Source organism: Nannobrachium achirus, assembly GCF_963921795.1.
Source record: "Nannobrachium achirus genome assembly, chromosome: 18".
NCBI lineage: Eukaryota > Metazoa > Chordata > Actinopteri > Myctophiformes > Myctophidae > Nannobrachium > Nannobrachium achirus.
In genome coordinates this window covers 12,833,806-12,956,229 of record NC_137825.1, presented here as the reverse complement: position 1 = coordinate 12,956,229, position 122,424 = coordinate 12,833,806, and the positions used below count along the sequence as shown (strand labels likewise).

The 122,424-nt window shown below is 44.2% G+C and overlaps 3 protein-coding genes across 4 annotated transcripts; 1 reads left to right on the top strand and 2 right to left on the bottom strand.

The window, feature by feature from the left end:
- Positions 1–7,986: 7,986 nt before the first annotated feature.
- LOC308303502 (suppressor of cytokine signaling 3-like) lies at positions 7,987–21,176 on the bottom strand. Its single transcript, XM_080747883.1, has 3 exons — positions 20,945–21,176; positions 15,991–16,477; positions 7,987–9,738 (listed from the first exon to the last, which is right to left on the bottom strand). The coding sequence occupies exons 2-3, from the start codon at positions 16,132–16,134 to the stop codon at positions 9,178–9,180; spliced, it is 705 nt and encodes a 234-aa protein (XP_080604009.1). The 5' UTR covers positions 16,135–16,477; positions 20,945–21,176; the 3' UTR covers positions 7,987–9,177.
- A 1,700-nt stretch (positions 21,177–22,876) lies between these two features.
- pgs1 (phosphatidylglycerophosphate synthase 1) lies at positions 22,877–83,719 on the top strand (the record flags this gene model as incomplete). 2 transcript variants are annotated; one of them, XM_080748149.1, is made up of 11 exons in its annotated part: positions 22,877–22,992; positions 47,249–47,459; positions 48,899–48,976; positions 49,865–49,964; positions 52,141–52,330; positions 55,609–55,787; positions 59,668–59,906; positions 64,829–65,120; positions 66,652–66,800; positions 69,509–69,653; positions 83,316–83,719. In XM_080748149.1, 11 exons carry the CDS (start codon positions 22,877–22,879, stop codon positions 83,348–83,350), a joined length of 1,734 nt encoding a protein of 577 aa, XP_080604275.1. In that variant the 3' UTR covers positions 83,351–83,719. The 2 variants fall into 2 exon arrangements, with proteins under 2 accessions (XP_080604275.1, XP_080604274.1); XM_080748148.1 differs by having other exon boundaries at positions 83,313–83,719.
- A 10,698-nt stretch (positions 83,720–94,417) lies between these two features.
- On the bottom strand, positions 94,418–96,700 carry LOC308302884 (ATP-dependent 6-phosphofructokinase, platelet type-like; the record flags this gene model as incomplete). The annotated part of the gene is made up of 1 exon (XM_080747202.1): positions 94,418–96,700. One exon carries the CDS (start codon positions 96,698–96,700, stop codon positions 94,418–94,420), a length of 2,283 nt encoding a protein of 760 aa, XP_080603328.1.
- Positions 96,701–122,424: the final 25,724 nt, after the last annotated feature.

The window sequence follows — 122,424 nt, the reverse complement described above, 5'->3', positions numbered from 1 at the left end:
GGGGACCCCCCAAAATAATTTGGGGACCCCCGACCCACAGGTTGAGAACCACTGGTGTAAAGTAACTAGTTACATTTACCTAAGTACTGTATACAATTTTGAGGTGCTTTTACTTTACTGGAGTATTTCCAATTTCCAATACTTTGACTTCTACTCCACTATATCTCAGAGGCAAATATTGAACCTTTTACTTTTTACAAATGTAATAGTTACTATAGATAGCCTACTTTGGAGATTTTGATTCTTACTACAAAACATTTTCAAATTATTGTATACATTGAAATGGGACACTCTGCCTAATGAGTATGCCTATATTATTGTTTTGGTACTTTAAGTACGTTTTGATACCACTACTTTTGTCTTTTACTCAAGATCATTTTTTGAATTCCGGACTGGAATTCAAGAGTACAGAGTAGGCCTAATAGTGGAAAACAGACGATCTACAAGCTTAATGTGCGGTTGCAGGTCTGACATTTTCCCATTTTTGAGCGGTGGTCACGCCGCTCCTATACGTGGCCGTGTGTGTAGAGGTACGTGTGTGTATGTTGGTGGGTGCGTCCGTATGTAGCCTCAAGCCTGTGGTGTAGTACCTTTTCTGACCACACATGTTAAGGGAGGGGCGCTGTTTTCAGGCCAGGCCAGACCAGGCACACACACACACACGCACACACACACACACACACACACACACACACACACACACACACACACACACACACACACACACACACACACACACACAGGGGGGAAGGGGGGGGGGGGGGGGGGTAAACCACCGCTCAGTTCACACGGGTGTGATTTTTTTTTTAAAGTTCAGAAGATTCCAGAAGATATCTGATAAGGTACTTCGTATTTTGTAGTTTTGAGTACTTGAGATTTACTTGATAGGCCATATACTCTGTTCACCCAGAGGCGTCAATTGAGTATGGCAAGGTATGGCAGCTGCCATACCTTGGCTACAGGGGGAAAAATAATATGTACTTCTTAAAATAAATTCATCATGCATAGGGTATGGCATGTTGCCATACTTTAGATTTTGCTGAACTGACGCCACTGTGTTCACCACAGCCATCAAAACACAACCCCCCACCCCCCCATCCACTACATTGATGTCCATGGAATTTACCCACAATGCAGCGGGAGAGGAGTAAATGGAAAGTGATGACGAGAGTAGTTTTTCTTTTCTTTTTGAATGGTGGTTCCTATATGGACGAGTAGGAGGAGACTAATGAATGAATGCATGTAAACCCTGCTAGCAGCATGGTGGAAACCTTGTATGTCCAAAAAGATTATACTTTTCAGGACATTTAATTAAAACATGTGACCCAGTGGATCCAATGTAGGCCTAGTTATTATTTTAGTCACAATTAGCTCCTGAATGCCTTGCTTTCGTTTAAATATGTCCATAAAATTCACACCATTTTCAACCTGGCGTCCCTTTTTTGGGCATAACATTTTCAAAGAATTGCATACATAGCCGATCTACAAGCTCACAAGTAGATCGGGTATTTTCCCTGCTTTTGCACAGCATGCCATATGATGGAATATAATCGTTTCCCAAACGGTCAAGACCTAATTGTGGTTTTGCGGACCAATTTATATGAGTAAATATCCCTTCTTTCCTTTCCTACACTACATTCTTTAATTATTATTTCAAAAATCTAGAAGTAGCCTAGTGAAAATAGCCGATCTACAAGCTCACAACGTGTTGCTATACGTAGTGCTGTGAGCTTGAAGATCTAGGCCTACTACTTTCACTAGTTTCAGGTCAAATTTCACTTTTGGGTCTCGAGCTAAAAGGTTTGGGAACTTGGGCATTCATTTTTGAAGAAAGCAAAACCCCCAAAAACGATAAAAACATGAGAATGCAGAGATACAAGGTTTCTGGGTGACAGCGAGGATATTCTATAGGCCTGTATGTCTGCTGTAGGTCCTCCATAAGCTGCCGCCATGCTCCACTGAATAAATAGCTCTTTGTTTGACCCAGGAAAAGACATTTTTTTTGAATAAATAATCTCTTTGTGGGCCAAGCCTTGATGGAACACAGATATGAAAACAATACGTTGACTGTAACTCAAAGTTATGACCCTTTTCCCGTCAATGTTGACTCTGTCAGTGCACGGGTAATGAAAAAAAAGAAAAAGAGGGGGAAAAAAAGAAAGAAAAAAAGGAGGCAAGGAAATGAGCAGCATGCAAATCAACACACGGTGGAACGTCGTTTCATTTTGTAAAAATAGTGCTCTTTAATATAAATTAATGAAATATCTTAGAAATATAAATATGTGCAAAGTTCCTTTCATTTATTTCTTTTTTCTTTTTCTTGCAATGCATTTATTTTTATTTTTCTCCGTTTGTTTGTTCATTTGTTCTTGACTCTTTAGTTTCAGATATTACAGCAGGGTTCCCCAATTAGTTTTCCCCAAGGGCCGAATTATGTCTAGGGTACCAAGCCGAGGTCCACAACATTGCAGGGGGCAACGGTGGCGTTCCCGCTACTCCAGCGACAGTTTTCGTCGTTGTCAGGTGAAAATTACGTATGTCCAAAACCGTTCGTTTTGAATTTATCATATTAAAAACAGCCGATCTACAAGCACACAACGCCTCGCACTCGCGAGGCGTTGTGTGCTTGTAGATCTGCTGTTTTCACTACTTTTGTGCGACGGCTTTGTATGATTTGCGAAAGAACGTACATATTTGGAGATATGAGATTTCCACCCGACAACGGCGATATACTAGTGTTGTTGCTGCTCTTATACCACCATTATTACTGGGGTTGGTGGGGGCCAGACAGTAGCCCCCCGCGGGCCGCAAATGGCCCGCGGCCGCCTATTGGGGAACCCTGCATTACAGCTTATAATTGCCAGACTTTGTGGCCAGCCTTTTTGCAGGGCCGTCTTTATGAAAGACAAAAACTAAACAAAACAAAAACAATTCACACACACATGTTGGGCTCCGTGTTCGTTCGGCACCCCGACACATGTAAACAAAACCCTGCCGAGGACTGGGGCTCGAACCAACGCTGCGTTTTCCGTACGTGGCATATTGTGCGTTCTTTACTGTGTGGTGGTGGTGGTTTTTGTAGCCTTTACCGGAAAACAAGACAATCACCTTTCTCCTGTTTAGGGTTGGGATTCTTTGGGATTATTACTCTTAATGGTCCAATTCCTTAAAAAATCTTATAATACTGTATACCTTGTTGGTTCTCAAAGGGTCCTTTTCCACCAAAAGAACCTTGGTTCAAGAATCAGTGCCATTCAACTTTTTTGGAACCTTGGTTCGTTCTTGGAACCGGCTTGCCTTTCCACCAGATTGAACCAGATTGAACCAGAGGAACCAAGGATTCTGTGGTTCCCGTTCCGAACCAACTTTTATGGTTCGGAAACCAACTCGGTTCTCGGTGGAAAAGCTCACCTCTGGTTCATCCCATAGGCGGGAGAATGAACCCCGAACCGGTTCTTTGCCGGTCGAAAAACGCCCAAAGTGGAGTACATGGGACCCTCTGGGTTACCTTACAGATCTGCAACTCTGAGAGTGTACAAATGGAACCAAATGGACTCGTTTTCACTCTCAGAGTTATGGTGGTCCTTGAAATTAAAAAGAAATGTTTGAGAACCACCAGTGTTGTATAGCAGACGTGAAGTAACGCAACTCTGACAATGTGATAAAAAAAAAAAAACGGGTAAAGGAATCGGTTCCGAATGTGACGGAATCCGATTCTGGTTCCTCAAACCTGGGCTATATCCGGGTTCCTGGATCCCAACCCTAACTCGCGTTGTCGCGGGGTTTCGTACGGGGCGGACGGTGTGTTTAAAAAAACACCAAATACTATACAAGAACGGAACACCAAAACGCAGCGTTGATCCAACCCGCAAGTCTGAGGTTGTCGTTTTGTTAAAAAAAAAAAAAAAAAAAAAAAAAACAGGCATCAGATGTATCACAAATATACCTGGGAAGACTTGTGTTTCTTTCCCATCACAATAAGCCAGAGAGACACACCTTGGTTGGAGGTAATGAATGAAGGAAGAGAGAAACTCGATACGGGGATCATTACATAATCACATCATTATCACGGCCCCTTTCCCACCTCCCTTTCCTACATCCTCCTCTCCTTTCCTGACTGTGCAGATAGTGTAGGGCAGTGTCTCTCAAACGTTCACATATCAAGGTCTCCTCTTAACATTTAGAACGGGTACACATTATTGCGTATCATTATTTTATGCTTTAACTATTGAAAAATAGCAGATATACAAGCTCACAGCGCGGCACCGAGTGCCGCGCTGCGAGCTTGTAGATCTGCTATTTTTGAAAAATCGTGAAAATTAGAATTTTGACCCGATTCTATGCGTGTCTTTTGAATCCTTCTAAGGTTTTTTGAAAAACCTGTGTTTCTATATGTCAGCAATCTGGCCAGCCATCGTCAAAGAAAAGGTCCTTTTCACTCAACTGGAGCTCAGTTAGTCTGTTCTTGAGAGACTACTATGCCAGTGGTTCTCAAACCTTTTCATGTGAAGGACCCCCAAAATGATATGTATTTGGCCACGGACCCCCATCTCAAAATATTTAGTTCCAGGGACCACACAGAAGCAAAATTGTAATTACAAAAGTTCGCTTTGAAAATACATATAGTCAAAGATTTGCACACATTTTCACGACTTTTTCAAAAATAGCAGATCTACAAGCTCACAGCACGGCACTCGGTGCCGCGCTGTGAGCTTGTATATCTGCTATTTTTCACTGGTTAAAGCATTCAATAATTCTAGGCCTAAATGGGTTAACTCTAACAGTGTACAAATGGAACCAAATCATTGGGTTCCATGTGTACACTGTTAGAGTTACAGACTTGTATGGGTCAATTTAGACCCCCTTAAAGGAACCCTGGAATCCACTTTGAGATCCACTGGTGTATAGGGAACAGGCTCTATGCACAGCTGCCATATTGGAGATAAACTGGGCCTCAAACAGAGCCAGGCCGGGTGCTGATATTGTGCATGTGTTGGCTCGCTGGAAACACTCTGCTACACCATTGGGTCTCAAAGTGTGGTCCAGGGACCCTCTCACGGTTCCTGGAGGGGGCTCCATATTATGGCCCCTTGCAGGTGTGTAACTCTGAGTGGGTACAAATGGAAGCAAATGGACCCTGTAATTTTGTACACTCTCAGGAGTTATGGCCGGGGGTCCTTGAAAGAACCTTTGAGAACCACTGTGGGAGCTACACTAAAGGGAACAGAGCCTTATAGCCGTTAGAATCATTGGTAACACCTGTGTGATGGGAGTAAGGGAGAGGACCAATATCTTTCTGATATGGCTAGCTTTCCTATGGGTGATAGCAGTTGCTTTTGTTGAGAGACGTGTTACTGAAGCTGACACACACGCACACATGCACAGTTGCACACACAGGCACACACGCATGCACACACACACGCATGCACACACACACGCGCACACACACAGACATGCACACACGCGCACACACACACACACACCAAAAGAGTGGGACGTTTTCATACAGTCAGTGAAGCAAGCAGACGCAAAGGGGAGCAGATTTATGGAGGAGAAAACGGCAGGCCGGTTTTTCACACAATCAACCTTGGAACGTTTCCCCTCTTACAGAGATTAACGTTAACATGTAGGCACTGCTTGTCAAGGTAGGGTCCAGGGACCCCCCAGGGGCCCTTTGAGAGGGTTCCAGTGGGGTCCCCAGCAAGATGAGTAAGTTTAAACACTTATTTTATTTTTCCTCAAGCTCACACAGACAAAATGCTGGCAAATCTTCTCTTATCATCAGGGTCCCCGCCACAAAATCTATTCAAATGGGGGTGTGACCACCAGGCTCATGGCTAATTTACACTTTGTCCTACGATTTCTGTCGCTTGCTCAAAATAACTTCTCGCCTGAACATGACGGATTGAGTACAAACTTAGGACCCCATATAGGCCTTCTTGGGTTTAAAATCCTATTAGCAGACCTTGTATTGTACTGTGCTTTCCTGTGCTTGTCTTTGCAAACTGTCAATAAATTATTCAATCAATCAATCAATCAATCAATCAATCGAATGATGAGGATCAGTTATTTTTCAGCGAGTGTCAAGGATGAAGTATTATCTAACTATCCGTCAGGCTCTTGTCTGTGAAACTGGCTCTGCTCCAGGTCGCAAGCATCTTCACCAGTGATCAAGGTGACCGTTTCTTCCTCTTGTTTTATTCCCCTCCAAGCTCCTCTAATTCCCCATCCCCCCATCTCCCTCTCCCCTCTTTTTTCCTAATCCTATTTCCCACTCTCCTTTAGTCTGACCTCTCCCCTCCCTCCCACCCTACCTCCTTGTCGGACTTGTTTTAATTCACAAAACGCGATGCAGTAAGTTAATGCAACATAACTAAAGCACAAAGTGCAGTGGCTGGAGCTTGGTCCTCCCCACCCTGCCGCTTAGAAAACCTAAAACCCCGGGGGCAGGTATACGTAACGTAGGACACGACCGGTTGACGATGTCAATAAAGGTGGTTTGAAGCAGGCGGCGCACCGGGATTGGACACTACAGCAGGCAGTAGCCGCCATCTTTTTTCTAAGTCCGGACGTTGTTGCGATTAAGTCTCTCCGTCGGGAGAGGGAGACAACGGACATAAAACCGACGGATCGTAGCTTTTATAGTAGTTCAGCGGTTTTCAGAGTGGGGGGTCCAGGGTCCCTCAGGGTTCCTTGAAGGGGTTCTAAATGAACCCTTTACAGGTCTGTAACTCTGTCTAAGTACAAGAAACTCTAGTTTCTTGTACAAGAAACTCTAACACACTATACTATAGTTTCTTCTAGAACAAGTACAAGTACAAGTTACAGGTCTGTAACTCTTGAGAGCGTGCAAATGGAACCAAACGGACCCTTACGGGTCCATTTGGTTCCATTCGTACGCTCTCAAGAGTTATGGGAGGTCCTTGAGACTACAACAACAGTTGGAGAGGCACTGGTGTAGTTGGATAATAAAAAGATAACATGGTCTACCGTTTGTCTTGGTCGTGCGCCACGGCTCTCGTCCCAGTGACAACAACGGTCTGCGTTCTGTCACTGTCAGAGCATGTACTGTACCCTGAGAGAGACAGAGGGACGGAGGGAGGACGGTTGATGACGATAGAAGGGAATAAAGAGGAGAGGAGGAAGAGAGGCGCTTTTGCGGTCGTCCTCGTAGCTGTCGGCTAGAAACCTTGCCTGTCCAAAACAACGAAGAAAACCTGTTTTGCAATGGTTCTATTGTAGTCATCGTTTAGTCGCTTGTTGACAGTTTTCATTGGTTCGATTTAAGTATCAAAACACAACAGGGAGGACTTAGCCACGGGCAGGCATCTGAAATGTTTTTCTGGAAATGTTGGAAAACAGTGAAAACAGCCCGTCTACTGTCATAAGGCAAAGTATAAAATAGGGCATTGATTTGTGAGAAAAAAAGAAAAAAAGAACTGAACGATCAAATATGGAGATGCAAGGTTTCTGCATCCTTTGTTCCAAGGTGGACATGAGTGCAGTGTGTGTGTGTGTGTGTGTGTGTGTGTGTGTGTGTGCGCACGTGTGTGTGTGTGTGTGTGTGTGTGTGTGCGTGCGTCTCCATGATTTGCCCCACACCCTTCTATGAGGCAATGCCGGCTGGGAAGCTGCAGTGGAAATGTGTACGCCACCACAACACACACACACACACACACACACACACACACACACACACACACACACACACACACACGCACACACGCAGACACGCACACACATACTGTATTCTCTCACTCTGTCACTCTCTCTCTCACACACACACACACACACACACACACACACACACACACGCACACACACATTCTCTCTCTCTCCAACACTCACACAGACAAACAAACACTCTCTCTGCTTCGGGTCCCTCGTAGTTCTTTGGACTTTTCCCCCATCACTCCCCCCACCTCCCCCTCTCCCTCTCTCTCTCTCTCCCTCTCTCTCTCTCCTCAGTGTTCAGTGCTCTTTCTCTCTGTCCACTGATCCAGATTGTTCTAAATGTCAGACCGGAGGAGACCGACTGAAAAGGCCAGGAAAGGAGAGGACTGGACTGGACGGGGGGGAAACACAGGACCACAAGTCTAGAGCAGTGGTTCTCAACCTCTGGGTCGGGACCCCCAGGGGGGTCCCAAACTTATTTTGGGGGGGTCCCCAGATGATTAACTATTAATGTGAAACGTTGTTTTGTCACTCAACAGTAAACAAACCAGCATACGGTTTGAGTGTATAGAGGGAATCTTCTAAAGTGACATTTTAAGGACTTTTTAATACCTCTCTAAAATGACAAATTACACATTGACCAAATTGTCTAATATTAGAGGCAGATAATGTGAAAATAGCAGATCTCTAACGTTCACAATGCCCCGCAACACAAGGCGTTGTGAGCATTATAGATCTGCTATTTTCAAAATAGAACCGTGTTTAACAAAATGTAATTCCTCAACTCTTAGTCTCATCAGGGTGGGGGATTCCCCAGTTAAAATATGATTATTTGGGGGTCACGGCCTGAAAAGGTTGAGAACCACTGATCTATAGAACCACTGTTCTAGTGAAGCACACACAGAGCCTGCAGACCTCACTGTGATGTGTCGATCATGCTTTCATTGTCATCGTCAACAATCGACCGATCGGGTTTAGAAATAAAAAACAAAGAAAAAGGAAACAAAAGAAACTTCTACGAGGCTCCGCTCTGCGTCTGAGCCAATCCAAGGAGGTCCTTCTTGACCCCCCTTGACCTTTGGCTTTCACCTGCAGCCCACCTCGGGTCGGCTGTTTTTTTTTTTTTCACGATGTGGGGAGAAACGACGAGTGAGGTATCCGTGGTTACCCAGACGAGTCTCCGCTGTCACTTCCCAGATCACGGCGCTGGCGAACGGGAAGGTCTGGAAACCGAAGACAACCCCTCCCCCTAGCGCCCCGTCCGTCCGTGTGAACACACACGTCTCTCTGGTCCGCCCGGACGTGCGCTCGGTTACGACAACTGACCTCCCGCGCCGTGCCGTGGATCCACTTCTGGTCAGTCGCCTTGTCAACAGCCGGCGTGCCGCGGAAAAGTGCCGGCGCACACACCAGGAAGGCTATATAGCCTACTCTGGCCGCCGCACAACGCGTTCAAACTGGAAAAGAATCCCCTTGTGGGTTGGTTTTACCCGACGGTTCAAGTCATATGGGGGCGTCGTACTCCTCCAGGAAGTCTCTGAGCGTGTGCGGCAGGCCCTCGGCGTGCTGCGGCCCCACCCAGCCCACGCTGTTGTTCAGCGTCTTGCGGCACAGGTGCTGCAGCGAGGAGAGCGAGGAGGAGAGCGGCCGCGTCAGCTCCAGCGGGAGACGCTCGCCTCCGGTGTGGATCAGGTAGACGCTGCCGCTCCCCGCCGCGGCGGCCCCCCCGGCCCCTCTGGCGGCGGCGGCACCCGCCCCCCCTGCCCCCGGCCCTTTCCCCATGTAGTGGGCCAGGAGCTTGAGCACGCAGTCGAAGCGCGGCGGCTCATGCGTGCTGCGCGGGTCGGGCTGCAGGAAGAAGAAGCCGCCCTCGCTGTGGATGCGCAGGTTCTTGGTGCCGCGCGCCGTCTGCACGGACAGCGTGAAGAAGTGGTGGTGGTCCGAGGAGTCGCGCACCAGGAAGGTGCCGGGGGGCTCGGCGCGCAGCAGCGACGAGGCCTCGCGGCCCCCCACCGCGCCCCAGTAGAAGCCGCTCTCCTGGAGCTTACGCAGCACGCACATCACCTGGAGGAAGGGAAAACAAGAAGCACGCGTTATACATACAGTACATAGCATCGCCATTGGAAACCTCTTACTGTTTTGTTCAGAGTTTGTATTCTAATGCAGTGGTTCTCAAAATATTTTATGTCAAGCACCCCCAAATTGACACTTATTAGCCCCACATTTGAAAATATATGGAAGGGACCCCCTTAAGGTCCCTCCTATTGGTTGGGACAGATTGGGGGGTCAATAAATGCTCTTGGTTGGAAGCTTGTCAATCAAGCTAATCAGTAGTTCTCAAACGACCAGTCTCACTCAAAGTAATGGTGAAAATAAGCATCAGACACAGTAGGCTACAGGTCTAAAGTCCCAGCCAGTTTGGGTCCATTTTATGATCGGATCCAATATAATTCAGCTCAGTTTCGGACCGGATCCACTCTCGGTGCCATATGTTGGGTCCAGATATCCTCTGCTCCCATTTGTTGGTCCCGTGCTACCCTCTAACTTGCAGACAAATAATAGCCTAGGCTACAAAGCTGTGAGTCTGTGTATAATATTTCTTTATAAAAAGTAAAATTCATGTCCAATAATGTGTCTCACTTGACTGGAAAAATACCGACTGCTTATTTCATGAACTATCTCCCAAGAATCACACTTTATTAGTGAATGGAAACAGGCAATTTCTTTTTTCGACTTACTGATGATTCGCTTCCTATTTTCGAAAAAGCTTTATGGAAATGTAGCTAATGTTTATTAAGGTAATAAAATCAAGTGCAAAGTAACCCCATCCACTTGAATAGAGAGTTGTTGTTTCTGACTCCAGCAGTTGGGGGAAATAAACAGCTAAACTAGCAGCCGTTCATATGAACTGGCTCTTCCTATATCGCCTCAACTTACAAGCCGGATCCTCGCCCCTTGTTCTGGTTATAAAGGAAACGTAAGCAAACAATCCATCACTGGGTTTCAGGTTATGGAAGCCTCTGGGTGAGCCTTTTCATGGATGAAAGGAGCCAATAGAAAGCCAAAGAGCTCTGCCATAGCTTTAGCGCACAGCACAGACACTTCCTCCTCTGCATAACTGGCAGTGAGCATGGCTGTCGTCCCGGGTTTCCAGGAGGTGGCACACGGTACGTGGCATTCACCGTTCCGGTTCATTCAGCCACAGCTTTGTATCTGAGAGACTTGGCAGCAGCCAGCAGACACCTAAAGGTGCCATTTGTGTTTCCTGTTCAAATCGGTTGCCAAGCCAATAATTCAAAGCTCACATTTTCTTTTTTTTACCTAAGTACTGTAAAAGTATCAATGGTGCAATGTAGAAACACTGTGTTAGGGAATTCAAATTCTACCTGAGTGAAAAATTCTACCACTTTATTATACAGTATATTGTGTAAAAACGTCGATGGACATTCTACACAGAAATATGTCTCTACAGTCTACATGGGTCTGCACCTTGCAAACTTTGTTTTCTTCATCCCAATGTTAAAAATGTAATTTTGCATGTTAAATTTAAACAGATGCTAGGTTCATTGTTTACCTGGTATCCCATAGTTTCAATGGACAGATTATTATTTCCATATAGTTAGATCGATGCTAGCCTAGGTTCTTGGTTTAGCTGTAACACTGTAACTCTGCATTCTATGTCTGCAATTACCTTGCTTAATGTAAGTCGCACTGGATAAGAGAGCGCCTGCTAAATGCCTAAATTGTCAATTGTAAAATGTAACTCTTGGCACGCTGCATGCGGTCTTCCTTGGCACGCACGACAGACCACACGTGAGCGACGGTTCCATATAGGACCACAATGGACACAAGTCCCCCGGGACCTTTTTGTGTTATCCTCTTAGCCTTAAATGTAGTGTAAGCGATTTTTGAGCAGTGGTAAACCGCTCCATAGAGTGGCTGTGCGTGTGTCTGTAGCCTTTTTCCTCAGCGTTTTGCCATAGCACCAGTAAGACTCCCTAATCGGGAGATAAGCGACCAACGGTCGCTTATCTCCACCAGTAAGATGCCTAAGGGAGAAAAGCAAAGGGCGAGGTTGCACCATTTCTTGGTCTTCTGGCCAGTGATGTATATCGGACCATTTAACCATATATGGAGACATCTGGTACCCAAAGATATTCACAGATATGGGCTTAATATTGATGACATAAGGGATCTCCATATATGGGCGTAAAAGGGATTTGGTTCCCCTGGCATCACAGGGATCTCCATATATGGGCATAAAATGGATTTGGTTACCCTGGCAACACGGGGATCTCCATATCTCCATATATGGGCATAAAAGGGATTTGGTTCCCCTGGCATCACAGGGATCTCCATATATGGGCATAAAAGGGATTTGGTTCCCCTGACATTACAGTGATGTCAGTGGCTGGTTCTACAGAGGGGATCTCCATTTATGGGCATAAAAGGGAATGTATGTATGATGATGTCAGATATCATAGACGTCATAGGACTTTCACATAACGAATAACTGAGTAAGCATGTAAACCCGTAAAATCTATATTTGGGCATGGCTGATTTATGACCTCATCATGATGACACGAGCAAACACAGCTGAATTGTACAAATGATCAGTTCAGAAACCAACAGAAGTATTTGACCAAGACTCTTCGATTTAAACATCAACAAAGGTGTGACGTTTGTTGATGGTCACAAAACGTGACGGACGGACGGACGGACGGACGGACGGCCGGTGGAGGTTTTCATAGTAAACTGCTCCCTAACGGTCGCAAAAACGTGTGTGTGTAGCATAGCCTGTACATCCTAGACTCAAATCCTAGTCTGAAGACGTTATGCAAGCACGACCACCGCTCACTTCACATTGGGTGTGATTTTTCATTTAATTCAAATAATAACAAAATGGGTCTATGTTCTGATAGTACTAGTTACTATAAAGTGTTTGGTCCATATAAGGACTTCCGCCCTATCCCCTGTGAGGAGAAGAAAGCTGTTTCAGTTTTCCCTGTAGGTGACGGCCTTCCTCCAATCAGGATAGAGTCAGTGAGGGCCTTCCTCCAATCATGATCGAGTGGGGGCGGGCCTTGGTGTGTGCGTAAGGCCCTACTAGAGCCAACCTGAACTGTATCCACTGTACCGTGTGCTGTTAACGTCATGGTAAGTGATTTCATTTAATTCAAACAATAACAAACTGGGTCTATGTTCTGATAGTACTAGTTACTATAGGGTGTTTGGTCCATATTTGGACTTCAGCCTTATCTCCTGTGAGGAGAAAAAAATAAGTTTCAAAAACTGGATAGAGTGGGGCCTTCCTCCAATCATGGTGGTTTTCAATGTAATGGCTTCCGGGACCCACAGGTGGCCATTCAAATGGGTCCCAGACACACGCTTTATGTATCAACGGTGAAAACAACAAATAGTGGCAAATAGCTACTTGTATGTAGTTAATAAAGGACAGAAGCATGGATTTACAAGACAATCTCAATCATCTCATCAATAATGCCAGAACTCACAGCTGTGGAGACTCCACCACATGCAGCTCAACTGGTGCAGTGAAATGATAGCAGGAAGGATAGAGTTGTAAGCATCCCCGGGATGAACTGATGCTTAGTTTAATGAGTCCTTTATTTAAAATAATGCGTCAGGGACACGTTACTGTGGTGTTAGAGCCCGACCGATATATCGGTCAATTCGATATATCGGTCGTTTTGGAGCAATCGGTATCGGTATCGGTGAATTATTCCACCGATATCCGATATATTAATTGTCTGTAACATGTCTGCGGATAGAGCATGAAACCCTGAGTTATATAGGCCTATGTGTGGGCAATACCAGAATTATCCAGCAGAGTGCAGTATAATAGTCCAAGATGCAAGCCAACACTACTGGAGCTGCTGCCTCTCGTGTGTCGTTCACTCACCACATCTGTGTGTCTAACTCTGATTTTTCATGTTGCGGTGGAGGAAGGTGTGTAGGCCTATGTGAAAATCCACAGAGAAATATAGATGTCTGACTATAGACTATAGAACTTGTGTTGTTTAATTGCTTGGCAATGCATGGCGGCTGTCTGCACTTTGCAGAGCCGCCGTGCGAATCCATGAGCAAATCAAACTTTACGTTTGGATAAAAGGGTTACACACCGCTATTCCTTCGCACCGCTTTTCCGAACGTAGACTTCCATTGTTCGGAGTAGCGGTGGTTATAATTTTTATATAAGACCCCGCTATTCCGAATAGCCAATTATTTAGGCTATTATTCAATATTTAGTCCAGGAGTCCCTATAGTCCGTTCACACCGTTCGAACAGTGTTTAGGCGCAGTCCGTTCTGCTTCTGAAGTCTCTCTCTCTCTCTCTCTCTCTCTCTCTCTCTCTCTCTCTCTCTCTCTCTCGTGATTATGCCTACAGTAATAAAACAATAGAACTATATGTTGAAATGTAACCATCAGATGCCCGCATCAAAGATAGGCCTACAGCCCTCCAATAAGCCACTCACACATTCAGAAGAAGGCCTTTCTCTCTCCTAAATGATTCTAATTTCACTGTCATATCATGTTAAGTAGCAGCAGAAGTAGGCATTTATATGAGCATGAATTCCATTATATCAGACTTCGTGCTAGGATTTTAAACGGCCGGTCACCGTGACCGGCATGATAAAAATGTACTGGACATCTGAAAAAAATACCGGACATAATAATTGTAATGCATACATTACAAGCAGGTGCACAAACAGCCATTAGCAACAGTTAAAGTATTAGGCCTACTGCATTGCATGGGACTGAAAACGAATTGAATGAAAAGTAGGCTAAAACAGCTTCAATCTTGCATAAGGGAATTCATTGGACTATAATCGCGCAGGCTGTGTCTGCATGTGGCACACTGCTTTCACAATCATGTTTCATGCCAACAATACAATGTCTTGACTGTTTCATAAGGTTGATAGATGAGCAATGAATTAAAAAGGCTGATCAGTACTCACTGTGTCGAGTGGTGACACAGTGCATCCATGGCATGCGCACGTTATGCAACTTTGGGAGAGTTTAAAAGACTTTGGTGGTGTTCTTCCAACTGTCTCCTCTCCATCTCCTCATAAAGAACTTAAATCAATTGTATCATGTTTGTTTATGGGTTGATTAGGCCTATTGACCGTGCGTGGCAGTGCGTGCATTCCTTAATTCCCATGGCTTTACATGCATTGCGTGCATCGCAAACTGAAATGAGAGAGAGACAGAGAGAAAGCGGGGAGCGGGCGAGAGAGAGAGAGAGAGAGAGAGAGAGAGAGAGGGGGGGGGGGGGGGGGGGATGAGCGCAAGGGTTGAGAGGGAATGGGTGATGGGTGTTTCTAAGTAATGAGCGCGAGGGGTGAGGGGGGGTTGAGGGGGGGTTGAGAGGGGGGGGGGGGGGGTGAGCAAAGGGGAGAGAGTCTTATATTCGGAATAGAGGTGTGTTTCTATTTTTTTTCGTAATAGGGGTCCGTCGGAAAAACGGTGTTTCGGAATAGGGGACCGTTGCCGGATAAAAGACACATATTAATTCATAAACGAGACAAAACACAGCAGAACCCCCAAATTAAAAGAGTATTATTATCCAACAAGCAATAGAAATTGATAACTGTGACCAAACTCAAAGTTTGACATGAAAAGCACAAAAAAAGCAATAATCTGACCATTTATCCGAGGGGCAAGCAGTCAATTAAATGATCTTAAATGAATAAAAAATGATTTTTACAAAACATCGGTATCGGTATCGGTATCGGTATCGGTGCTCTAGCACTCTCCAACATCGGATATCGGTATCGGTCGGAGAAAATGGTATCGGTCGGGCTTTAGTTATCACACCACAGCTCCAGGCAAACCCCACCCACGGAAGCTTTTGATTGGCTGACCCAGAGCTACACCGTGTGGAGGTGCCGGGTGGTCCGACCACCTAAACCTAACCTTAACCCTAACCCTGATCTCAGTAAAACTATGCCTAAACCTAACCCTAACCCTAAACCTAACCTCAGTAAAACAATGCCTAAACCTAACCCTAACCTCAGTCAAACTATGCCTAAATCTAACCCTATCTGCCGACGCTGGTGAAACGAAACGAGCGGCTCCTCCTGGAGCTGTGGTGTGATTTCCAATTGCGCGTCAGGGACGCAGGATGCAGGGCTACTAGCATCACTGCCAAGGCCCGCCCCCACTTGTTCATGATTGGAGGAAGGCCCCCGCCTGTCACCTACATGAAAACTGAAACTGAAACCTAAGTGAGATCACTTTACCCTACCTTTAAAATGGACTAATAAAGTATTCCATCCACCGATCAAAGCCGACTGACCTGCTGGTAGTGTGCGTGGGAGCTGAAGGGCTTGTAGCGGTGGGGGTTGAGGCCAGAGGAGGCCCCCTGCTGGCCGTGTCCCGTACTGCTGCTGCCACTGCTGCCGCCGCTCTCCGGGGGAGCCGCCGGGCTGCTGCCGCTCATGGCGGCCGCCGCCTGGCTTCTGCTGCTGCTGCCGTGCCGGCTGCCGCGGCGCGTCACCGCGTCCTCGTTGCCATGGCGATGAGGATGATGGCGGCGGTGGCCCCCTGCCCCCACCACCACCACCACCTCCTCCTCCTGACGAGGGTCCGGAGGCGGAGGGCCACCTCCGCCCGCCGAGGGGGGGAGGAGGGGAGATGGGGAGGAGGGAGAGGGAGGAGGAGGAGGAGAGGAGGAGGAGGAGGGGAGGGGAGGCGGAGGGTTCACACACCGGGTCCAGGGTCCCGGGGGAGAGGGGTCTGATGCATCCAGAGAGGGGCTGGGAGAGACCACCGCCTATGCACCGCTGCAGAGAGAGAGAGAGTGCCAGGGCTTGACGTTAACTTTTTGAGGCACTTGTCCAAGGGTGTCGCACCAAATTCTGGGACCTGGGTACTTTAACTATTGAAAAATAGCAGATCTACAAGCTCGAGCTCTGCCTGGCACTAACTGGTCAAACATTGTCTAATTCATCAAATAATATAAGAAAGGGGCAACAATTTCACAATATTTATCTGTGGAATAAAGTCAAACTAAAGGCCCTTTCCCACTGGGCGCAATAACGATAAAGAGAAGTGGATGGCGGTAGCGTCCACACTACAACAATAAAGCCGTCATAATTGATGTGAACGCCGACATATCGTTATCTTCAGGGACGTGCTGGCCATTGGGAAAAGCGGGACAACTCCCGAATGGCCGGTTCATTCCCGGCCGGTCCTGGCCGGCCATTAGGAAAAAATAAATAAATAAAATGTTGGCCTTCGTTCCATTTTGGGGTCTGGGCGGCCAACAAAGTAAATCGTCACTGTCGGGCAGAAACCTTGTATCTCCAAGTTTCAAATTTTTACATTTTTTCGCAAAGCAAAGCCCTGCTTCATCATACAAGGCCGTCGCACAAAAGTAGTGAAAACAGCAGATCTACAGTACAAGCACACTCGCACCGGCATTGTGTGCTTGTAGATCGGCTGTTTTCACTAAAAAAACAAACGGTTTTGGACATACAAGGTTTCCACCCGACAACAACGAAATATAACTCATGTAATTGGCCCACTGGCTTGTCACTTGTCATGATCTGAAATGGCAAATCTTTGAGTAGCAGCAGCGCTATAGAGAGAGAGATCTCTCTCTTTAGCGCGCAATGAGGGCCTCTCCAACTCTTTTTCCCAGGCTGAATCAGGGGCCCAGCATGTCCCTGGTTATCTTTATCGTTATCACACCCAGTAGGAAAGGGCCTTTAATCTAATGACTCAACTAACTCCTACATTCCAAGTGCATGTCAGGGTGGGGGGGGGTCCCCAGGGTGGGGGGTCCTCACTAGTTTAGAAATGGGGCAATGGTAACATATTGTTTTGCCACCCCTTATTTATTCTGGAATTACACCTCTGGCTGGCATGAAAAAGGTTTGAGAAACACAAACACTGCATATCAGAGTTGAGGGTTTTCACGTTGTCAGCCCAGCCACGCTTCTTCATAGTTTAACCTCCTCTGTTAAAAAAAACAGCCAATCTGTAGCTTTGTGACAAAGCCAATTAAATGCAGTAACTACCAACAGAAATTTGACTGAAAATGGGTTTAAAAGTGTTTCTTTCGACTGGTCAGCCAAATGAGATATCGGCATATAAAGTGATATTACACGAATTGCATATTTGTTCTTGAAGTAATCGTTTATCCCCCAAATTCACAAAGGCTAATTTGACCTTTATTGGGGGTGCACAAATAAGTCTGTGTGTCCAAAACGTAGTTACTGCACTTTGGATTTGTGGGGCAGAATAGATCAGTTACTTAAAAAAAAAACAAGAAACAAGAAAAACAAGAAAAGAAAGAAATTCAACATATGTTAACAATTTGGTGGTTAAAATAACAGCTGTCTCAAAGCTACATGAGCAAACATGAACTGTGTGACATGACAGTCCTCCATGCATTGCTTTGTAGCCTAGCTCTGGTCTGGTAGCTCTCTCCTTGATTGATTGATTGATTGATTGATTGATTGATTGATTGAACACTTTATCAGCAGTTGGCCTAGGAAAAGCATAAGTCAGTACAGTTCAGATACAAGGTCTACTAATAGGATTTAAACCCATATTAAGCGGTATGGCTAATATGACTATATGTCTTGTTTTCACTATGGACCAGAGCTAATTGTAACCTATATTAGTATATATCTTCTCTCCTGTCAGGTGCTGTGTTTGTTAGGCTAAGCACTGGTGATTATAAACAGGACTTTCGTGTTTATTTAGTCTCCTGGCTGGACTGGACTTTAAACCAACATGGCAACACATATGGTAGAGTAGACTATGGTCTCTCTCTCTCTCTCTCTCTCTCTCTCTCTCTCTCTCTCTCTCTCTCTCTCTCTCTCTCTCTCTCTCTCTGACTCTCTCTCAACATAATTCATGTGAAGTGCAATTATGTCAATGATGATGAATGCACACATGAGCGGTAAAGCAGAGCGAGCTGGTGTGTGTGTGTGTGTGGCGGGGGCCAGGGGGTTATATTTAGAATATACTGTAGCTAATTTAAACGAATTCTTTGCTCCATGGTCTGTCTGGACGGTCTGGGGGTCTGGAGTGTGGTGGTGGTCCGGTGGTGTGTGCCTGCCTGCCTCCTGTTTGTCTGTCCTATATCCTCTCCTGTCCTATCCTGTCTGTCTGTCGTCTCTGTCCTCTCCTGTCCTGTCAATTGACCCTTTGTCAGCCTTCTGGTTGGTCCCTGACTGACCAACCAGCAAGCTCTTTCTGCCTTGGTATGTTGATTTTGCTAAAACATCATTTTTGAAGAAAAATAAAAATTTCCTTTTTACTGACACCAAGTTTAAAATAAGAATTGAATACACTGAACATCAACACGAAGCAACTGAAAAACCTGCTATTTCAATGGCAGTAGAAGGAGAGACAGGATTTTTGTCCAACCAAGAAACAGCAACCAATGGGTGCGAAGAGGGGGCGGGACTTGACAAAGGGTCCATTGGGTATATCATGGCAAGGTATGGCAGCTGCCATAGAAAAGAAAAGAAAAAATGAACTTCTTAAAATAAATTCATCATGCCTGTTGCTAAGATATGGTAACATGACTGGAGTCATGTTGCCATAACTTAGCTTTTGATGAACTGATGCCACTGACACCAGACAGGAGAGGACCGGCGGCAGCTCCAGAGAATTGTGACTGAGGGGGCTATGGGGGAGTGGGGGCTAATTATTATTAATTTTGGCAACAAACAATAATGAATAGTACTAATATAACAAGCAAGATTCTCTCGCTTCTAGGGTATGGATAACTGAACAGACCAGATCATTGGCAGTTTCCATCTCCAAATCTGTGGACTGTAGGTGATCGAATAGGGTTTTTGTGAGGCTGAAGATGCTTTCCAGCATAGAAAGTATGATTTTATAGTATGGTTTACATAGAGGTCAGTCAATTATTGTCTTTCACATATTCATATGCATTTTATTTATTTATTCCTTAAATATCTTTCATCAGTATTGGGTTTGTGGGGTGGGGGTGGGGGCTTAGGGGGTGCTAAGCCTTTATCGGGGGACCAGCCATATACAGTCAGCTTTTGCTGAACTGAAGCCACTGCTGTCCTATCTAGACTGTCCTGCTGTCTTGTCTGTCCTCTCCTGTCCTGTCTGACCGGTCCTGCAGCCATGGGGATTGGATTGGACCAGGCATATACAGTCAGTGCATGCAGCCCCAGACAGCAACCAGATCCTGATTGCTTTCAATTGTCTTCGATCGGCACATCCCGCAAGGGAATAGTGAAACGGGGTCATTGTGAATGAGTCCAGCAGCGCGCTTTTTTCTCCTCCTCCTCCTCCTCCTCCTACCTCTCCTCTCTCCTCTCTCTCTCTCTCTCTCTCTCTCTCTCCTCTTTCAATAAATAACCCCCATTCCCATTCAGTCCCGTCACAGAGCAGAGAGCAGAGAGAGAGAAGAGGCCCAGGGTCTCCAGTTTCATTCTGAATAGCATGTCCCGTCCTGCTCAATGCTCATGCATTGCATAGTCTGGTCTGATCGCCTCTCTCTAGTCTGTCTGTTGCTCCAAAAGCAGGCTACACACAACACAGGCTGTGTTGTGTGTTACACAGCTACATCCTCAGCGTTATTGACTTGTCCAGGACCATATAGGCTATAACTCCGATAATGTAAGCATATACAAATCAAATACGGGTCCATTTGGTTAATTCTCGGAGTTATAAACCAACTGTACATGCATGCATGCAGCTAGAAGCGGGTCTTAGAGGCTACGAGAGGCGCCATAGTAGTAATAATAATAACGGGACTCTCACATTCATACCGCGCAGGCAGGCATATCGTTCTCCTGACTGTTGACACCATTCTTCTGTTGTTTCCAGCCCAGGGTTTAACAGTGTTGTAGATTATATATTATACACGTTAACAGGTCGTTAACCTACTTTCTGCGGACCAATGCAAAGGCTCATCATGGCTATGTGTGTGTGTGTAGTCAAGTGTGTGTTTGAACCGGTTTGAACACATGCACACCGACCGTTGGCTGCACTGCACCGCAGGCAGCAAAGCGCACACACAATCCAAGTCACGAAACAATACATTATATATTTTTATAACCTGAACTAAACATCGATGTCGCCGTTATTATGTGCACACGTTTAACGGGTATGTCTGGAATCGATGCGATCTAAACCTATGATCTTTGCAATGTCTGTGTTGTATGTATGATGATCGGCGTGCATTAATGTGTAATAACGAGGGCTTTGGGCTTATATTCTACATTCTATTTCTATACCGCTTCTTTGCTTACCTTGTGGAATCCGTGCCCTGCTATCGTGCAGCGCGGCAGTGGTCCTTCGCACGGGGGGGAAACCAAGGTGTCCAAACTCCCCAACAGTAGCAGCACCAGGCCTGTAGAAATGATTAAGTCAGTCATTAAAAAATCCAGTAATGTGGGGATCATCCACAGACAGACAGACAGTCCTGCGTGGGCTCGATCTCTCTCTCTCTCTCTCTCTCTCTCTTTCTCTCTCCTCACAGTGTCCTGCTGTGGAATGTGCCTGATATTGTGCGTGTGTGTGTGTGTGTGTTCGGCTCCCCTTCCACAGTGTGTGTGTGTGTGTGTGTGTGTGTGTGTGTGTGTGTGTGTGTGTGTGTGTGTGTGTGTGTGTGTGTGTGTGCTTGCGCGTGTGCGTGCCGCGCACGCAGGGTTTACCGTACGCTCTTCCTCCGGCCAGTATAAAACCCCGATGTTCGTAAGAGCTCCGCCTTTCCCCGTTCAGAAGGCTCTTCCAGTAAACACACAGGCACGCACGCGCACATGCACGCTCTCTCTCTCTCTCTCGCACGCTCGCTCTCTCTCTCTCTCTCTCTCACTCTCTCTCTCTCTCTCTCTCTCTCTCTCTCTCTCACACACACACACACACACACACACACACACTCGCGGGCGGAGAGGGCGACGCACGCTCTTGGCAGATTGCCAATAAATAATCAGCGTGACCTTTAGAGAGGACTGTTTCCTGGTATTGGTGTTGGTGGTTCCCTCTTCTCGACAAGGTGAAAAAGTTAAAAGCAGAACATTTGTTATGTTATTATTTATTATCTGGCGGACTACGCAATTATATGATGACGGCATGCGTTTTACTCGCAGACCACGAATATTAGGCTATTATTTATGGCAAGTTTAGCACTGGTTCCCAATTAAACAGTGGGTCATATTTTTTATGCATCCCTTAACTTTTGTTCCCTGGGCTACATTTTGTTTTTTAATTATTATTATTTCTAAACAAATATACAAATACATTACCTAAAAAGCAAAATTGTCATATAATAATGATAATTAAAAAAATAATGCAATGATTTTTCTAAGTAATTTCATTGATAAATAAAAAAATCTAAGAAATTCCATAAAATTAGAAAACAAATGTTTAAGAAGTGGTGAGCTTGCAGATCTGCTGTTTTGACTAGTTTGGGTCCCGGGCAAACGTCTAATCTCTAGATCTCTTTGGGGTCTCGACCTGAAAAGTTTGGGAAATGCAGCCCGCATTTATATAGGCCTACATTGTGATTATACTTTATTAAATGCTGCAGTTTGGGCAAAAAAGCCAGGCAGCCATTTGATACAGATAATAGGCCTAGTCATATATAGATACTGAAAATGTATGATTGAGGTAATTTAAAATAAGTTGCTCAATGCTTTTATTATGCTAATAGACATGTATAAAGACAAGTAATTATACTGCAATTTATAGCAGCCGTCTTGACCAAGGACCGCAGCATTTTTTAGATATGATGATTTAATTCCAAACTCAGCCACGAGAGGTCGCACTTAACTCATTTCGATCAACTATGGAAAGTAGACTCCTTTCATAAAATGTCGTTTAAAAAGAGGACATTTGTTTTAATAACAACAACAATAATAATAATAATAATAATTTAAAAAAAAAGTGTTCATGTTCACAGAGTCAGAGTAGAAAAATATTACAACAGGGACAACAGACAACAGAAGCTAAACTCACGCAACATCTCGCGAGAGTGTCACCTTGTCAGATAACGATAACAAAAAAGCGGATCTACAAGCTGATAACGCGTCGCAGCCACAGCTATGGTCGCAGCGCTGTAATCTTGTAGATCTGCTCTTTTTATCCCACCCTACACACACACACAAGGCGACACAAAACTGTCCCTGTTGATAAAGTTGTGTGCATTCAAACTGCTGTCATAGCTGCTGTTTAGCAGCAATATGGCGGCTCCCATGACCTGGAGGAGGCTGGTGTACTCCGTGTACACACCGGCCATCGCCGGGGTCTTCACCCGAATATCTGACCGGTTATTCCGGGCACGGGACAGGAGGAGAGGGTAAGGAACCGCTCTGGTCCGGAGCAACACCAGAAACACACCGCATAAACGGCCTGTTCCATTGTGCTTGTTTATTTACTGTCTGTCAACCCTGAAACATCACGGTCATATCTCATGACCCGCCAGGGATCGACCTCCACCTGGTGTTGAGCGGGTCAGTCAATTTGCCACGTACGTCCACAAAAACGTTCAGATTTCAAAACTAAAGTGCTTGCTCAAGGTTCAAAGATGTCACAATGCGGTACGCTTGTGCAGAATTACCTGTATCTTTCGTTTTGTTTAATAATAAGCATTTTAATCAGATGAGCGGTCATTTTCAGAAATGTTTTCAATGTATCAGAGTGCAGTACACCTCCCGAACCGGTGGGGTCGCGCGATTGAAAAAGCCAAGAAAATGGCCTCCGATCGGATTAAAATGCTTTTTATTAAATGATACGGAAGATACAGGCACTTCTGCTTGAGCGTACCATATTTGGACATCCGTGACCCTTCACTAAGCACTTTAACTTTGGGATCTGAACGTTTTTGTAGACGTAGGTGGTAAAGTGGCTAAAGTGCTCAACTCAGGTGTGAGGTCGATCCATGTTTCAGGGCTACTGTCAACCCTGCTCGGATCTGATTCTGTTGAGTGACGAAACCAAGAGTCAGTGATTTACAGTACCACAAGTTCCACAACAACCATGTCTATTAGATATATAGTTTTAATCTTTTTGTATTAGGTTCAGTTCGTGTCATATCTGGATGCCATATCTGGATGCTATGTGTTAATGTTTTTAGCACCATTCATTTTTGCAGCAGTCGTCCTGGTTCATCATGTTACATAATAATTGCTGTAACATTGTGTTCTGACTGTAAGGCATGTTCCCATGGCAGTACTGTTACACACCTGAAGTTGCCAAGCATGAAAGCCCATCTCTCTCATTATGATTATGACTTTATGTCCTTTTGAAAGCACTCTCAATATGCCAATTATCTTATCTTCCCATTGTGCTCTCCCTATTAGCTTATTTGTTATCTCTAAAGTAAAAGAACACTTTGTTACAGTTATTCACCCGAGCTAAATCTAATCTGGGAATAGCCTACACATTATGTATGGTATTCTGTTGTGCGTTGTTAAATTCGCCCCCTGGCGTGTTTCTTAGCGACACACAGATCACTTTAATACACAGATTTAAGTTTCATAATATATCTGCTCAATTAAAGTGGATATGAAAATAACTGACAGAATGTAGACATAGATGCCAGCCCTGCAGGCAAATGGCTGTGATTCTGTAGTGCAGTGTTTCTCAAACTTTCAAATTTCAAGGCATAACTCTGACAGTGTACAAATGGAACCAAATAAACCCTAACATGTTCATCGAAATGGTTGCCACCAGGTATTCCTAAACGTAGCCTCCGTAAAACAATTTGTGAACCTATCCTTATTCCTAAGCGTAACCTCAGTAAGACTGCCCAATCCTAACCTTATTCCTAATCTTAACCTCAGTAAAACTATGCCCAACCCTGAATGTATTCCTAACCTTATCCTCGGTCAAACGAATACAAGAAATGCAGAAACCGAGCCGCCTTTCAATCTGGGGACGAGGAACGCTATAAAAAATCCAGATACGACCTGAGAAAGGCGATCAGAGACGCTAAGAGACAATATAGGGACAAACTGGAGAACAACTACAGTGGCTGTGACGCACGGCGTATGTGGAGAGGGCTGCAGGCGATTACGGATTACAAACCGAAGCCGGCTGTTATTAACACCTCGGACTCTCTACCGGACGAATTGAATAACTTTTTCGCCCGCTTTGAAACTCACAACACGGACCCAGTTACACCGGTGCGGGGAACACCCGGTGCGGTGGAGCTGCAGGTGACACAACGAGATGTGAGTAAAACTTTTAAAAGCGTTGGGACTCATAAGGCGGCCGGCCCTGACGGGATAGCCTCACGTGTCCTTAAGTTGTGTTACGACCAGCTTTCGGGGGTCTTTACTGACATTTTTAATATGTCCCTGTCATTGTGTGTGGTACCGTTGTGTTTCAAGGAAACCATAATTGTACCCATAGCAAAGAAAAAACCTGTCGCCTGTCTTAATGATTATCGCCCTGTGGCTCTGACCTCTGTTCTTATGAAGTGTCTGGAAAAAATGGTTATATCACATATAACGCACATTATCCCTGCCAATACTGATCCACTACAGTTTGCATACTGTGCTAATAGATCAGTCGGTGATGCTATTTCTCTCGCACTACACATTGCCTTGAAACATCTGGAGAAAAAGAACTCTTATGTCAGACTACTCTTCATAGATTATAGCTCTGCCTTTAACACGATTGTACCATCTAAGCTTGTGTTGAAACTCAGGGGTCTTGGTCTTGGCAGTAGTATCTGCAACTGGCTGTTTGACTTTTTGACAGGCAGGCCACAATCTGTACGAATAGGGAACAAGCATTCATCTAAGATATTGACCAGGACTGGAGCGCCCCAGGGCTGCTGCCTCAGTCCCTTGTTGTATAGTCTGTTCACCTATGATTGTGTTGCCAGGTGTGGCAATAATTCTATTCTCAAGTTTGCAGATGACACCACGGTTATAGGACTAATATCCAACGATGATGAGAGGGCCTATAGGAGGGAAATTGAAGAGCTAACCCTATGGTGCCAGAATAACAATCTCTCTCTAAATGTTAGTAAAACAAAAGAGATCATCGTTGACTTTAGGAAGTCTAAAGTCAATCACAGTCCCATAACCATAAATGGTTCACCTGTAGACATAGTGGACAGTTTCAAATTCCTGGGTGTTCACATAACAAACTCACTCACATGGTCTCTAAACAGCAAAGGTATCCTTAAGAAAGCGCAGCAGCGATTGTACTTTCTGAGGCGCCTCAGGAGATTTGGCCTGAGCACCAAGGCTCTTGTAAATTTCTATCGCTGTACCATAGAAAGTGTTTTGACAGGATGCATCACAGTGTGGTTTGGTAACGTGACTGTTCAAGACAGTAAACAGTTACAGAGAATTGTGAAGAGAGCTGCCAAAATCATTGGCACGGAATTGCCACAGCTACACACAATCTATAACACACGCTCTAAGAAAAAGACAGAGAACATCTTAAAGGACAGCAGTCATCCCGCCCATTCCCTGTTCTATCTCCTCCCACAAAAAACGTTACCAGAGCATCTCATCGCACACCACCCGTCTCAGTAATAGTTTTTATGCTCAAGCAATCAGGTTGCTTAAAGGACCTACACCATGAACTTTCACTTTTTCTATTTTAAAACCTTTTTTTGGGGTCCCACTGGCACCTTCTATCCTCACAAAGTCCTATTTCTGACCGTTGTGTCTTTCTCTGGTTTTGGGCAGACAGAGATGAAAAGCTTTCACGTGGTGGCCGGGTGGGAGCGAGCCGCGGTGGCCGAATCCACCGCGATTTCTTAACCAAGTAGCTGCTTGTCGCGGCCGGGACCGCCGCAGCTCCGACCCGGTGGACAGAGCGGCGGCCCCGGTCGCGACAAGCAGCTCCGACCCGGTGGACAGCGGCGGTCCCGGCCGCGACAAGCAGCTCCGACCCGGTGGACAGAGCGGCGGTCCTGGCCGCGACAAGCAGCTCAAGCAGACTGTCCCGGTCCTCCCTTCACTCTCCCCGGATATAGAGAGCTTAATCACTGTCCCCGGCTAGAAAGAGCTCCACACCCCGCCTCTCCTCTCTCTATCCACGGCTACACGCCGTCTCTTCTATCGCTGTCCCCGGCTATAGAGAGCTGGCCACCCCGCCTCACTCTTCACTATCTCCGGCTAGAAAGAGCTCCACACCCCGCCTCTCCTCTCTCTATCCACGGCTACACGCCGTCTCTTCTATCGCTGTCCCCGGTTATAGAGAGCTGGCCACCCCGCCTCACTCTTCACTATCTCCGGCTAGAAAGAGCTCCACACCCCGCCTCTCCTCTCTCTATCCACGGCTACACGGGGCCGCTGCTGCCCGCTGCGCTGCAGATGAAAACGCTCCAAGCCTCCAACCAGGAGGAAGAGGATTTGACAGTTGGCTTATATCATACAACATAGGCCTACAGTAGGCTATAATCAGAGCTGGAACATTATCCTATTTTTGTATTGGCCCAATATTACATTATTTGTTGTCGACAACGTTGGAGAGGGGGGGAGGGGGAGGGTGGAAAAACCCCACTAGATGCGCCACTGAGCAAACAAAGGCCGTTTTGGTATTGCAGCTGCAGGGCCTAATAATAGCACAGCTATAAGAAACAAGAGGAATGGTCAGGGTGTGTGTTGGGGGTTAAGACCTGTCTAAGACTCAATTTTGAGCATATATTTATACAAAAAATATAGTTTTAAAAGCATGGTGTAGGCCCTTTAACGAAGAGATGAATGCGAGACGTAGGTAGTCATGTGCACTGTACGCAGTTTTTAAACTGTACACTGTTACACTGTATGGTTTTTGTTGTTTTTGGGTTGTCTTGGGTGACTTGTTGTTGTCTTGTTGTTGTGGGTTGATGTTTTTGTGTGTAATAAGGCTGAGAGTGCTCCATGGCACAAGCATTTCATTGTATGTCTGTACCTGTATGGATATGCATGTGACTAATAAACCTGAACCTGAACCTGAACCTGAAACCGCTGGGGGCGACCGGGCGGTCCGTGTTGGGCGAGCCTTCCGGTTACCCATGTGATTTGTACCAAAAATAGCAGAGCTATAAGCTCACAACAACGCGTGAAAATCGGCCATTAAGTGAGATGCTATGCCTTTTATAGGAAGTGAAATTAGAGAGGTTATGTCCATCACATGGTTTAGATCACATCAGACCAATGGAATCCGGTAAATACAGTATACACGCACGCACTCACAGATCATAATGCCAAACTGAATAGTTCTTTTGTTCTGCAGATCTACAAGCTCACAGCGTGGCTGCAAGCTTGTAAATACATTTCGAAAAGTCGTTAACATTTTTTTTGCAAATCTCTAATATATGTATTTTTAAAGTGAACATTTGTAACTCAAATTTTGCTTCTGGGGGTCCCTGGAACTAAATATTTTGAGATGGGGTTCAGTGGCCAAATGCATATCATTTTGAGGGTCCTTGACATGTTAACGTTTGAGAACCACTGACATAGAATTATATGTTTTTCAGAAGACCCTGGCCAGACTGAGTAGCCAGAGTGAGACAAATAGGAACATAGCCAATCAGTCTGGATTCCAGGCTATCTACCATCAATAACCCTCTATCTTTTCTTTTGCCAGTAAATCTTTGACCCCTTGGGGTCGGGGAGGAAGCCCAGTACCTTGCATAAGGTTGTCATCATTGGGTCAACCTTTGTAGTTTGCACTGCCTGTAATAAAACTCATGGTGTTTAACTCCCAAGCTATGAACACAAGGAAGGTAATTGAACTACCAGTAATCGATTCAATAAGTCATATATCGATCATAATTAAATAAAATCATTGCTTAATCGATCCCTGTTTTAGACATGTCATTATTATAGGTGAAAAGATTCAATAATGTAAAAAAGAAAACACAGTTGGGGTGAAAGGGTATAGAATAAGTCTTCAGTGGTTAATAGATTTGTTGATAATATACTAATTTATATTTATTTACGTATATACAGATAAAACATTTTTGTGGAAAAGTTAATTATTTTCCATAATTTAAAAAAATATTAAATTTAATTTAATAAAAGAAAACTTTAATACTTTCTAGATACATTGCGCAATGCGCATGCAGTGAAATATTCTTTTTTTAATTTAGAATTTTATGGCATACAGCCAATGAAAATCAAAAATCTCAAAATATTAAACAAGACCACTCAAAACAAGGATTTATAACACAGAAACGTCAACCAGCGTGAATTTTCACACAGTGATGATTTGGGGTGTTATGATGGCATCTGCTGCTTTCTTTGCAATGATCTGTATATATATATATATATATATATATATATATTGTAATCAATAGAATTATCACTACGATAATTGATAGTTGCAGTCCCAATAAGAAAGTTGTCTTCGCAGCACTAGGGCTGTCACGATTATGACATTTTACATGACGATTAATTGTCACTCAAATAATTGCGATTAACGATTTAATTGTGTATTTGTCGTTGACAGTTACATTTCTGTTTGGCTTTTAGGCTTTGAAGTTGCACATGGCAATCGTGACACATAACTTAAATATACAAAGAAATTACTGACATATTTGACAATTTTATATTTAAAAAAGAACATTACAAGCTCACATTACAAGCTCACATTACAAGCTCACAACGCGTCGCGATGTGACGCGTTGTGAGCTTGTAGATCGGCTATTTCCACTACTTTTTGAAAGTGTTTGTAACTAATATTAACATTTCTCAACATGGAAACGATTATGACGATTATGCAAAATAATTGCGATTACCTCAAATAATTGCGATTAGACGATTATGTGATAATTGTGACAGCCCTACGCAGCACTTTACAAAAACCGACGCTTCGTTGCATTTACTGGATGGATGCGATTGGACGAGAAGCCCTGAAACCGCAGGAGAAAATCCCCCTTCCCTCCACATGTCGTTGCCAGCGCTCCGTTGTCCTCCACGAGACGAGAGCCCCCAGGGGCGTGTTCTGTTTGAACTGGCTTCAGTGTTATGTCTCTCCCCCCGATGGTTTCACTCAGACGCTTTCTTTAACCCATTTAGGGCCTAGAATTATTGAATGCTTTAACCGGTGGAAAAATAGCAGATATACAAGCTCACAGCGCGGCACCGAGTGCCGCGCTGCGAGCTTGTAGATCTGCTGTTTTTTGGAAAAAGTTGTGAAAATGCGGGCAAATCTTTGAATATATGCATTTTCAAAGTGAACGTTTGTAACTCAAATTTAGCTTCTGGGGGGGTCCCTGGAACTAAATATTTTGAGATGGGGGTCCGTGGCCAAATTCATATCATTTTGGGGCCGGGGTCCCACATGAAAAGGTTTGAGAACCACTGACATAGTAGTCTCTCAAGAACAGACTGACTGAGCTCCATTTAAGTGAAAAACACCTTTTCTTTGACGATGGCTGGCCAGATTGCTGACATAGAAACATAGTCTTTTTTTTTAAAAACTTGGAAGGATTCAAAAGACACTTAGAGAATCGTGTCAAAATTCTAATTTTCACAATTTTTCAAAAATAGCAGATCTACAAGCTCACAGCGCGGCACCCGGTGCCGCGATTTTTCTAAAATAGCATATCTGCAAGCTCGCAGCGCGGCACTCGGTGCCCCGCTGTGTAGCTTGTATATCTGCTATTTTTAAATAGTTAAAGCATAAAATAATGGTTTAAGTGGTGACACAGATATGCGTAGTACTCCGGTATAAATCGTTTAAGCTGTTTGCTCCTATTGTTTTCTCCACTCGAACCCGAACTCGGTGTCCCCCAGACTGTCAACAGCAGCCAGGGATGGAAGAAGTACTCAGCTATTTTTTTTTTTTACTTAGCATAAAAGTATCGATACCCCGTTGTAGAATTAGTCTGGTACAAGTTCAGCGTTCAACAGTTACTCGAGTAAAAGTACAAAAAGTATTGGTATCAAATTGTACCAAAAGAAAAAGAAAAACACTCACGCAGTAGGTTCTATTTCACAAGTTTTCAAATGTATAAAATTATTATACAAACTCTTTTGAAACTAGCAGATCTACAAACGCGGCGCAGAGTGCAAATCTGTCTGTCTATCATAGGTAAATTAATTATGAATCAATCGACATATAGGTTTGAAGTTGTGGTTTTGTTATAACAATCAAAATCTACAAAGTAACTGACTATAGTTTTCAAATAATTGTAGTCGAGTAAAAAAAGTACAATATTTGCCTCTGAGATGTAGTGCAGTAGAAGTAAAAGTACAGAAACTTTAAAATACTCCAGACAGTAAAGCAAAAAATACTTTCCACCACTGACAGGAGCGTGTATGGAGACAAAAGAATGCAGCGTAATGACTTCTGACTGTGTGTGTGTGCGCGTGTGTGTACTTTTATTAACAACTTGTGAAGGCCAGATGTCCCCACAAGTACATAGCAGAATTGGGAATAGTCATTGCCCTCATTAATCAATGTGGTGCAGATCCAATGTTTGGCGCACGCCGGGATTTCAGCAAATGTCTGCATTTAACATCGCACCGTGACTTGTGACGTTGGCGTACGGTACACTCGGATCTCATGTAGAATCGAGCGAGTGCATGATTTGTCTACGCCACGTTTTTCCATTGTAGACAGACATGTGGCTTAGCATTGTCTGATAGGGGTGTAACGATATAGTAACTGTAATGAAATATAGTTTTTAACTTAAAAAATCGAAGTATATCGAAATGAAAACAGCTAAAATCGAATCGTATCATTTTATTTTGTATCGTATCGAATCGCCAGTGCAAAGAATCGATTGTATCGATACTACCTACTTGTGCATTGTATTTAGCATTTTCAAGAAGGAAAAAATAAAAGGAGGGGTTTAATTACTTTTCCTTTCCATATAGCTACACTGGTCTATCGATAAATGTGTGTAATCTCTGGGTTCATGTCAAGGTGCGGGTTTGTCAATATACAATGTCCATGTATTTGGCAGATAATCACAGTGTTTACTTATTTATATCCATAATAATACATGTTTCCCTTAACAACCTGCACTATCCACACCTTTCACACAGATTTAATGTCTTTGCTAAATAGTTACTACTGTATATCGATTTTAAACCATTGAATCGAATCGTATCGTATCGCCATGAATGAACCAATATCGTCCATGTATCGTATCGTCAACCATGTATTTTGATATGTATCGAATCGCTATTAAAATGTATCGTTACACCCCTATTGTCTGACCATCTGACAGGCATCTGGAGGTTCTGGACACACGTATCCACTCTAAAAGTTAGCCATTTACCATGACAGGGAGTGGGTTGTTGGCTGATTTACCACTGTTTCAGGGTTGTGGCACGAGTAAATCAGCCAACAACTCACGACCCTCGAATGGTAAATTGCTTTTCTACCACTTCTACCATATAAATGAAAGAAAACACAGTTGTAACTTGCAAGGTTATTGGAATTGTTACAACTGCAACACAACAGTGGGCGGGGTCCATGAGCCAACTCAAGGTTGTTGACTGATTTACCACTGTTTTAAGCCAATCAGAATCCAGTATCTGAACATGTGACCACAAGAAGTGGTAGAATTGTATATCTACCACACTAATAAATAATCACTATATCCCAAATCCATTATAAAAGCATATACTGTACATCATGGACATTCATGCCGATCTTATGTCCAAGTTATAATGACAAGCAATTAACAATCTACCCATATGAAAGCAATCTAACTAACAAGTGTCGTTCAGATAAGATCGCACATCTGGCGCAGACATAGGCACATTATACGAGCGCTTATGCGAAAATTAAATCGTCCATTAGAAGTAAAATGTGTAACATTTTAAAAATGTCATACCTCAATTTTTATCCAAATACATGCATAGTTATGATTGAATATGACTATGCATATAGGTCAACACTTATTTTATATTAAAAAAGCACATAGGTAAACCGTGCTTTTATTTTACATTCCACAGACCAGATGACAGAGCGCTCTGGCCACGTTCTGGTGGGCAAGCCTTGGTGTCAATGCCTGTGAGAATTAGGCCTGTCCTCTAAAAATCGACGAATCGACGCGTCGTTTTAAGCCCCCGGAATCGACGCCAATTGTTTGAGTCGAGCCGTCAGCGCTGGACTGTGACTGTCATGTAATTCTTATTGAGTCCATACTTCCTACTACTTGTAAACTAGACTTAAAAATAAAATCAGTTCACGTGACTTGAAAGTTGCCTTGATCATATAACAGGGAGCTCTGATTTTGAAGTTAACCGCTTGGAAAGGAAATGCGTCGACGTGTTGTTATTCTACTTGAGAGCTGGCCAAAGAAGCAGCAGAGCCAGCGCGATGCGCTTTCACTTTCACTGCCGTGGGTGTGTGGTGGTTGGACTCAGGCTGAGGAATAGCGACGGGCGAACTGTTTTCTTTTTATTATCTCGCACCAGATCGGCAACATAGCTCTTTTGATACAGCAGCGGTGCTCTGAGAAAATACAACTTGTGGAAATAATACACGACATGCTGTCAAAGAGATGCATTATTCTCTCCTCCGTTGTTCTACTCTGCTCCACAATTCACAATTACGCACGGCAAATTACGCACGGCTGGACGCAATCTTATCGTCATTAATGTCCAGTGTCCACCGCTATCATGTCTCAATATGCACGGTAGTTCATGGATCTAATTCACTTTAAAGGCTTAAAACATATTGCTGTTTTATTGTATTACGTTGATGTTTTTTTTTTTACATAAACGATTCGTCGACGCGTCGGATTAACCCCCGCGACTCGAATCGACTTGATAAATCCTGCGTCGAGGACAGCCCTAGTGAGAATCAGTATTTAGTTTGTTCATGTACTCTTCATCCACACTGCACAGAAGAGCCTATACAATGTTACCAGAGCCCTGTGGGTCAGTATTACCTGCTTCCACCTCTCACAACAAGGACGTAGGGTTGGATTAGGCCTAGAATTATTGAATGCTTTACCTATTGAAAAATAGCAGATAAACAAGCTCACTGCAAGCGTGTAGATCTGCTTTTTGGGCAAGTCTTTGAATATATCTTGTTGAAAGCGAACATTTATAACTCAAATATTTGCTTCTGGGGGGTCCCTGATACAATATTTTGAGGTGGGGGGGGGGGGGGGGGGTCCCTGGAACAGCATATTTTGAGATGGGGGTCCGTGGCCAAATACATGTAGTTTTGGGGGTCCTTGGCATGAAACATTTTGAGAACCACTGACAGAAACATAGTTAAAAAAAGCTAAAAAGATTTAGCTTATAGAATCGGGTCAAAATATTCAAAGATTTGCACGAATTTTCAAGATTTATCAAAAATTGCAGATCTACAAGCTCGCAGCGGTGCCGCACTGTGAGCTTGTATATCTGCAATTTTTTTATGGGGGCACCTGGGAGGGTCACCAGGAGCACATACTATACGGTCGGTGAGCCACACCAATCGCCCTTTATCTTATACATTGTTTTTTTCCCCTATAAGCACTGCACAGTTGTCCTGGGGAAGGGGTTTAGCCTATCATGGGAATTTCCTCCCATAATTTCCTTTCCCAGATGGAAAGATGTTTTCCCCCTATTATAACACACATTTACCGTATATGAAACTTACAATAATTACTTGCACCAGCAGCGTGCACAAGTACTGCGTTCAGTGTATCTGATTGGCTACGACAGAAAAACACACAACAGATACGCAACCGCAATTTCGTGATAAAAAATCACACCCAATGTGAAGTGAGCGGTGGCCGTGCTTGCATAACATCTTCAGACTAGGATTTGAGTCTAGGATGTACAGGCTATTACACACACGTTTTGCTATGGCAAAACGCAGAGGAAAAAGGCTACAGACACACGACATGACGTCACTAGACAAACATGATGCTACGCACACACATTTTACTATAGCAAAACGTTGAGGAAAAAGGCTACGGACACACGCACAGCCACTTATAGGAGCGGTTTGCACCGCTCAAAAACACTCACGATAATCGTATCGTGGAGGTGTAATTTATCGTGATATCGTACTCCGTCATGCACTGGGATCAATTCACCTTTTATTTGCCGAGCTGCATATCCGGTACCATTTAAACCCTCTATAATTGGTAAAAGGTACTTACAATATACGTACTTGATAGTCTTTTTTTCACTCTATCAATTGTCTTTGCCAAAAAATAACCGATCTACAAGCTCACAATGCGTTGTGAGCTTGTAGATCGGCTATTCTTTGGCAAATGTTCCACCCCAGGATAATGTTTTTGAGCGGTGGTCACAACGCTCCTATACGTGGCCGTGTGTGTGGGTCTGTCTGTCTGTCTGTCTGTCTCCGTGTCTCCGTGTCTGTCTGTCTGTAGCCTGCAGTAACCTTTTCTGACCACACATGTTAAGGGAGGGGCGCACACACACACACACACACACACACACACACACACACACACACACCACCGCTCAGTTCACACGAGTGTGATTTTTTGATTATCGTGATAATATCGTAAATCACAATTTCTTTGGTCACAATGATCGTGATATGAAATGTTCATATCGTCCCATCAATACATAGAATGGACTTGCTGCTTACATCGATGAACCAGCTTTGCCAGGGCTGGGAACGATGTCTCCTCAGCCCTTGCTTGTTCAAGCTCTTTCTGCTTCTTGGCCCCTGCCTTCTCGTTCTCCTCATTCGGTCCGCTCATCTCGTCTGGAACTGGAGTTACTTACTAGAATGTGCTTCTTGCCCTCCTAGTCCAGTTCAATGTCCGAAAATGAAGATTTGTTCAAATCTTGGGGGATTAGGAAACCTATACATTTTTGGAAGCTTCAGAGTATATATTGCTAAATCCCTGGGGGAATTTTGACAGCTGCAGATGGTTTGGGTCTCATTCACCTACTATACACACTATACTACCAGTAACACTCCCTAATCGGGAGATAAGCGACCGTAGGTCACTTATCTCCACAAATAGGGCAAAAATGTGTTTTGCCCAAATCTTCCTGATCCATGTTGATGACATGAGTGTAGACATACTGTGTAGTGATTTTCGTGATTTTAGGGCAAAATCTGTAGGAGCAGTGTCTGCTTTAAGTAGCATGTGAGGGGTTTTAATTTTTATGATTCTGAATCCATTGCAGGGCATTTGTTTTGCACAACATAAAAAAAAAACATTCCTTGGGCTAAAAACGTCCCCACAAAACTATGGTTTAGTGATGAGTCATCACTTTTCAGTTTTGTGAGGGCTGTTTTTAGCCCAAGGAATGTATTTCATGCAAAACAAATGCCTGCAATGGATTCAGAATAATGAAAAATAAAAACTACACATGTTACTTAGAGCAGATTCTTTGAGTGGTATTTCTTTCCTTTATAGTATAGTAAGTGAATGGGACCCAAACTTTCAGCAGCTGACACAAATTCCCCTTGGGATTTTGCAAATAGAATCATGGATTTTCTGATTTGTTACACTCCGCACGGGGACTGCCCATAAGTCTGAAGGTTCATTAGTCCGAATTTAGTTAGGGTTACTGAGGTTAGGGTTAGAGTTAGGCATAGTATTCTTAACAAATTCGGACTAATGAACCTTCTGACTAATTAACCTTCGGACCAATACCACGGCGGCACCCAGGGCCTCCGCATATCAGACGCATCACAAGAGTGAGGCTGTAGTCCTTTTGTATGTTGTAGTCTGACAGGGTACGACCATCCTCCAGTTGTTTGGCATCAGATCTCCGCCTCTCCTGGACAGAGGGGATGGCTTCCTTGTCCTGGACATCACGCGACAGATACGCCACCGCATCTTCCAGATCACGTATTTGCATCCTCAAACAATCGACTTCGAGACTCATCTTTGCCAATTCATTCCATACCAGGGCTGGGAACGATGTTAACTCGGGCCTTGCTTGTTCTATCTCTTTCCGCTCCTTGGCCACTGCCTTCTCCTCCTCCTCATCAAAGATCAGCTGTTGCCAGAAAGATCTGATGCCATACTTGTCCTGGATTCTTGCCTTGACCTTCTCAATGTTATCACTTGGCTCAACCTCCAGGCTCCGAGTCTTACCAACCAAGGTCTTCAGAAAAATCCTCATTCTTGCACAATGTCAGTAAATGCAGCAAAGAATGGCTTCTTGGTTAGTATTGTCTCAGACATGTGCTCTGAAACTCTCCTTTATGTCGGGGCTTGTAGGTGATATCACAGTTCTGACCTCATATTGTGGCTAAGAGGCATTGTTTCAGTGCACTTGTTGTCGAAGTACTTGTATGACATCACACACACACACACACACACACACACACACACACACACACACACACACACACACACACACACACACACACACACACACACCTGGACCTGTAGATTGGACATTGGACATCTTATCTTATAGAATGGTAAATGGTGCATTTATATAGTGCCTTTATCCAAGGCGTTTTACATAGATTGTGCATTACATTCACCCATTCACACACCGATGGCGGAGGAAACAAGGCACCAACCTGCTCATCAGGAGCTATTAGTCATTTGTGTTTTATATAGGGTGATGGAATTCTTTAAGTTAATAGTTGTGCTGTGTACATTTAACCTTGAAGTCCTTGTATCAGGTTAGAAATAGCCTAATCATATTCACAAAATAAATAGAGGGTATGCACGTGACATCATCATCATACCCGGAAGTTATGCAGGAACACCTACTGTGTGGCAAAAAACTCCTTTCTGGCCTTGACAGCCCATACATCCAAACAGAACAAGACCTGTCTCATTGCATTAAACAACGTTAAATTCACTTTCGTCACTCGATTTGCCATTCACTTTATGCATGAGCATACCCTCTATAGTTTACTAATTAATCATACCTAAATCTAGTTCTATCAGGAATTTGCCAAGTCACGGATATGTGTTGTATTTGCATTTTTTGCACTGTTAAAATAACTTGATTGTACCCATGTAGCATGTGTGCCGTTCTGTGCAGCTCTCTTGTTGTCTTTTATAGAGCCCGACCGATATATCGGTCAATTCGATATATCGGTCATTTGGAGCAATCGGAAGAGTATCGAACATCGGTGAATTATTCCACCGATATCCGATATTAATTGTCTGTAACGTGTCTGCGGATAGAGCATGAAACCATGAGTTATATAGGCCTATGTGTGGGCAATACCAGAATTATCCAGCAGAGTGCAGTATAATTGTCCAAGATGCAAGCCAACACTACTGGAGCTGCTGCCTCTCGTGTGTCGTTCACTCACCACATGCACTGTCTAACTCTGATTTTTCATGTTGCGGTGAAGGAAGGTGTGTAGGCCTATGTGAAAATCCACAGAGAAATATAGATGTCTGACTATATATAGACTATAGAACTTGTGTTGTTTAATTGCTTGGCAATGCATGGCAGCTGTCTGCACTTTGCAGAGCCGCCGTGCGAATCCATGAGCGAATCAAACTTTACGTTTGGATAAAAGACACAATTAATTCATAAACGAGACAAAACACAGTCAAGTTTGACATGAAAAGCACAAAAAAAAGCAATAATCTGACCATTTATCCGAGGGGCGAGCAGTCAATTAAATCTTAAATGAATAAAAAAATATTTTTACAAAACATCGGTATCGGTATCGGTGCTCTAGCACTCTCCAACATCGGATATCGGTATCGGTCGGAAAAAATTGTATCGGTCGGGCTCTAGTCTTTTACCAACGTGGAACTTAATCAGTATTTAGTTTCATCCACACTGCACAGAATAGCCTATGCAATTTTACCAGAGCCTTCTGTCGGCTCCAACAAGGCCCGCCAAAATAACATTTCTAAACTAAAATCGTACATTTAGTCGAATAAAACTTCTCAGATGACTAAAATGTGACTGAACCAAATCACATTTCGTTCAAAAGACTGGGACCAAAACTAAACCAAAATATCATGTCAAAATCAACACTGCTATGGTGATGAGATCCAGTAGAACTAAAAGCAGGAGCGCAAACCTGTCAGGTTTTTTAGGGTTAACGTGTCACGTAACCACTTTAACCATTATTTGTTATATACTTGGGCTATTCAAAAATAGCAGATCTACAAGCTCCTAGCGCAGCACGGAGTGACACGCTATATGAGCTTGTAGATCTGCCATTTTTGAAAAAAGTCAAACCTCGGTTCGAAGTGAAGCGGTGAATTTGTATTCTATGTGTTCTAGAGCTATGAAATCTGTGTTCTAGATCTATACATTCTGTGTTCTAGATCTATACTTTCTATGTGCTTTAGTTCTATATTTTTATGAATTCTGAATGCAGGGTTTCCTGCAGCACTTTAAACCCCCCCGCCCCCCCAAGGGTATAAAAAAAAAAAAAAAAAAAAATTTTTTTTTTTTTTTCAAAAAAACTTTTTGGACCTCCAACAATGTACTAGGCATGATCGCGATCGCGAAATTGCATGTTTAACCCCCATACCAACCCTATCTTTCAAACATGGCAGCCATGTTTGTTTACATTTGAAGAAAACATAAGGGCTGGTATCTCCTGAATGCCTGAACGGATTTCCAAGCGTTTTTTTTTGTTTGAAAGCTGTGAAAAGCGTGTACATGCATAGTGCATCATCTGTGCACGAATTCGTACACCAGCGTGCACACTATTTTTTTAACCCTTTGGTGGCGAACCGGCAATATAAGTTATTCAATGTTGAATAAATGTGGATGATAGCATGTAGTTGTGTTTTCCGTCATCATGGGCACATTCATGTGTTTTTTATAGGGCAAAAATAAGAATTAATATTAAAAATTAAGTGAATTAATTACTCTAATTAATTAATTAATTATCAAAAATTTGAAGCGCGTGCGCCATGAGATCCCCCCCTGGTCAAGACTTTTTCCTGCAGGAAACCCTGCCCTTTATACCTGCTTTATTCAATTTTTTTCATACCTGCCCCTGTTGCTAGATTTCGGCTGCCCATGTTGCTAGATTTCGCAGGCCCTCTCATAACTAACAGAGTAGATAGACTTTATACTAGTGCGGTTATTTCTTCAGCTTCAAAGTTAGTATTTTTTTTTATTGGATTGTGTTTACACAACGTCCTGAGACCAACCAAACCGCTGTTTTGACCTCACAGGCACCCTTACTTGTCAAACCGCCCCCTCCCTCCCCTCCCTTTCTAGCCTCTCCTCTCCCTGCTCTGGTGCAGAGCAGAAGCCGTATAGTAACCGCACTAGTATAAAGTCTATCTACTCTGTTAGTTATGAGAGGGCCCGCAAAATCTAGCAACAGGGGCAGCTATGAAAGAAAATGGACTAAAGCAGGTATAAAGGGGTATGATAAAAGACAGATTTAACCCTATATGTGTTTTGGTCTGGATGACTCCTTTAATTGACCTCTGCTGGTCCAGGGGGATGCCTTATCCTTTTTTTGGATTTTGGCTTTGACCTTCTCAATGTTTCATCTTTCATTTGTTTTTTATTCATTTATTTTGTTTTCCAAGTATCTGGCCTTCGCCTCCGAGACCAGCTCAAGCCCAGCACGAAGCTCCTTGTCCTTCTCAGCCAGCTCTGCCTTCAGTGTAGTGATCTTTCTCCCTGTTCTATTGGTTGCCACTTTCAGACCTGGTGCCAATAATTCTGAGACCGTTTGAGTTCTCTGAGCAACCTCCAGATCATGTATTTTCACCCTCATAGAATCGACTCGCTCCATACGTTGATGAATGATCTTTATTAATTCGCACCACGCCTGGGCTTGGGTCTTCACTAACTCGTTCTCCTCCTCAAATTTTGGTCTGCTCACCTCCTTCCGTCTCAACACAACATGGAGGGTGAATTCCTTTTGGATGTTATAGTCTGACAAACTCCGTCCATCCTCCAGTACTTTGCCACCAAATATCAGGTTCTGCCAGCCAGGGCGGGTTGAATCGGTGTCCTTGATTTGAATTTGACATTTGACACTCCAAATGTAATCACTTGGCTCAACCGCCAGGGTGATGGTCTTACCACGTATGGTCTTCACAAAAATCTGCATCTTCGCAAACCTTCAGTGAAGAATGTCTTCTTAGTATTGTCTCAGACCTGTGCTCTGCAACTGTCCTTTATCACAGTTCTGACCTCATATTGTGGCTAAGAGGCAGACGTTTCAGTGCACTTGTTGTCGGAGCACTTTTTGCAGCATACTTGATGGCCTTGTATGACATCAGTCATCTATGGCGTCATTACTGTGGCATCAGGCATCATCTCCATATTTGGACAAAATGGAGAAAGACGCACACACACGCACACACACACACACCTGGGACTTGTAGACTGGACATTGAATTCGGTGCACAGCTTATCTTATAGAATGGTAAATGGTGCATTTATATAGCACCTTTATCCAAGGCGCTTAACAGTACATAGATTGTGCATTACAGTCACACATTCATACGGCGATGGCAGAGGAAACCATGCGAGGTCCCCATATGTTTTCATGTCTGTATGCAGTGCAGTGCCAGTTCAGAGACTAACGTCATAGAAAGTCAGGATGTTTAGGGTTAAACGTTTTGATGTCCCCACAGGTATTGTAATACAAAGTGTGTGTGTGTGTGTGTGTGTGTGTGTGTGTGTGTGTGTGTGTGTGTGTGCGCGCGTGCGTGCGTGTACAAGTAATCTAGGAACCCATCGGCAAAATATAAAGAAATGAACGAAAATAATCTTCTTTGACGGTCGTCATCATCATCATAGTCTGGCCTGAGGTTCCAGTTCCATCCCAGTTCTTTTAATGTGGTGGCGAGTCAGACTCACTGGAGAGAGAGAGAGAGAGAGAGAGAGAGAGAGGGAGAGAAATGAAAAAAGACAGGGGGCTTCTTGAGGTGAATTCAAGGTCACTAGACAGAACACACGCACGCACGCACGCGCACACACACAGACAGTAATCATCAAAACCATGTGTATTTTGTAGCCTGGATGTCTTTTGTTTTTGATAGATTAATCAGACTAAGTTCCTTGCTCTGTTGTCTGTTTAACCACTGGGAGACCTACGGTATTTTATTTTACCGCGTAACAACACCACCATTGGTGTGCAACGGTGTCGTGCAATGAAAAATGGGAGATCTGTCAGCTCACAATGCATGCGTCGCGCTTGTAGATCTACAATATTTGTAGCTCTACAAGCTCACAAGGTGTGGCAGCGTGATGCATTGTGAGCTGACTAGATCTAAATTTGTCACTGTTTTTGTACATTTTGAGATAATTTGAATGTTTTGGGGAGCCGGGTTGATATTCTGAAACGTACAAAAACGGAACGGTGTAGATCTACAAGCTCACAATGCGTAGCAATTAAGAGACACGTTGAGCTTGTAGATCTACAATTTTCACAGTTCATGTTATGTTTTTGGGAGATGGTTGATCTGCTATTTTAGCTATTTTGAGACATTTGTTTGGAAAATCCTCATCTTTAACGCCATGCTCAAAATAGCAACGCCACTTGTACATTGCTTTTAAAAAGTAATCAAACAACCGTTTCAACATATGAATGCCTTTCTTACTGGAACTTTAGTTGCACTGACTCTGGCCTCTAAGGACCTTCCAGGGAGGGTGCTCTTGTGCGTCTTGCTGCGTCACCCTCTCTTGTTTCTTTCTTTTTCTACTTGTTTTTATATCGCACTGACCTTTGGACACTCTGCACTATTAGGTTGTGTTAGTGGTTTTGAGTATTTTTGCGTGATTTTGACATGATGGTGAGATACTTGTTGCACTAACTAGCATTGAATATTATGGTCACTTTGATTTGGGGGCACTGTACTATATTGATAGTTGGACACTTAATGTATATATACTGTATATTATTCGTTCCCTTTCTTGACGTACCTTGCTCTTACAGTACTCTGTTCTTGTTCTTTTTTCTTACTTCTCTGTAACTTTGTAAATAACCTTATACTGCTGTGCTTCCTCTGGGCAACTGATTTCCCCCCTTGGGATAATAAAGGTATCTATCTATCTATCTATCTATCTATCTGAACTGATCTTAGCTAGCGCTTGGTTTTCCCCCCTTTACTCCCGCTGGCTGTGCTGTGCTGGGGCGCATGCCATTGGACTGCGGTGTCGCCGGGTTCACATCTGCATTCTGCGTCACGAGCCGTTGTTTTGTCACGTGCATCTCATCATACATGCCACTTAGGGCTGTCACGATATGACATTTTACATGACGATTAATTGTCATTCAAATAATTGGCGATTAACGATTTAATTGTGTTTTTGTCGTTGATAATTACATTTCTGTTTGGCTTTTAGGCTTTGAAGTTGCATAATGGCAGATATGATACATAACCTAAACACACAAATACATTACTGACATATTTGACGACGTACTACTTAAAAAATAACATTGATAGTGGAAATAGCCGATCTACAAGCTCACGTGAGCTTTTAGATCTGCTATTTCCACTATTTCTGACATTTTTTCAACATTCACGATTATGACGATTATGACAAAATAATTGCGATAATGTCAAATAATCACGATTAGACGATTATGTAATAATTGTGACAGCCCTAATGCCACTTCTACTATCTCTCTCTCTCTCTCTCTGGTGAATGTGTTCTATTTGTAGACGTTATCTGTGTGCTCAGCAGGTGTTCTGTCAGGTTACAGGTGTGCATGCTTTACTCCAGCGGCGTAGCCAGGACTTACCAACTGGCTAGGCCTGGCACCATGTGGGTGGGCACAGAAACAGCGGCGTAGCCAGGACTTACCAACTGGCTAGGCCTGGCACCATGTGGGTGGGCACAGAAACAGCGGCGTAGCCAGGACTTACCAACCTGCTCGGCCTGGCACAATGTGGGCGTAGCCAGGACTTACCAACCTGCTAGGCCTGGCACCATGTGGGCGTAGCCAGGACTTACCAACCTGCTAGGCCTGGCACCATGTGGGCGTAGCCAGGACTTACCAACCTGCTAGGCCTGGCACCATGTGGGCGTAGCCAGGACTTACCAACCTGCTAGGCCTGGCACCATGTGGGCGTAGCCAGGACTTACCAACCTGCTAGGCCTGGCACCATGTGGGCGTAGCCAGGATTTACCAACCTGCTAGGCCTGGCACCATGTGGGCGTAGCCAGGACTTACCAACCTGCTAGGCCTGGCACCATGTGGGCGTAGCCAGGACTTACCAACCTGCTAGGCCTGGCACCATGTGGGCGTAGCCAGGACTTACCAACCTGCTCGGCCTGGCACCATGTGGGCGTAGCCAGGATTTACCAACCTGCTAGGCCTGGCACAATGTGGGCGTAGCCAGGACTTACCAACCTGCTAGGCCTGGCACCATGTGGGCGTAGCCAGGACTTACCAACCTGCTAGGCCTGGCACCATGTGGGCGTAGCCAGGACTTACCAACCTGCTAGGCCTGGCACCATGTGGGCGTAGCCAGGACTTACCAACCTGCTATGCCTGGCACCATGTGGGCGTAGCCAGGACTTACCAACCTGCTAGGCCTGGCACCATGTGGGCGTAGCCAGGACTTACCAACCTGCTAGGCCTGGCACCATGTGGGCGTAGCCAGGATTTACCAACCTGCTAGGCCTGGCACCATGTGGGCGTAGCCAGGACTTACCAACCTGCTAGGCCTGGCACCATGTGGGCGTAGCCAGGACTTACCAACCTGCTAGGCCTGGCACCATGTGGGCGTAGCCAGGACTTACCAACCTGCTCGGCCTGGCACCATGTGGGCGTAGCCAGGATTTACCAACCTGCTAGGCCTGGCACAATGTGGGCGTAGCCAGGACTTACCAACCTGCTAGGCCTGGCACCATGTGGGCGTAGCCAGGACTTACCAACCTGCTAGGCCTGGCACCATGTGGGCGTAGCCAGGATTTACCAACCTGCTAGGCCTGGCACCATGTGGGCGTAGCCAGGACTTACCAACCTGCTAGGCCTGGCACCATGTGGGCGTAGCCAGGACTTACCAACCTGCTAGGCCTGGCACCATGTGGGCGTAGCCAGGACTTACCAACCTGCTCGGCCTGGCACAATGTGGGCGTAGCCAGGACTTACCAACCTGCTAGGCCTGGCACCATGTGGGCGTAGCCAGGACTTACCAACCTGCTAGGCCTGGCACCATGTGGGCGTAGCCAGGACTTACCAACCTGCTAGGCCTGGCACCATGTGGGCGTAGCCAGGACTTACCAACCTGCTAGGCCTGGCACCATGTGGGCGTAGCCAGGATTTACCAACCTGCTAGGCCTGGCACCATGTGGGCGTAGCCAGGACTTACCAACCTGCTAGGCCTGGCACAATGTGGGCGTAGCCAGGACTTACCAACCTGCTAGGCCACCTGCTAGGCCTGGCACCATGTGGGCGTAGCCAGGACTTACCAACCTGCTAGGCCTGGCACCATGTGGGCGTAGCCAGGACTTACCAACCTGCTAGGCCTGGCACCATGTGGGCGTAGCCAGGATTTACCAACCTGCTAGGCCTGGCACCATGTGGGCGTAGCCAGGACTTACCAACCTGCTAGGCCTGGCACCATGTGGGCGTAGCCAGGACTTACCAACCTGCTAGGCCTGGCACAATGTGGGCGTAGCCAGGACTTACCAACCTGCTAGGCCTGGCACCATGTGGGCGTAGCCAGGACTTACCAACCTGCTAGGCCTGGCACCATGTGGGCGTAGCCAGGACTTACCAACCTGCTAGGCCTGGCACCATGTGGGCGTAGCCAGGACTTACCAACCTGCTAGGCCTGGCACAATGTGGGCGTAGCCAGGACTTACCAACCTGCTAGGCCTGGCACCATGTGGGCGTAGCCAGGACTTACCAACCTGCTGGCACCATGTGGGTGGGCACAGATGTGAGCTTGTACATCGGCTATTTTAAAATAGCCAAACATTTAAATATTTAACCCTGCAAGGCCCAGCGATGCTTTTTGGCAACTTTTTTTTTTAATATATTTTTTTAAATGTTATAATTAGTTTTCCTGTTCTTTTATATTTGCATATGAATACCCCTCACAGAGGCTGACATTCACACAACTTCAAGATCTCTGGAGTCAAGTCTAAACGAACAACATCTCACTTTTTCAATATTTTTTTTGGTGATCATTAGAATGTCTAGAACATGTACATCTATCATATAATTAGAGGAGTCAGTCAGTCAGAGGTCACAATGCATTATCTATTCACTCGCTTCAGCGACTGATCCAAACTTTCACATGGCATTGACCATTAGCATTATACACACGGTGACGGAGCCCGATTTTCATTTTTCCCAAATTCAAGCTATTTATTAGCGTTTCTTCACCACTTCTGTTCAGCTCAGCCTGTTGTCAGGGTTACGGCCCGTTCCTCCAGGCCATGGGATCCCATAGCCCCACACACACCTCTCTCACAGTTAGGAATGTTGCAGTGAAGAGACACACGTTCTCTCTCTCTCTCTCTCTCTCTCTCTCTCTCTCTCTCTCTCTCTTTGAACGGGTAAGGTCTAGTATGTTATTATTGTGAAAAATATCCCCAAAATGCAAATTAGAGCATGATTTATGATTCATGATTTATGGCTATAAAACCTTACAAAAACATTATTAATTTTTAAACATTACATTTTCCTCTGATTAGGACTCCTACAACACCATCTGATTTTTTTAATTTATTTTTTTGGCAAGTAGAAATTAACTCTGGTCTTGCAGGGTTAAAGGGACATAATACAGTGATTTGTCATGGAAGTGGACTTCCCAAGCAATATGGAGACGTTTTAATTTTAAAAATCACTTCATAATTGACTAAACTATTATCAAATCAAACTGTGGTGTCTTTCTTTGCTTCCTAGATAGCCGCGCATCGCCGCACCGCACCGCTCCGCGAATGTTTTAGTTATTTTTGGGTGGGCACAAAAACGAAATGGGTGGGCCTAGGCCTAGTCAGGCCCACCCGTAGCTACGCCGCTGCTTTACTCGCTGCAGAAATCCATAAAAAATAACAACATTGTTTTGTAGGAATGATAATCCTCAAAAAAACAAAGTCTTATTCCTTTTGCTTCTCAATCTTTCTCATATCAAGGACCCCCAAATTGACTCTTATTAGCCCGCGGACCCCCCATTTGAAAAGATATACCAGGGACCCCCATAAGAGAAGTGCCTTTGGTCTAGGGTCGCTTCTTTTTGGGCTTGTTTTCCATTTACCAGGCTGTGCTTTTTTCATCCCGCAAACATCTGGCAACCAGGGGCGTCACAAGGGGTAGGAAAGCAGGACTGAGTTACTGGGGCCCAAGGTGGAGGGGCCCTAATAACTTTATCTATTGAAAAATAGCAGATATACAAGCTCACAGCGCGGCACCGAGTGCCGCACTGCAAGCTTGTAGATCTGCTATTTTTGAAAAGTTGTGAAAATGTGTGAAAATCTTTGAATATATGTATTTTTTTAAGCGAACATTTCTAACTCAAATTTTGCTTCTGGGGGTCCCTGGAACTAAATATTTTGAGATCGGGGTCCATGGCCAAATACATATCATCTTGGGGGTCCTTGACATAGGTTTCTTGCACACATTTTCACGATTTTTCAAAAATAGCAGATCTACAAGCTCGCAGCGCGGCACTCGGTGCCGCGCTGTGAGCTTGTATATCTGCTATGTTTCAATAGTTAACATTCATGGGGGGCCCGCAGTGAATCCTTGTACCCAGGGCCCAGAATTTGGTGTGACGCCCCTGCTGACAACAGCACTGATGCCCACTTGGTTTCTCTCTCCCTCAGGTCCTCTGTGCTGCTGCTGGCACCCCTGCTGGCGGAGACGGACACTGCGGCCCCGCTCGGCCACATCTCCGTGCCCGCGGGCACCCAGGGAGCGGACGGCAGCCTCCACGCCCGCTTCAGGTGGATGGCGGAGCACGTGCCCGCCTTCAGGGTGCCGGGCACCCACGTGCACATCCTCACCTCGCCTGACCAGTTCTACCAGGCCATGAAGGTAGGGGAGAGAGAGAGAGAGAGGGACACAGTCATTGATTTTGGAGGGGGGGAGGGTTTTTACAAAATGATAGAGATAGCAGAAGCTCACAGTGCAGATAGCAGAAGCTATTTTCGGCAAAGAGGTTTGGTATAGAGAGGAAAAAAGAGCATACTAAGTACAAAGTGAAAGGTCAAGTTTATGTATGACGGTTCAAATGGTTAAATATCTGAAAACACAAATTGACATGAATCCTAAATACACTGATGATCGTGCTGTCAAACGATGAAACTATATGAAATCTATGAAAAAGTGTTGGGGGTCCCTGCTTCATCTCTCTCTCAACGAAGGGGTCCTTGGCCTGAAAACATGGAGACCCCTGGTATAGAGCATTCAGGAGGTATAGTTCCAGACTTGTACAGAGCATTCAGATATGAGTGGAATGGTTGTCAGGCTACATGAGACTAACAGTTATGCACTTAAACACAGCCTATTTGTGACAAAGTGTCAGCTGAGGAATCTGGCAGTGTCACATGTGCACATGTTGCATGTGACAACAAGCCTGTCAAACTATCCCACTACCAGCAGTGGAAATATTACTCACATTTCTGTACTTAACCTATTTAGAACGGGTACACTATATAGTGTATCATTATTTTATGCTTTAACTGTTGAAAAATAGTGGCACCGAGTGCCGCGCTGTGAGCTTGTATATCTGCTATTTTTGAAAAATCGTGAAAATTTGAATTTTGACCCGATTCTGTGTCTTTTGAATCCTTCTAAGATTTTTTTAAAAACCTATGTTTCTATGTCAGCAATCTGGCCAGCAATTGTCAAAGAAAAGGTCCTTTTCACTTGAACTGGAGCTCAGTTAGTCTGTTCTTGAGAGACTACTATGTCAGTGGTTCTCAAACTTTTTCATGTGAAGGACCCCCAAAATGATATGTATTTGGCCACGGACCCCATCTCAAAATATCTAGTTCCAGGGACCACCAAGAAGCAAAATTTTAGTTACAAATATTCGCTTAAAAAAATATGGATGTTCAAGTGGTCAATATAAAAAAAGGAGAAAAAAAGGTTTCTATCACACAGAGATTTGGAGGACCCCCTGTAGTAACTCTGAGGACCCCTGGCCTAAACAATTATTGTATTTTATTCTTTTAGTGCAATTGTCAATGTTGATTATAGAGATTTCTGTTTTCCTGCAATTTCTGTTGTTGCCGCAATGGTGAGTCAAAACCAAAGCTTCATACTTGTGTAATAGGATGCAGCAATGTATAATGGGAGGATGTAACGATAAAGAATCCTGAATCAATGACAGCCAACCCTCACCGACCAAAAACACGAGCGCAGTCATGCTGAGTATGCTTTCAAAGTGTCTCCTTACACGTGTGGTGTTTTGGTTTGAGTGTTTTGTCCTCTCCTCTGGTTGGTGGTTCATGTTGTTTTGTTTCACTCAGGCACGTATAAAGACAGCCAAGAGGAGGGTGGTGATGGCCTCGCTGTATCTGGGAACGGGTCCTCTGGAGCAAGACCTGGTGAGTGTGTGTGCGTGCGTGCATGTGTGTGTGTGCATGTGTGTGCGTGTGTGCGTGCGTGTACACTTTGGTTTCAGTTTTAGAAATTCACAATCACAACTATGGTTAAAGGAGTAGTTCACCCCTAAAATAAGACACAAAAATAAAAGTACATTTACCCCCATTGATTCCGGATGGGGACCCGGGACCCAAATGCATTTGGGTCTCCATCCGGAATCAATGGTGGTACATTTATTTATCAAATTATTGTCGTAGCAATGCGACAAAAAACAAAGTATTATTGAACTCAAGTCTCCATGGTGTGAGTAATCAATTCTCTCCTTTAAGTTAAGGGAGCTCTTCACTATGTTCATATCATTGGTCTTCACTAATGCTCATTACAAGATGGCACAATACTTTTTACTTTTTATCTTTTTATATTGGTGAAAATACATAACAGGACTCGATGACCAAAATCACACAGATATATAAATGGAATGATACTTTCACAACAGAACAGAATCTTTCTTCATAAAAATAACAATGAACATGTAAGAGACAAAACCAACAAAAGACAACAAGAGTGTGTGTGTGTGTGTGTGTGTGTGTGTGTGTGTGTGTGTGTGTGTGTGTGTGTGTGTGTGTGTGTGTGTGTGTGTGTGTGTGTGTGTGTGTGTGTGTGTGTGTGTGTGTGTGTGTGTGTGTGTGTGTGAGAAACATGCTTTCATAATGTTATGAATGGCCCACTTGCAATACCCTCGCCGCCCACCAGGTCTCAACCACTGTTTAGGGCATGGTTTCCTGTGGTGGTGATTCATGCTTTCATAAGACAAGTTGTTGTGTGTGTGTTTGTGTGTGTGTGTGTGTGTGTGTGTACATGCACCTGTAATGACGGCTCCTCACCTCTAGGTGGACTGCATGGAGGAAGCGCTGCGGCGCTCGCAGGAAGACGGGGACGCTCCTGACCTCAAGGTCTCCGTCCTGCTGGACTACACACGAGGCTCGCGAGGTGCGTAGAGGCCTGGGAACCTTTTTAGGGTTTTAACTCTTTAAAACAAGGTTCTTCAACAGGGGGTCAACTACTACAGGGGGTCCTCCAAATCTTTGTGTGATAGAAACTTTTTTTCTCCTTTTTTATATTAACCACTTGAACCCCAGTGTCCATATTCTGAGAACTTTAGTCAAAAATAGCAGATCTACAAGCTCACAACGCCTCGCAGCGCGAGGCGTTGTGAGCTTGTAGATCGTCTAGTTTCGGCAAAGAGGTTTGGTGTAGAGGGGAAAAAAAGAGCAGAAAGGTGTTGACGGTTCGAGTGGTTAAATTCTCAAATTGACATGAATCCAAAATACACTGATGATTGTGCTGTCAAACAATGAAACTATATGGAATCTATGACAAGGTTGTGGGGGGTCCCTGCTTCATCTCTCTCTCAACTAAGGGGTCCTTGGCCTGAAAACGTTGTAAACCACTGCTTTAAAATATTGTCTAGTCTCCCCTAGCCAGCGTTTTCTAGCGTTTTTTACTACACTAGACTAGATCCACAGACTTATCGATCATCCGGTCTTTAGTTCGGGTGAGTAGAAATAATCTTGTTCTGACAAAAAACGCATCTGGGAAAAAGATTACGAGGTAAATAGACTTGTCTAATTCCATTTCGATTCCATGGAGGCGGATGGACTGGGGGATTTCCAAATGACGTTATTTCCCAGTTGCATTCTGGGTATTGTAGTCCTGGTATCACTCAGGGTTGCAGGGGAGTGATCGGAATCATAAGTATGCGTTTGCACAAGGCAGCTTTGACAACTGACATGTCACACCCACTGCATCTCCTGGAAAAACCCTTGGTTCTGGCATCAGGAAATACTGTAATGGTGTAGATTAAAACGAGAGATTAAACATACCGTAATAAGAAAATGAAAGTTGTCTATTGACGGCACGATTTACCTTTTTACAGCGCCCAGTTTAAATCAGTCAATGTCATTCTTTAACAGATATATATATTTTTTGGCTTTCTGCCCTTTAATTAATAGTTTACAGTGGACATGAAACGGCGAGAGAGAGAGGGATGGGGAGAGACATGCAGCAAAGATAGTCGGGAACGGGACTCGAACCCGCGATGCACTGTCAGGCATTATATTATAGCCTAGGTGCCCGGACCGCAAGGCCAGCAGTCTGGGCCTAAACTGTATAAGTCAGGGGTTCCCAAACTTTTTGGGCCCAAGGCACCCCTATAAATCTGTCTTTCATCCGAGGCACCCCTACATTATATTCATAATTTTCACTCCCAGCCCCTTATATTTATAGCATATTTTAGCGATTATGTTGCAAAGAAAACGTTGAGATAATAGATATTTTGGTTAGAACTGACTGAAAATAACGTATTACAAGTTTAAAATGATACTACATATATTTTTAAGTGTCCAAATAAATTCCAACTATTTTCAAATTATCTTGCGGCACCCCTGGGCTGCTGTCACGGCAACCCAGGGTGCCCCGTCACCGAAAACCCCTGGTATAAGTATTGTTTAGGACGCTCGTTGTTAATCCTAACTGTAGTGTTTTTTAGGATGGTTTAAAGCATTGAACCATTGTTCATTGTCAGCTAAAGGTAGTAGTGTAGGTAAACGTAGTGTTCCAGGGGGGAAGCCCCCAGGAAAAGGAAACCAGTGTTCTTTCTGAAAATCTACATAATGTAGGGGGGAGTAACCAAGATACAAAACTAACTCACACTAGTTCCTAATGCTTTTGTCTGGGTTTGTGCGTCCGCGTGTGTACCAGGGAAATGCAGTTAGAGAGGGTGGCTGAAATTTTAAGGGCCTTTTGGTGAAAACATCGAAAATAGCCGACCTCCAAGCCTCGGACGTTGGCTATTTTTGGTGCTTGATACCACACTGAACTAAGCATAATCAAGTCAACACTGGAGATGTGGCGTAACGGCATGGATTTCTACACAGAGAGGGCAAGCCTTTCAACATAAGACGCTGCATTCATGTTCAGGAGAGTTTGGACAAGGCGATTCTCTTGAATGCTGCCTTCAGGTATGGCATGGAAAGGGGAAGCATTTGGATTTCTTTCACTATAGTATAAACTGCATTCATGGTCTGGAGAGGGCACTTTTTACAGGCGGATAATGTCTGTGTGTGTGTGTCTGTGTCCGTCTGTGTGTGTGTGTGTGCGTGCACAGGCCCGGTGAACTCTCGGACCATGCTGCTGCCTCTCCTGCAGCGGTTCACCAGCCAGATGCGGGTCTCTCTGTACCACACGCCTGACCTGCGGGGTCTGCTCAAGCTTCTGGTGCCCCAGCGCTTCAACGAGACCATCGGGGTCCAGCACATCAAGGTCTACCTGTTCGACGACAGCATCATCATCAGCGGGTACGTGGTGGTCTGTGGAGGCCTGTTTGGAGGCCCTTTGTACTGTATTAGATGCATTAAGACCTGACCTTTTTCATACTTATAGATATTGAAAAATAGCAGCTATTGTAGATCTGCTGTTTTTGAAAAATCGTGAACATTTGTGCAAATCTTTAAATATATATTTTTCACAGCAAACCTTTGTAACTCAAATCTCTGCTTCTGGGGGTTCCCTGGAACAACATATTTTGAGATGGGGGTCCGCGGGCCAAATACATGGCCCATGACATGAAAAAGTTTGAGAACCACTGATTTAGAAGGAGGATTTAGAAGACATAATAGAATTGGGTAAAAAATATTCAAATGCACAAATCAAAAATAGCAGATCTACAAGCTCACAGCATGGCACTCGCATTCCTAAGTGGCTTACCGGAGATTCTACCGGCCATCACTAAGATTTACTTAGAATTCATATAACAGTCATTCTTGGGGAAATAATAAGCTGATGCTACAGTATGGCAATGCGAGTGCAAGGACAAACGTCCAACTTTCACAGGCTCCCGTCACGTGTGGTTCCCAGGCGATAGAAAGAAAGAACAAGGAAAGCAGGTCAGATATTCAAATATCCCTGATATGAACAGGGTAAGATCAATAGAGCAGGATCTACAGGTATGCATATACAGTAGGTCAGATATTCCTGTTATGAGTTGAGTAAGATAGAAACATACATAGGCTTATGTTGGAAGTAATACAGTAAAAAAATAGCAGATACTGTTTATACACAGTGTTCCCACGGTCATGAAACTGATGGCACACATGTGTAACAGCCTCATTATTGCACCATATGATTGCTATAGGCCTGGGAATTCATCAAAAATGTGTGGTAACGTTGTATATGCATATGGTGAAGCAATGGAACCGATACGGAGTGCAGATTTAAGTTTGTATAGGTCAGATATTCCTGTTATGAGTTGAGTAAGATAGAAACATACATAGGCTTATGTTAGAAGTAATACAGTAAAAAATAGCAGATACTGTTTATACACAGTGTTCCCACGGTCATGAAATTCACAAATATTTAGAAATTCCAAAAACAGTTTTTCAGCCCTAGAAAAGTTTTGTTTCTTCTTTTTTGGCTATTGATTGTTATTGCTTGAAATGTATAAAAAATGAAATACTTGTGGCCTAATTTATACAAATAATAATGATAATCTACAAGCTAAAAACACAACACTGTGATATTTTGCTGTTCTTTTCGTCAGGGTGCACTGATGGCACACATGTGTAACAGCCTCATTATTGCACCATATGAGTGCTATAGGCCTGGGAATTCATCAAAAATGTGTGGTAACGTTGTATATGCATATGGTGAAGCAATGGAACCGATACGGAGTGCAGATTTAAGTTTGTATAGAAGTATCGGTATGCAGGTGAGATATGATTCAGTAGTGCATATCATCAGGCATGTCAATAATATGCTGTAAAACACAGGTGGCAGTTGAGTACAACAGCAGCATGATTCTCCTTACAGTCTTCGACATACAGTTAGGTAATACTGTGTGACAGCCAACCAGAGGAAAGTGTCACCGTAACAAGTGATTATAGTGAACCTGCTGTGGAGATGATTATCACAGGCTCTGTAGAAGCTGCCTCGAGAGACGTTTTGTGAACAGACTGACAGTATTGAGTACATGTTGGTTCCTTTCCATCTCATGTCAAAACGTATTTTCCTGCTCAGTTGAATAGCCTTCAAAAACAAATCTGTGCTCTGATCATATCAACGCTCAACAGAGAACAGTGTAGGGATGGGACGATAAGCGATATTATCGTTTATCGTGATAAAAAACACTAACGATAATCATATCGTGGAGATTTAATTTATAGTCATATCGTCCTCCGTCATGCACTGGGATCAATTCACCTTTTATTTGCTGAGCTTGTGAGCTGCATATCCGGTACCACTTAAACCCTCTATAATTGGTAAAAGGTACTTATAATATATGTACTTGATACAATCTTTTTTTTTCACTCTCTATCAAATGTCTGCGCTTGTAGATCGGCTATTTTTGGCAAATGTTCCGCCCCAGGATAATAGATTTTGATTATCGCGATAACATTGTAAATCGCGATTTCTTTGGTCACAATAATCGTGATATGACATTTTCATATCGTCCCATCCCTACATTAGAAATGCAGTTTTAAGGCCCTTTCCCACTGGGCGCGATAGCGGTAAAGATAACACTGTTTTCATTTAGCCATCATAATTGATGTGAACGCAGATATTACGCGCACAGTCAGTGATTTGAAATAACCTTTTAATACAGTAGGCTTGTGTTAGCCTGGTTCCAGCCCATAGACCCGCCCACTCTCAGAGTGGACTCTGAAATCAGGCTAGGCCTGTGTAGTAATTTTAATGATGAACCCACAGTATCTTATTCTCTTTACTTGCTAAATGGGCACGCTTTCTATTGTCTGTACAGTACAAAATAAAACCATTGGTAGTATCCTCCTACAGTATTTCTATTTAACACATCACACACTGGACATGATACGCTATATAGTTGTTAAAACATTAGTGCTGCTTTAGTGCAGTTCCTTTTATGCTTCGTAATGGTACTTAACTTAAAACCGTTACCAGAGCATTTCTTTAGATGAAGCATTTTCCAGTACAATAGCCTTCTGCAGATGAGAGTGACGTGATTCAGGTCATGACCTGGAATATTTTCCGAAAGCTCGGTGATGCTGTGTTGTCCTTGTAACGTTTGTGTATTTTATCACCTACTTCAGGGGTCTTCAACGTTTTCAGGCCAAGGACCCCTTAGTTGAGAGAGAGATGAAGAAGGGACCCCCACAACCTTTTCATAGATATAGTTTCATTGTTTGACAGCACAATCATCAGTGTTTTTTGGATTCATGTAAATTGGTATTTTTAGATAATTAACCACTTGAACCATAATACATAGTAAACTTGACCTTTCACTCTGTACTTAGTCTGCTCTTTTTGCCCTCTACACCAAACCTCTTTGCCAAAAACAGACAAGCTCACAAGCTCAAGCTCACAACGCCTCGCCTAGCGCGAGGCGTTGTAAGCTTGTAGGTCTGCTATTTTTGGCTAAAGTTCTCAGAATATGGACGCTAGGGTTCAAGTGGTTAATATGAAAACGGAGACAATGGTAGTAACTCTGAGGACCCCATAGGGGTCCCGGACCCCCTGTTGAAGACCCTTGATTTACGATATTTGTTTCCCCTGTTCAACCCTGGCTCCCTGCCCTCTCCCCCCCGCTGTGTGTCCCGTCCAGGGCCAACCTGAGCGACTCGTACTTCACCAACCGCCAGGACCGCTACGTGCTGCTGGAGAACTGCTCTGCCGTGGCCGACTTCTTCTCTGAGCTGGTGGAGGCGGTGGGGGACGTGTCGCTGCAGCTGCAGCCCGACGACACGGTCAGCATGCTGGACGGCATGGTGCACCCCTACAAAGGTAGGCATGGCGGTGCCCCCCTACAAAGGTACCGTAGGCACGGTGTCCCCTTACAAAGGTAGACGCTCACAGGGAAAAGTGCACCGTTTGCAAGCGAGTGTCCGAATACATTAGTGATTGCAATTGACTATTTTATACAGAGCGACACAAACATTCAAGATTGGAACACGCAGAGTAAGAATGAGCTCTAGGCAACAAACCAGATTAATAATCGGAGAGCAGAGGGAACAATGTAGGGCCTCAAAGAAACTAATGTACGGTAACAGTTATACAAGAGTGGCAGTGGCTCAGGAGGTAGAGCGGCCGTCTTGGAATCCCTACGTTCCAGGTTCGATTCCCGGCTCCTTCTGACTGCATGTCAAAGTGTCCTTGAGCAAGACACTGAACCACTTATTTCATTAGCAGTTTGGTGCCTTGCATGGTTTCCCCCACCCATTCACACACACACACATTCACACACGGATGGTGAATGAGAAGTACATTTAATGCCCTTTGGCGAAAAGTGCCATATAATTGGAATTGTGTAAATATGAGGTATAAACTCTTGGACTTACAGTTACAAAACAGGCGTTAGAGAATGAAACCGATGGCTGCATTTCCCACACTGACACACTGACTGACTGACTGACTGAGTCACGCGTCACAGTGTAAGAAGTGTTTTGACAGTTCATGGCCGGTTAGCCTCTCGTCAGCCGCTTGGAGCTGACAGATGGGTCATGGAGTCAGATGTTGCTAATGGAGCGTGAAAACACTGACAAATAAAGTGTTCGTCACAGAAGGACTGCATACAGTATGTTGAGTGTGTGTACAGTACATGCGTACTGTGCGTGCGTGCGTGCGTGCGTGCGTGCGTGCGTGCGTGCGTGCGTGTGTGTGTGTGTGCGTGCGTGCGTGAGAGAGAGAGAGAAGCTAAACGTTGGGGCAGGTTGGAGTCGCTGGTTTCTTGCGGTTGGCTGGCCGTGTAACTAGGGTTGGGATCCATTATGACACTGGATCCCAACCACAGGGACCCATATGTGCGTCACGGACAAACGACGCGTTGTGAGCTTGTAGATCTGCTGTTTTCACTAGTTTGGAACTTTGGGTCCCGGGCGAACGTCTAATCTGTCCTTTGGGTCTCAAGCTTAAACGTTTGGGAACCGCTGCTTTAGGAGTTTAAGGAGGCCGGTTCCTTAACGGTTTCCTCTTAACAGTTTCCTATAGGGGGTTCCAAATGGACACTTATAGGTATGTAACTCTGAGGGCGCTTTTCCACCGGCAAAGAACCGGTTCGGGTTCTTCTTTTTTTTCGTCTATGGGATGAACCAGAGGTGAGCTTTTCCACGAGAACCGAGTTGGTTCCGGACTGTAAAAGTTGGTTTGGAACGGGAACCACAGAATCCTTGGTTCCTCAGGTTCAATCATGGTTCAATCTGGTGGAAACGCAAGCCGGTTCGCAAGAACGAACCAAGGTTCCAAGAAAGTTGAACGGCACTGGTTCTGGAACCACGGTTCTTTTGGTGGAAAAGTCCCCTCAGAGTGTACAAATGGAACCATTTGGTTAAATGTGTACACTCTCCAGTGGGTCCCCACCTACATTTGTTAACCCTTCTTGTGCCTATCCCGGACAAGTTCAGGATTTTTTCAATCCAATACAATGTTTTTTTTGCTATTTTACTTACCCTGAGCTGCTTGTAGAGATGTGGGTGGTCCTGGCTCGTCCTACGCTTCCCAACGACCGAGTCTAGATGGTCTGACGACTTATTCCATTGAAAATGGTTTAGAATAAAGTTTAGAGCCCCCCAAAAAAAAATCAATCTATACTGTCGGCGGCGCAACGTATCCCGATCTAGTCCGGGATTTTTAATAAAATGAATTAATTAATCGGAGGCCTCAACAAAGCCCCGGTCTAAATGTCCATCCATGCCCCGGGCCGCGATTCTGTTTACATCGGCCCGTAATCGGGTAACGCCGCCGTACCGCGTCGCCGACTCCAATACAAACTCACATCTTTAGAGACCTTTTTCTCTGAACTGTGTTCCCAGGGCAGCGACAAAGTTGTTTTGCGGCTAAATAGCTTCAGATCGGGCTTCTAAAAAATAAAGAAGCCAATAGCTAACTGTTAGCTCACTTCCTCCGGTCTTCGTTCATAACAGTGTTTGCAGTGAAAGCCCAAGCCACTTCTGCCTGTGTACCCGGAAGTTAGAGCGAAGGCCTATGGAGAAATGTCTGGCACTCTAGCGGCACCTTGTGGCCCCTGCCAGTAAGTGGGTTAATATAGCTTCAAAATAAATTCAACCACGCATTTTATAGGTTTGATATTTGCAGTACAAGCTCACAGTCACTTGGAGCTGTGCTGCAAGCTTGTAACGTTGTGAGCTATTTTTGAAGAAGGTCGAGATAAAGTTTGGACATTTTTAACACAAATCTGCTCTTATGAAGGGTCCCTGGCACAACATATTGTCAGATGGTGGTCCGCGGCCAGATAATGATTTAGATTTTAAACCACTGGTCTAGGACGCTCCAAAACCGGGATTGGGATCATCATCGGACCCCCACCTCCCAAAAAAAAAAGAAGTGCGTGCGTGCGTGCGTGCGTGCGTGCGTGTGTGTCTAAGTGGATCCCAGACTGCCAGGATGCTGGACAGTGGGTTGAATGACATCATGTCTGCAGTTGAAACGGACACCAGAAATAGAGTAGTGATGTCACGATGCGTTTCTGGAAGACACACACACACACACACACACACACACACACACACACACACACACACACACACACACACACACACACACACACACACACACACACAGTGAAGTTGATAATGAATGGTGGTAATAGAAAGGTGATGGAGAAGACTGGTGCTTACAGTAAAATAAAGGCTGACTCTGCATTTCCACTTCTTCCCAATCGCCCTCTGTGACTCACAGCGGGAAGTGGCTGTAGGCGCCTCTCTGATACACACACACACACGCACACACACACACACACACACACACACACACACACACAGAACACACACTTAACACTTCGCCCAGAGAACATCCCTGACCCAAACTAGCCTCTGACCCATTGAGGTGTGTGCGTGCGTGTGTGTGTGTGTGTGTGTGTGTGTGTGTGTGTGTGTGTGTGTGTGTGTGTGTGTGTGTGTGTGTGTGTGTGTGTGTGTGTGTGTGTGTGTGTGTGTGTGTGTGTGTGTGTGTGTGTGTGTGTGTGTGTGTGTGTGTGTGTGTGTGTGTGTGTGTGTGTGTGTGTGTGTGTGTGTGTGTTGCGACCGTCAGGTTGCAAGTTACTATGAAAAGCTCTACCGGCTGTCTGTCCGTCACATCATGTCACACTTTTGCCCCTACACTTATCTCTGGCACCGTTGCCCCTAACCATGCCAAACTTTGCACACACACTCCTTGGCTGCCAAACCACAACCTCCTCATTTCTCACATGGCCCTCTTATAGTGCCACCATGAGGCCGATTTTTGCAAAACACATTTTTGGACACTGCTCCTACAGATTTTGCCCTAAAATCACGCAAAGCGGTACACAGTATGTCTAAAGTCATGTCATCAACATGGATCTGTTAAAAATAATAACCATAAGCAAAAGATAAGAAAGAACGAAAAAGTAATTTACAGGAATGCTTTCTGGAACATTTTTTTAATAGTGATTTAAACAATGTAAGGGAATCAGTGAGGCGAATTCCAGAGCATTCCAGAGCCTAGGAGCTCGGACGGCAAAGGCCTGATCACCCTTAGTAACATAGGTCGCAGTACAGACTTTTAGGAGCCTCTTGTCTTTCGACCTCAGGCCACGAGGAGGATCATAGGGGGGCAGGAGCTCAGAGATGTAGTGAGGTGTCATTAGGATTTGTTTTCTCGCTCCTATCTCTTTCTCTCTCTTCTCCAGGTAACCGGGCAGACTTCTCTTCGTCAGCCAATAAGAGGATCATGGAGGTGGTGGACGCGGCTCGGACGCGGCAACACATCCTGAACGTCCAGGCAGCGGCGGAGGAGGAAGACTCTGGGGACGAAGGAGGAGGAGGGGGGTCCGGGGGGGAGCAGGGGGAGGGTCAAGGGGACACCTGGGTGTTCCCTCTGGTGCAGATGAAACCTCTGGGCATCCAGCAGGACGAGCACATCACACAGGTAGGGGGGTAGGGGTGGTGGGGGTAGCCTTGCGATATATATATATATTTTTGCACCGGCGGATTGGTCTAGTTCCAGGCTAGGTAGGGTGGGGGTGGCTCCCCAATAGAGTGTATGCGCATGCATGAAGTGAATGGCAAATCCAGTGCCAAATCGAGTGGCAAAGTGAGTTTAATTTTGTTTAACGTCGTTTAATGCAATCAGATAGGACTTTTCTGTTTGGATGTATGGGCTGTCAAGGCCAGAAAGTAGTTTTTGTCACTCAGTAGACCTGTTCCCGCATAACTCCGGTTATGATGATGATGTCACATGCATACCCTCTAGGGATGGGACGATATGAAAATGCCATGCCACGATTATTATGATCAAAGAAATTGCGATTTACAATATTATCGTCATAATCAAAATATCCCCAACATCCATTATCCTGGGGCAGAACATTTGCCCAAAAATAGCAGATCTACAAGCTCACAAAGCATTGTAGATCGGCTATTTTTTTTTAGAGAGAGATTTGGTAGAGAATGAAAAAAAAAAGACTGTATCAAGTATGTTATTTACAGGTCAGTTTTTACCAATTATAGAGGGTTTAAGTGGTATCAGATATGCAGCTCGGCAAATAAAGGGCCCAGTGCATGACTGAGGATAATTTCATCGTAAATTATAATCTCCACGATACGATTATTATGAGTGTTTTCTTTATCTCGATAAATGATAATAACGATTATCGTCCCATCCCTACTCCCAATACCTGACCTATCCTGACCTAGGCTCGCGTAGCAAGGCTTACTCGTCTGCGAAGAGAAACGCCTGGTCAAGATATGAGGCAGAGACCGTTCTAGGAGGTGGGGCTGAATTTTCCCGGAAGTTGTATATTTTTCACAGTGCGGTGTTCCTCCAAACGTGTTCCCCGCCGGAAGAAAATCCGGTCTACCTCTCCTGCTCCGTCGGTTGCGCTAACAATATACAAACAAAAACATTGATTCAGGCGATTACACCTATTAAGAGTGAGTTAAGAGCTACAATCAATTTGAGTTTTTTCGCTTGGGAATGTTAACAGACCGCATGACGTAACGTCCGTTAAACGCAGCACTTCCGCTAGAAATCTTGGAACCAAGTGGAAGGCATATCTTGCCCAGGGTGATCCTGACCTAAAGCCTCACCCTGAGCCATGGTTTCTTGTCATGACGACACCAGTGTCTTTTGTTGAGATTCTAAATTCTTAACTCCCCTGTGTCTTTAAAGAGGTGGTGCCATAGTTTTGTACTTTTTCTAGTTTTCATGTGTCTAGGAGGTTGACAGTACTGTACTTCATTAGACCCCCTGGTGTGGTTGATATGAGCAATTATGTATTGCCTTTCTATTTGGGTTTTAGCTGTAGGCTGCCACCTTGTGGGGTCAAATGTGCCGGTCCAAAAACACAGATACTTATTACATCACAGAATCAACCCCTCCCCTAATTACCATTCACCCAACATACGTGGGTGTGGCTAACTTCAGCTGGGTCACCACCCACCATGACAACCACGCATACCAAATTAACTGGTGAGTGTGGCCACATAAAAACATAATTTTAACTCATTCTGTACACTTTTTTGGAAAAAATCTTCCTCCTAGTATAATCATAATAGTAGATAATCATGTTTTATAGGGGGGAAAAATCATGGCACCCCATCTTTAAACCAATTCAGTGACTTGGATTGGTGCATGGCTGAGCATGGATCTGATTGTAAATATACCATCATTTATTTATTTCACTGCAGATATTCTACATATTCGATTTTTAATAATCCTTAACCCTTAAATTCAATTCATTATTTCAATGGACTAAACTCTTGTTTTATTCGATGGCCTTCCTGCCCTGGCATTTGGCCGTTGTGCCCTCAAAAAAAAAAAAAAAAGGAAAATGCCAGGCCTGGTCCCACACTGGTCTTTTTATTCGTAAGTTGGTGACTGTGGCAGGTAGATTGATGTCCCAGAGTCTTTTTATTCGTAAGTTGGCGACTGTGGCAGCTAGATTGATGTCCTATAGTCTTTTTCTCAGAGGCCGAGCCAAGTTTCTGGAACTGTTGTCAAGAGCTGACGCGTGCTACGCACGGCATGTCATATACTTACACATGATCTATGGATGTGGAACAGGTTGGGCGTACCGGTACTTAAAAAATGATCCATCAGTCAACATGTCAGGAGTTACTTCCTCCCCCATATTACTATATGCCTGTGATGCAGCTGGTGAATAGGCCTTGTATATAAGTAACCTATACAGTCAATCTATTCAGGCAGTATTTTGTGAAATAAAGAGCCAGCAAACGAGAAAGGGAGTGAAATTACATTATGAGGTGAGTTTTGAAACTGGATTTTATCACTGGTTCCCAAACCTTTTAGCTCAAGACCATCAATAAAGTTTGTCCGGGACACAAACTAGAAAAATACTGTAGCAGATCTACAAGCTCACAACGGTTCGCTTCGCGTAGTGTTGCGAACTTGTAGATTAGATATTTTTGCTACTTCTTAATTCATATTTCTTAATTCATTTCTTTTGTTCTAAAATTGATAAAATGTTATACAAAAAATAGAATATTTTTTTAATTTAGGAAAATAAAAATTGATTTATATTTGAGTCGTGGCCCATATACATTGGTCTGTGACCCACAAATGGGTCAGGGAAACTGTGGGTTCTGTGACTTCAGCATGATGATCTTATTTGGAAGAGCAGCGTTTCTGTCTCTCAGTGAAGGAGAACACGTACCAGAGCTTCACTGACTGCTCTATGCTACGTCGTCAGACCATCTTAAATCTGTTTAAATCTGTAGGGGCAACCTTCACAACCTTTTTGTGGATCAAGGCCCACTTGAACATCTCAAACTCGTTCATGGCCCACCCATCTGACCACAATGGCTGCTGCGTTTTAAGTGCGCAGAGTGAATTTTGAGAGCTGTTTTGGCTCAGTGGAACTAACGTAACGTGTTATACCTAATACCTGCTAGTTTACGTTACAACATCACAATGAGAACTCATTTCTCACGTTGATAAAAAATACATATACATCAATGAAATCTTAGTGGTTGGGAATGACTGAGGTAGGTTATAGTTTTATATGTATAGAATCGACGACAACTACTGTCACATGCTGTCCTGCAACACACCACACCTCCGATTCCGCAAAACCAGCAGTATGCAATGTACACACACACACACACACACACACACACACACACACACACACACACACACACACACACACACTCTGACACACACTCACACACACACACACACACACAAACACTCTCACACACACACACACACGCACGCACGCACGCACACAATGTAAAAGCACACACAGGGAAGGCTTTACTGTGGCTCTGACACACACACACACACACACACACACACACACACACACACACACACACACAATGTAAAAGCACACACGGGTAGGCTTTACTGTGGCTCTGGTGCTGAGTAGAAAGGCAAAGCCGGCATTAATGGCATCTTTCAGCCCAGTCTTGCACAATGACAATCTCTGTGTGAAAGTGGTCACAGACATGCAAGGTGAACACGACACCATGGCCAGCCACGATGTTGTGGCTGCTTGTAATAAACGTTTATTGGCAGGTTTGGCGCTTGTTCAAGGCATGCTTATCTCATGATCAAGTCATTTCTTGGAAAGCCACACCTGTCAATGTCAGGTGCCTTAATTACGGCGAGAAGAAATGAATGCTCGCTGACACGAGTGTGATTGTGAAACGGTATTTACTGTAGTGTACTACATACACCTTCACTGGAGTCTGTCTTGGTGCATTGATGCACACTGGTCTAAGAGTCTCATTATTGCATTGTATGGTTGCTATAGGCATGGAAACGGGGTGAAATACTTTGGAAAAGCTATGGAAATGTTATTGAAATGTATTTTTTTTTTTTTCAAAATGTGACCCATTTAGACGCATTATTTTATGCTTTAACTATTAAAACATAACAGATATACAAGCTCACAGCGTGGCACTCGGTGCTGATCTGTGAGCTTGTAGATCTGCTATTTTTCTTTTTTTAATCGTGAAGTCTTTAAATATTTTGATCCAATTCTAAAAGTATGTTCTAAATCCTTCTAAGGTTTTTTGAAAAACCTATCTTTCTATGTCAGTGACGCTCAAGCTTTTTCATGTGAAGGACCCCCAAAATTACATGTATTTGGCCGCGGACCCCCATCTCAAAATATTTAGTTCCAGGGACCCCCCAGGAGCAGAGATTGGAGTTTCAAAAGTTTGCTTTGAAAAATATATATGTCAAGATTTGCACACATTTTCACGACTTTTTCAAAAATAGCAGATCTACAAGCTTGTTGCGACCATCAGGTCGCAGTTACTATTAAAACCTCCACCGGCTGTCAGTCAGTCTGTCAGTCAGTCATACGTCACACTGTTGTCCTTTTCATATCTCTGCCACCGTTGCCCCGATCCATTCCAAACTTTGCACACACATTCCTTGGCTGCCAAACCACTACTTCTACCCTCATCTCTCACATGGCCCTCTTCTAGCGCCACCATGAGGCCGATTCTTGCAAAACACATTTTTGGACACTGCTCCTACAAATGTTTCCCTAAAATCACGCAAATCGGTACACAGTATGTCTAGAGTCATGTCATCAACATGGATCTGTCCCATTTAGCGCCACCTTCAGGCCGAGTTTTTTAAACACATTTTTGGACACTGCTCCTACATATTTTGCCCTAAAATCATGCAAAGCGGTACACAGTATATCTAGAGTCATGTCATCAACATGGATCTGTCCCATTTAGCGCCACCATCAGGCCGATTTTTGAATGCGACTTGACGGTCGCTTATCTCCCGATTAGGGAGTCTTACTGGTAATAATGCGTTCCCGGTCTAAAAAAGGGTTAATAACTTTTTTCCGTTGTTTTCCACAGCGCTTGCTGACGGACGCGGGCCCCGACGCCACGGTGTTCCTGACGTCGGGCTACTTCAACCTGACGCGGGCCTACATGGGCCTGGTGCTGGGCGCGGGCGCCGACTACCGCATCCTCACCGCCTCGCCAGAGGTCAACGGCTTCTTCGGCGCCAAGGGCGTGGCGGGCGCCATCCCCGCCGCCTACGTGCACATCGCCCGCCAATTCTACACCAAGGTGTGCCAGCTGGGCCAGCAGGAGCGGGTGCGTCTGCACGAGTACCACCGGGCACAGTGGACCTTCCACGCCAAGGGTGGGTTCTGGTGGGACCGGTGACCACACGCATACACTAGGGCATTCACGAATAGTGATTTTTAGTATTCGAATTATTCGACCTCAAAGTATTCGAATATTCGACAGGACTGGCCAAACTGTCAAATATTAAGTAAGCAAGAGGCGAACATTGTGAAAATAGAAGATCTACATGCTCACAACGCCTCGCGTTGCGAGGCGTTGTGAGCATGTAGATCTGCTATTTTCACAATATTTATCTGCGGAACCGAGTCACATTAAATGTAATACCTACAATTCCAAGTGCTTGTCAGGGTGGGGGTCCCCATTTCAAGTATGTTTATTTTGGGGGTCACGGCCTAAAAAGGTTTTGAGAACCCCTGGTATAGAGCATTAACAGGGGCATTGACAACTCATTCTTATGACTTGATGTCAGAGCGGCAAACCCATAGACCGTAAAGAAGTGTACACAACGTCCAGACGGACAGAGTCAGCAATGTGCCGTTTCACATACTAGACTGCGACCTTCGGTCACAATAGTTGTTACTTGGGAGTCAGAAATAATGACTTGTCTTTTAGTTCTACTGCATCTCTTCTCCACTAGTGAAAATGTATGAGAATCACTTCTGTGCTGCTTTTTGCTGTTGGGGGGGGGGCCACTATTCACCCTTATACAAATGCCATTTCTCCCATAGTTCTTTGGTCCTCAGGTTATAAGTCTCCACCACGTTTTTAAATAGAAATATTGTATTTCTGACTCCACTACATTTCTAGGAAGGCACTCTGGGGACTCAAACGTAGAACAAATATGTTACGAAATAAACAACTTAAGCACTATTTCAATTATTTTTAAAGGGTTAAGGGCTGTTGTTTTCAATATATATATTTATTTACATTTCCAGTGAATTTCTGAAGATGTACATCGTAATTTGTACTTTTTCCAATACACTTTGTGTCTGCCACTGCTTGCGGGCAGCAGCAGCAGCGCTGTAGCGTGAGAGAGGCTGGCTGGTACAGTCATCCTGTCATAGCCTGGGGACAGGGATGCACACACACACGCACACGCACGCACGCAACACACACACACACACACACACACACGCGCTCTCTCTCATACTTTGGTTTTGGACAGACTCCGGGGATTTCTGCATGTGCTTCCCTTTTAGCTGTGGTTTTTGGTCGACTTGAAAATCCCTCCTGGAAAACGTGGCTTCAGATTCTTTTTAATTTAGACCGAGAACACATTATTATGCATTATTTTATGATTTAACTACATCCGCTATTTTTTTTTATCTTGAAAATGTGTCCAAGTCTTTGAATATTTGTGTGTGTCTTCTAAATCCTTCTAAGGTTTTTTGAAAAACCTATGTTTCTATGTCAGTGGTGCTCAAACCTTTTCATGTGAAGGACCCCCAAAATGATATGTATTTGGCCACGGACGCCCCTTCTCAAAATATTTAGTTCCAACTTCCAGGGACCCCCCAGAAGCAAAATTTGCTTGTTACAAATATTCGCTTAAACCATTACCTCCTTCTTCCCCTCCTCTCCTCCAGGTCTGTGGTATTACCTGCAGGGACAGGAGAGGCCTTGCATGACTCTGATCGGATCGCCTAACTTCGGCTACCGCTCCGTGCACCGCGACCTGGAGGCACAGATCGCCATAGTAACCAAGAACCAGGGACTGCAGGCCCAGCTGCAGGAGGTAACTACCACCCCTCACAAATCTTGTTTCTGTGTTCGCACCACATTAGGTATGGGAGTTTGTTGTCGTTGGTCATGTTTTCAAACTCACTTCGGGTGTGTGTAATCTGTGGGAAGTATTGCATCTCTGATGTCTTGGTATAGTGGGCAGGTGGTTAAAAAGTGTAGCTCTGTTTCTCCCACATTTTGTGTGCAGTGGGTGCATAGTCTGTCTTCCCTTGGGGTGTCTGTGGCAGCCTTTCTCTAGTGCAAGGCAGTGTTCGCTTAGTCTGTACCTAATCAAGGCTTTCCTAAGTGTTTTGGGTCGTTTACCGTGCTCACGCAACCCCCCCCCCCCCCCCCCCCCCCCCCCCCCCCCGACAGTCAGAAGTGATGACTCAGTTCTCCTGACTTTGATGCATTCACAGACACACAGTCACATACTGTATACAGTTACACACTGGCACGCACATAACACAGCATGCATACTTTATGACTGGTCTGACTGAATGTGTTCATTTGTTTAACCCCATAACCTCAACCCTCTCTGCTTCATGGGGATTTTTATGTCTTATAATTGGATACAAGGCTTCATGTGTGTGTAATTGATATAAAATAAGTCATTTTTTGGGTGAACTACATCTTTCAAAGAATTCCTTCACCCAAAAATGGCCCAAAATGACGCCATTTCCTTCATTGTGAATGAAGAATACAGACATTTAAGAAAATATTTGAATTTAAGAAAATAGGGTTCCAAGATTAACAACCACAAAACTATATTTAAAAATAACTGTAATAAGAATTCCTACTCAGTAAAATCGCTGTTGCGACACAAAGGTGAATAAGTGATAGAGGAAAAGTCATGTGGAGGTGAAAGTATTCTTCTGAATTCAGAGACCAGGAAGCGCTGCGTGGGTCCGTAATTATCAGGTACCGAAACGGGTGCTCTTTGGCGAGGGTTCAATTATAGGTTTAGACGTTTTAAGTTCCTTCCCTTTTTGGTTGGCTGACATCCAAGTGAGAGAATCATATCAGGTGAACTTAGAGAAGAATCCAAGGCACTTAAAAGGTCTTTATTACTGTAGTGTAGGTCATGGCTTGGCAAAGTTCTAAATACGCAGGTGACAAAAATGTGTTTCGGTTTCTGTCTCCGATGGCGGCCTCTTGAGTTTTTAAAACTTTGCCAAGCCATGACCTACTAAAGGCCATTCCTTTAACCACTTAACCTACACTTTATCTGCAAGCTCAAACGCGTCTTGAGCTTGTAGATCTGCTATTTCCGCTATTTTAGAAAACTTTTGAAAATATACAGTATGAACAATTTCCATCATGAAAACGATTACAACATTTATGCAAAACATAATCTATTTTCTTTTTGTGTTTAGGCGATTATGTCAATAATAGCGAAGGGCATAAAATCTAGTGCCCGGGTAGCTCAGTCGGTAGAGCTCTCGCCTTTGTACCGAAAGGTCGTGGGTTCGATTCCGGGCACCGCCAACTCAGCGTATGAGTAGCACGGCTTGGCAAGTTGTGCGGCAAGTACTGGGAGCTGATGGTAGGTGTGGCGCTCCACCTCAGCAGGCCATCTCCCAGGGGTCTAGCGCATTGTAACGGGGACAGACTCCCGCGTGTTACCGGCTGATACCGACAATAAGCCACTCCCGACCTACTTTGCATAAAATGCATCTCTGCATGGTCCCTAACTAAACACTGTCCTTCCACTGTGTGTCTGTTAGGAGCAGGAGATGTTGTACAGGAGATATTAAACACACTGTCCTTCCACTGGGTCTGTTAGGAGCAGGAGATGTTGTACAGGAGATATTAAACACACTGTCCTTCCACTGGGTCTGTTAGGAGCAGGAGATGTTGTACAGGAGATATTAAACACACTGTCCTTCCACTGGGTGTCCTGTCAGGAGCAGGAGATGTTGTACCAGAGATATTAAACACACTGTCCTTCCACTGGGTGTCCTGTCAGGAGCAGGAGATGTTGTACCAGAGATATTAAACACACTGTCCTTCCACTGGGTGTCCTGTCAGGAGCAGGAGATGTTGTACCAGAGATATTAAACACACTGTCCTTCCACTGGGTGTCCTACTGTATGTTAGGAGCAGGAGATGTTGTACCAGAGATATTAAACACACTGTCCTTCCACTGGGTGTCCTACTGTATGTTAGGAGCAGGAGATGTTGTACAGGAGATATTAAACACACTGTCCTTCCACTGGGTGTCCTACTGTATGTTAGGAACAGGAGATGTTGTACCAGAGATATTAAACACACTGTCCTTCCACTGGGTGTCCTACTGTATGTTAGGAGCAGGAGATGTTGTACAGGAGATATTAAACACACTGTCCTTCCACTGGGTGTCCTACTGTATGTCAGGAACAGGAGATGTTGTACCAGAGATATTAAACACACTGTCCTTCCACTGGGTGTCCTACTGTATGTCAGGAACAGGAGATGTTGTACAGGAGATATTAAACACACTGTCCTTCCACTGGGTGTCCTACTGTATGTCAGGAACAGGAGATGTTGTACAGGAGATATTAAACACACTGTCCTTCCACTGGGTGTCCTACTGTATGTCAGGAACAGGAGATGTTGTACCAGAGATATTAAACACACTGTCCTTCCACTGGGTGTCCTACTGTATGTCAGGAACAGGAGATGTTGTACATGAGATATTAAACACCCTGTCCTTCCACTGGGTGTCCTACTGTATGTTAGGAGCAGGAGATGTTGTACAGGAGGTCTACAGAGGTGTCCAGCTCCACGTTCGAGCGCGCCGACCGCCACGTCAAGCTGTGGGTCAAACTGGTGACGCCCCTCATCAAGAACTTCTCATCAAGAACTTCTTCTGAGAGCCCAGCAGGTACGCACAAGGCCAGCATGCACGCATGCACACACACACACACATGAAAAGATGTCCCATGATGCCTCGCGAAATAATGTAGTCAGGATAGCCTACCAAACCGTCCATTCACTTGTAATCATCATGACTGCAGACAAATGGATATATCTCAGATTCTTTTCCCAGATTGCGTATTTTTTGGTCAAAACGGACGCTCGGATCATCGCGGTTGTATTTTTATCTTTTCCCCATGAAAGAAAAGTCTCCCATGACCGTAACCTCCTGAGTACATAATGGACACATGCTGTGTCAAAAATCAGGTAAAAGTATTAGGAAAAAGCCTTGGCAGTAATCTACATTAATTTGATTAAAGATTATAGCAGTCAAAGTGTTTCATTTTTAGATTTTGTTTTAGTCGACTAAATCTACAGTTTATTTTTCTTTATTTCAGTACTTTTTTTTTTGTACATTTTCAGGTGGGGGCACTATGGCACACTCTCTCTCTCTCTCTCTCTCTGTCTCTTGCCCTCTGGTTATAATGGGTTAAGCAGATTGTCAGTGTCCTTGATGATCAAGGCTCAACCTTGACTGCACAGTTCTTCTGGTACACAGTCTAATTCCCCTGGAGGGAGCAGAGCTCAGCTCTGACGCTGCACTGGGCCGTCCGCTCCGCAACGCTCCGCCATCTGGACTTTGGGTTGGAGGCAGGGGCGGTGCAGTTCCCGTACCAGATGGAGACACAGCGTTGTCATTCAGGATGTGACCTCTGTTGTAACCGGGGCTGTTTGTCGACATTCATTTACATTTTCGGTTCATTTGGTGGACACTGCAGCAGTGGTTCTCAATCATTATTGGGTCAGGCTGCCCTGTAAATGACTTGTTCATCCACGTCACCCCTAAATTACATTATTATTTCTTTACAGTAGCTTACATTTCAAATAAGTAAATCTTTCCTCCTAAGTACATATCGTCGTTGTCGGGTGGAAACCTTGTATGTCCAAGACTGTTCGTTTTATATTTATCATTTTAAAAATGAACGAAACTAGTGAAAATAGCAGATCTAAAAGCACACAACGCCTCGCATCGCGAGGCGTTGTGTGCTTGTAGATCGGCTGTTTTCACGATTTTTGTGCGACAGCCTTGTATGATGAAGCAGGGCTTTACTTGGTGAAAAAACATACAAATTTGAAACTTGGAGATACGCGGTTTCTGCCCGACAGTGACGATATGTGGGTTTTACTGTCCTTTTCCTGAAAGGTTTTCTTTCCCTGTTTTGTCTTTCTAATCTTGATGGAGAAAGGAGTGTTTTTGCAGAAACCCACAAATGGCAAGAAACCCACTCCATTCCCATTGAAAAGCAGAATCCACCTTCATAGGTCGATTTTAACTTTGAAGTCAGAGAAGTTCATACAAATAGCTAAAATAGCTGATCTACAAAATCATTGTTCTGCCTTTCCACTGCCAATGGCAGGACGTGTGGAGTTTTGAAAATCTGTATGTCACAAGGACAACTTGAGAGAATGTTTCCATTATTATAGGACAGATTGAAAATAACTTTTACACTTGGTACACTTGGTGTTTAACCACTTTAGGCCTAGAATTATTGAATGCTTTAACCAGTGAAAAATAGCAGATATACAAGCTCACAGCAGCTTGTAGATCTGCTATTTTTGAAAAAGTCGTGAAGATTTGTGCAAATCTTTGAATATATGTATTTTCAAAGCGAACGTTTGTAACTCAAATTTTGCTTCTGGGTGGTCCCTGGAACTAGATATTTTGAAATGGTTGTCCGTGGCCAAATAAATATCATTTTGGGGGTCCTTCACATGAAAAGGTTTGAGAACCACTGACATAGTAGTCTCTCGAGAACAGACTAACTGAGCTCCAGTTAAGTGAAAAGGACCTTTTCTTTGACGATGGACGGCCAGATTGCTGACATAGAAACATTGGGTTTTTCAAAAAATCTTAGAAGGATTCAAAAGACACTTATAGAATTGGGTCAAAATTCAAATTTTCACGATTTTTCAAAAATAGCAGATCTACAAGCTCGCAGCGCGGCACTCGGTGCCGCGCTGTGAGCTTGTATATCTGCTATTTTTTTATATTTAAAGCATAAAATATTGCGTCATATTGTGTTCAGGCCTAAATGGGTTAACCACTTTAACCCCAGCATCCCTTCTCTGCAGGGAACATTCACCAAAAATATCCAGATCTATAAGCTCACAGCGCGTCAGATCGTCTATTTTTGGTAGAGTGACTTGGTAGGCTGAAAAAGATTGCACCAAGTACAGTGCAACTCAGGTCCGTGTCACTAAGGGGCATGGAAGAATCTTGGCCAATGTGAATGCTGGTCAGCAGGGACCAGGCAACAGTTTTCAGGAACAGTTCAAATCAATCGAATTGCAGTGTGAATCCGCCCTAAGTATAAATGGTTTAACTGAAGTGATATTGAAACATTCCAAATACTGTACTATCATTATCAAAGTATTCCTGGACTTTGTCATGGCACAGTCACTGCACAGTACTAAAAGTGTGAATGGGAGACAGTTTGAATCACTTAAAAGCGCTCTCTAGATGTAGTAAACTGAACCTGAGTTGGCTCTGGTTTCAAATGGTTTAGATTGTATTGCAGATCTTTTTCATAGATTCCATAGATGGCTTCGTAGACTTGTTTGACAGCACTGTCAATGTTGAGTGTTGGTTTCATGTTAATGTGTATTTTCAGAGTCAGACGGTTAACCACTTAAACCCTCAATACTTTGAAAACCTTGTACTTAGTCTGCACGTATTGCAGCGCACAGTAGCAACAGATACAAGTTGACAATATGCTGAATTTAGATTTCATTTGGATATATCGTGGCCCACGACAGAAGCCCTGTCTGTCTACAACACAACCCACGGTTTGACCAGAGTTCAACATCACTTTAAGTACATGTTTTTAACGTATCCGCTAAGAACTACTGGTGACCATGTGATGAGAGTTGGTTGTCAGAACTCGTTGACTCCCTCACGCAGCCACTAACAGGGCTTTTCCTTCACATGCTGTTCTCCTAAACACAAACAGAAAGGCTAGAGCTCGTGTCAAGCAGCCTGTGGTTTCGTAGAAATGTCTACAGTCATTGTGGTGCGTCCCGGTTCCAGTGCCATAACAAGTACTCGGATTAGTTTTTTTAAAGTAAAAGTAGATCTGCCACAATGTCCATAATAAATCTATTGCAAGTTAAAAAGGCCTATATTCTAAATTGCGCTTGAGTAAAATCATCAAAATATACTTATACAGGGTATATCTGCATGTGTATAAAGTTATAATTTAATGACTTTTAATACCAAAATTGGTCAAATTGACAAATATTGCTTAAGAAAGAGGCTCACCTTCTGCCAATCTACAAGATTGTAGTTTGGCTATTTTCTCAATATCTGTGGAACCGACAAGTCAAACTAAATGTTATGCCTACAATTCCAAGTGCTTGTCAGGGTGGGGGTTCCCCAGCTCAAATATGATGATTATTGTGGGGGTCGCGGACTGAAAAGTTTGGAAACCCTTGACTTGAAGCACTCATTATGCAGAACGTTTCGTTTCACGGTTGTTTTTCAACCTTTTGACCTAATGTTTCAATGTTTCACTGGTCAGGAAAACGGCAATAAATAAATAAGGGATCAAAGTGTTCCCTTAGTTATTTTTGAGCAGTACATGTTTAGTAATAATTGAAGCAATTGAAGTTTAATAATAATGTATTGGAGTCCAAAGTACAATCCTTACCTGTGGAATTGGAAGTATTGAAAATGGAAACATTCAAGTGAATTTAAATGTACCTCAAAGTTGTACTTAATTACAGTACTGGAGTAAATGTCCAGCAATGCTCTGTTCCTGCACTTCCCATAAACACAACGCTGTTCTTCGCTGATTCACTTCCATCATGGACTGAGTCACTCTGCTATTATAATCACTGTTTCTCAACCTGTGGGTCGGGACTCCGTTGTCATGGCAGTGGCAACCTGCTGCTGTGAAATGCCGTGCCACAGAGTGTCTTCATTACTAGCAAGACGCCTAAGGGCGACAAGCGACCTCGCTCTAAAGGGCCAGGTCGCGCCATGTCTTGGCCATCTGGCCAGTGATGTATACCAGTGTTTCTCAACCACTGTGCCTGGGGACCTTTGGTGTGCCCCTGAGAAGGGTCAAGTGTGCCCCTTGAAACTGCTTGAAAGCCAGTATTGAATTTATCATTTTAAAAATGATTTAAACTAGTGAAAACAGCCGATCTACAAGCACACACGTTGTGTGCTTGTAGATCTGCTGTTTTCACTACTCTTGTGCGACAGCCTTGTATGATGAAGCAGGGCTTTACTTTGCGAAGAAACGTACAAATTTGAATCTTTAGAGATACGAGGTTTCTTCCCGACAGTGACGATATTTACGCCCCCGTATTATGTTGGTGTGCCCATCATGGATTCTTGGGACATGAAAAGTGTGCCCATGCAGAAAAAAGGTTGAGAAACACTGATGTATACTGTACGTACCGGACCAGTTACCCATATATGGAGACCCCTGGTGCCCATATATTATGGAGATCCATGTACTGTAGTGTATATGGAGATATGTAAAAGCATGACACATCGGGGAAATACTGATGAGGTAAAAGTACCTCAAACTTTAACCATTATTTTATGCTTTAACTATTGAAAAAGAGCAGATATACAAGCTCACAGCGCGGCACCGAGTGCCGCGCTGCGAGCTTGTAGATCTGCTATTTTTGAAAAATCGTGAAAATGAGTGCAAGTCTTGTCCGACTTCCAAATCCTTCTTCTAAATCATGCTGTTCTCAAACCTTTTCATGTCAAGGACCCCCAAAATGACATGTATTTGGCCACGGAACTCCATCTCAAAATATGTTGTTCCAGGGACCACCCAGAAGCAAATATTGAAGTTACAAATGTTAGCTTTTAAGTAGATATATTCAAAGACTTGCAAAAAAAAATCACGATTTTTCAAAAATAGCAGATCTACAAGCTTGCAGCGCGGCACTCAGTGCCGCGCTGTGAGCTTATATATCTGCTATTTTTCAGTAGTTAAAGCAGTCAATAACCCTAGGCCTAAATGGGTTAAATAAAGTACTTGAGTCAGTGTAGCCTACTTGGTCTGCCTTCCAGCACTGCCAGGGAGCGGCAGGCATGACACGGTCAGAAAGGTCACACTTAAGAGTTTAGAGGAAGTCCTTGGCATAATTAAGACTTGTTCTGGTAATCCTTGACGGTTGAATTGAGGTTTGAGTGACTGCCATAGTTCACAACTACCTACCATGACTCCATTGACAGCTGTGTTCTGCTTCGATTGATTGGCTTCATGGCGACTGATTTGATCATTTGCCGAAAGCAAACAATGTTTTGCGCCCAGACCTGTTTGTTTTCTAACTGACGATGAGACGTGTTGGTCTGCTATTATCAAACGATTTGATTTAGGGCTGGGACTTTAATGGATTCATTTCGATTAATTCATTACAGAAAATTGACGTGATTAAAAGATTTAACACGTTTAATCATGCTTAGTGTTTACACCATAGAACGTTCTCACTGGACAAGTTTCAGGCGTACCGATCATACCGGTGCACCAACCAGCAGTCAACTAAATTTAGATTAGGAAAAACTCACTCGTACACCAAAATGCGTTTTAAAGATTCGTTTTTAGGGATTTTATGCCTTTATTTATAGGACAGTAGACTGACAGGAAAATGGGGGGAGAGATGGGGAGTGACACGCGGCAAAGGTCGTCCGGATCGGGAATCAAACCGGCGACGCCGCCAGGCATCAATGCCTATGTGGCAATGCCTAAGTGGTATTCATCTGGACCAGTAGGCCAGTGGGTGCTTCTCCAAAATGCGTTTTAATTGGAATAGAATTGCTTCCCATGTCAAATATTTATATGCGATTAAACATGCAATTAATTTCGATTAATTAATTACGACTACTCTAAATAATTAGATTAATTATTTTAATCGAGTCCCAGCCCTAATTTTTATACAAGTCATACATTTAAAAACTTGAGATGGGACATTCTGTGAAATGGTACTTTCTGCATAGTGGGGTACATTTACCTTTGGTTTGATTGGTTGATTGATTGATTGATTGAATACTTTCTTTATTAGAAGTTTGCATTGGAAAAGGAACAGGACAGTGCAGTTCACTGGTACAAGGTCAACTAAAAGGATAAAATCCATAGCAGAGACGTAGCAGATCTACATGCTCACATCACCTCACGTTGCGAGGCACTGTGAACATGTAGATCGGCTATTTTCACAATTTCAGCCTCTAGTATTTGACAATTTGATCTATGTATAATTTGTTATTTTAGATGTATTAAAAAGTCCTTAAATTGTCACTTAGGAAATGTCAGAAACCCTCTATACACTTAAACTTTATGTTGGTTTGTTCACTGTTGAGAGAGAAAACAATGTTGCACATAAAGTTAATCATCTGGGGACCCCCCAAAATAATTTGGGGCCCACCCCTGGAGGTCCCAACCTCAGAGGTTGAGAAAACACAGCCTTAACCCTGCAAGGCCCATCGTAGCTTTTTGGCAACATTTTTATTTTATAATAAAAAGAGTTTAAATAATTAGTTATCCTGTTCTTTTTTCACATTAAAATCACCATTGGATCCTATTGTTTAGTATTACAATGCCATTGCCCACAATATTTGCATATGAATACCCCACACAGAGGCTTGGTGATCATTAGAATGTCTAGAACAGGGGTCTTCAACGTTTTCAGGCCGGGGACCCCCAAACTGATGGGGAGATGGAGCAGGGACCCCCTACCACCTCGTAGGGTGGGGGGGTCGGGGCTACGACATATTTTTATTTTAAACATGTTCAAGTTACAGCGAGCAGGGTGGGCCGTACCACTACCATTTCTAAACATACTACTTATTAACTGAGAACCAATGTCAATAATATCAACAATCTGTCAATTGCATAGTAATCATGTATTCAAGCTATTCAAAATGGATAGAATCATGATTTATTTTTTAACATAAATGTGAAAAATGAAAAAAGAATAAAGAAACATTTTTAGAAATCTTTTTTTTCTTTAAGCAATAATTTCGCGGACCCCCTGCAGTACCTCCGCAGACCCCCTAGGGGTCGCGGACCCCCTGTTGAAGACCCCTGGTCTAGAACATATACATTATGTTATTATTGTGAAAAATATCCCCAAAATGCAAGATTTATGGCTATAAAACCTTACAAAAACATTACATTTTATTGTGATTAGGACAACACCATCTGATTTTATTTTTTTAATTTTTTTATGTGGCAAGTAGAAATGAATTTGGGTCTTGCAGGGTTAAGTAAACCGGCGTCAGACTACTTCTCCTCCATCGGTGAGGTGTGACGATGCGGTCCAGATACGAGGCCAAACCAAGGTCTGTTTGTCTCTTAGCAGGAAGTGTTGGTACGGTTCAGATACGGGCCGGCAGAGCAGGAAGCGCTCCGCTGCGCGGGGGGAGAGAGAGAGAGAGAGAGATAGTGACGGTAATTCTCCTCCGCTGCGCGGGGGGAGAGAGAGAGAGAGATAGTGACGGTAATTCTGCGGTGGCTGATTGCCACCTGAGACTACCCAGGGTGTCGCAAAGACAAAAGGCACTACGTTGAGTGATCCTCTGCCAGAGAGGAACAATGAGCCGAAGCGACAACCTTTCAACACTCCTTTATACGCACGTGCTGCTGCAGTGCAGTCTCATCTATTTTTGGTGTGATGTTGGGAAATGTTAAGGAAGTGCGTTGTAATTGTTACCGGAATGACTGCACAAACAGACGGTGGGGGGAGGAAAGGTTGCACTAGTTCCTTGACCCTTCACTCTGAATTTTATTTGTTTGCACTGTGCCTCTGCAGGAGTGCTGTGCCTGCTGCCAGGCCTGTCGTACAGATTTTTGGGAAGGGGATCAAGATCAAAGAGCTGGCCGCCCCTCCACGTGGGCTCCCCTCCGTTTTTCGAAGAAAAAAAAACGTTTTTTCATGGGAAATTATTTATTTTTAAAGTAAAAAAAACGGTTAAAAAAGAGTCCTTCCGTCCATGTTCTGCTCCAAACATGTACAAATGCAATATATAAGGTGCTCACCGCATTGTCGAAACTGACCCGCAAACTCCTCGCCATGTGTCTTTGCACAGTATGCACACTGCTGCGTTTTTCGTTGCGAAATGGGTTTTTCAGGACAAGGAGAGAGAGGGAGATAGAGAGAGCAAGGGACTGAGTGGTGCGCGAAACGGGCGGCAGTGTGCAAACGTGACTGACATAACGTGAGGTTGATTTTTTATTTGCGCACTCCGAAATTCACTCCGATATTCGGCCCGAAAAACGCAGCAGTGTGCAACCAGCTTTAGTCCATATGTTTCCAATAAATTAATGTTTACTCAAACTTGTCTCGGAGTCTAGCGTTGAACTCATGTCCCCCCCCCCCCCGAGAGGGAAGACATGCAAGACGAGACAGGGAGGTGAATTGGACCCTGCAGGGGCGTCTCACCAAATTCTGGGCCTTGGGTACAAGGATTCACTCACATTTTGTGCTTTCTGCTATTTTTGAAAAATCGTGAAAATGTGTGCAAGCCTTTGAATATTTCAAATCCTTCTAAGGTTTTTTGAAAATCCTTCTAAGGTTTGGTGCTCAAACCTTTTCACGTGAAGGACCCTCAAAATGATATGTATTTGGCCACGGACCCCCATCTCAAAATATTTAGTTCCAGGAACCACCCCCAGAAGCAAAATTTGAGTTACAAATGTTCGCTTAAAAAAAAATATACCGGTATATTCAAAGATTTGCACACATTTTCAACGACTTTTCAAAAATAGCAGATCTACAAGCTCACAGCGCTGTGAGTTTGTATATCTGCTATTTTTCAATAGCTAAATAGCCCCTTCACCTTGGGCCGTAGTAACTCAGTCCCACTCCCCTCCCCTTGTGACGCCCATGGGACCCTGGGTCCTTGGCACCCACGAGGATCTTTCTGGTCCTGTGCACAGGCAGAGCCAGCAGGCAGATGTGACTGATCTGATCTGAGAGTAACCTGATCTCCGCTTTGAATATATTCGGACCGTAACGCCATTGTACGGTTGCTGTTTGGTGTCGATTGATACCGTGATGTAAGGCTCGGGTGGTATCTGCCGGTTTTATTCATGCCAAAAAAACACAACCAAGTCATTGTAGAATGTGTCACCTTGTCTAGCATACAATGCCATCTAACATGCAGTTAGCCCACTTAGACAAGTCTTGCTGTGTTTAACCACATGAACTCTAGGCTTCCCGATAGTGGGTATTTCATAACAGGCGAGAATTCAGAGGAAATTACTTGATATACTTTTCCTGTAAAAAACAATTGCCCCATATTTTGGCCCCTAAGTCGCCCAGGGCCATTGACATAGGAGGAGTTGCGTCATCTCCGTTCTCCGTCGGCCCACAAACATTACCGCTTGTGTGGCGCATCGTTGACGCAATGCTAGAATTGTATACATGGCTTGCCTGGAATCCAGTAAATGCTCATAATCCTAATCTGCACATTCTCTATTGACTTCTGCTTTTGCAGTCGTGGTTCAGGGGACATTCTGGGTTCCATGTTGGCGGGTTTAAATGGACCCTTACAGGTCTGTAACTCTTGAGTGTACTAATGGAACCAAATGGACACCTACAGGTCCATTTGGTTCTATAGATCAGTGGTTCTCAACCTGTGGGTCAGGACCCCCAGGGGGTTCCCCAAATTATTTTGGGCAGTCCCCATGAGATTAACTTTCATGTGCAACATTGTTTTCTCACTCAACAGTAAAGAAAGCAACATAAAGTTTAAGTGTATAAAGAGTATCTGCACATTTTTAAAGTTACAATTTAAGGAATTTTTTATACTTCATTATCACACCAAATTGTCAAATATTAGAGGAAGAAATTTTGAAAATAGCCAATTAAATGCTCACAATGCCTCGCAACGCCTACATGCATGTAGATCTGCTATTTTCACAATAGAACTGTGTTATACAAAATGTTATGCCTCAACTCTTAGTGCTCGTCAGGGTGGGAGGGTCCCCAGTTAAAATATTATTATTTTGGGTGTCGCGGCCTGAAAAGGATGAGAACCCCTGGTGTAGATCACAATAAAAGATGTTGGGGAGGGACATCTGGGAGGAGGCCATACAGTACCTGGTGCTACGTGGGGGCTTTCACATACAGTACAGTAGGAAGGGTCCCAAACCCCCAAAGTGGTCACTATTCTTTCTAGTTTCTAGCTTCACATTCTCTTGCAGTTGTTGTTACCCTGAAGGAGGATGCATGCAAGCCTCGTCAGCAGGTTTTTGCGCCGCCGCCGCCGCGGTGGTTTTGTGTTTTTCGTTACGCTGTCACATCCAATCACAAAGTACCGATGCAAGCAGCACCACAGGCCGAGACGGTGGAGACAAACCACAAGATCACTGGCAGAGAGAACAGCCTGTTTGTTTGTTCCACACAACATGGGCACATGGGGGGCGGCAGTGGCTCAGGGGTAGAGTGGGCGATTGGCAACCAGTTTGATCCCAGGCTTCCCCAGAGTTATTGTGGAAGAGTCCTTGAGCAAGACTCTGAACCCCTAGTTGCTCCCAATGAGCAGGTTGGTGCCTTGCATGTGTAGTGATACGCGGAAGCGGGGATTGAACCCGGGACTCCCACTCGCCAGTCCAACGCACAACCAGTCGTGCTAATAGGGCTGAGCCCGATTAGCAGGGCTGTTGTCGCTGGTTCATGGCTGGGTGCTACACATGGTTTCCTCCACCATCGTTGTATGAATGTGTGTGTGTGTGTGTGAATGTGTGAATTTAATGCGCAACATATGTGAAGCGCCTTGGCTAAAGGCGCTATATAAATGCACCATTCACCATTTACCACATTCACAGAGCTGAACAGAAAGAACTAGAACCCGACCGATGTATGCAGTGAGGCAGGGGTCTTCAACAGGGGGTCCTGTGACTTACTACATGGGGTAAATAGCAGATCTACAAGCTCACAACACCTTGCACTGCGCGGCATTGTGAGCTTGTAAATCTTAAATAATCCTGGGCACCCGATGTGTTAAGAGCTGGACAATATCCCCCCAAAAAGGTATTGAAATCTATACACTGGCCCTCTTCATTATTATAGTATTTGTCCTCGGTCAGATAATGATAACATTCTAATCTATATGCACTGCTCCTCTCATCCTCTTGTCTGACGGAGGAGGAGGACAGAAACGCGGCGGCGCTCCAATAACAACAGTGTTTGGAGGCTTTCTGAGAAGGAAACGTCTGTGTTGCCAGACGGCTATTGTTAGAAAGCACTGACACCAGGCTGGAGCTCCTCCAAGACATTCTCACCATCACTACATCCACACAAAGGCCTGTCTGTCTGTCTGTCTGTCTGTCTGTCTGTCTGTCTGTCTGTCTGTCTGTCTGTCTGTCTGTCCACCGCTGGTGGTAAGCAGTTAAGTATACATTTACCACTGGTGGTAAGCAGCAGGCACGTGCACACATATACACCAAAGGGGGGCTTGAGCCCCTGCCCTTTTATCCATCTGTAAAAAAGTGTCCTCTCCAAACCACACATGTAGTTTTTACTATGGTGAAAGAAATGCAAATGCCCTCTTTCCATGTCATACCTGAAGACAGCATTCAAGAGAATTGCCTGGTCGAAACTCTCCTGAACTTGAATGCAGCATCTTATGCTGCATTCTCTCTGTGTAGAAATCCATGCCGTTACGCCACATCTCCAGCATTGACTTGATTATGCTTAGTTCAGTGTGTTATCAAGCATTGAAAATAGCCGACCTCCAAGCTCAGTTCTTCACCAAAAGGACCTTTGATAAATGTCAGCCCCTGCCTCTCTAACATTCTCTGCACGTCCCTGGTAAGCAGCTAAGTATTACCACTGGTGGTAAGCAGTACACCATCTCGTACTGTACTAATATTTTTAGGTACTTTTACTTAAAGCAGTGGTTCTCAACCTGTTGGCCAGGGACACCTGATATTGGGCCTCAAAGTAGCAGCAGTGAAACGAATAAAGGCGAGGGAAATCTTAACATGCTTGTCCAGGGGAGTGGTAAGTGCTTGTCCAAGCACACAGGGAACTCCTAACATACTGGTCAGGATAAACAAGGACATGGCATACCTGTATGTCATGTCCTTGTTTATCCTGACGGACAGTGACGGTGCTTAAATGTCAGTGGATGAAGGCAAGTTCACATTGGACCCTGGAAGGCCCCTGATGTTGGGCCTCAATTGACCTCAAATGCAGGTCAATTGAGTTTCAGCTGGTCTTCAAATGATTGGCTCCATGGATTCAAGGCTTCGTTAGGGTGTGTAATTGGTAGAACAAGTCCATTTTTGGGTGAACTACTCCTTTACTAGTGACTAAGTAATTTATTTTATTTTTTTTTACTTTTGACTCCCATTACCTTTTTAATTGAAAACCTAGTTACTTTGTAGTAACGGGCAGAATGTGATAACTTTACTTTGTAGTTTAGTAATACAAAACATACATTATACCACTTAAGCCCTATTTTATATTTAGGCTACTCGGTTAAAGCTGATCCAACGCGCGTAGTTCTGTGTTCGTTTTTTTCTCTTTTTTTTTTACGTTTGACACTGAATGTTCAGTACTTTGGTTTGGTTCTGTATATATTGATGTCATTTTCGATTAGAGGCCTTTGACTATTTTTATATTGTGCTATTGTTATTCAATACATCCAAGTACTTTCACTGAGCAGTAAGCAGGGTCACCACTGTTTGCGTGCGTGCGTGGCTGCGTGGCTGCGTGCGTGTACTCATTCAGAGTCTCACCCACCATGATATGTTGAATGAATGAATGCTGCTGTTGTAGCAGCCAGCTGCTTCTAATCTGTACCAGGCTGCCCCCTAGAGGACTGTGACTATACTGCACCACTTGACTATTTTACAGCAATGGTTCTCAAACTTTCTTATTTCAAGGACCCCCAGTTTGGTATGCATTATACTGTACCAAGGATCTTTTACAGTACTGGAAAAGGTTTGGAATTGATCAACAGACCTGGAAGGTCCTGGAAAAATATTTGCCTATGCACTGTTTTTTGGCTATTGATTTAGTTAATAAGAAACAATTTCTAGTTCTAGTTTTTCACCGAACGGGCGTGATTGCAACTTAAATGTATGTGACAAAAACAGATCTACAATCTATCAGATCTCATTCTATCACCGTTTTCTGCTTTATTTTTGCTACACTGTCTGTCTTTGGGCATTGAACATGGGAGTGCTGAATGGTTGTTAAACTCCCTGTCGCACTTAGAACTACAGACTCACTCCCTGGCTTCCGCCGTGGACTGAAGACTCACATCTTCAGACTCCACCTAAACCCATAGCACTACAGGAACACTCCCCCTTCCCTCAATGACCACACATGAAGCTAGATAGCATTTTTTTTAGGTTTTAGAAAAGTATTTTTACTGATTAGGTGCGTGGTCTACTTATGTTATTGTTTTTCTAGATTGATAATATTCCTATGCATATGTTGTATTGTTGTTGATGTACTGACATATTATCTTGCTTATTGTATTGATGTATTACCTGCTTATTGTAAGTCGCTTTGGATTAAAAGCATCTGCTAAATGCCTAAACTGTAAATTGTGTCTCTCCCCCTCCCTCCCTCCCTCCCTCCCTCAAAGCAGGAGGCAGACTCCAGCCGTCTCCTCTGTGGTGTTGAGGATGCCCCCTAGTGGACCAGGGTGATGTGTGCAGCATGGTGCCAGTCCTCTCATCATGAGGAAGGCTCTCGTAGACTGTGGACACTATGGTACCGGCGGCCCCCGCTCAGCCAACGCCCTGACCAAGGACCACCCCCACATGTCGGGGCGCCGCTCCTTCTGACGCGCCTCGGAGATCACTCCCGCCTGAGTGTCCCAGCGGGGAGACACACACACACACGCACTCACACGCACACGGATGGGACGATAATCGTTATTATAGTTTATCGTGTTTAAAAAAAAAACACTCACGATGATCGTATCGTGGAGATTTACATTTATCGTGAAATTATACCTCTGACATGCACTGGGATCAATTCACCTTTTATTTGCCGAGCTGCATATCCGGCACCACTTAAAGGTGATACACCATAAAATTTCACTTTTCCTATTTTAAAACCTTTTTTTGGGGTCCCACTAGCACCTTCTATCCTCACAAAGTCCCATTTCTGACCGTTGTGTCTTTCTCTGGTTTTGGGAAGGCGAAGGTTAAAAGCATCCCACAGGCTATTTAAAAAAAAACTGTGGTACTGCAGCTGAAAATGCTCTGAGAGCCATTCAAAAATGAGAGAGGCTCTCTATTCAGGAGTGGTAATTTAGCCTCAAACCTTTTGAAAAACGTTTTTGGGACATAAACAATATGACATAAATACTTTTTAAATGCATGGTGTATCACCTTTAAACCTTCTATAAAATTGATAAAAACTGACTTGGAAATAACGTACAGGTACTTAAATACGTTCTCCACTCTCTTCCAAATTGCCGTGAGCTTGTAGATCTGAAATCTTTTGTCAAATGTTGATATTTTGATTATAATATCGTAAATAGCAATTTCTTTGGTCACAATAATCGTGACATGGGATCTTCATATCGTCCCATCCCCACACACACACACGCGCACGTGCGCGATATCCCTGTCATGGAGGTCGTGCACCTGCTCATCTCCAGCGTTGTCCTGTCTTTGTACGGTTGTGTGCAGGAAATTGGCTATTTTCAGAGCACGACCACCGTCTGTATTTTCTTTTTTGCGACTCCGACGCACAACCAACTACTGTACATAAATCCAGCCTTGAAGGGCCGTTCACACTGAGCACAATAACACTAAAGCCCTTTGCACACAGACGCGTTTAACCGCACGGATAAAACGGACAATATGATTTTTTTAAAAGAAAACAATGATTCTCTATGACCTCATGCACACCGGCTCCGAATTAGCCGTGCGACGAGTGGCTGCCGCCGTGCGTTTTTTTCTCGATCGAACCCAGTTCGATTCGTGCGTCTTGTCGCATGCGGTAAAAAACTCATCACTCCTTTTATGACTCCTTTTTGGATCCGCTGCGCCGATTCCGCACAGCCTTGCACACCAAATCCAATGCGTTTTATTCATGCAGCAAACGAAAAAAACGCAACTGTTCTGTGTGCAAAGGGCTTAAATGTTACGAAATCAACAGCACGACATGACAAACCATAGTAAAACAACATACAGAACACACAGGCATCAGACAGGATATTTATACAACCAGGGACCACACATGAAACCAAAGCATCATCAACAACATATCGGACTGAAACGAAAAGATTAGAGCCATAACAACATATCATAACTTAAAGGAGTAGTTCACCCCCAAAATGACTTTTTTTCTATTGATTAGTCACGCCATGGAGACTAGAGTTCAATAATATTTTTTGGTTTTTGTCGCATTCCTAAGACAAAAATTTGATTCGAGTAAATGTACCCCCATTGATTCTGGATGGTGACCCGTTTCGAAACGGGTCACCATCCGGAACGAATGGGGGAAAATGTATTGTTATCACATTTTTGTCTTAGGAATGTGACAAAAAACAAAAAATATTATTGAACTCTAGTCTCCATGGCATGACTAATCAATAGAAAAAAAGTCATTTTGGGGGTGAACTACTCCTTTAATCGTTCTTGAGTGTGGACGCTGACATAACCCATTTAGACCTGAGGCCGCGTCTAAAAACAACCTTCTAAATCCCTAACCTAGGTTTTCTGAAAAACATAGATTTTTTTTATTCAAGAAATGTTTAAAATATAAAGTAGCTATATCTATAGCAAAAACTAAGATGACACAGATGCTTTCCCCGATTGAAACGTTTAGTGACGGCTTTCCAGGTCTTAATTGGAGTAGTTATGGGTAATAGTTATCATGCGCAGTGTGAGTGGTGTATAAGTCAGCGGAAGCGCCGCGTTTACTGCTTCTGGGTTGTATAGCAGGTTTATAACATGTTCTATTGCACACGGTACTGTACAGTATGTATGTTCGTAAAACATTTCAAAGATTCAAGAGGGCTTATTTGTCACCCAACTCATAAAAGGGTTACAAGCAGCAGAAAACGTGTGTTGTGGTGTGTGGCAAGTTCCGCCAAGACTGTGCTAAAAACACACACACACACACACACACACACACACACACACACACACACACACACACACACACACGTACGTTTCTGTTGCACATTATGTCCATTGTTGTGTGTGTGCATGCAATCTATAGCAGTGGTTCTCAATCATTTCCGGATATTCTGGGCCCACTGGATCTCAGTGTTTTTGCGGTCGACCTAGCTGACCACTTAACACTGCAGCCTTTGTCAGAGCATGTTTATTTTAACCATTTTAGAACGGGTACACATTATTGTGTATCATTATTTTATGCTTTAACTATTGAAAAATAGCAGATATACAAGCTCGCGGCACCGAGTGCCGCGCTGCGAGCTTGTAGATCTGCTATTTTTGAAAAATCGTGAAAATTAGAATTTTGACCCGTGTCTTTTGAATCCTTCTACGTTTTTTTTGAAAAACCTATGTTTCTATGTCAGCAATCTGGCCAGCCATCGTCAAAGAAAAGGTCCTTTTCACTTAACTGGAGCTCAGTTAGTCTGTTCTTGAGAGACCACTATGTCAGTGGTTCTCAAACCTTTTTTCATGTGAAGGACCTCCAAAATGTATTTGGCCACAGACCCCCATCTCAAAATATTTAGTTCCAGGGACCACCCAGAAGCAAAATTTGAGTTACAAACGTTCGCTTTGAAAATACATATAGTCAAAGATTTGCACACATTTTCACGACTTTTTCAAAAATAGCAGATCTACAAGCTCGCAGCGCGGCACTCGGTGCCGCGCTGTGAGCTTGTATATCTGCTATCTTTCACTGGTTAAAGCATTCAATAATTCTAGGCCTATGACCGATCAGTTGATTGTGTTCCAGGCTTGGAGCTGTGGAACCGACATAGTATTGTGTAACAAATCTTAGTGTTTGCCCATGTGTTATCTGGGCCCTCTTGTGTTATCCCGGCGGTGTTGGGAATCACTGCAAGGAGGCCATTAGGCCCATAGCAGTGGCCGCTATTGTGTGGCGCCACAGATAGAAAAAACACATTCATTTTTCCCACAGAGATTGACAAAAATATTTATAGAAATTAGTATGGTTGCCCAACAGGGCTGGAGCGGAGCAAAGCGGTCAATGAGACGTGTTCACATGTAGATCTGGTTCAGTCAGGGCTTGACATCTATTTGAGCCGCCTTAACCCATTTAGATCTGAAAAATACGTCAAAAAGTCTTCTAAAGTCTTTTAAATTATTTTTCTTATCTGTGATGCTCGACGTTTTTAATGTTAAGGACCCCTAGAATGATATGTATTTGACCACGGACCCCCATCTCAAAATATTATGTTCCAGGGATCCCCCAGGAGCAAAGGTTTGAAAAAAATTATTGCTTTAATAGAATATATATATTCAAAGATTTGCACACATTTTCATGGGGTTTTTCCAAAAATAGCAGATCTGCAAGCTCATATGAGCTTGTATATCTGCTATTTTTGAACAGCCAAAGTATAACTCAGCGGGGGCCAAGCAGACACTGCAGAATGCCTGGGAACACGCTGAAAGTGGCTTTGGTGTCATGGATCAGGACGTCGCAGAACGACTGCATCCGTCTCTTCAGATTCTGATAGTCCACCTCTGTCTTATTGCGTTTCTTAAGGCCATGGCTACACAGAGCTGGATATTTCTGAAGCTAGACATTTTTTTGTGCTGTTGGGGCTTGCAGCCACACAAAGCTGGATATTTCGGCCACAAAGCTGGATCTTTTTTAAACCGGATAAATAAGTGGAGAGATTCAAAAATATCCGATTCACTGGATCCGTGTAGACCGGGAACCCGGATATCTCTGAAGACTTTACTGTGTGTGTGCTTGTTAGACCTGGATAACTTTGTCGTGTGGACCTAGATATTTTTCTATGTGGATATCTGAAAAACCGGGATATATGAAATATCCAGCTCCGTGTAGCCATGGCCTAAGTCCACCTTGGCCACGTCAGAATTCACCAGCTGTTCCTTGTAGGTTTTGACCTCGCAAGTCTAGTATACTATATATTAGTTTTTGGGCTCTTATGCCTTTATTGACAGGACAGTAGACTGACAGGAAACAGGGTGAGAGACAGGGAGTGACACCACGCAGCAAACCTTGGTCGGGCCCGGGAATCGAACCAGCGACTCATTGCAAGCTACACAAAGCCCATGTGGTATTTGCCTGGACCAGTAGGCCAGCAGGCGCCCCTAATTGGTGCTAGCACTGTTCTATTTGGTTTCCTCAAGCTGCACAGAAATGTAGAATGACCCGTTTCTGATTGGGCAACAATTTAATAAAGGATTTGAGGATTGGTCAAGATTCATGTGACATCAAAATACTAATAAATAGGCATCCAACCAACCGTTGTAGTTATTTTAAGCCACACAGGCTCCTTCCTGGTGAAATCATGATGACCATAACATGTTTGCTTCTGTGTCTACATTTTTTTTTTAATATATAATTATAATATATGCTATATTTAATAAATGCCCTATTCTTTTTCAAATATCTTTTGATCCAGGATCAAATGTTTTACGGTCAGCATTCACCAGGAGCCTGGACAGCTTGGTCCCAGGCTTATAAAATGATTTAATACAAATATTTCCAGAGCTCTTGATGGGGAAAAAAATGAATGTGTTTTCTATCCGTACCGCCACGAAATGGTCACCACAGCTATGTATGCCCTATGTCGGCCTACTCATGTTAAACCAGTTCAGAGTGTTTCCACTGAAAATGAATTGGTTCAGAACCCTAAAAGTTGGTTCTGAACCCAAAAAAAAAAAGGTTCTGTGAAAGCACCAAGGTTCGAAGGATCTAGAACGGTACCAGTTCGCATTGTTATACAGTATTACTTAAACCATTCTTTTATGCTTTAACTATTTAAAAAACAGCAGATCTACAAGCGTGGCAAGCTTGTAGGTCTGCTATGTTTACCTTTGTGCCTTTTACCTGCTGAAAACAAGAAGGATTTCTCAGATCTGGCAGACTACAGTACATTAGGAAGGTGATTGGAGGTCCATTTAGTTGGCCACTATGACAAATTGTCCTGTTCCCATAGACATTGAGACTGCCTTCTAACACAAGGCCCAAACAACATTTTTGTGCAAAAAGCATGTTTCTGTGTCAGAAACATGCGGCACCCGGTGCCGCGCTGTGAGCTTGTATATCTGCTATTTTTGCCAGACCCATGAAATGGGTAGGCCTACATAAGCAAATGTCTGTCCGGGTTTTCTATATAAAGGGTATATATGATGATGACATGATGATGACATGCCTACAAAAGGCATGATGTCATAAATGATGATGACAGACAGGGGGTCTGGCACAACCAGGTTGACCTGGTCTAGTTTAATAGTTAAAGCATAAAATAATGGTTAAAGTTGTTCTTTTGGTGGGAAAGGGGCCTCAGTGTGAATAATCCTGTGATGATAATGTGTGTCGGGGCTTCAAGCATCTCTGACTGCATGTTTGTTTTTTTACTACTCAACCGACCACCTCATGACACTTCATTAAAGTGTGTACGTACTTGTAATCTAGTTTTCTTTTTTGTAAATGTAGGGGAAGAAGATGCCATTCTTGGATTTTTAAAAACTATTAAAAGGTGTGACTGGAATTCACTTTGACTCTTGTTTTACTTAAGTGTAGTCTCACGAGACAGACCTTTCTGAAAAAAGAAAAAGCATACCCATGTGAAGTGAGCGTTGCCTAACAGGGCAACCAAGTAATATATTACTTGTCCGACTTTCTTCCATCTTTCCAGAGCATGCAAACTCGACACAGAAAGGCCCCTTTGCCAATACCACTTAGGGTATGGGCACTGATGACGGGGAGGAGAGAACACGCCCACAGCGTCCCCAGCCGTAATCGAACCCAGGACCATCTAGCTGTGAGGCCACGTGCCCCCTAAACACGGACCGTAACTATGCGACAGACAGCCGCGGTATACATTTTTATTTTCCACGTGAAAGGAAACATCTTGAACGATGTGACAACATAGTGAATTTCCACAACATGGACTTGTGGCTTCAGTGGGTCTTCAAAATTGTGGGTCTTCAAAATTAAGTGCAGTCAATGGGTTAAGAGATTGATTCTGCTTCTCCATCTACAGCCAAGAGGGAACTCTGTTTGATTCCTCCTTGGACACCATCAGCCAGCCTAATCGTTAATATTTACGGTGTGTAAAAATGTTATGCTGAAAGGGATGCGGGCATCCCTTATCGAAATCGCTTTGACCGCGCAGCGCCGTACTGCGCCCTGGCCGTGCTCCGCATCACGGCACCGCGGTGTAAGACTGAAGCGACTTTCTCCCACTGCATAACTCCACCCCCGGTAGCGAAAAGTGAATGTTTTTTCTGGTTTGCCAGTCAGGGAGCCGGTGAATTGGCACTGGGAGAAGAATTGGGTTACAAAATCGTGGCATAAAAATTATGAAAAAAAGGGGTACTTCAGTGACGAGGACTTGTTGTGCACATCTTCATTGCATTGCAAGTCGTTGTAGATGGAACGTTTAGATCGGTGGAACCAAGTAATACAAACATTCATCATCTTTTGTTACTCATGGCCGCCAATTCCCACCTGATGTTGTGTGGGAGTTGTGACTGCTCCAGACCGTACTGAGTAAGTGCTAGCTTGCATAATGACTTAAGACTAGGACTCAAGTCTAAGATGTACAGGTCATCAGCTGTGTTGATTCCTCCAAAGAGGACGACACGGTCTCCCATCATGCAACAGCACATCCTACACGTCGGAGACGGCCCTTTCCCATTGGGCTTTACGTTCTTCCAGGAGAAGGTCTCTGGACTGAATTTCCACACGTCATTGAAGTACTGTTGGTTGTAGTTATAGCCAGCAAATATGTACAGCTCCCCAGTGTGGGTAAAAGCTGAATGACTGCAGCGTCCTTGTGGAAGAAGCTGTGTGGAAGGTATCTTCATCCAGCAGTTGGTCTCTGTGTCAAACACTCTGATGGTGTTGTAGTAGATGTGGTTGTCTTGCCCCGTAGCCCCCATATAACCCCCAAATACAAACATCTTTGTCCCGATGATGGTGGCCGAGTGAGATTGGGAAACGGGAGGTGGAGCACCTCTGGTGTTAATCAAAGACCAGACCATTGTGCTGGTGTCCAACACGTAGAGGTCATCATTAATGACTCTGCTTATATTGTTGTATCCTCCATGAATATACATGGCCTTCTCCAAGACACAGGCTGAGTGACAGTGCCTCCGCTCTGGAACAGTCCCTGAAACCTTTGGTTTGAACCATCTGTGGGCGTTGACATCGAATGCATAAAGATAGTTGTAGGACCCCCAGTTCCTTTTGTAAGCACCGCCCCATATGTAGACGGTATCTTCAATCAGCACAGCTGTGTGGCCACAGCCTCTGGGGGGAACCTCAAGCTGACCTTCTCCTGTTCCAGGCGTCGCTGGGGTCAACTTTATCCAGAGCAAAGACACTGTGTTGAAAACGTGAACATCAATCTGATCCTTGTTGTTCTCATCAGTGTTCCTTCCAAAGTAGTACAGCTCGTGTCTCACCGCTACAGCGCCACAATCAGCTTCCTTTGGTGATCCTTTCTGATGCGACGTCCAGGAAAACATTTTTAACAGTTAATGGTGGATTGAAGTACAGAAAGAACTGTTGTTTTCCTGCTCTGTAGAAAAAATAAGGGCTTATAGAAGCTTGGTCTTGAAGGGTCTTGTCCCAGAGTTGTCTCTTGGAGGAGCAAGGAGGCCAGTAGATTATCATCTGAACTCTCTCTGAGGCTGCAGTGCTTCTTATCCTGCTGTCATACACATACATATAGCCTAAGTATGACATCAGGAACCCCATATTTGGGCATGGCTGACTTGCTGAGAGGCCTTCTGGATTTAGTTAGTGTGGTATGGTACCTTTTCCCACCTTTCTTTCCGGATAAACTTTATTTTTGCTGTGCTCCTTCTCCCACAGTTTGGTGGCACGCACTTGGGCCATAATATGTCAAATCGACCGGCTTTAACAGGAATCATCTGCTTGCTATTTTGCTAATTGATATCCACAACTTTCCAACGTCCCATCGTGCATTACGCAGAAGGAGTGTGGCAATTCCGGCACCGCAGCCAAGAGTGATACAAGCTCACAACGGTTGCATCTGCGACGCGACGTGAGCTTGTATGTCTGCTGTTCTCCGGAAGTGTCCCACAAATAATTCTACAGTTAATTCTCACGGAAATAGGTGGATATAGTTTCATTTATATGAATGTATTTGTCATTTTTTGAGCGGTGGTAAACCGCTCCATAGAGTGGCTGTGCGTGTGTCTGTAGCCTTTTTCCTCAGCGTTTTGCCATAGCAAAACGTGTGTGTGTAGCATAGCCTGCACATCCTAGACTCAAATCCTAGTCTGAAGACGTTATGCAAGCACGACCACCGCTCACTTCACATTGGGTGTGATTTTTTTTTTCCATCAGGGACCTCCATGTGGGACAAGGACTGAATTAATTTGCAAGTGTGACTCGCATCATGACAACCACACTTGCAATTTCCCAGAATTGCATCTTTCTAGTATTTCCAGTAAATATTATATTATATATAGTATTATTTGCTACAGGGTGTTTGGTCAAAAACCGGGGTCTCCTTTCTCTCCAACTCTTTCCTAAACAGAACATATCTTTGTTTCGTCACTTCCAATCTCACTTGTTCATCCTTTATATGCTAGAGGAGTTCTCTCTCCTGATTGGATCACATTGGTATCCTGACCTAAAAGTGTTTTTTTTCTGTTTACTAAAGAGCTGGAGAGACGGGGCGACCCATGTTACTGAAAACAATATCACTACTATATAAACGTGTTAATAACGCTTGCCTGGCGGTGCCAGGGTGGTGTTGTGCGGTCTGGTTTATTAACCAGGCTATAATAACGCATTATTACTTTAGCCATTATTTTACGCTTTAACGATTAAAAAATAGCAGTTATACAAGCTCACAGCGATGTACCGAGTGCCGTGCTGCGAGCTTGTAGATCCTCTATATATTTATTTATATTGTGAAAGTTTGTGCAAGTCTTTGAATATTTTGACCCGATTCTATAAATGTCTTCTAAATCCTTCTAAATCAGTGGTTCTCAAACATTCTCATGCCAAGGACCCCTAGAATTTTGCCCACGGAACCCAGTCTCAAAATATTGTGTATCAGGGACCCCAGAAGGAAATATTGGAGTTCAAATGTTCTCTTTAAAGAAATACACATTCAAATATTTGCACAAACTTTCATGATTTTTCAAAAATAGCAGATCTACAAGTGCCGCACTGTGAGCAGATATACGCTGTGAGCTTATATCTGCTATTTTCCAATGGCTAAAGTATAAAATAATTCCAGATCTTAGTGGGTTAAAACTATATCGCTACTGCTCAGTGGCGTCAGTTCAGCAAAAGCTAGGGTATGGCAAAGATGCCCACAGTGCGTGTGCGATGAATCAGGTTTTGTCCGTTTTTTTTACCCGGGTTTCTACAGTTTCTTGGGCTGGATATGGCAAGCTTGGAACAGTTGTTCGAGTGCAGCTAAACTTGGCATGTTAGTAAACGTGCCACAATTAACAATAATGTGTGCAGCTGACCTGCAGAACATATCATTTTGTCAAGATGGGGAGAATACAAGTGTGGAGAATTTAATTATAATACCTTGTTAAAGTGACCATTTTGTAAAATTTAGCATTTGTAGTTATTTTACTGTAATTTAACGACATAATAACCAGCACAGATAGACAAAGAGACATTAATTTATATTAAAAAGTAACTTTTATTTTCCCCCCTGGACCCAGGGTATGTCAGCTGCATACCCCTGCCATACCCAGTTGACGCCCCTGCTACTGCTACTATTTTAAGTCCTCTACTGGTTGCAGACCATGTGCTTCAGCTGCCTAGAGTCAGAGACCTCTTGCGCTAGTACCAGTTCAGGATTTATAATCGACTAAATCTATCAGTCTGATCGACCACTTATAGCCCTGTATTATACGTTGTCGTACAACAATGGTGTACATAATGTAATGAAAATAGCCGATATGCGCCACGCGAGCGTGTAGATCGGCTATCTTCACTGTAGAAATTCTAAATACGGCCATTCATTAATCGTAATTGAGGAAACCACATCAAACCCAGCGTCTGTATTCTGGGAGAAAAACGTTAGCAGGGAAATAGCTTATCCACAAGCCCACAGCGTGTTTGCACTGTGACGCTCTGTGAGCGTGTACGTCTGTTATTTTTCAGCAAAGATATTTAAAGGTAGGGTGAGTGATTTCATTTAATTCAAATAATAACAAAATGGGTCTATGTTTTGTTAGTTACAGATATTATAGAGTGTTTGGTCCATCTTTGGACTTCAGCCTTATCCCCTGAGGGGAAAAAAGCAGTTTTGGTGGAGGAGGCAGGTTTTCCTCCAATCACGGTTGAGTGGGGGCGGGCCTTACCCGCACCAAGGCCCGCCCTCACTTGAATATGATTGGAGGAAGGCCCCGGCCTTTCACCTACATGAAAACTGAAACTTAAATGAAATCACATGTAGAGTGAAAACAGAGAAGTCACTAGTATGGAGCCCTGAGGGACTCTGATCAACCCAGCATTTAAAGTGGATAAATAATCGTGATATATATATATATTTGAAGTCATCTCGCCCCCGGGAGGCCATTGCTAAGATGAGTTCAAGATTTTAATCAGCGGACGCATCTTCAGCCACCATTGCTCCTTGGGGATCCTGTGGACAAAGTCTGTTTGCCCCTTGAGCTGCGCCACGGGCTGGAAGACCAGGTCCGTGCCGCGCATCCCCAGCACGCAGCAGGAGTCCTCGGAGGTGGCGAGCACTCGCCCAGCTCGCGCCGACGTCTCCTGCAGCTTCTCGGAGATCCACTGCATCGCCCTCGCCGACATCTCGGTGCCGAGGTTGCGGTCGAGCGGCGAGGGCGCGCCCCCTTGCTGCATGTGGCCCAGCACGTTCTTCCTGCAGTCGAACGCCTCCTTCCCTTCCTCGGCGTACAGCCGGTAGACGAAGTCTGTCGTGTAGTTCTCGTGGCTGTTCTCGTTGCGGAGGACCAGCGCCCCCGCGTGAACGCTGCTCTTCATCTTCTCCGTCAGGCGCCCGACGTTGGCCTGCAGTTCCCTGATGTCGAAAGGCTCCTCGTAGATGTAGGCGTGGGCAGCGCCCGCCGCCAGGCCTCCCACACTGGCCAGGTAGCCGCAGTAGCCGCCCATGGTCTCCACCACGAACACGCGCCGCTTGGTGCCGCTGGCCGACTGCTTGATGCGGTCGCAGGTGGTGGTGACGGCGTTCATGGCCGTGTCGGCGCCAACGCTGAGGTCCGAGCCCGGCACGTTGTTGGACATGGTGGCGGGAACCACGACCATGGGCACGCAGAGCGCCTCGTGTTGCCCGCGCGCCGCCGACAGTTCCAGCAGCGCCGCGTATGCTTCGAACCCGCCGATGACCAGCAGCGCGTTGATGTTGTGCTTTCGCATTTGCTCGGCTATCTGCTCGATGTGTCCCGCGGGAAGTGTTCTTTTGGTTCCCAGGAGGGACCCGCCTTTCACCGTCCACCCGCCCAGATCGGCCCATTTGACCTCCTTGATGCGTCCCTTGTAGAGCCCCTCGAAGCCGTCGCTGACGGCAAACATCTTGTGGCCCTCGGAGATGCCCACTCTGACGGCGGAGCACACCGCGGCGTTCATGCCGGCGGCGGGCGAGCCCACGTTCAACACGGCCACGCTGAAGTCTGTCGCCAGCTCCAACTCGGGTTTGCGGTGAGACAGCAGCTTGTACATCTTCAGCTTGTTTTCAAAGCTCCTCCCGCGGAGCTTGAGGGCGTCATCGAACCTCCTCTCGCCCATGGCCTTCTGCAGGTCCTGAGTCTTCCGAACGCACTCCATGAGAGGCAGACGCACCGTCTCATTGCCGGACAGGCACACCACGCAGGCCGGAGTGTCGTCTTCCGTCTCCAGAAGCGCCTGGACCGCCTCCACACCCATGCGACTGGCCAGGACGCGGTCGAAAGCGGACGGGGTGCCTCCTCTCTGGACGTAGCCGAGCACCGTCACCCGAGTGTCGAAGCCCAGGCACCTGACGACGAGATCCTTCACCAGGTTAGAGGTGATGGGCTTGCCGTGCCTGTCGACGGCTCCCTCGGCCACTATGATGATGTTCAGCCGCGTACCCGCCGAGCGATTGGCGGACAGCTTCCGGCACATGGCGTCCTCCCAGCCGTCCTTGGGGGGCATCTCGGGAATCAGCACCCAGTCGGCCCCGCACGCCTGGGCGCTCACCAGGGCGAGGTAGCCGCAGTGCCTGCCCATGACCTCCAGGACGAACGTCCTCTGGTGGCTCTGCGCCGTGGTCATGATGGCGTCCACCGCCTCGATGATGCGGTGGACGGCCGAGTCTGCGCCTATCGTCATGTCGGTGCCGCAGAAGTCGTTGTCGACGGAGCCCACCACGCCGACCACGCGCAGCGAGGAGCGATCCCGAGCGGCGTCCTCGCCGATCAGACCCTGGTCCAGCAGCTCCGCCAGCAGCCCGCTCCACTCCTCCCTGAAGACGTTGGCTCCGATCAGGCTGCCGTCGCCGCCGATCACGCACAGGTTGGTGATGCCGCGCTGCACCAGGTTGCGGGCGGCCTGCCGCCGGCCCTCGCGGGTACGGAACGCCTGGCACCGGGAGCTCCCGATGACCGTGCCGCCCAGTTGTATCACGCCGGAGACGCTTTCCCGCGTGGCCTCCTTTATGTTGTCCCCGCCGTCCACCAGGCCCTGATATCCCTCGTGGATCAGGTAAACCTTGGCTCCCAGGTGTATTCCCATTCGAACCACGGCGCGCAACGCAGCGTTCATCCCCTGAGCGTCCCCTCCGCTCGTCATCACGCCGATGGCCTTTCCCTCTCCAGAGAGGCTCTCACAGAGTTTCTTCCTGCTGTCCGACCACGCCATGTTCACATGTTCTCAGTTTGTGCCGGGATATGATTCAACTGAACATCACAGCAGTTAGCATGTGCGACTAACTCCAGCTATGGATGTAGGCGTGTGCTACACGACATGTTTATACAGAAATGGCTCTTGGCATGGCTCTCATGGCGTAACGCAGAGCGCAAACCGTTGCCCAAATATGGACATTCAGGCAGATGGGTGCTTTGCCCGGTGTCTTTCCCTATCAAATATATATCCCTTTCCTTTTTGTTAATTCATGAGACCCTGTGTACACTCATTGGTGTGTGTGTGTGTGTGTGTGTGTGTGTGTGTGTGTGTGTGTGTGTGTGTGTGTGTGTGTGTGTGTGTGTGTGTGCGCGCGCGCGCGTGCGTGTGTGTGTGTGTGTGTGTGTGTGTGTGTGTTTGAACTATACACTACTAGTGCTTCCTAGCTTATAATTTAAGGCCTATAGATGAAAACACAATTAATTTCAATACTTTAATACTTTCCAGTGATTAGATATAGGGGTGTTTAATTCTTTGCTGCTGTCATAAGGTCACTCCCATGGAAACTCTGTGTATTTGAGCTAGATACTAGTGCTTTCTAGGTTATGATCTACGGACTCAAAGATTACACAATGAATTTCAATACTTTTACTTTCCTGTGATTAGATACAGCATTGGGGAGTTTAATTGTGACAGTAGCCACAGTCATAAAGTCACTCCTGTCCTATGTAAACTCAGTGTGTGTTTGAACTAGACACTAGTGCTTTCTAGGTTATGATCTAGGCTATAGGGACTTAAAAGATGAAAACAACAAATATCAAGTCAAGTGTTTAATACATCATGTAGTGTCTATGTACTTTTTCAAATATCTTATTTTTGGAACATTTTCAAAAAAGCCAATTTTACATTGAGGTGCCCATGATGTCCCTAGTGCCCACCTATCCTGTGTCCCCTCCCCTTCTTCTGTTTTGCTGAAATGAAAGAACAGGAACTTTAGAAATATAGATAGATAGGCCTATCACTTTTTATTAGACCAGTGTTTCTCAACCACTGTGCCTGGGGACCTTTGGTGTGCCCCTGAGAAGGGTCAAGTGTGCCCCTTGAAACTGCTTGAAAGCCAGGATTGTATTTATCATTTTAAAAATGATTTAAACTATAGTGAAAACAGCCGATCTACAAGCACACAACGTTGTGTGCTTGTAGATCTGCTGTTTTCACTACTGTTGTGCGACAGCCTTGTATGATGAAGCAGGGCTTTACTTTGCGAAGGAACGTACACATTTGAAACTTTGGAGATACAAGGTTTCTTCCCGACAGTGACGATATTTACACCTCTGTATAATGTTGGTGTGCCCATGGATTCTTGGTGACATGAAAAGTGTGCCCATGAAACACTGAAAATCAGTTGCCAATTGCAGTCACAGCAGTAAAGAAGCTACAGTTTAGCTCCATGATTCCATCCATCCGTCCTGCAGACGGTAATGAAAGAATAGGTTATCTGGCGCCCACTGCTGGCGAAACTGTAAACAACATACATGCGCGTTCATGTGAAGGAGATTTGAGGGGAGTGAGAAAATGATAGAACACACCGCCGTTCCTGGTAACACTTCATCAAACCAGGTAAGGATAAGTAAAGTTGCATAATATCTGTTGTAGCTTTGTGTATGACTCATACAATATGAGACAATGGGAACTGTGAAGAAAAAAATAGATGTTTAATTATTTCCTGACTGTCCATTAGCGCATGATGTGTGTCAGGTGTGTTCAAGTCAAGAAGACTTCTGTCCCTCGTTTTCTTATGGATGGCAGGGTTAAAAACAGACGAAACACTAAACGAATTAAATTGATACTGATAGAGAGCGTTGGCATGGATGTATTGAGCGTCTACCATCGTGTTCAGTGAATGTTTGAGCCTCCAGTCCACTGGAAAACAATGTTTACTAAACTTTATTTTAGGGGTGGTGTTGGTGGTGATGATGATAGTTCACCACTAGGTGGTGGTATTGTAACACTGCTAAGTGACAAGACGTTGGATTCTGTGGTGTTGGATTCTGGTGTGTGTGTGTGTGTGTGTGTGTGTGTGTGTGTGTGTGTGTGTGTGTGTGTGTGTGTGTGTGTGTGTGTGTGTGTGTGTGTGTGTGTGTGTGTGTGTGTGTGTGTGTGTGTGTGTGTGTGTGTGTGTGTGTGTGTGTGTGTGTGTGTGTGTTGTCCCTGTTTTTCACCATGACCATACATATTTTTGAGATCCATTTACCTAATACTGGAGAAATTTCTATACTTTGTTACACTTTTAATTTTACTCCACTACAATTATTTGAACACTTTAGTTACTAGTGACTTTGTAGATTTTTATTATCATTACAAAACACACATTGCCCCCCAGCAAGCACGGTCAGGACCTGGACCAATCAGTGATGTCTCGATTGGGGCCAGATCACAGCCCATATGGGTCATTACCAGGATGTCATATGGACTTTTTTGTTTGACAGGATTTATGTTGGTTGAAATCAGGTGATATTCTAGGCCAGATAAATATCATAACTAGTTATATGTCCCAGAATATAACCTTATGCTCATATTTCAACATTACAAACAATAACAATAATCCTGTCAAACAAAAAAGTCCATATGACGTCCTGGTAATGACGTCAAGATCATCCCCATATGGGCTGTGATCTGGCCCCAATTGAGACGTCACTGATTGGTCCAGGTCCTGACCGTGCTTGCTGGGCCACTTAAGCGTCCTATACTTTTCGGCCATTCGAAAATAGACGATCTGCTTCGTGTTGCGATGCGAACCATTGATATTTTTTTATATATTTTCAAAAGATTTGTATACAATTTATACATACAAAAATGTACATGCAAAAGGCGCATTATACATATAGCCTGCTTTTACCTTTGTAGCCGACTTTAAGTACATCTTTATACTCAAGTCTTTTTACTCAAGTATTCTTTTAATTCCAGACTTTTACTGCATTGTAACAGAGTATTTCTGCATTGCAGTATTGATACTTTTACTTAAGTAAGAAATGTGAGTACTTTCTCCAACACTGTCAGTGTGCCTCTATTGTCTCAGGAGACAGAAGAAGGTTTGCATGGGCCCGTTCAACCGGAACTCCCCCGGCAGCAGATGCCAGTACTGTAGTCTCGCGTAGCCAGGGATCATTTGCAAATCACGTTTTAGGCAACATTCTGGCCACGCGAGACTACGCCGGGGCTTTTCCGGGGGAAAACATCACAAAACTATAACGATTTAAGCGGTTATTTCATTTATTCAGACCTTTATAGGACCTCATCTTGGAGCACAGTATGCAGCGACGGGTGAGGTTCTATATGGGGCTATGCGTAGATTATATGTGCTTACCTCTCACCTCGGGTCATAAGTGTACGTTTATATGTACAGACAGTATGCTGTCGTTGGGTGCATCACGTGCCAAGGTTATTCTCTCTCCCAGGCAGTTTAAAGTGTAAATACTGTATATTATTACAGACAAACATCTCTGACCTTCTTACATAACAGCAGTCACACGTAGGTAGAGCCCTGCGGGAAGTTCACCTACAGTATAAAACATAAACCCATCATTTACCTTTATACATCCAGACATGGTAAACATCCACAAAACACACTACCCATTGATTGATTGATTGATTGATTGATTGATTGAAGAATGTATTAGCCCACTAAGCAATTTGGGGGTTAAATCACGTTCAAATGACGTCTTCGCCCTAACCAGACGTATAGCTAGATCCGGTCTGTGACGAGTTTAAATTTTAAAGTTTTTTCACCGGCTATTACATCACCGTCATTTAAACGCCTTTAGCGGCCGCCGAAAGTAGTGAAAATGTAGTGAAAATGATGGCAGCCAGCAGGGTTTAAAATCACTATTCCTTGGTTCTGAGAGCCGTATGCTCAGTGGTGAAAGTGAGCCGGAACGGCCGGAACCCCCGTTCCGTTAAAACATTCGGGGCCGGAACGGAGTTCCGTTAAGAAGAGGAGAAGCCAGCTGTCAAAATCCCATGTTAAATAACCAGCCACAAACGCACGTCCAGGAAGAAAACAATAGCCTATACTAAAGTCAGATTAACATACAGTACACAAGTGTTACTAGTTATATTTTCTGATAAAGTGCTTCTAAATTATTCCCGTGGGTTTGTGTAGGTCAGTGTGATCCAGTCTGTTTGCGTTTCAGTGTTTGTTTGACACGGAGCGAGTGGGTGGGACGTTCGCGAACGAATCGAGTCTTTTGAACGGCTCTTTGAAATGAACGATAGGATTCGGTTCACAGTAGGGAGCCGTTCCTTTCTAATGAACAGTGGTGGGAAAATTACTCAATTCCTTTAGAAATATCAATACTGCAATCAAGTAGAAGTTTGGAATGTTAATGTACTTGAGTAGTAGAAGTATCAAAATGTAGGCCTACGTCTTTTGAACGGCTCTTTGAAAGGAACGGATCCCAGAGATCCGGCTCACTTCAAAGAGCCATAAATCCCATCTCTAGGAGGACTCGTGTCTGTGCCTGCATGCGGCAATACATGCAGAATAGACCAAAATGATTCAATTCTGCATCTGGAAATGGGAGATGTAGTGGAGTAGAATTAAAAGTATTGGAAATACTCCAGTAAAGTAGGCTAGGCTATACTTAAAACCTGTACTTAAATACAGTACTTTAGTAAATGTAGGTCTACTTAGTTACTTTAGATAACTGGTTAAAATGATATTAATAATAATATATATAATAATATAATAAATATAATAATAATATATATATATATATATATATATATATATATATATATGCTTACTCTTCTGTATGGAACAATGAACAATATGAAGAGGCTTATTATAGAAGGGCAGCATGTGGGCCTCCCAAAATGCAGTTTTCTATGCATTTCAGGGGTTTTGGGGGATTAGAGCCTCCCAAAAACTTTTCGGCCGCGCGGCCAATTTATGACAGTTCCGGCAAGAATTTCAAACCACTTTCACCACTGCGTATGCTACCTGAACCACCGCAGCTGATCGCATTTGTAATGGATTCTTGCACTGTTATTATTTGACACAGGGAGTCGACGGGGTTCGAACTCAGGACCTTCAGACAACGAGACCTGCGCGCTACCGCTGGACCACGGCAACAATGTGTCCAGCAGATATTAGTAGTTGATCGCCTCCCGCTGTTCGTTTTACGTCTGTGCATTTTGTTTGACAACACAAACTAACTTTATATTGATGGATAGCTATAAAACGATTTTATTTAATCATTATCGTATGCTGGGGGTGGGGATGTGGCTGCAGTCTTGTGTGTTTGTCTGTTGGTGTCAGAATTAAATATGTAACTCAGAGAAGTAATAGTATATGCTGTCATGAGCAGTACCACGGCATTATGCCATTATTTATTACACTTTTAGAATTTTTCAAAGGTATTGCACAGCACGTCTTTTAAACGCCTAAAAGATGTGCAATGCTCAGTGGATGCAATTAAACTACAACTATTAAGGTAGAACCGGGATGAGATACTGTTAGCATCTGATAATGAACAACTTGATAAAAATGTATTTAAAAAAAAAAGATGGTCTAACACACGTTTGTCCTAGACGGTGATCTATCGTTAAATGGAAGCGTTCAGATGACGGCTACAACTCAACTAGACTATATAGTGAAATTGGCTCTTAAAATTACTTTAGTCCAATATTTGAAAACCAGGTGTGGATATTAAAGCTGTTTTTTTAATCAACAAGTAGGCCTATGGAATAATGGATTAAATGTAATCAGCTACAATCGGTCTATAGACAGACTGACGATAGACGGTTCAAATGAGGGCTAAACATAACCATTGGGCTAAATGACGGCTAGTGTTTACTGGGAGCAGTTTGCAATAGAAAAAGGTACAGTTTCATGTCAGTACAAATCACTGGTACAAGGTCAACTAAAAAGAGATCCTAGAAAGCCGAGGCTTATTTCCACAGGAACCACACTTTAAGTATCTCATATAACATTGACAGACAGACGGATAGAACATAGTACTTTATCTAGGATAATATCAGTTTCAAAAGCAGAAAATACAAAGGCAGAAAAAAAGGGGTGGGGGGGAGCATGGGGGCTTAGTCTATTTACAAGTCACGGGTAGCAGCCGCCTGAAGGTGACTTTTCATACCGATTTTGAAGGAGGCTAGGGATTTGCTCTCCTTTAAGGCTTGTGGAAGGGCGTTCCACATGTTGATGGTATAGCAGGAGAATGAGTTAGAGCCTTGTTTAGTGTTAAATCTAATTTAATGTAATGTAATACCATTCAAATATAAATCACAGTATGCAACATTCAAAAACAGGGATGTGCAGAGAATGTTAGAGGCAGGGTCTGAAATTTCTAAAAGGGCCTTTTGCTGGAAATATTGGAAATGGCAGACCTCCAAGCTCACAGCGAGACGCATTGTGAGCCTTGGAGGTCGGCTATTTTCGGTGCTTGATACCACACTGGACTAAGCATAATCAAATCAATACTGGAAATGTGGCATGGATTTCTACACAAAGAGGGCAATTCTTTCAACGCAAGATGCTGCATTCAAGTTCAGGAGAGTTTGGACAAGGCAATTCTCTTGAATGCTGCCTTCGGGTATATGGCAAGGAAAGAGGGGCATTTGCGTTTCTTTCACCTTAGTAAAAACTGCATTCATGGTCTGGAGAGGGCACTTTTTACAGACAGGTAAAAGGGCAGGGGCTCAAGTCCCCTTTGATGTCTATGTGTGCACATGCCTGCACTCTACCCATGTAATATGATTCAAATATAAACCACAGTATGCAACATTCAAAAACACAAATCAAATATATCCCCCCCCCCCCCCCCCCCCCCCCCCCCCCCACCGACATCACATCTCCTCAGGAGTGCATGTCTACCATCATCCACAGGATTTAAATTACTTCACCCTTTCAGAAAGGAGCGTTAAGTGGCTTCCAAATCTTCTCAAATCCCCAGAGAATGAATCTTAATTATTCTGGGTAGAAAACCTAGAATGTCCCCCCCGTTACGTTACTTTTCAGGAAATGGAAATCCAACGTAGTTATTATTTCATGTCACAATCTCGTTTTCTTTGGTTCAATATTTGTAAAAACCCACAGGCATTAAAACGCTTAGCCCTTTTTACTGTCACCTTTCAAATAGGCTTGCGTATCGGCTATTTTCACCACTATTGTCTCGACGAAGAGCGAGCGGCATTAATTAAAGTTATACCATGTAACTTTTTTTATAAAACAAATCTTAAAATTGTCCTAACTGTTAAATCGCTAAAGTTTTAGAACACCCACTCCGTTATTTTCAGCTTCTGAAGCCTTCTCTTTATATGTTTTCTATGATCCTGGCCGTGGACCGGATTTCGCGCCAAAATGACGTAATCTGCATCATCTGTATACGTTGTGTATACGTTGCCCAATCACATCGCCGATCATGCACACATGGTACACTACCGGCCAATCACAGCTTATCTGCTCTGGTCTCCAGGAAGCGCCTCCGCTTGGCTACAGTGTTTACCATGGTGAAGGATTTTAACCTCTTAATCCACAAATCCTGGCCAGAAAATTACGTTCTACCATGCTTTCTACCCCTCCACGGATTACTATCGGTCGCGGTGGTTTGCGGCGCCGCTCCGGTGGTCCGCGGCGGTGGTCCGCGACGACTCCGGCCGAAAAATGGCCGAAAAAAGCAATACCGCTACTGACCACTAGTTGAACTTACACAGTATAGCTTTAACAGAAAAAAGTACGGAGATACCAGGTTTCTGCCTGACAACAATGAGGATATGTTGGCTTACCTAAAGAGCAGCACATTTATGCAAGGCGCTAAACTTATTCGTCTTAACGCCGCATATATTATAATACATTTACGCGGAGGCAACTTTAACCCTTAAGTGCTGTTCGGGTCATTTTGACCCGTTTTACATTTTCATTTGGAAAAAAAAGGTAGAAGTTAAAAATGTTTCCACCTGAAACTCACTGGCCTTAAAGATTCTTCTGAGATGAACATGTAAAAAAAATATTTTTGCACTACACCCATGCTACACCCCCCTCATATTTTTTGAACCTTAAGTGCTGTTCGGGTCATTTTGACCCGGAAGCACAGAAATACACAGTATTATGCCAAAACACAGACACACAGTCACCCCCACTTCTAACACCCCCCTTCCGAAGCCCCATTCCGAACCCTCCCCCCCTTCCTATAAGCATGAGCAATATTGCCCAGTATTAAATGAAGTAGTTTTTTTTACATGGATTTCAGCTAAATCAGTAAAAACGCCTAGCTCTTTCAGTGTTTAATGTGATATAGCAAAGCAGAAATGCAAACATTTACCAAATATATCATATGAATTGTTTGGTATTGAGTCAAAGTCAATGTATCATGATGATTTGTTAAGTTAAAATTTATATTAGTGTTGTTTTTTTTAAACCAAATATCCACCGGGTCAAAATGACCCGAACAGAACGAAGGTGTAGTGAATCTGAACAGAACTTAAGGGTTAATGATGTCTTTGGTGTGGGTGGGCGGGGAGGGGGGGGGGGGGGGGGGTGTTCATGAATCATTCACCAGACATGTTTAATTCCTTTAATTACCTGTATCACATGTGGGGTTTTTTAAGGAGTAGGGGTTCATAATTACGTTCACTTATTCCTGAGATTAACCAATTTAGAACGGGAACGCATCTGTGTCACTTTATGCTTTTAACAACTTTAACCATTATTTTATACTAGCTGTGCCGAGCTATGAGCTTGTATATCTGCTATTTTTGAAAAAATCTTGAAAATGTGTATATATATTTTTTTTTAAAGCGAACATTTGTAACTCAAATCTTTCTTTCTCTGCTCCCTGGAAGAACATGCTTTGAGATGGGGGTCCTCGGCCATATACATATAATTGGGGGTCCTTGACATGAAAATGTTTGAGCACCACTGATATTATTCGGGGCATGTCGCCCCGAGGCGTCTTACTAGCGATAACCAGTGTAGTTGTCGCGACGCGAGTCACACTTGTAAATTAATTCCGTCCTTGTCCCGTTTATGCCCATATATGGAGAGCCCTGATGTCATCAATATTAAGCCCACATCTGGTAATGCCCATATATGGACATATTGTGTCATTCTCTGTTGTTTCAGTGCAACCTCAACGTCGCTTCTCGCCCCTTAGGGCGTTTTACTGGTCTACTTAGCTGCAGTGGTGATTATTATTATATATATAATACATATTTTTTTGTTTCTGAAAACTGTTGGAACTTAGAAGACATTTTGTAGAATCGACTTACGTTCTAAATGGGTTAAAACTCTTTGATTTACTTTATCCCAAAGGCCCATAGGGCTTGATTTCTTGGCTCGGTGGTTTTCTAACTTTTTTGTGCCATGTGGCACGTTACACCAAAGGCCAAGTCTGAGCCATTTGGCATCCCAGTCTGAGCCATTTGGCATCCCAGTCTGAGACATTTGGCTTCCCATTTGGCAGCCAGTGCTGGAGTGGCCAGAATAGGTCGTCTCTTGGTTTGATTTCAACTCATGCTACGTTTTGGAACAGGTGTCCAACCTGAGGGAAGTTACATTTGAATGCACGTGTACCGCCATCCAACCCACCCCACACGCACACGCACACGCACACACACACACACACACACACACACACACACACACACACACACACCTACACACACACACACACACACACACACTAGGGATGGGACCATATGAACATTTCATGTCATGATTATTGTGACCAAAATAATAGTGATTTTGATTTACGATATTATTGCGATAATCAAAATATCCCCAACATCCATAATTCTGGGGCGGAACATTTGCCAAAAATAGCCGATCTACAATTTTTTGGCAAAGAGATTTGGTAGAGAGTGAAGAGAAAGACTATCAAGTACGTTATTTGCAGCTCCGTTTCACCAATAAGAGGGTTTAAAGGGCCAGTTCACCTCTGGGACAACCAGATCTTATTTCATTGTTGTTTGGGACATGATCAACACAATCCTTATTGTGTTGATCGAGTCATCATGCTGCATCATATGATGCAAAATGCATCATCGTTCATTCTGAAATACTAAAATATCTCAAAACACAGATCGAACACAAAAAATAACTCAGGATTGTGTTGATCGTGAAACAACAATAAAATAAGATCTGGTTGTCCCAGGGGTGATCTATCTATCTAGGTCGTCCTCAGACGAGCCCTCCATCGTTGTTTCCAGTCATCTCGGTTCTCCATACATCTGGCCAGCTCATTGGTGTTCTGTGTCCCTACGTCTTCCTTGTGTACGTCCACGTATGTTTTTGTGGGACGTCCTCGCGACCGGTGCCCATGTGTTGGCTCCCACAGTACCAATTTGCAGGCTGGAAGCTCCTGGTGTCTTTGGCAGTGTCCTGCTAGTCTCATTCTTCTGGTGGCAATTTTCTCGCTTACCTTTGGTATTCCCTCATACAGGCTCCTGTTTGTAACATGTGCACTCCTGTTGATGTTGAGTACTGCACGCAACATTCTAGTGTAGCACCCGTCTAGAGACTTCTGCAGGGTTGGCTTCAGGGTCCAGCATTCACTGCCATAGAGGAGAACAGACTCCACCGTTGCAAAGAAGAAGCTAAGTTTGATTTGGCGGGGGAGGTTAGAGTTCCATACACTGTTCATGCCGTTCAGGGCCCTCCAAGCGAGTGCCTTCCTTACTTTAAGGTCTTTCTCAGTTGAGTCGACCCATGCGCCCAGGTACTTGAAGTCCTTGACTTCCTTCAACACAGCTCCTTCTGTTGTTGTCAGAGGTGAGTGATCAGGTAGGTTATAGGTGATAACCTCAGTTTTCTTAGCATTTAGCCTGAGACCAACTTTGGCACACTCTATCTCCACCCTGTTCAGGAGTTCTTGTGCTTGTTCCATGCTGTCGGAGAGCAGGCTGATGTCGTCCGCATAGTCCAGGTCTGTCAGAACTACTGCGGGATGCCGCCTTGACCTCCTTGGTGTTAGCGTGAAGCCAAGCTCTTGTTCTCGTCCCCCTATGGCTTTCCTGAGCGCATAATCTAGAACTATGATGAAGAGGTAGGGGGCTAGGGTGTCTCCTTGCATTACACCAGCTCGGATGTCAAACACCTCACTGCTGCCATCTGGGGTCACCACTTTGGCCCTTGTTTTTGCGTACATGGTCTCGATAGCCCGGAGAATGTTGGGAGGGACATTGTAGGCCTCAAGGATCTTCACCATCTTGCTTCTGTGGATAGAATCAAAAGCCTTTTTGAAGTCAATGAAGCACAGTACAGCTGCTAGGTTGTCCTTTTTCACCTCCTCTATTAATCTCCTTAATGCCAGGATCTGTGCTATGGTTGTTCTCTCCTCTCGAAAACCATTTTGGTTCTCTCTCAGGTGAGGGTCGATGGCATGCCGTATCCTGTTCAGTATCATTCGGTTGAAGACCTTAGCAGTGATACATGTCAGGCTGATGCCTCTGTAGTTGTCTGGCTTTGAGAGGTCTCCAGCTTTAGGCACCGGGATGATGTTAGACAGAGACCATATTTCAGGTTGCTTGTTGTGCTGTAGAGCATTGTTGCAAAAGTCTAGGATGAGGTTGTCTAGGTCGCAGTTCTTCAAGACCTCTGGGGGTATGCCATCCGGCCCAGCACTTTTTCCCTCTCTCAGGGTGGATTTTGCCCTGGCGAGCTCGCTGATTGTGAAGGGTCCATCGTCGATGTTCAGGCCCTGGAGGACTGTCGGTATATTTTCCTCCTCTCCCTCTTCCACTGATGTTCCCAGGAGCCTCTGGAAGTGGTCGAACCATGTTGCCACCCTCTCCTCTGGGCTGTGTCCCTCCACCTGGCCCTCCTTGGCCCTCTTCCGCTGAGGCAGAGGTGAGAACAATGGAGTGGCAGCTAAAACCCCCATAGAAACCAAGCTAACAAAGTGTTATAATTAAATACAACACAGAGACCAAGCCAACTAAGTGTTATAATTAAATACAAGTTATAAATGTCAAAGTCTCACCCTAATATTTCTCTGTTGAGTTCCATCAGCTGTGTGCTCCCTGTTCCTGTCTGAGCCAGGGGTGAACTGGCCCTTTAAGTGGTAACAGAGAGGCAGCTTGGCAAATAAAAGGTGAATTGATCCCAGTGCATGACGGAGGACGATTTCACAATAAATTTAAATCTCTACGATACGATTATTGTGAGTGTTTTTCATATCACGATAAACGATAATAGCGATTATCGTCCCATCCCTACCCCGCACGCACACGTACACACACACACACACACACACACACACACACACACACACACACACACACACACACACACACACACACACACAATTTCTTGCTGGTTTTCTCTTTCATTTGTATTATTAATTACAAAATCTGCTCTGAGATGTAGTGGAGTAGAAGTAAAAATATTGCAAATCTAAACTCTGTAGGCTACTACTGTTTAAAAGAAAGCATCTCAAAATTGTACTTGGTACACAACTGGAGTACATGCTCTTAATTACTTTTCACGCCCGCATAAGATGACATCTTAATGGGGTTCCCCTCAACCCCTGAGAGACTTAGCAAGACTCTGGGTCACCTGCAAGTTTAATTGAGGTCTTGGACTCGCTCTCTCTTTCTCACACACACACACACACACACACACACACACACACACACACACACACACACACACACACACACAAACACGTGTTGGCTGTAGGTATGTGACCTCTATGTCACATGATGAATGACCAAATCAGTGGCATAATGGAATGTGTGTGTGAGTGTGTGCGAGTGCATGTGGGCACGCGTGTGCACACACACTACTTGTCCCCACAAGTATAGCTGAAATGTAGAGAAATGGATATTTTGAGGAGGATTTTCCTGGTATACTCACAAGAGGAAAAAAACAAAACAATGGTTAAAACATTTCGTGGTTGTTGGGTGGAAACCTTGTAGGTTTTGTATTCATCGATTTAAAAATGATCTAAAATAGTGAAAATAGACGATCTACAAGCACACAACACCTCGCACCACAAGGCGTTGTGTGCTTGTAGATCCGCTGTTTTCACTAGTTTTGTGCGACAGTCTTGTGTGATGAAGCAGGGCTTTACTTTGAGAGAAAATCACACTAATGCAAAACTTGGAGATACAAATTTTCTGCCCGACAGTGATGATTGGATCAATAAGGTTACATTTAGCTACAGATTGCGGTCGGGGTTAACATTAGGATTAGACATTCAGAGGTTACAGGTTCAGGGGTTAGGACCGTAGGTCGCATTTAGTATGGAAACATGCAGATCATGTGCGTGTGTGTGCGTGTGTCACGCCTCTTGTCACGCTCCATACTGTTATGGCCAAGATCCCTGACATCAACAATATGAAGCCCATTTTTGGGAATGCCCATATATGGACATATTGTGTCATTCTCTGTTGTTTCAGCGCAACCGCGACGTCGCTTCTCGCCCTTTTAGGGCGTTTCACTGGTCGTCTTAGTTGCAGGCTTGGTGTCATTCGCTGAAGATGCACACGACGCAACACGCAGCGATGCGTTGTGGGCTTGTCGTTCACCTATTTTTGTCTTGAGAGTAAAAGAAAAAAGTGTGAATGAATATTGTCATAAGGACGGCCTAAAATCCTAAAATGTCCTCACAAGAATAATAATACCAATAAGTGTGTGTGTGTGTGTGCGCGCGTGCGTGCCCCCCAGGACCTCAATCAGAGTCCCAGCTTGACCTGGGGTCCTGCTGGGGTCTGTTATGGGGGGGGGGACATGAAGAGATTATCACCCCTGCCCACCTCCACCTGGAGGCAGGGTCGTGCAGAGAATGTTAGAGAGGCAGGGGCTGACATTTATAAAAGGGCCTTTGGAGGTGGCTCTGTATGGTTTATGATAGTCATTCACTCATATTTGATAAAGCCTGTTTCTAGCAAAAATGTAACTAATTCGTAACCTGACTTTCGCCAGATGGTGGCAGCAGTGCTTATGCCTGCATAACGCTCTGCTTTACCATCTGGGCTCACTCGAGGAGAGTTGATAACACTCGTAAAGTCCGGCAGCTACGGGCGGGCTCTGAGCGGCTCTGAGCCAATAGAGTCTGATTGCAGACCACGTGGAAACCCAGGAGGCGGATTCTGGGTGTAACGTCATTGCAGACAGGCCAATGTGAGTGGTTGGAGTTGGCACTCCCAGACTGTGATAGAGACGGCCACATCCAATCACCTGCTGCAGAATTTGAAAAAATGGCCCGCCCCTTACATCGGGTCTCCTCGAGTGAGCCCAGATGGTAAAAGCAGAGCGTTATGCAGGCATAAGCACTGCTGCCACCATCTGGCGAAAGTCAGGTTAACTAATTCGGCGACAGTAACATTAGCGTTTTCTCACCATCAGTTGATTCTTCATATCCATATGAGTCAAACCGCTGAGATCATTTGTTTATGTTTGGAACACAGTTCTTATATGACGCAATATGAAAAAAGTCTATGGGAATTCAGAATGGGGGGAAAAAACGTGAACCATGTAGGGTGGGTAAATGACGTCAGACTTCACTGCTATATTGCGTCCACTCTAAAACCCCCTCAATTCTAGCGACTCCTAGAAAAAGCCTGAGCAGGTTAATGTTTTCATCAGCGGGTCCCGATGGCTTTATCCACGGCAGGCGTCTCTTGCCGACAAGCTCCTGCTGGCTACTTGTCAGCAGCAGACACTTTCCGCCTTCTCCCGATGCCGACGTCGGCGCGGTTAAGAGCTGCCTTTAGTCATAGTCTTTTGTATAAAATGTCATTTAGTTTTAGTCGTGTTTTAGTGATCCCATTCTTTTTGTTTTAGCTTAGTTTTAGTCGACTAAATATAATAAGATTGTAGTACCAAATCTACAGTTGATTTTGTCAACGAATTTCTTTTTGTCTGGCATAGTAATTTCATTTGAATTTGAAATCTACATTTCATTGCTATATGTCAAGTGTATGAATATTCTAAAAGATGCATAAATGGTAAATGGTGCATTTATTGCGACCGTCAGGTCGCAGTTTAGTATCAAAACCTCCACCGTCCGTCCGTCCGTCCGTCGGTCACACGTCACACGTCACACCTTTGCCCTGCTCATATCTCCGCATCAGTATGACATCACACTGCTGACATCAGTATGACATCACACCATATATGGAGGGATGTGTTGGTTATCTCCATATCTGGAGATTCAACCTTCAACGATTTTGACATCTTGTTACTAATCTGTCGGTAGATAATGCCGGTCTTATATAAGGGTCATTTGTGTACGGTGTGATGTCATACTGATGTCAGCAGTGTGATGTCATACTGATGTCAGCAGCTATGTCTCTATATATGGAGTTATATGTTGTTCGTGTCCAAATATGGGGCTTGTGAGGTCAGACTTAGTGAGATTCGTCGGTTATCTCCATATATGGAGGGATGTGTTGGTTATCTCCATATCTGGAGATTCAACCTTCAACGATTTTGACATCTTGTTACTAATCTGTCGGTAGATAATGCCGGTCTTATATAAGGGTCATTTGTGTACGGTGTGATGTCATACTGATGTCAGCAGTGTGATGTCATACTGATGCGGAGATATGAGCAGGGCAAAGGTGTGACAAGGCCCTGCAGAAAATGCATGACACGCTGCTGCGCCACACTCAGCACCCCTAAAAACCAGTACTTGGGATTTGTTGATGTAAATGTTCACATAGAGTGTAATAATTGGTAAAACAAACTTTTGGCCTATTTGTGGAGATAAGCGACCAAGCTTATCTCCCGATTAGGGAGTCTTACTGGTATAGCACTTTTCTCCAAAGCGCTTTACATAGATTGTGCATTACATTCACCCATTCACGCACACATTCATACACCGGTGGCGGAGGAAACCATGCAAGGCACCAACCTACTCAACGGGAGCAATTAGGGGTTCAGAGTCTTTCTCAAGGACTCTTCGACATTAACTCAGGGGGAGCCCGGATTCGAACTGGGAACCCTTTCGGGAACCCTTTGTGCTCTAATAACGGTTTCTCTACCCCTGAGCTATGCCGAAAAAAACTGTAAGAATTGTGAACTTTCTTCTTCTTCTTTTCAGTTTTCCAGACTATAATGAAGGACCCAGCAGAGCTACAACAGTGTGAAGAAAACTTTAGATTGGAACTTCATTTTGCTCTCTGTCTACGCCTGGCTGGCTAACAACACAGCTGCCAGGGAACAACAAACAAAACGCTTTGGCAAACATCACGCAATCCGGTGAGTTTGTTTCATTTGTTTATCTCAGTAACTGCGAGCGACGTACAAACAGGGAGTCTCGTGTACTGACTGATAAGAAGCAGTTATCACAAGACTGAATTATACAGTACATGGTCGTGCGCCGGTGTTGCGAACCCGAAAATTGCAGCGTTAAGCTCACTTGAAGAATGAGAATGAGGTTTGATCAGGGCGTGTACTCGTACATCAAGCTGCCTCACGCTACAGACTCGGGAGATAAGCTCCTGCCCAATGGGCCTCATGGCTCGACAAGGCCTACTTCACACTTTGTGTGATATTTCTTTTTTAATATGACTTTTACTCCACCACATTTCTAGGAAGGGACATAAATACTTAAAGAGGTGGTGCCATAGTTTTGTACTTTTTCTGTTTTGTATGTGTCTATGAAGTTATTCTAATAAGTCACCGGGTGGGGTTAAAATGTGGAGATTTCGACTGGGCCTCAAAAGGCCCAGTCGAAAAACACAGATTAAATTACATCATAAATTCATTTACCATTCATCCAACACTGTGGGTGTGGCTAACTTCAGCTGGGTCACCACCCACCAGACAACCAGGCATACCTAATGAACATGGTGGGTGTGGCCACATAAAACCACAATTGTAACTCTTTCTGTATACCTTTTTTGAAATAAAAACTTCCTTCTAGTATAATCATAATACCCGATTATCATGTTTTATTGGAGAAAAAGAATCACTGCACCGCATCTTTAATGAATGAACCACTCAAGCCCTATTTCAAATAGTGATGAAAGCTGATCCAAAAGCTCACAATGTGTCGCATCGCGATATATACCAGGGGTCTTCAACAGGCGGTCCGGGACTCCTAGGGGGTCCTCAGAGTTACTACAGGGGGTCCTCCAAATCTTTGTGTGATAGCTTTTTTTCTCCTTTTCTATATTACCCACTTGAACCCTAGCCTCCATATTCTGAGAGCTTTAGCCAAAAATAGCAGATCTACAAGCTCACAACGCCTCGCAGCACGAGGCGTATCTTGGCCTACTGACCAATGAAATCAATGCAATACGGAGGAGGGGTGCGTCTAACTTTTGAAAATCAACAGAAAGTGGAGGGAGGGGTGGCTCACCAGAGTTCTTGATTGCCTCCTTTGAACTTCAAAGGAGCTACAGCTACAAGTGTCGATAGCTCGTTAGTGATTCTCTCTAATCAATGAAACATCAAAGACAATGACCCTCTGTGACATGGTGCATGTCACAGAGGGGAGGGGGAGGAGGGAATGTTTTGTGTGCAAAAGTCAAACACAACCCCTCCCACCAGATCTCTTGTGATTGGGAATTTCAAATTTTAAATCCCCTCCCCTTTTCAATCAAATAGAATGGAGGCAACTTCAGACTCAAGCTGCAGCGTAGTCTGAAATCAGGCTAGGGGGGTCCCTGCTTCATCTCTCGCTCGACTAAGGGGTCCTCGGCCTGAAAACGTTGAAGACCTTTGAAAGATTTCTGGAGAATGTTGAATTTTGACCAGCAGTATGTATGCTTTGACTGCAGGGCTGGGGTTGAGTAGTGTGTCCACCCCAGGGCTCCCAGCAGTGAGAGAGCGCTATAGGAATGTAAATCCAGCAGCGGTCAGGATGTCAGGTGAAGAGCTGTCAGAGGAGGGTTGTAAACGTGCGCTGAGCGATGCCACAGGAGACGCCTTTCACTGGAATAACAACCAACGGGTATGCGGGCACGCACGCACGCACACACACGCACACACGCACGCACACACACACATAGGGCTGTCACAATTATGACATTTTACATGATGATTAATTGTCACTCAAATCAAATAATTGCGATTAATGATATAATTGTGTTTTTGTCATTGACAATTACATTTCTGTTTGTCTTTTGGGCTTTGAAGTTGCACACGGCAGATATGATACATAACCTAAATATACAAAGAAATTAACAACATATTTGACAAATTTATACTTAAAAAATAACATTGGTGCGACGTGTTGTGAGCTTGTAGATCTGCTATTTCCACTTTTTTTTGACATTTTCTTTAATGAAAAATGTTCAACATGGAAACGATTATGACAATTATGAAAAATAATCATGATTATGTCAAATAATTGCGATTAGACGATTATGTAATAATTGTGACAGCACCACACACACACACACACACACACACACACACACACACACACACACACACACACACACACACACACACGGATTTAGATGCCATTTTTAGGTATTTTTTCCGGTCTTATGGTTATGCGTAACACTTTGCTTCCAACGTGGTCCTGCACATCGGTAGCGGAGTAAAAAAAAGTATTAGATTATAGAATAAAATGGAAACTATAGAAATTGTACTTGAGCTCCGTTACTTGAGTAAATGTACTCATAGCTAGTACTTTCCGCCGCTGCACACACCGGGCGCACTGGCGCGCACATAAACATGCGTGTCCGCGTGGGCCGTCTTTTGTCTCGGGAGAGCGGTTATTAATACCCCGCGGACTCCCAAATGTCAGAGCAGCAGTCAGAGAGACCAGCCCCAAGATACCGTTTATTTATGCTGCTGACAGGCTTCACATCTTCCCCGCTCAACATGGCTATTTTCAGCTCTCAAAGTGAGTCCTTCTTTAGCCCATTTTAGGCCAGTGTTGTTTTTGACAGCAATTTTTTTTTTGTTTGTCATAGTCTTTTGAATAAAATGTAATTTTGTTTTAGTCATAATTTAGTCACCTGAAAAGTTTTAGTTTTAGTCTAATTTTTGTTGACTAAATTACATAAAATTAATTAATTAATAAATCTACAGTTGATTTAGTCAACTAAAATGTATTTTGGCAGGCCTTGATGGCATCGTAATGGCTGATTTTACACTTGGTTGCGTGCTGAAAATAGCCGATCTACAAGCTTGTAGATCTGCTGTTTTCAACACGCAACACCTGAGAGCAACCAAACATAAAATTACTCTCTTCTCCACTAGTCCCTCCCTAACGTTTTAGTCTAGTTTTTATTGTGTTGACGAAATTGTCCAAATATTTAGTCTTAGTTTTAGTCATCACAGCTTAGTTTTTATTTCGTTTTTATTTAGTTTTCGTCAGTGAAAAAAACGCAGTCGACAAACATTTCTCCTCATAGTTTTAGTCGACGAAATCAACACTGATTTAGGCGTAGGATTATTGAATGCTTTAACCAGTGGAAAAATAGCAGATATACAAGCTCACAGCGCGGCACCGAGTGCCGCGCTGCGAGCTTGTAGATCTGCTATTTTTGAGAAAAACAAAGTCGTGAAAATGTGTGCAAATCTTAGAATATATGTATTTTCAAAGCGAACGTTTGTAACTCAAATTTTGCTTCTAGGTGGTCGCTGGAACTAAATATTTTGAGATGGGGGTCCGTGGCCAAATAAATATCTGTGGGTCCTTCACATGAAAAGGTTTGAGAACCACTGACATAGTAGTCTCTCAAGAACAGACTAACTGAGCTCCAGTTAAGTGAAAAGGACCTTTTATTTGACGATGGCTGGCCAGATTGCTGACATAGAAACATAGGTTTTTCAAAAAATCTTCGAAGGATTCAAAAGACACTTATTGAATCAGGTCAAAATTCAAATTTTCACGATTTAAAACAAATAGCAGATCTACAAGCTCGCAGCGGCACTCGGTGCCTCGCTGTGAGCTTGTATATCTGCTATTTTTCAATAGTTAAAGCATCAAATAATAATACACAAAATGTGTACCCGTTCTAAATGGGTTAGAGAGAGACAGAGAGAGACAGAGAGAGAGAGAGAGAGAGAGACCAAGTTGACTGCTAAACCTCAAAAGCCCCTTTTCCACGGACATGGCCCAACACCACACCACTCCACCACACCGCCCACTTGTGCCAGGTTTTCCACTACAAGGACCAGGGTAGAGTGGTGTGAAAGTGGTACTGAACGTGGTACTAAAAAGTATCCAATCTAGAGTAGGTCTGAGCTTGGCCAAACAGGGCCAAACACTTCATAATGACTGATCACTCACTGACTTTTCATTTAGATCACCAGGATATAATTGTAATACATGATAATAGATTATATTGTGTTATAACCACTATTATAGTGTATTATAGTTACTAGAAGCTGGGCCGCCCTTCGGGCGGCCCAGCGTCTAGTCGGCGACCTGGCCAACTCGGAACAATGTAAATAGGGAATGAATGCCCCGCCCTTTAATGCAAACCCCATTATACCTGTTTTCATAGGACCCGTTTTGACCATTTGTCTGCCTGTGTCCATTTTTGCCCATATATGGAGATATCTGTATCTGTCTGTCGGTGTCCATTTTATGTCCATATATGGAGATCACTGCAGTTATAGTTCTGGGTCCATTTTATGCCCATATATGCCCATATATGGAGATATCTGTCTATCTGCATCCATTTTATGCCCATATATGGAGATCTCTGTATCTGTCTGTCTGTGTCCCTTTTATGCCCGTATATGGAGATCTTTGTGATTCTGCATCCATTGTATGCCCATATATGCCATATATGGAGATATCTGTTTATCTGTGTCCATTTTATGCCCATATATGAGATTTCTGTCACTTTTTCAAACAATCGTGGGTCGGGTCGGGTTGAGGCCGAGCACTGCACTACCTGCTGCGGTGGGGAACGCACGTGCCGAATTTGAAATAGGGAATGAATGCCCCACCCTTTAATGCAAACCCCATGAATGCCCCACCCTTTAATGCAAACCCCAATATACCTGTTGTCATAGGACCCGTTTTGACCATCTGTTTGTCTTTGTCCACTTATGCCCATATATGAAGATCTCTGCACACACAGTACCGGTTGCGGAAAACTCTGATGTCAGACTTTATGCCCATATCTGGAGAACGCGCGTGCCGGTGGGAAGAAGGGTTCTCGAGATACGCGGATTACATACATACATACACATTCACAGAGATTTTGTATGAAGTGATGTCACAATTCGCTTGTATGCCCATATATGGACATCTCTGTATCTGGAGATCTATGCATAGGAACATCAGAATACGTAACCATGGCATTTTTTGTTGACTCATGTGGTGTACGTGATGTCAGAGCCTTTTATGAAGTGATGTCACAATGAGTCAGCGCTTGCGCCGATTTCCTCCGGAACAGCCTTCACAGAGATTTTTTTGTTGACTCCTGGCGTACGTGATGTCAGAGCCTTTTATGAAGTGATGTCACAATGAGTCAGCGATTGTGCCGATTTCCTCAGGAACAGCCTGATGTTAACAATCAGCTCCGCGTAAGGAGATTCCGAACGTTTCGCGCCGCTTCGGGAAAACCACATGCCGAGTCGGGCCGAGGCCCGGCACTGCACTCCGCGCCGCAGCGGGGAACGCGCGTGCCGAATCTGAAGCCGGTGGGACGAACGGTTCTCGAGATACGCGGATTACAAACAAACAGACAGACAGACAGAGATTTGTCGCATTTATAGATAGATATACATTAATAATGTATAGTATATTATAATCACAGTTATAACCCATTATAGTGTAATTAGGATAGTTGTAATACAGTTTGATATTGTATTATAATCACAGTTAAAAGGGTCAATTTGTTTCTTACCGATGGGGGTACTTTTGTGTAATGGAAAATGTAGATATTTTTATGTGGTGTGGTGCGGTGTAGTGTCGTGTAGTGTGGTGCTAAAGCTGCAGTCGAAAAGGGGCTAAAGAGTGCTGTTATTTGCTTCAAAAGCTCTATACGAGGGGTCTTCAATGTTTTGCAGGCCAAGGACCGCTTAGCTGAGAGAGAGATCAAGCAGGGACCCCCACAACGTTTTTCTATTGATTTCAGAGATGGCTTCATGCACTTGTTTCGCAGCACTGTCATCAGTGTTGTGGAAATGCATGTTATTATCACATAATCATTATGCTGTTGTTTGATTCAAAAGCTCTATACGAGGGGTCTTCAATGTTTTTGTAGGTCAAGGACCCCTTAGCTGAGACACAGAGAGAAAGAGATCAAGCAGGGACCCCCACAACTTTTTCCTATTGATTTCAGAGATGGCTTCTTGACTTATTTTGCAGCACTGTCATCAGTGTGGTGGAAATGCATGTTATTATCACATTATCATTATGTTAACAATTTGTACACCAAACTCGTTCAGTAACGAGATACGGCCACTGGAGGTCGCTGTGCCAAAAGGAGTTGTCTCGTTCCTCAACGAGACAACAATGGGTTAACTGTGCAGCGTGCTGCGCGCATGCTGTGTGCCCTGTGAAAGACCCTGGTCCATATGTCATAACGTGACGTTCACAGAAACAAAATGGCGCGTCTAGGCTGCATTGATTTCTATTCTATGCTGAAACATAAAAAGGGCTTTATCTCTGAATAAGGTGCAAAGAACGCCAGGGAAGCAGAGATCTGCCTGTTTTCACGGCGACACTTTACCGCGATGGTCGGCCCCGGTTTGGATTTTAGTTTCGTGAGCGTTTGTAAACAAATGGATTATCTTCCTCAATCGTCAGTGGACACTCACGTGCACACGCACGAAGCTTCCGAGGCTCTTCAAAATTAAAGTGTAAGTGAACGACGGCAGCAGCAACAGCTAGAAATGTTAGAAACCTTGGCTTCCCATGTGTTAATATGTTGGATTCTCTTGTTGTGTTTTCAGACAATTAACCACTTAAACCCTCGATACTTAAACCTTTGGCTCTGTCTGTACTTTGAGTCTGCACTTTCCCCCCCTCTACAACCAAACCTCTTTGCCGAAAATAGATAGATCTTGTTGTGAGCTTGCATTGTAGCGTTTGTAATTTTTCAAACCAGTGGTTCCCAAACGTTTTAACTAGGGATGCCCCGATCAGGTTTTTTTTGCTCCCGATCCGATACCGATCAAATATTATTGCTTCCGATTCGATCCCGATCTTTCCCGATCCGATCTTTTGGCAAGGCATTAAAACACCTTCCAAGCCCCGGCAGAACCCCCTGAACCCCGGTACTGCCGTGCAATCAGCGTTTTATTTATAAACATATTTAAAAAAACAAACACACCAAATGATAAACAACGCGCGCGGGTCGTTCAGTGCAAGCCAGCAGGACGTGCACACACTACGTGTTTGGGCGGCCACTTACTTAGAAGCTGCTGCTGGCTGTATTTCTGCCGTTCATTTGCATGGAGCGAGATGGGGTAATCCGCGAGAAAAAACAGCGTTCGAAAGTACATTACGTCCTCGTCGCACGCACATCGATCTAATTCCATGTATTCCACTCATTCCGAAGCCTTGATTTCGCCTGTCGTCTGGTCGAAAAAGACGAGGGGATGGGCTAAACCAGGCTGCAGCACACACAGTGAAGGGGAACGTAATGGCCGCTCGTGGAGCCAGTGGCAGAGCCAGCCGATGACGTCATCACGTTTCTGACGTGATCCGATTGCACAACGTCTCTTAAAGAGACAGAGCACGACCTGCGACTGTATTTTTCAAAAAATTATGATTAATTTCATAAATTACGGGGAAGTACGGGAATAGACGATTGGCTGATGGGACCCAGTAGGAAGTCCGAGGGAGTGCGGCCAGGCTTAGAAGGTGTTAAGAAGAAAAAAAAATTCTATTCATTCTATCACTTGGTTCTCAACCTTTTCAGGCCGTGACCCCCAAAATAATCATATTTTAACTGGGGACCCCCGACCCTGAAGAGTTGAGGAAGTATATTTTGTATAACACGGTTCTATTGTGAAAATAGCAGATCTACATGCTCACAACGCCTCGCAACGCGAGGAGTTGTGAGCATGTAGATCGGCTATTTTCACAATTTCTGGCTTTAATATTTGACAATTTGGCCAATGTTTAATTTGTCATTTTAGAGGTATTAAAAAGTCCTTAATTTTTCACTTTCGAAATGTGCAGATACCCTCTATACACTTAAACTTTATGTTGATTTGTTTACTGTTGAGAGAGAAAACAATGTTGCACATTAAGTTAATCATCTGGGGACCCCCCCAAAATAATTTGAGGACCCCCCTGGGGGTCCCGACCCACAGGTTGAGAACCACTGAGCTAGTTGACAGTGCAGAGAGACATAATTGCCTTCCTTTGATCCATTAGCAAGGGGCCAATTACTACTTATTGGCATCAGCTGCCAGCTGTACACAGAGTCTGACACAATCACCTTCCCTCTGCAGTGCTCTGTCTGTCTCATTTCTCCAAAAGCCCTTGAATATGATTGAAAATGATTAAGGATTACTGTGATTATGGTAAGCTTACATTTCATATCGCATCCACCTTACCTGTAACTTAACTTTCAGTACTCCCAGAAAATATTTTTTTGAAAAAAAAAAAAAAAACTTTTTTTTCCCCGATTTTTTTTCCCCCGATCTCCGATCTTATAAAAACGGCCATATCGGCGGCCGATCCGATCACGTGATCGGGATCGGGCAACACTAGTTTTAACCCGTGACCCTAAAGAGAAATTAGACCTTTGCCTGGGACCCAAACTGGTGAAAATAGCAGATCTACAAGCTCACAACGCATCGCGCCACGTTGTCTAGATCGTCTATTTTCACTTCTTAAACATTTGTTTTCTAATTTGTGGAATTTTTGATGTATTTATTCATGAAATTACTTGAAAAATCATTGAATTTATCATGAAATTCTTGCTTTTTTGGGAATGTTTTTTTTTTAAATGTTTTGAAGTAATAATAATTAAAGACAAATGTAGGAAACAAAAAAATTAGCTAGGGACCCATAAAAAATTGGGTGCCGACCCAGTGTTTTGGAAACAGTGCTTTACACAATTCCCTTTTTTATTTTTAATCGACACTTGCTTTGACAATGTAAACATATATGTTATCATGCCAATATAGCTCCTTTGAATAGAGAGAGACAGACAGACAAAGACAGGGTGGACAGACAGACCAGCGGTCATGCGTTGTTTCAGTGGAACATCAGAGAGCCCAGCTCGCAGCCCTGAGGGACTCCCGTCTGAAACCCGACTGGCTGCTTGACAGTGGTGGAAGTAGTAAATTAGTAAATTTTATCATACTATACTAACCCATTGTAACGTCAAACTGCATTTTAACCATGATAGATTCATTGAAAACCCAATGGGTTTTTATTGGAAGGGGGCGTGTCTGATAAAAAATAATATTAAATATCGAAATACTGAAGGGCGGTCACAAAAGTCTGATTAAAGTGCATTAATAAGGTGCTAATTTGACCCTGAGAGTGCATGTATACACGGTAGAATGAGCACCTCTGGGAGGTCTGTACACTAGCTGCGTTTCCATAAGCCTTTTCAAAAATAGGAAGCGAATTGTCAGAAATTTTGAAAAAAGAAAAAGCTAATTTAACCTGTTTCCATTCTTGGAACCGCTGTGTCTGGAAGGTGGCCGATCTGCAAGCTGACAACGCGTCGCGGATTCGAGGTGCACCTGTGAGCTTGTAGATCGGCCACCTTTGGCACGCAACACTGTGTGTTAGCCAGGGTTTACTTGGGTGATGTGACGGACGAGGCTTGCACTGCACAGTGTACACAACAGCGCCGTAAAATAAACATCCAATGCAAGGTACAGTATA

Coding starts and splice junctions, on each gene's coding strand:
- LOC308303502 (XM_080747883.1), bottom strand. CDS start 16,134: ATGAGCGGCAGCAGCCCGGCGGCTCCCCCGGAGAGCGGCGGCAGCAGT. Junction 9,739..15,990: donor CCCACGCACACTACCAGCAG/GTCAGTCGGCTT, acceptor CCCTTCCTCCAG/GTGATGTGCGTGCTGCGTAA.